This window comes from Contarinia nasturtii, unplaced genomic scaffold, assembly GCF_009176525.2.
Source record: "Contarinia nasturtii isolate CC-2019 unplaced genomic scaffold, AAFC_CNas_1.1 Cnas_scaffold_1699, whole genome shotgun sequence".
Lineage (NCBI taxonomy): Eukaryota > Metazoa > Arthropoda > Insecta > Diptera > Cecidomyiidae > Contarinia > Contarinia nasturtii.
Genome location: NW_022199032.1, coordinates 3,383,144 through 3,527,322, shown reverse-complemented (window position 1 = coordinate 3,527,322; position 144,179 = coordinate 3,383,144). Strand labels below are relative to the sequence as shown.

The following is a 144,179-nucleotide window of genomic DNA, read 5'->3' as shown; positions in this document are numbered from 1 at the left end:
GAGAAACCGACATCGAGTTGGTGTTTGTGAATCGCGAATAAATTTGTGGTATTTTATTTTTTCGATGGCTCATCAATGGATCGACGGTATTTTGCTCACTTTTTACAAAATTTATCTATCTAAAACTTTTTGTTTTCTGTCGCTCTCACCACATGTGATCATTGCAAAAGCGCCAAAAATCCGAATATCTTTATCTATCTCTGTCTCTCTGTCTCTCTCGACTGATGTGATTCCATACTGTTTGGCAGTCACTGTCACGCATTTCTGCACTCTTCGCATCTACGCAATTCGAGAGAGTTAAGTTTTTGATGTATGGTGTATTACTTTTTTCTTCATCTCTTCGTCTCGTATGTTCCATGTGACCGAAATTCGTTTTGTGAATGGGCAAACGCGGACAGATTAGCTATTATCCAACCGATTAACCGCGTTTTTCTCTATCACATTTTCCAAATATGCGAAAGTGACCAATGTGTATTAGATTGTGGCGGCAATTTTCAAAAAATTATCATATAAAACAACAACAAATTTCCATCCATGTGGTATGGATAGTAACGTATTACGTAAATTTAACGTTTGGCGACAAAATCACCAACAAAATTTATGCTATATCAAAGACAAAAGAGACATAGAAAATGACTTTTGGAACAAACAACCACAATGATGATGACAACAATAGAAAAATCTGCGTCACCAACAGCATCAACGTTAATCACAACAACAAAATTAACGATATTCATCAAAAAACTAAAATACAAATGTAAATCAAAGCGTTGAAGTGTTTATTTTTGGAATTTTCGTGCACAGATATACATTTATTTATATTCAGTGCAAATATACTATATATATATATATATCTGCTGACGTGCTGTTTATAGATCTTCAATACGTAGATTAGGGATGATGATGGTATTGATGAAGGAGAAGAAACGATGATAATAACTGTTGTCTATTTAGTTAACAGAACACTCATCTCAATTGACATAGGATCTCATTCAAAAGAGAGAGCGAGAGAGAGAGAGTGATTGAAAGAGAAAAATGCATGGCTAGTCAAAGTCGAACACGCCTTTCTCGTTCGACTTTGAATTAGCATTGCCTGTGCCTGCTGTGTTTTATACACCTATGTAATTGAATTGTCGACTGCTATCATAAAAAAAGTATAAGAACATTGTGTGCATGAAAACGTTAAAGATGTAGAATATTTGCTTTCCTATTTCGTTTTATGAGAATGAGAAGGTAATTATTTCCGTAAATATACACAGATACACACGATATACATTATGACTGTCTACTTAAATGATTTCAAATCTCGTACAATTAATTGTTGGACGTGTGAGTTTTGCTTTATGATGCTTGTATCAGCAGCAGCGGCAACAGCAGTGACGGCGACGGCAACACCACGCAAAAAAAAAAAACACATTTGCAAGAGCAAGTAAGAAAACCAAGTCACAATATATTCATGAATAAATATTAGACAAGCGCATACGAACAACTCGTTCGAACACACACAATGTGTACGTTAGAGCGCGAGATCGCGCAGCTTAATCGCGGAGTCGTCATCGACGATGGATCGACAATCTACACGGCAATTAACTGGCATTCTACATGTGTTTTATGTACTGTTGTACATTAAAATCCATTCATTTGCGCTTTTTTGTTTGTTGGTGTATGCATACACCAAATATTGAGGGTCCAAATCATCACATCAATGCCATTAAATGACAACATGATATAGCATCAGACACACAAATTACAACGTGAAAAAATAACAACGACAAGATGAAAATGAAGACAATAGATTAAAAAAAAAATGCTCAAACAAAAGTAAAAGGAACGTTTTTATGAATGGCATAAGACAGAAAACGGGCCAACATTGAAATCGATAAAAACAACAACAACAATCAAACCACCATAATAGCTGTAATAATGCTTACGCATACATTGTCACCTCGATAAGCACATACATTTGCTTCAAAAATCATTGTAAACAAAGTGGAAAAAGTGACAATTTCGGATCGATGGTAGCCGCTGGACTTAGATCGGAGGTCACCGAATAAAACGGTTCCTTTCTTTGAAAAATGGGCGCACACATACACTAATGCACTGTACAATTATTATTAAGTCTTTAATCACTTTTGTTTTATGAATGTGCTAACACCGGAATATCGCAGCTACTTAAAACTAAATAAAATATGGCCATATAAAAAAGTTGCTACTTTTGATTGATATTCAATATATTATATCTTTTGACACCTACACTAACTATATGGAGGGCAGGGTGAAATATTACACACCGACCATAAACATTCGGGTGAAGATCGTTTGGTCAAGTGCAGAGTTATGGCATTTTTTTTTGTGATAATTGAAATAGTTGAAAACATTTCTAAAATGTAAATATTGTGAGCCTATTGTTCTTTGCACACGACACCGGTTGTTAAAAGTTGATGCTGGAATTTTTTAAACTTATGCATATACGTTTGTTGTTTTCCGAACAAAGTATAAACTGCTTAGTCAATTATTTACATATACGTAATCCGAGATTGTTTTGTTCATTTTTAATGAATACCAGATTTGCGGCTTTATTATTACAAGATCTCCACGTGGTTGTTGCTTTTTTTCGTATAATTCTTTTTTTTTTTTTATTTCATCTAGTAGATGTTGTTATTATTATTTTTGTTGCTCGTTTCTACTTGCTTCTAGCCAGGCACAGTCGATCTCAGTTTACAGTGGAATTTTATCAGTGATTGTATCTCCTTCTAAGAACATTTAATTCTTCCGTATATGTCTCAGAATACTATTGTACACAATGTTGTGTGGTGCAATGGAAATTCGCATATATCGATATACGATTTGTAAAATAATAAATATTGCGTCGAAAATAACGAAAAAAAAAAACCAACCACTGACTACACCATGAGATAAGCTCTATAACACGAACGACCCGGTAAACGAATCACAATCAAAATGGCATGTAGCAAAATGTAAACGATTTTTGCAAGATTTAATCGTTGCAATATAAGCTTCAATGTAAGATCCGAATGGAAACCGCAACAACAAACACGACAACCATAAACAAATACGATTGTGATTTATCGACAAATTAATGGCCGATTCACGGCTCGATTGAGACATGTTTCGGTGTGATTCTTCTCTAGAATTCCGAATGCGAATAGAATTCAAATGAGAATGGCATCCATATCGGCGGTTGGATTTTCATGTATTTGTGTTGTTGTTGTTGCTGCCGCATGTTTCACATGTCGTATTTTCCGCATTCAAGCTGAATTGAGTCAGTCAAATGTTTAGTTGTGCATTTTATATGACACCTGAACTTCAGCCATATAAACAAATCAATAGAAAATGACAAAAATGGTAACAGCTCAAGGTGCAACCGCATCTCACATTCGTTGATAATTTAATGGGGACGTGCATTTGATGACATATTGTGGTTTTTTTCCCCAAACTAAAATTAAAAATGTTATCATCATTTTTGCATTATTTAAATCGTTTGTTGTTTTTTTCCTCTGTTCCTTTCTCTTATGGTATTTTTAACTATAAAATAATCGAGAGTCATTGGCATCTATTTATAACATTTAATTATCAACCAAAATTGAAACCAACAAAACTGATAGAATCAACAAATTAAGGGAATTACTGAATACTGAGCTGAGCGGTTTACTTGTCTGGGTTAGTAGTACAATGTACATTATAAGAAAAGACTTATAAATGGAATTAAACAACAATCGTCACAGCATTTATCATCGATAACAAATCATGCATCAATGACACCGCAAATGAATGAGGTGGATATACGAGAATCACTTGGCTAAATAAATCGGTCAACGTAATAACGTTGTTCAATATATGTGCAACACAATTCCCTTGAACTTTCCACTGTCTCTATCGCCAATTTTTTTTAATTCCTCTCTCAACCATTTTATTTGAACAACCATGTTTTATTTCTTCATCGTATTCTTTGTTTTAAAAGCACAAAGTGGTTGTGGATTTCGATGTCATTTAAGTTTTGAACGTTGCCATTAAACAACGTTCGTTTATGCATTTCTTCATATATTCACCGTATGTTTCTTTATGATTTTGATCTTTGCCTTAATTTCCAATAAATTCGATACGAAATACATTTTTATTAGTCAATATACTATGAGTCGTACACGAATTTATAGTAGTCTATAGTACACGAATTCGCATATGAAAAAATGAGTGAAAAACACGGCGCTATACGGAAATGTTTGTTTACATTCGTAAACAGGTAAGAAAGTGATATTGAATTTACTGAAGGTTACATGCGAAATATTTAAATCGACTAAGATTTGATTTTTTTTCGGGTCTTCTTATTGAAAATTCTCGTTTTTCTCTTCGTACATGTTATTGTACATGTTATTCAATCGTGTGTTTGTTAATCGAACTAAAAATCGGCTTGTGTAAATAGAAAATTTGGTGCAGATTTTGTGTTGGACACACAATTTTAAATGAAAATGAAGCGAAACTACTTGTTTTACAGACACAAGCAATTAATACGATACACATATCAAAGTCATACATGCGGCTGTTCTTGATTTGTTAGAGACAACGCTTTTTATCGGTTGTTTCTCTTTGCTCTTTTGTTCTGTCTCTTGTCATAAGCTCGTTTATTCTGTGCCAGACAAATTTACTGTCACCTGGATCATCTCTTTCCTCATTTTATCGCCCACAATGAAATGAGACACAGATAGACCAGACTTGGATATTTTCATCCAGATATTTCAGGTCATCTGGCTGATGTCAGGCTATGAAATGAAGTGAGAACAATAGAAGTGATTGTTATATCACTATTGTTTTAACTACATTTCAGCGCCTGACATCAGCCAGATGACCTGAAATATCTGGATGACAATATCCAAATATACGGTCTAAGACAGAGACAAAAAATAGCTCATTGAAATAAAAAGTAAGACAATCAAAAAAAACGTTGAACAAATATAAGCTAATAATGATTTTAGTCGGTCAGTAAAAGGAAATCTACAAGCTTTTTTACCACTCTTTGTGCATATGTGTCTGTTCATGATATGTGTCTTTCAGTATTGTACACCATATAATTTTGGATATCATAAACTCACATGAGTAGATCCGCATTTTTTTTAAATACTTTGATACAAATCTTATGTAATTTAACTGGTTTGTTTATCGATTTAATAAATGGTGAATTCCTTTCTATCCATCTCAATCGTCTATATGGGTGTCAGCGATTAACACATGATTAAAAATGCAAACAGCACAAATGTCAAACTCCATTATTAGATGAAAAAAATCGGTATCACCGTTGGAAAATGAATCAACTGATTAATTGTCTTATTGTATTCGATTGATACACAAAAAGATTGAACACACAATTAATGTAAGCTTTTTTTTCTTCGAAAAAAATGCGAAAAATTACACACACACAAATCTGAACAGGTTGCGTATTGTTAAATATTTGTCAAAGACATTTCTGAATATAATTTTGTTTTGAATGGCATTTTAATCGAATCATTTAATGTAGAACTAGTGAGATATAGAATAGAATAATTTATCAAAATTTAGAATGCTGCCATTTTTTTAAAAACTAAAACCAATTCTTATTTATCATTCCCTAAGTTGAGCTTTTTCCATCGATCGTTAACGTTTGCATATTCCATTCTATTTGTTGCATATTCACCCGAGAATTTTCGTGGTTGTACGTCAGACAGCAGAAAAAAAAAGTATAAATAATCCTCGATTTTAATCCGGTTGTCGTGGATATGGCGCTTAAATTTAAAATAATGCTAAATACTTTTGATTTTAATGTAACACTGCACTTAGAAGCGAAACATACTTTTAATATATATTTTTTTCTCTTCTCTTTCTCTTTTCTATCTAGCTTGATGATTGTAAAGTTGTTTCTGTTTGTTTTTCGTTGTATTCTTTCTCTATTTTGGTTTTCTCAAACGACTATTTTCAATGGTTTTCAATTTTCTCTCTCGTTGTCTCGGAAAATTCGCATTTACTTTTCGCTACTTGACGCTCGATTAAAAAAAATAATTGAAAATTCTATAAAACACGCGCGTGCATCAAAGTAAACTCGCAAAAATCGAAACTTGAAAAAGTGTTCAAAAAATGTTTAATCATTGATTGATTTTGCAGGTAGATCGTTAACTGAATTCACCGCACAACAAAAATTCGAATGTAAATAATAGAAAACTCGGAAGAAGAGTTCACACGAAAATAGATGTGAACGTAAGCTGCTTCAATGGTTGACTAAAAGTTGTGCGACAGCTATAACGTGAAATTGCTAATGTTATAATTTGTTGTTGGTTTTATTGTTGTTTTGTTGGGTGGCTACTACTACAGCAGCCGCTTTTGCTGCTGCTGCTGCTGCTGACTGGCATGCATGTTGCTGTTATTGTTGTTGTCGCTACATTTGCTGCATTCCCATATGATAAACACTGTGTGTATGTGTGTGTCTACATAGCATTCACGTGTATTTAGTACGGGTACAGGGATTGATATTGCTGATATGCTAAATGTTTTGTCATGTGTATGTTGACTTTTCATGTTTTCCCTTTCACTCTCAATGATTGACCCTATTGCTCGATTATTAACGCTCTCTCACACACACGCCAAACATGCGACCTTTGAGTGGTTGGTAAAAAAAACAATGTTTTTAATCGATGAACATGCGGAGACGATGCAAAGACAACGCAATCAACATCTCACTCGAAACAATCACCGTATGAACACATCAAACAACCGAAATACTTCTGTGTGTGTGTTTGTTGCTCATCAGAAGGAGTTAAGCAAACCAAATCAAACTCTGGCTGTTAAAGAGCTGACAAAACAATGACCAAAGCAAAAAAAGACGACACGCACACAAGAGAAAACAAGAAAGAAATATGGATGAGATAGAGCGAGAGACGTAGAAAAGATGATGAATTTTATGAACGATGCAGAATATGAAATATTTGACCTTCACTTTACTAATCGCAATATGAACATAATCATACATTGATGGATCGACGCTGGTATCGGTTTTCATCTCAATTTCAATTTGACAGACACAACATTGTTGAGGGAATATGCGCGCGCGCACATGCGATCGTATTCAGTGGTAAAACGCTAAACATTGCCATTGCCACTGATCACCATACACACGACAATCGATGCCTTTTTTAACTACCTCAATCTGTGTAAATGATTATAGCGGCGTTGATCGTGATATTATTGTGCAGCCATTACGAATGAATGTCATATGCGAATAATTTGTCATCATTTCAGATGCACGCACACACGAACAAGTTCTAGAAATTAAAAAAAAAGTTATAAAGAAAAATGCTGTAATGTAGGCACACTGCGTGCAACACACCAACTATAATGCAATATCCAATAAATCAAAATTCCAGGTATGTATTTATCTTGAGTATGTGAGTGTGTGTGGTGGCCACCTTGCGCCACCTAATATTTGTACAAACAGATGCATTCGCGAATCTAATCGAATTAAAATTGTGTATATGTGTATATTTCATTTCAATGAAAATTACCGAGGAAATAGCAACAAACAAAGGTAATGAAAATGTGGCGAGAGAGAGATAGGAGGAAAAAAAATTCAAATCGCAACCATATAATAAATAATAATATTATGTATTGCCCAACAAACGAATAATTTGCATTTAGAGAAGCGTATGGATAGAAAAAAAATGTCGCTTGAATTTCATTGACGTGTTTTGGTCATTTTGTTTTATTGTGCAAATATGATTATTTTTACCTGTGATGGTGAGCGTGACGATTGCAAAATGCTCCCTACAATTGATGCTGTGCCATTTACAATTAAAACACAACACACATTTTTAATAATAACGAAAACTTTTCATCAAATCCTTCCATTCGATTCGGCACTTTATGATTGATTCATGCTACGATTATTAAGTGTGTGTGTGTTTGCTTTTGTGTCGGTTATTTTTAGATAATTGAAAGTAAAGGAGAGCGTTATATATTGTGAATAATGAAATATTCGTCCGTTGCACAAATGTCAGCGCATTTTGAACTCAGCTTTCTCAATGATTCAAATCAGCAATTGATTGCTTAAATGGAACGGATTCATTTCCTTTTCAACTGATATTTACATACATTCTTCTTAAATTAGTTGTTGTGACGCTGCAATTTATTGGCTAAGCTGCATTCCATATCGCTTTTTTATCGTCCATTCGTTTGTTATTGTTGTTGTTTTTTCATTTCGGTCTTAAATCAATCAATCAGTCAATCAATCAAGTGGTCGAAGCCAAAGAGCGAATCATGAATGTTGGAAAATGAGCTTAATTTCCATGTGAAAATTTAAATATTAAAACTTGCTTACTGAACATGCATACAATTGAATGTCCGGCATATATATTGAAGTGTGGTAGCAATTCTAATTACGTTTACGCTCAATAATTGATTATTAATTCAATTTTCACGAATTACGTAAATTAAAATTAATTTAAAAGCAAAAAAAACCACCAGCCGAAGAGAGACCAGCAGCAGCAACAACAACAGTAACAGCAACGGCATCCAATGTTTATGCTGATTGACGCCAAGACCTTTTACCTATTTTACTAGTTAGCATCTGATGAACAGCAAGTCAACTTGACATGACTTCGTGAATATCGTAATAATATTTTCAAGAGAGAGAGAAAAAACGCATATACAGACAGTGTGCGAGAGAGAGACGAGAAATACAATGCTAAAAGCAATCGAAGTGTGATGAACGACGGTTGATGTATTTGTGCGTGATTTTGGTTGCGGTTTTGGTCACTACAGTATGTTCTCATCGAATAATCCAAAGTCATATAGCTAATATTCATGGAAACTTTGTTGGCTTGTCATTTACCTGCTGCTTTTTACTCCCGTATTGGACCGTATAATATTTTAATTGAGTTACGACTCTTTTTTCTTCATCTCTTTGTTTTTTTATTATTATTATTTATTATTATGCGTGATGCAATCATCTAATTTATATGTGTATGGGTTTGTATTTGTCAGGTAATTTTTTTCTCTCTCTTCACTTCTAGCGCGCCCGTTTTTATGTGCGTACTGATTTATTTGTATTTTCAATATGAGATTTGGCTGTTGATTGCAGATAATTTGGTTGACATTACAATGCGGCCTTTTAATGGATCGCACATGGATTAAAAAAAATACAAATTCAGCTAGAAGACAATTATAGTTTGCTCCTTTTGGTTTTTTTTTTGCATTGGATGTGAATCAAAATACTGCTTAACCTTGTTTAAACAAGCGCTCAAACAGAAAAATACACACACAAAAACCAACAGCATCAAATCGTCAACAATTTCAGCATCTGCACCTTGTTACAATCACGTACGAAAAAAAAACCACTCAAATGGCCGCATAATCATGGAAATGAATCTCAAGAAAATTGAAACGAATCGCTATGACCAACACTAAAAATTTGCCTGTATCGCACTCACGACCGCTGTTTTTAACATTGATTTTTAGTTCGCCATTCTAAAATCTTTCAAATTGTCCAAGGTATCCAAATGACCAACACTAATTTGATCAAATTCAATTGAATTAGATGATTTTCTTTTTCCAACAATGACTTTAACGGATACAGAACGTTTTTGATTTAATGTCATGTTTCTTTTTTTATTAGATCGTTTTTGTATGATCGGAATGCAAGTGGAAATCGAATTGCAAAATAATTTCTCGGTGAATCTGTTTTCGTTATCGTTTTGTGTTGATCAATCGGTAATTTTGAAGCGGAAATTTGCCATAAATGGTAAAACTTGAAATGTAACTAATTTCTTTAGATAAAATTGTTCGGAATTTATTAGCATTGATTTTGTTGTAGAAAAAGATCATTACAGAGTACAAATACGACATAGATATTATTTTGAATATTTATTTCATTTTATTCTTTTCAAAATAAAACTATGCGTTTTGATCCATGCGAATTTACGTGTCGGGGGCTGAATTTCAAGTCAATAATTTAGCCTGAAAACTTCATGTACAGAAGCATATAGTGAAAAGGTATCAAAGGATACGTGTAACATATGATATTTTGACATCTGCATCGATTTTCAATATGCTTCAGATCGTGTAAGTATTGCCTTTGGCCCTGGATATTATATCTGAACTTCAACCACCGTCATTAGTTCAAAAAATCAAACTCAAGCTACCAAAAATGGAATGCATTTGAAACCTTATAAAAATCTGTCCAAAAGTTGTTTCATCCATATAATTTGAAAGTCCAAGTATAAAATCATCTCTTTTGTTTCCAAGTTCAAGGTTTTCCACATAAGCATCTGTTGTATGACCGAAAGCATTGATAGAGTCCAAGCCAAATCACTAGTTAGATTTATCAGTTCATTCTTTCACGGTGCCATTCGCCATTAACATATTCATTTGTTGGAATTTTTTAAACATATTTTTAGCAGTGGCAAATTACCAGTGCCCACGGATTCAGCCATTTCACATAAAATTATTTGTTCATTTTGGTGAATTTTTTCCATCGAAAAACAAAACCCGCACAAATTTATTTTAAGAACCAAACGAACGTCAAATGACCATTTTTGCAAAATTCAAATGATAATAAAACTTTCAGTATCGTATTTTTTTTTCTTCTATTTTTTATCTCGTCATTTGTCGTAATCGAAAATTTCGAAAATGGTTAGATTTGGCATCTTTATGTTTCGATTACGTGAGTGTGCGACTGTGACAATAGTGCTTATTTTTAGGCAAGTGATCTCCGGCCACGAATAAACACAAGTAAATCATCGAAAATGTGCCAAATATATTGTATAAAAAATATTGTATAATTCATTAAGATATGATTTATAATAAAAAAAGAATTACCAAAACATTTTGAAAGAAAATGAAAGCATTTTTAACACTAATTAGAGAAAATCATACTAACAATTTCATAAAAATTACGAGAATTTGTTCGACCGCCTTCAGCGATTTGGGACTTTGGATGAACTCATTGAATATATGAAATTAATAAGGCGTACATTTACATGCAATTATCCAATCTTGTGCAAAGCAAAGAAAACAAGAAAAGTAATAAGCTATCCACATATGGATAGCATAGTGTTTATTCATATCTTTTCCGTTCCGTTCTGTTTCTCAATTGGTGAAGTGAATATTTGTTTTCGTAAATATGATTATCATCAATTAAATCAACTAATTAGTGTGGAGGTAAAATGTTGATTGTACAAATCTCAAAATGTTAAAATACGATGCAAAATGTTTATATTTGTTCCAAAATTCGCCGTAAAATGATTTATTTAATTTCGATCTCATTTAATTTGGAAGTAGATTTTGTTTTGGTTCTGGATAAATCGTGTTCAACCGCAAAATTTTCAACCGTGTCACATGATTCATTCGATTAAAAAAAAATTGTACATTTTTTGCGCATTCGATTGATTACTTATTTTTTGATTGCACGAACTCAATGTCAAATGCTTCAGGTTTCAAACTGTGGTAGTTGATTTGAAGTAAATTCCATGTGCTTTTTTTAGACCGACATGATAAATAGCCAAAAATAAAGCATATAAACCAACCACTGAAATTGAACAAGTTATTTTTTTATGTGTGTTGGGATAGGTTGGAAGTTGGAATATCCCGAGTTTTACATGGTGCTTCACATTTACCGAATGAAACTTCAAGTAACAATGAAATAATATTGTAATTGTAAGGAATTCATGGTCCTCTGTTCATTTAATTGAATTAACATTTGAATTTGCAATTGAAAAATAATGATAGGTAAATTTTCATTGTATAATATTGACAGGTTTTATTTTCGTTTCCTTCAACTTGAAGTTCACCGATTTAACTTCGAAACATGCACATGTGTATGTTTGTATTTCTGAACGTTGGTCTCGGAATAAAAGTGAAACAGCATAGAGATGTTTTCAACGCTTTCTGCTCATTTTCAATATTGAGAGACCATCATTATAAATTCGTATGGAAAATTACTGAAAATGTTTGATCAAATATTTAATATGCAGAAATTGAAATGATTCGACATTGATTTGACATGCATAATCTGAATTTGTTTGATTTTCGATCGCTAGCAATAGACAATCGATGATTAAATTTTATTTTAAATGAGCCCTAATAGAGTACCAAAAATTCAAATGCTTGCATTCGCAATCTTCTCACCGCTAAAATGTGTAAATCAACGATTAAATAGATTTCATTATGCATATGAATATCATGCAGATATCTGCATCAATTAAATAGCCTCCAAATATATATAGATGTGTGTGGTAAATATTACAAATCCGCTAACCAATTTTGCATTGATAACCAAAGCATATCTATTTTTAACCGTTAAAAGTCTCTAACGTTTTTAACCTTTATTTAAATATGTGATAGAAATTCACTCTTTTTTTCGTTTTTCAAGTTATCTTAAAACAATTCTTTTACATAACTTAAGTTGATTTTGGTTAAAGCATGGCCTTTTTTTACAAATTAATCAAAGTTCTGTACAAATCGATTTGATTTTCGATTTTTCGTAGATAATTTATAATACACTTGTTGATTGAACACTCGAAGCGAGAAAAAAAAGATTATGAAAATTGCCGCTGAATTAATATTGAAATGTACCACAAATCATATACCTCTTCATATCTCTGGAAATATTTGCATGAAATACATTAAGGCGTATAAAAATTTAAAACTTTGCGCCATTCTAACGTCAACCGATTTAGTTAGATGGCGTTGTCGGTACCGTTTTGAAAAAGCATTTAAAAAAAGTTTTTTTTTTATTACCGATTTTCTTCGTTCGATGCCATCTACTAAAAGAGCAATCAAATAATAAACGCATTTTTGTCATTTTACTGCGAGAAAACAAATATTTAAAATTGAAGATTTTTTTTTGTTGGATAAAAATTGCGATTGAAAAATTGAACAAATGATAAAAATTGTAAAAAAAAAATTGATTCATCGGTAGTGTATCGAACCGGCTATAAAGTATAACAAATAATTGTGCCATTGTCCTCATGATGTAAGTGGATGTGTATGAGAGACAGAGAGAGGAGAGCACAAGCGCGTTGATTTTCGAAGCATCTACGATTTTTCACATTTACCTTGTGGTATTTGCGCATAATCGTAAAATTGAACGAGAGTAGAAGAAGCAACAAAAAAAATGCAAAGAATATGTCCGCTCGGCACAAATTCAGTTTGAAAAGCGCGCAATCTATTCTGGAATGGCATGGCATACTGAGTGTATTTGGTGATGTTTGAATATGTGTCGTTCGAATTTGGTGTGTGCAGTGTGAAACAAAGGCAGAGCAGCAACACTTCACATATACGCGCGCATACTCCATACAACACAGTAAAAGGCACTGAGTTGATGCGCGGCAAGCATTTCTATATCTGTGTTTGTGTACATTTTTCACATACATTCCCCTTACACAAATTCATTACATGAATACAAGCGATCGGCTCTATGTTCGATTTTCGTTGTTTCCGAATGAACGGAGTGCGGTTCGGTTTAGTGTAAAATGACTGTGAACTTCGTTCGCATTAATATACGATTGAGTGGTCGCGCTCGTGATTGAAGTAAAAAAATTTTTGTCGCGCACATTAAAATACAACCATAAATAATATTCTGTAAAATCAGTAAAAGAAAAATTTATTTGTCATTTTATTTAGTGCATTAAATTTATCGACAAATTTTATCAGTTTGTTTTCGTTTAGTAACACAAAGTAAAAGAGAGAAGACACCATTAAGTTAGTCAAATGAAATAGTAGAAAGAAATCCACGAGAGCAAAATAAAAAGAGAATAGAAAAAGCAACGCCAATTCAACACACAACCAAATTCAATTTAAATTTCGTTTAATGCGAGCATTCAATCGAAATTATTCAAGAAATCTTGTCCATCCCGTGGAATAAGAGATAAAAAAAAGCACAGAGAACAAATATGCAGAAAATGGTGTGAGAAAATTAAAAGTTATGATTTTTTGTATATGAAACATCAGCCGCAACAGAGCAACAGCGACAGCAGTTGTAGTAGCAGCGCTGAAACATAACACTGAGTTTCGTTCAAGATGGGATAAAATGGCCGCCGTCTGCAAACTAACATAATAAAAACTTGTGAACCAAACTACATCCCAATAAATTTGAGGTTTGTGTGCAATTCGTTTTTTTTCATCTTATTCTCATGATTGTTGCATATATTTGAGTTTTTTTTTTTTGGTTTTGCTTTGGTCACAGTATCAATGACATTTTATATTTATTTGTTGTTGGTACGCTGCACGATTATCACAAATATAGGCAATGCATTTAATTAATAACTTTCCTTAGTTCATGTACGCAAAGAGCAAGAGTGTGAGAATGAGAGAGAACAATAACAGAGAAGAAAAGAGAAAAGGAAAGACGAGAAAAAAATGAAAAAGAAGAAGTAGTAGTAGAAGTATAAATTTCTTGCGAGAGAAAGAGAGAAAGCGAGATACTCCCTGTTACTTTTTTTTATTTGGTTTTATTGTAGTTATCGATCGATTTGTATGTTTCGTATAATACACACTTATACAAGCGTTTTACTCTCGAGTGAAAATATACAGTTGATTCATAGAGATTTTGTAGACGGTTGATTTGATGGTGTGTCTGTGTGAAATATTGAATTCATGTGTAGTAGCGATTTATATGACGTATAGACGCGATAACCGAAGCCAAAAAATTGAAAATTCATGTTGAAAATTGCAGTGCACGAATCTTGTTGCTAATTTTTGTTGTCCTTTTCTTTCGCACTCATTCCAATGAAGGAAAAACATACATTTTTTTCTTCGTTGCCATCGTTCATCGACGAAAATGACAGCACTGTCGCTTTAAATGTGTCGCTTGCGAGTTTATTATTCACGAAGCAAATCAATTTGTCAATTTTAATTTAACATCGAAACGAAGCAAAGACTGTGACACAAAAGAATGTCTCTCGTCCCCCTAAAATTCAATAAGAACAATGGCAAATAATTTGTCTTGACATATTCTATGGTAATAGTTTGGACAACAGAGAGTGCGAGAAACGAGAGAATTAAATGAGATAGAAATGAAATTTCATGCACTTTGGGAACATTGACGAAAAAAGGGCTGACAATTCATGTACAAAAATTGGAATTTTGAATTGAGAGCACGCAAATAACGTGAAAATTTTGTAATGTATACAGAAGAGTTATGCATTACGTTACACGTATTATTCATTGTTACAACCATAAATAAAGTATTCTGCATGAATTCAATCCACAATGTAATCACTATACATTCATACTACATGCTGTGTATTGGTGTGTGAGAGAAAAACAAAAAAGAGAGAGAGAGGGAGAGGGAGAGAGAGAGTACACACCGTAAGCATAGAAAAGTTATAAAATACGTGCGCATCATTTTAAAGATATTGAAGATTCGTCTAATAAAGGATGCATGATCTAATATTTAAGCAGAAGCAACAAAGGCAATGAAGGGCAAAAAAGAGGCGGGTAGTAAGGCGACAGGGAAATTATGGCAAATGTTATATTGTATAAGGAAAATTTACACACACACATTCGAAAAGTTGGTTCAGAAACTAAGAGACAGAAAGAGAAGCAGAGAGAGAGGGAGAGGGAATCGGCGAATTTTCAAAATGTTGTTGTAAAATTATAAAAGCGGAATTCCATACCATATAGATCAAAATGGATTCCATAAATTATTTATTACTGAAGTAATGGAAAATGAGGATTCTGTATCATTTCGCGTGCTATGTACACTTTCGCCTTCGAACAGGGAAGCGTTATAATTTCATTAAGTACACGCGCCAAACCAAAAAAAAAAAATTGAGCATCGTCGTTTAATTACTTCGTTCGACCATATTCATTAAATTCATATCTCTTAATTATATGTGCGGGACGCGTACCACAAGGTGGTGGTTGAAAGAAAATGACTCTGGTGTGCTCGCGATGCGGCTTTTTTTCCTCGAAAAAAATGCCAACTTACTAAAACAAAAACCAAAACCAAGCAAAAAAAAGTTTTCCGGTGTCTGAATACACACAATATATGTATGTATATTTATAATATTCTCAGCTTCTGTGCCATAGCATCTTCTTGATCGAAAAACAAGACATTAAACATAACTTTAAAAAAACATCCATTTATGTCACATATCTTGATTCGTCCGCCTTTTATGTGTTTTTGTTTGTTTCACAGAAATCACAATCACGCGCACGCACACACACAAACGACGGCGACCGATTCAAATAGACAATTCTACTTCATCGCCGTATCAAACCAATTCAATTAAATTCAACTACAGTCAACGATAAGAAAGCACACACACACACACTGGCTCCACACCCCAAAAAAGCTAGACCGATAGTGTGTTACCAAAAAGAAAAATTAAACCGAAAACAGTGACAAATTCACGCCGAAGCAGATAGAATAAATTGATAAATTATCTGTGATGACGGAATCACCGTCCAAATGCGTGGCAATAGCGCGCGACTCTGATGCGACATCCGCTATGGTTGATCAATTATCAAATGCGATTGAGCAAATGCAATTTCGACAAAACTACACAAAATTATCGGCTGTCAAACCGAACTGGTACACTGTGCCCGGGTGTAGTAGCCGTCAAAATGGTCTGATTGAGAAATTGCGAGGCGCAGATGAGCGATTACAATCAATTATTGCTGCTGGTAAATTGCAAATCAACTGGAATCAATACAATGCCGTTCGAAATGGAATTAAGGAGATTTATGCCGAACTTTTGCGTCACGAAATGAAATTTTGCCGTCAACACAATGTTGAGCAACATTTTTGGAAGATACTTTATCATAATTTTATTGAGAGTGCACGACGTCTGGCGAACGATAAAAGTAACAATGACCATGCCATGAAAGATTCTTATCGTCAATTGTGTCTGCATTTAATTGCCGATGGCATCGAATTATTTAATGATATTTTGCGATTGCTTACGCAAACATATGGTTTCCAGTTGGACGACTATTTGGGCGTGGAGTGTGGCAAAAACTTAAAAGGTTTAAAATACATAAGTCTGGCTGTGGTATCGGCACAAAAGTGTTACATTTGCTTGGGCGATCTGTTTCGTTATCAAGCACTTGTCACCGAATCGCAAAAATTCGATGAGGCTGCCAAATGGTACAACAAGGCATATCAATTGATTCCATCAAATGGAATGCCATCCAATCAGTTGGCCATACTTGCGCTGTATAATAAACGAAAATTTGATGCAATATTCTATCATATGCGCAGTCTAAACGCATCAAATCCAATCAAATCGGCCAAAGAGAGTTTGGTCATATTATTCGATGAGCTGCGCAAAAAATATCAATCACTTAATAAAACCCAATGCCAGCCAATGGCAACCAAAAGCGAAAAGGACGCCGCGAAAAAAGTAAAAATGAAAAATTTTAAACGAGAAATATGGGTGCATCCGACCGATGGCCAATTGAATTATCGAACCGTGTTTTTGGATCAGGAGAATGAGTTACTCGACTCGGCTGATTTATATAAAAAATTCATATTTAATTTTTCCCATTTGCATGGCATTTTATTCACAAAAGTTGGCTCCGATTCACTAGAGATTTGCATGGAACAAACTCTGAAACAATTCCAAGAGCTATTGAACCACTCCACGTTAACGTCATGTATTTTCACCCTGCAAAAAATGACTCAAATGATCATTCTGAACATTTATTCTATTGAGAATAGCATGCAATTGTCTAGCTCATCACACTCACCGTTGTCGCCGTCATCGTCATCGTCGCCGTCGTCGTCGTCGACGTCGCAGCCGCAGTCTGCTTTGGTGTTTTCATTCGCATTCATCGGAATAATTTTAAATAAATTACAATGTGAAATGGATGATATGCTGGCCACGGCTGACACTGACGACACCACCTATGAGTCAAAATGCCGCATCAACGGAGAGACACATTTCAATGTTAGGCAAATAAATAAATTCAAACTTTCCGACAGCATAAATAATTCATTAGCTGCCATTTCATTGTGGTGCAACTGGTTGAAATTCAATTGGAGCGCATGGACATCGGACGCAGTACTTGTCGCCGTGCATAAATTCAACGAAGCGTACGGTATACGAATATGGGATGATTTTGCTCGAATCACAATGGCGTTAGATAAATTCAATTTTGAAATTGATGATCAATTATTGGTGGTCGGTGAGCCGATCCAACAGCAACAGCAACAGCCAAACAACAATGAATCGTACAAAAGAATTCGATTAACTGAAGATATGATAACACTTGGCATGCCTTCCGTCATTCGCAATGATTTTGTATACCGTAGAAGCGACATCGACGAACGATGCGCCTTCACAATTTTGCGGTGGAAGAATATTTATGACTTTTGTACAACGGAGCTAATGAAAGAAGGGTGCACGTTTTTATGTCGTCTCGATTTTGGTGAAGTGGTTGTTGCACAATTGTTTAGCACAACCGATGACACTGGTACATATAACAACACCAACGGTTTATCGGAAGATGAAAAAGAAATAATTGAAAAACCATTTGGTAACGATAACAATAGCATAATACAATCGGATCGCGAAACACAAAATGCAAAACATTCAATGGAGAACCAATCGACAGATGAACATCAATCAAATGCCTCATTCGATGAAATTCAAAGACTGTTACAACGAAAAAATGAACTCGAACAAACCCATAAAATGCAAGAGAAACTTACTAAATTCACTCAGGATATACTGCGTCAAACGAATTCCGAAACAATTTGCTTAGAGATACGACCAAAATATTTGCTACCCGATACCAATTGTTTTATCGATTTTTTGCCAGCTATTAAACAATTAGCACAAGTTTATCCATTGTACCATGTCATCGTGCCAATTGTTGTATTGAATGAACTCGAAGGTTTGGCCAAAGGTGATGATTGCTTAAAAGTCTATGGTACACCAACAAAAACATCATTGAACGCACACAAAGCGTTAGTTTTTTTAAAAGCATCCGGTTCAAATGTGAAATGCGCCACATCAAAGGGATCATTTCTCAATTCAATGGCATTCACTAAAGAAACCGATTGCATAAATGCCACCGAAAGTCCAATCGACCATATGAACAATGACGATAAAATTCTAATGACAGCCATCAATTTAACGAAACTTCATTCGAACGATGCAATTACCGCATCAAAACTTATATCCATATCGAATCTCCAACGCAAAGTTGTTCTCTTAACAAACGATCGAAATTTAAAATTGAAAGCGATTACACAAAATATACCCGTTCGTGAACTTGTTGATTTTATTAAATGGAGTGGCATTACCAAATAGAGCCCACACACTCTTGTTAAATATTATTAGTACCGTAGATAAAGAAAAAAAACTGTATATAGTTCATTTCTTTTTATATGCATACGCGACACACACACACACGTCATAATATAGGATACTAAAGAAAATTGCGTGCTCAGCTTTTGTACAGAGATTGACAAATATACTTTCATTAATGGGCTTTTATTAGATTAAATAAACATTTTTATGAGTTCAACATACAAGAAATAAAATGAATGAATGAAGCGTACCATTGACAATGCTTGACAGTGCGCATATACCGAAATTATTTACATAAATACGAATATGTATGCGGAAGATGAATAAATTGGAATGTATTTTCTTTTTTTTAAGAATTGAATTTGAAAACAAAACAATACAGAATAAAAAAAAAACGGAAACAATAAAGAAGTGAATGAAGACAAATGAAAAAAAAACCAACAGTTTTATTTAAATAGTATAAAACTTTCGTATTGCAAAAATTAACGACAACATTTGCTCTCTTTTACTCTCTCTCTAAAAATGAATTGCACTTTTACAGCTCAATTTGTCTTGATTAGTTAGAGGAAAAAAATACTTGCTCTTTGCGTCTACTTTAATCAGGACCTGGATAAAAATGTATGATTGTGTACAAAATTTGAGCTTATTGTCTGATTCAAAAAGGGGGCCAACATCCTCCATGCTCTATATGGTTTTTTTATTTCTCTCTTTTATATTAAATTTAATCACTGTACAACGGAGAGAAAACTATTGTGTTTTAATTAAAAGTTATTGCAAATGCGACTGAATTATCCTATATAATAAAATTAAAGGGGACCCCATATAAGATCGCATGCAGTGAAACACTCATTGAGACCACTGATAAAGACGCGAACAAAAAAAAAACTAACATCAACAATATTACAGAAGAACAAACCCGGGCGCACATGAATTATTTTAATATTCTGAATTGAAACATGCACGAAATATTAGTTCATTTTTTGTGTGTTGAACTGCGGATGAGTGTGTAAGTGTTGGTCCCGCGTAGCATTAGCTGGCCATATTTCAATCCTTAGTAGCATTCACAAGAGAGTCAGTGAATTATAATTTATGATAATAGAAGAATTAGTCCATTTCGCTCATTTTTTTGTACTTATAGTTCTCTACAATTTGCCTTACGCTCAATGTCTGTGTAACACACACACACACACACACACACACACACACACACACACACACACACGCAGACAGAGCGAGAGACAGTGCACATACGAGAATATATATTTGATGAAAATCACAATATATACACAAGTGAATGTGCGCGCGCTCGCGCTTCTGATTGCGCTCGGTGGCTAATCATATTAACGGAGATTTTAATTTAAAAACCAGCAGTTGGTCCTGTTTACAAATTATATATTTACGTTACTGAAACTTATGCATCATGATTTGGTAGATTGTATTGGGTTGGCAAGTTTTATTTATTTGCTGTTGTTAGTATTTTGATAATCACCAGCGTACTAAGTAATCATGTCGAATTAATATAATTGAGTTATTTGAAATTAATTTTTTTAAATAAATGAACCAATAAAAAAACCGACTGTCTGTATCAGAAACAAAACTGATTTATTAATTTTTCCGCATTTGCAGGGTTTGTCGAAGAAAAAATAAACAACTAACAAATACAAACAAAAGCGAGACAAATAAAAAGTGAAACGATTGCAGCCGAAAACGCACGAAAATACAAATTAAATTATGAATTATGGATATCCTTTGGCTGCAAAACTCTGTCAGTAGGCAATATTTAGTAAATGCTGTCACAACATTATCCGAGCAGCTAATTACAATCAATAATGTGGTAAACGATTTGGTTTCGGGTGGCATGCCCGATACAACCAATTCTCCAACAAATCATCGATGCAACGAAACTTTATATAGTAAAAAATTAATTAATTCAATTAGAGGGAATGTTGCCTGTACTCATAAACATGGTTTTAGTGCCGACACAGACAATTATCTATATCAAACGACAGAGTGTGCTCACGAGTCTTCGTTACAGTTTGAATCGCAGCCACAACAGAAAATTATGCATCATTGGCAGCAACAGCATCGTTCGCCAAAACGTGTGACAAATAGAACGATCACCAAGACGACCACAACAACGGCGGCATCAACGACGAAAACGGTGACGATAAAAAATATCAAGGCCATAGGCAATATTGTTAACTTAGATATTGAAAAATGTGGCACAATTTCTACGTACGATTGTGATTCTAATTATACTACTAATGCAACAACACCAACAAAAACTACAACTACTTTACATAGTAATTATGGAACCGAACATAATGTAAAAAACAATAATTGTAATTATAATAATACTAATAAACGGAGCACATATAACGGCAGCTCAAGAACGACATCAGATCCGACATCGTGGTCGTCATCGTCATCATCATCATCGAATACAAACTCGTGCCGCAAACCACGATGTCATTCGAATAGAATAAGTATCGATTCACCGATGGTGAATATTGCGCCGATCTCCGCAAAAACTGTGTTTCACGCACAATTCGACAAGCATGCACAAACAAACCGAAGCCAATGGTGGAAGAACTTAGTTATCGTAATTTGTTATTTATTTCTGCTTTCATCATCGTTGCGACTTTGCAGTGCAAACAAACACGAAGGTAATTTTCTATTACTTGTATTCCGGTTGTAATTTTTCTTCTTCTTCTTGGTTTAATTTTAAAGTTTTCTTCTCTTTCAATTTCATTTCCTTTGAGTTTGAATTTAAAGTTAAGAACCACAACGGGAAAATTTATGTTCTCATATCAGAAAAGCATATGATTTATGTGCGCACACACTGGTATATGCCCACTCATTCATTGCAATAGCAAACGCAAAGAAAAACACATATATTTATATGTGGTAAATGCTATGTGCATCGGAAATATGAAACCAAACGGCAATATACAGTGTGTAAACACAAGCTAATGCACTTATTCCCAAAACCCATCTAACCTCACATACCAATCGTTCTAACCCATTGGCGACAAATTCCAATAAATTTTTTAAATGCGTATTTTCTTCTTTTCGTCTCTTCCCCCTCGTTTTTGAACCCACTTCTCTTTATAGTATCGAATTGTACGTTTCCACAACGCTGGGAAGGTTCATGGTTTCTAAGTGGCAATCAACAGCCAATTTTTATAAAAGGGAACACGCTTAGTTTTCGGGGGAAATGTATGGCGTCTGACGGTGATAAATTTTTAATTGTCGACGAGTGAGTATATCAAATTTCATTTAACCACTGACAAATTTATTTCTTGATTTTACAATTTATGCCAGTTTAACATGTGGTTTATTATTTTCAAGGAAATGGTTTGTTATATTTATATCGGTTTTTTTACTTTAATGCATATCGAAAAATGTTTCATTTATTAAGTGAAACATAAAATCAAATTTTCCATCATTTCCTTGATCAATAAACAGCATGTAAAACGACAGTATGTCATGATGACATTTCTCCATCAATTAGAAAAATGTGACTTTCAACTTAGTTTGGAAAGAGCAAAAAAAACACAAAATCACATTTATTTTTGGTTTTTTGAATTTTGTTTTCTTCTTTTTTTTTCCAATTTCATGACTGGACCCAAAATCAAAATAAAATTCTATTTTATTGAAACAATACAAAACCAAAAAAACAAAAACCAAACAAAAATTCAATTATTGAATTTTTAAACGCAATGAAAATCACACGAATCTCTCGAACGAAATTTGTTTGTGATGTTGATGATGATGATGATGTAATATGGATTGCGATCGCAAATGCATGTGTGGAAGCAGTAAAGGGTGTCATCGATGTTTAGTCATCTATGAAAAGCATAAAAATGTTCTACAGTATAAAGAAAGTGAGTGTGAAGGTGACAATATGTTTATGGATCAATCAAATCCAGCGGCAATGTCAATTCAACAAATGCGTAGTACCATATTAAAAAGTGATCATAAGGGGGGAGCTCATCCCAATATAAGACTACTATCGTCATCGGATCAATATTCAAGTCGATCCAATGATGATACTAATGATAATTGTAAGCATCAACCAATCGAGTTTCTATACATATTAATTATTATTATCATTATTATTCATTTATCTTTTCTGCCAGATAATTTACTTTTCCGTTTTAATTTTTCCTTTAGTTTATTTTTCATGTATATAAATATATATTCAACAAAAAAAAACATTACAAAAAAAAAAAAAAAAGAATTCAATTTCCCCGATTCTCACGAACAATCGTTTCGCGTTGTTTCGAAAATCGTTGCGTGCGTGCGCGCCATGCTTGGCCGAACATAAATGCAGCGTTGATTATGATTTGAACAAAAACACAAATCAGAAACAAAAAAATTGCCGACATTTTCGAGACGCCGAAGCGAGCCTTCATGAGAATACATTGAAACGTTATATCGCTATGTGTGTATGTATGTACATATTTATAAATTGTAATATTATCATTTTTTGGACGGTGGAGGTGGTCACACACTGTACATAACAAATCTTTAACATTTACAAAATGACAAAAAAAACGACTACTGTACAACATCAACAATAATTTTCATTGTCTAAACAAAACAAATTGCACGATTCGCACAAACTTATTTGTCACACTTTAGTGCCTAAATAGTCATTCTAGTCCGTGAGACGAAAATGCAAAAAATTGAAATGAAACAACAAAAAAAAAAACCACAACGCAAAAATAGCAATGAATTCGATTGTCAGTGCATCTTTCAGTTGCCCATGTGTTTGCTATAAATGTAGTTTGCAAAAAAGGGGCTCGCACACAGAAACGAAACAGAGGAAGAAAAACGCAAATTAAAATGTATAATTTTTTGTTTGTTTGTTCTGTACTTGGCCTAAGTTATGCTGTCGCAAGTTATTTCTCCATAGTATTGGCCGAGTGAAAAACTATATAGTGTTTTTAACATTCTTCAAATAATTTATCACAATTGAGAAAAAATTCAACCAGATGGCAAGTGATGAATAGATAGATACAAAAGAACAAACACTAAATTCCATTCATTTCATTGTTGGCGAGTTATAAACAGAAAATGCATTGAAACTGCACTGAACGCACTGGATTCGTTTCGATAATAATCAGTCTGCTATCGCACATTCACCACAACAACAACAATGTGATATAAATATAACACTTGCTGTGAATTTTCAGTCTGTACTGTAACTGTTGTCCTCTCTTCGTTTGAATTGTATATCAAATGAATTCGTGTGATTTTGCTTGATTCATTTACTCTGTATGCGTGCCCGTGGCCGTGCGTGTTTGTGTACATGTGTCCCTGTGTGTATATGTGATATGTATGTGTATTTGTAATCGATCATAATTTGTAATAATTTAAACCGAAATTAATATTAAAATAAACCATTACAATTTCGAATGGTATTTTTTGACCAACGATGATGATGAGGATGAATAAATCGATTCTCATTCATTAAAATGGAAAAATGGTTTTTCGTTTGCGCACATATTATTTAATTGCTTTTCAAAATTGTACGCTATATCTGAAAAGTATGCAATCGCAATGTCGTAAGTTTTTGTTTGATTTGTTTCCATTTTTATTTTTGTTTATTGTTGTTTGTTATTGTTGTCTCTGGCTATTTTTGATTCTCTCGATAGAAAATTTATGATAATTATTCAAAAATACACACAATTTTAATGAAATGTGTATGTGAACACGAATACATCCCTCAGATACATCGATGTTTTTATGAAGAAAAAAAAATTACGTTGCGCTTTAAATGTTAGGAGATCAGGAATTCCGTCTTTTCTTTTATAGATTTTTTTCGTGTGCGTGTGTGTATAGTGATTTTAAATGTTTGCATTTTTCAGCGAATTCTTGCCCCCGACCGATGACAACAACAACATTAATCATGAACGAAAAAAAATCCAGACAATATTCTCAAATGTACATTAATGTTGATTTTGACAAAGTGTGTTTTAATTCAAAAGTGACACATCGATGAGATCATATTCGTGTTTCGTAGAAAGAAGCGATAAGAAATTTTAATTTAAATAAACCGTTTAATCTTCCAAAATTATCTAAGCGAACAATTTCAAATCCAAAAAATGATAAACGATAAATAATATATATTCACCAGCTGCAGAGAATGAAAATACTGTGGCAAAAATTATTTGATTTGATTATATATTTTTTCGTTGTTGTTGCTTGGTTCGTTCGTGGTATCCACAAGTTCTGCTATCAGCCTAAATTACTCAACAAATTGAATGTAGATATATTGCTTGACTATATCAAAATGAATTCAATGAATCATTATTGTTTGTTTTATTATTTATACGTTTTCTGCTTACTGTTTTGCTTTCATTTGCCAGAAAGTCCAATGTGTGTATGTCTTTTGCATTTTGTTTTTTATTTTCAACGGTGTGCCTAGGTTATGCATTTATTCACTTTGAATAAACATTTGAATTTTGTGCAAATGTACACGCGTCTCTGGTATCAATGAAGACATTTAGACTAAACAAAAATTGCAAATGTTATCTCTTTTTTCTGTGGACAAAATACAACAAGCTAGAATGTATACAAAACAAAAAAAGAAAAGAAAGTTTTTTTTGTTTAATATAAAATGCAGGAAGGTGGAATAAATCAACAAAATATAAAAATCACCGATTAAATGTCATGAATTGCATTGAATAAACAGAATGTTGAATGAATATATATTTTTTGTTGAAAAATTGAAAAAAACAGCCTTAATAGAACACTGCCCGTAGTAGACAAGTACGAGATGTATGAGCATGGTTGCCTGAATGATCTCTCCCACCTTATACCATCATTTCGTTTTCATGAGATAATAGCCTTTCTATTTGAATGACTTCGCGATATGATGATTGAATGCCGCCCATTCGGACATACAACTACTTTAAGTTGACCATTTCCAATTCGACTATCCTAGTTTACTTTTTATCTTTTCCATTTTTATTTCATCTTCATGCCAGTATATACATTGAATGTATTTCGTCTTTATAGTTGTTATGATTTCCATAAGCGAATACATCCTTTGACTCTTTTCTCTCAAAATGTTATTTTCCATTTTCTGTACTTCCTATTCATTAAAAATCATTCATTCATTATTTATTTTATGACATTCTAAGTTTAAATTGAACACACACACACACACACACAAATTCTGCACTGCTGTATGTTTGTGATTATACCTACCGTCCATTGTTCAATAGCCGCGGTTGTTCTGAATATATCAATTCCATTTTATATATATAAATGAACAACAAAAGTACAGGACTTTTACAATTCTATTTGGGAAACGACGGAAATTATTTATTATTTTACTTTATTTTTCGTTGTATGTGTGGGTGTGACGTTTTTTTTTATTTTCATATGGAACTTCTTCTGTTTATTTTGGTTTTTTATTTTAAATTTCAACTAGCACATATTTACTCGGGTGATATCCACCAGCGGTGAATGCATTCAGAGTGATAGTATGTGACAAGCGCAGTTTTTCATGGCTGTTATAAATATATCGAGATGGATAGAGATTGAGTGCGTGCAATATGAGTTACATACTCACATCGCCTCATCTGCATTGTGCAATGCCCAGACGTACTTAAAAATGAATGTGATGCACATATTTCAAATCGTACATCTATGCACAATCCTCTTACTTTTGTTTATGTTGAAAAAAAATTTGTTGAATTTTTTATTTTATTATTATTAGTTGTATTTCATATTTTTATTTGTCATCAGAGAGAAAGAGCGAAAGAGAGTGAGAGCGAATGATTTAAAGTGTATGTAAGTTCGAATCACATTCATCGTTGTTTTATAGCACGCTTGTTTCCTCGATCTTCTCATCATTTGAGAGACCAGAAAATCGTGGAAAATAACTAGACAGCTTGAAAGCATGAAAAATTGTGTGAACGAGAGAGAACGAAAATGATTGAAAGCAAAAATTGATTAAATTATCAAATTTGAGTGAAAATAAAACAGAAACGGTACATGTGGTTCCACTGAAATATGCTCAACTAAAAACGAAATTTGTTACAACCAATTACAAATGAATGATGATTGAAAATAGTATTTGACAAATACACATACATCATTACAACTTTCTTTGGATCAATATTTTAAAACAAATTTTAAAAAAACACACACACACACAATATATATATACATAATCTGTAATCTATATAAATGGTTCGTTCGGTTTTAAATGAAAATGAAAATGTTGGGATGGGCTGCCCGTGTTTTAGTACGCTTACAAATTTTTAGCATGTACAAAAATGTAATGAACAAAAACCATAAAAAAATTCAACTAATTTCATTTAATTTTATTTTAGCAATAAGTTTCACTATTGTCTTTTTGTTATTTGTTATTTCTTGCTGTAAATAATACCGTATTAACAACATTACATGTAAATTTGTTCACACACATTTGAGCGATGAAAACAGTCAAACGCTTAACACACTGAGATTGCGTTTGCGTTTGCGACTGAGAGAGAAAGAGAGAAAAAGATTGAAACATGTGCATTATTCCCAAAAGAATAACACAACAACAACAATTCGATCGATTAGTAGTAGCGGTTATGGCATACTTAAAATGCATACGCCGATATCGTGTTATGTAACTAATCCCTGATTCAATTGGTTTTATCGGTTATTGGAATTTGAATGATCGCTAAAACTATGGCTAATCTCCTGTGTACATATAAAAGAAAATCGAATCCGAAAAAGAGAAGCTATTTCAGAAATCTATATTTTTCAACAAATTTTACGCTAAAAAGCCAAACTGAGAGATATAAATCGTATAAGAAGAGAGAAGAAGAACAAAAAAACCAACCACATTGCTATTCGTTCAGCATCTTCCATTTGTTTAGAGGCTAATCGCTTGTTTGTGCGAAAATACGTGCTTCGAAGTTCAAACTTCCGGCTTTTAATCGAATTTTCACTTTTATATGGGATAAAATTCATCGGCCATTGCACCAATGTGGGGCGCACATAAACGCGTTCAATGCGCACTATCCCACCCCCACCGCCTTAAATTCATAGTCGTGATTACGTCGCATGGTTTTTCATCATCCGATAGAAATATATATATATATATATTATGGCAGCTTCCACCACCCCAATTATCTAATCATTTTCGTTATTATTTGTATTATGTGTATTTTCGCAAAGCAAACAACAGAACACAAATATTTACATAGAACCAACGAGCACAACAGCTATAAAAACAAGAGCGAGAGCGAGAGAGAGAGAGAGAGAGCCAGCGAAAACATTATTTGAAAATGAGAAAAGAAAAACAAAATTATTTCAATGTTTTTGTCTGCAGCTATTTTACGCTTTCCACCATTATATGTATATGCATTTTGTTTGATCTTTCTGATTTTAATTGCCGATATTTGTTTGCTTATTTCGTTTGTTCGATTTCGTTGTTTGTATTTCGTTTCGAAACTTTAACGTTAAATTTCCGTCTTTCTCCCACGCTCGATGCCATTTCAATAGAAATAATATCACCCAACCAAACAGATTCTAGATATTTTCACAACCTGCTGGTTTTTCCCTCTCTCCCTCTCTTTCCTTCAATTTGTATGTCTTCCGATTTCGTCTATTCCAAAACGTTGACGCACACATTCATGCACATTCGAACGAAAGTGCACACATACTGGTACATTCAATCTTTAAACAAGTGCAATGGTAATCACACAGGACATATTACATTACTTTGGTGTATGCAATTTGCCAGTGTGCAGTAACATATATACATGGGAAACATGTGTCTTGATAGCGTTGCGTACGAAACTTTCATTCCAACTCGTTCCCAATATTGTGTAAAACTATTCGGTGCAAAAGCAGTCTCACTGCACGAAAGAACAAACTGCCCGGATAAGTGAACCGCTGTGGCGCATGACACACAAACATCAAACAGAACTGAGAGAAAGAAGCAAAAAAGGCAGACACACACACACCAAAAAATCTTTAACGACTCGTAATGAAAGTAAACTAAAGTATAAACTTCGAGGTCTCTCTCAAACATACACACATACGCTCGTTAAGAACATTTCTTATTTGCCGAAAAATAAAATACCGAAACAATACCATTTGAAATCGTAAACGAACAACGTTGATTTTAATGCCATTGCCATGTTTGGCTGGTCGGATTTCACTCCGTTTTCTCGTTGGACACGTATGATTTTTGAAGCTATAAAATAAATGAACGGTTTCTTTTGATAGTCTTTTTTCTCTATCCCTTCCTTCCAATGGAAAATGGTTAAAAAGGAAATGGACACGTTATTTTCTCTCTCTATATCGCTTTCCTCAAGGAATAACAACGTAGTATTATTCAGTTTTCAATTCACAAAATTTACACCGCTCACTGTAAATGCCATTCACAGTCATCGAGAAACTCGTGTATTCAATATCTGTATTGCACATTTATTCCTTTCATTACAGTTTCGATACATTGAATTCAATTTTGAGAAATAATTTTGAAGCGCATTCAAGCACATGATTTTTTTATCCTTCGGAAAAATACATGCTGAAATCTGCGTGCTGCAGTCACATTTCGAAATAGTTTGTGTTTTCATTCTTCTTGCCATGTTTTTTTTATTCGCTGTTGTTGTTGTTAGCGCTGTGATTGTGTGTTGAAACCAATATATTTTCCAATATGAAATATTAACCAATGATTTATTTGCTATGAAATCAGCGCTTCCGTGTGGTTTTGCATAAATTCGTCCCGCCGTTTGATACGTTTTCCACCACGATCATTAAAACAAAATCGATAAAGCTAACGCCAAACGGATGCTGTATTTCGAGTGCAATTTCTCATCGCATTTATAACTAAGTCACGCATAACAATGAGCGCATAATGTTTTCTATTATAATTTGTGTGTGCCAGTTCTTTTTTTGTTGTTGTTGTTGTTGTCGAACTGTATTGTTGTTGGTGTTGCTATTGTGCTATGTATTCATTGCATGAGTTTTTCCTCTCTGCATTTGTTAGTTGTTATTGTTGTAAATTTTTCCTTTTTTTGGTTTTCATTTTGGTGGCTTTTTTTAATGGGAAATCATGTTAAAAACCAATGACAATTATATATTTTTTTTGTTTCTCTCTCCCTTTTTTTCGATTCGGTTTTGATAATTCATTAGATTATTGCAAGGGCCGTGAAACACTACAAAATTTATGTGAACAAATTGCTGGCGATGCACTGCTATACAGTCTATTCAAGGAAAATGCTGAACCAGTGAAATGTCCCCTAATAGGTACTTCAAATAAACAAACAAAAAAAATAATACATTGATTGAATTGCATGAATAGAAAGAGAGTGAAATTGGAAATTGAAAAGTGATTCTTTTCTTATCTATCCCACGCTCGCTCTCTCTTTCTCTCTTTTTCCAAAAAACCATTATATTGATGCTATTGTGTGTTTGCTTCTGCGCCGTGTCATTTCAATTAAATCTATTAGGACCGTTTACATTTACATACAATCGAGGGCATGGCGAATGTAGAAATCCTGTATCGAATATTGAAAGTTGCACTGAAGACAGCAGGCTTTTGTTAAATCTTCAAGCTTGCCCGGATGTTGCTGGCACAGAGAGTACAGGTTAGTTAGTTAATGTTTTCGATCGAATTTATGCAACAAAAAAATGCATTTCGAAAATGCATGTTTTTGTGATGGTTGCGGTGTGTGTACAATTGACCATTCTAGCACACAAAAAAAACGAATCTCATCCCCGAGATAAAACTTGTCGAAAGTTGAAAAAAAAATCATGCAAATTTTATGTTCGCTCTACTTTCAGTTGAAGAGCTGACTTGCTTGGCTACGTGGAAAGATGGCAACTCCAGGTATCTGGTCGGTTTGGTTTCTCACCTGCATGCTGTATCGAACGAAGAACGTTATCGATGTTTTGTTTATGAGAAAATTTTATCAAGTGGTAAATTGCTATACGGTTTTTTTTGCGAAAAACACATCTAATTCTACTCACATTTTCTTGCAAACAGATGAGTCAACAAAAGATGCTGAATATAAACTGGCTCAATCAGGCGATGCCACTTGTAATGGTCTTGACAGTGCTGAGGTACTTTAATTTTTTAAATTTAATTATTATCATATTTTTCTTTTTTTCTGTTTGTTTTGAGTGCTCATTAAAATATCATTTTGAATAAAAACTAGGTCGGCTCTCGAATAATGACACTTCGACGATCGCCGTCAACCGAACGATGTCGTTTTCCAGCTTGGTTCAAAGGTCCAAAGCACTGGCACGCACTGGCTGGCAACAATCAATACGTGTACCATCAAAGGTGAGCTATTTTTTTATTCATTTTCCGAAAACACATCGAAGTATATACACTTGAACAATGATGATAACCAACATTATATTGATCAATTTTTAGTGATGGATCTATGCACATATTAAAGCCAAACGGTCACATGGAAACGAGAGCGTTCTGTGAACAAATCAACAAGAATGCACTCACTGAAACTCAAGTGATTGTTCACCAAACAACTGGATGGTAAGCAAAACAACTAATTTATGCACACTTAAAAGTAAAACTGACAATTTGACATAGACGAGAAAAATAGTGTACAAATGACTCTATCGTCAAAAATGTTCGGAACATTTTTCTATGAATAGCAATATTTGAAGTGGATGCAATAAAAGAAATTTGTTTTTTTTTTTTTTTTTTTTTTTTAAATATACATAAAATTGCAGTAAATCTGGCTATATGTGCATGGTATTCTATCGACGTGATACGCACATTGCCGAAATACAAATGGGAATGCCTGCGGTTCGATTGGAAGATGCATGTACTGTTGACAATTTTGATGTGATGAAATTGCCCTATGTTACTCTTGTTGGTGAGTTGAGATTTGTTTCTGTGCGCATCAATGGCATTTTGTTCACATCATTTTTTTCTTGTTCGTTTTCTCTTCGTCAATTTAGCGGCAACGGTTGATCCACAAGAATGTCCATTGAATGGTTTGTATAGTGTGCGCGGTGCAATCGGACCTCCGTTCATTTCATCGCGTCACAAAAGAAATCATAACAAAGGCCATCATCACCATCATGAAGCACAATACAAACGGTATGTTGTTGTGTTTTTTTTATTCCATTACTTCAGCAGTTTGTTTGATTTTCTTTAGAAAAATTCACAATAAATGACATTTATTTGCATCTCTATACAGATATACGGCATTGAGCTTCCGTAATCCAGAAGAGTTTTCAAATCTTGATTGGCAAATGCGATCACGCGTTGCTCCACTACGAAATCGTCGTGAAGTTCATTCGAAACGTTTATCGAATGGTAGCGTAATCGAAACGTCAAATAATGATACAACCCAGAGAATTATCTTGCCAACAAATGATACATTGAATAAACAACAAAATAGTACCGATATCGATATGCAAAGATCCAAACGCGAAACACCCGAATGTGTAATCAATTATAATTCGGCGAGGCAATTGTTTATCGGTTGTTCGCAATCAAATGTGGTCGAAGTGAAACCACATTGTAGCGACGACGGTGACGAAGGTAATTTTTCCATAAATCGAATAATTGAATAATCAATTCCCTTTCGTCTTTCGTTTAAACTAATATTTGTCATTCATGTCATTTTCGTAATCTAGTATACAATTGCCAAGGTTCGTGGACTGAAAATACAACAACATTTATAGTAGCAACGCATTCGGGTTCTCAGCATGCCGTTTGCATTAGTTATCAATCAATTGACACGATAAATGTTCGACTATACGTAGGTGATTCGTGCTATCGTTCGATTCCATTGCAAACATCCGATCATCATTTAGCAGCTAATCTCACTGTAATTGGTAAGTCTTAAACAAAGGAATTTGCCGATTTATTTTTATATCGTATTGTATAACCAAGCAGCAAATATTAATTTTTTTTTCAATTTCGTTTTCGCAGGAAAATGTACTGACGTTAGTTCGGCATCAGCAACGGTTATTAACTGGAATGTTTTGCACATAACATTACTCTTCACAATAATTGCACTCATCAGATGTAGATGATTTAATTGAAACTAAACCAAAAATTTTTGAAGAATCGATACAAAACAAGAAGAAAAACACATTCATTTAGTCAGTATAATAAATATCATCGATATCATGAAGTAAAAGAATTTCGAAAAAAATGAAACATCATAACAAGCCAACTGAAAAAAAAAACAAAAACAAAATATTTCTCGAAGAAAAACAAATATATAATACGATTGTGCATTTCTGTTGAAAACAGAAAATAAAACAAAAACAAATCGAAAGCATTTTGCGATATTATTTAATGGCGAACAATACGAACAACAAAAACTAAGAAAATGTGCATACTCATCATTAAGTATAAGAAGAAATAAAAATGAAAGACAGAAAGACAGAAGAAATCTCATTCCAGTGATTTAACGACACGACAATGTTTGAAGACGAACAATTGCATTTCACAGCAACGTAGATTTTGAAAAACCATTACAAATAAACGAATTTGTGTTATGTATGCATATGGTTTGGATTGGAAACAAACATAGACACAACACACTCACTCATACCTACAACACAAACAGAATGTATTCGATAAAGATTTTAACTTTGAAATCTGAACAGATTATATTATAATGAATATAACAAAAAAAAGACATGGATACTTTGTATCCGGGACTCATGCCGTTTCATTCGGAGCCGCATGAGTCTTGCTGAGAAATGTGCAGACATTCATTTTTGCATACATTTCTGTTGTCGCATTGAGCAGCATAGATATAACAGCATGCGGCCACACAACACTCACCCTATATCGCCAAAATATATCGTTGCCACAGACTATTATATCTATGCACATACCATGGATGTATTTATGCAAAAATGAATTGCTGGACGTGTGTGTGTATGTATGCAATCGAATAATTCTCTTAAATTCTTTAATAAAATTCCACCCACGAGCTCACACACACACACAGCAACCGCACAAAGATCTTTGCATATGTCGATCGATTTCCTCTTTTGAAAATTATTGTGATTCGTGCATGTAAATAGAATTGAATCAGTTGAGATATGAATGTCACCGAGAGTGGAAATAAAATATCAACTGACGGTTTTTTTTAATTTGAAAAGACACGTATTCGTTGATAGAATTCGGCTTGTATTTATAATGTGTTGGATTTAGAAAAAAAACTCAGCAAGCTAATCTTAATATGATCTTGATGTTCTTAACTGGTTGTCACTTTACACATGAATAAAATGAAACCAGTTTGTTCGCGCCTTTTTATTAAATTATTTTTTCAACTGATTTTTTTTAATTTGTCAAATATACTTACTTTAGAGTACATATTTATAAACAACACTGCAAATGAGAGAACAAACAAACATTTACGAAGAGAAAGAAGAAGATGAAGAAATAATACAAAAAAATGAAACAATTGCAACTTATTTACGATTTGTGATTTTAATTGTCAGGTACGATTATCGATTGTCACAATAATAGAGATTGACCGAAATTTTTCACAAATAAATTATAAAATACAGACAAGTGACGAAAAATTTGTTCATATATAGGTTTCAATGACATCTATTTTCAAATGTATAGTTACTACAAAAATCGATGAGAAACAGTTCCATGCCCTTACCATACTATTCCTAATTAATTCCGGCTACTGTTTACTGAGCCCTGCGGTCGAACCTTCGGGCTCAACAATATTTTTTGACCATTTGTTTAATTCATTTCTTTTTTGTTGACGAATAAGAACAAGTTTATAAAAAATGGAATATGCATTTAAAGTAAATTCTTAATTGAATGAGCTAGAGAAAAATTCCGACTTTTATATAAATTTTTTATTTCAAGTCGGCTTTTCATTCTAACACATTCAATTTTTACTCAATTTGTTCATAGATAAATTAAAATAAAAAAAAAACAAAGATTTTTGTGCTTTGCTTTATAATAATATTAAATTTATATAACTGCTGCTTGCAAAATATATGAACATTTGTACGAATAACGGTCAATCTCTCTTATTTATCACATCGGTATGAACAAACGAGGGCTGAAAGATTTAAATGTTGTCACTGCTTTCACATGCAGTTTCATAAAATGATCATATAGTTTGTTTGTTTATTTTTTTTTTTTTAAATAAAAAAAGAAATACTGAAAAGAGATTTTGTTTGTTTGTCTTTGTTCAACACCGGCATTCAAATCAAGAAACTATTTGTTTTTGTTTAATTATTTTTTGAAAATAATGAAATAGACATCACAAAGACAAACACCCGAATTGAATTGATAAAATTAAATAATTTAAGTAGATAAAACGGTTTCCAATGTTCTAACAAAGCATTATAAATGAATAAAAGAAAATGATTATATAAAAAATTGAAACAAACAGAAAAAATATATTGTTATTAAAATTAAATTAAGAATAAGTTTCAATAACTGTCTCCGTTCTAAGTATCGCATTAACAATTATGACGTTATGCATAAAACTTTGAAACTCTCGTGAAATGTACCGATTTTATCATATGTATAAATATCGCATATTTTCATTGTATAGAGAGAAACAGTTTCGCAGCATTACTTTTCTCGAGAGCAAAACGAACTCTTTTTTAATGCGCGCATCCCCCAGCCCCCAAATATAATTTCTAGTTTCTCTTCATTCCGTTTACAAATGCACCAATTTCAATTCATATCGAATATCCTTCATAAGTTTGCTGATAGTCCAATTCCATAATAATAATTCAATGTTATTTTTCAACAGTCAAACACAAACACACATACGTAGACAATTTTCCAACTAAAATCTCCCTTGGCAAATGTAGATAACATTATAATCAGGAATTGTTCCACTGAGGAGGCAATTTTGGAGATTTATTGAGAGAATGCTGAAGAAGCATTTTCTCATTTGCTCCAACACCAATCCGCCTCCTTAGAGGAACTATCTCTGATTACTCCAATTCAAATTGAAATAGTCATTTATTGAAATTGGGTTGTCGATGATGAAATCATGTGACGCATTAAGTATCCAGCACCATTTTTCCCCTTGGTCCTAATACATAAATACAGATGTTTCTATATTGTGTCCATTTGGATTCTAAGGATCGTATAATTTTGTGACGAGACACAAGCCATGTGAAATAATTTAAGGAGAATAGAAGGTTCTTCACAGTAGATGTAATTGAAAGTGATGGTGCAAATTCAGAAGAAATCGTGTTATTTAAAAGAAACTACATAGATTAAATAGGCAAAATTGATTGCAACGAAAAAAAACATACAGTGATGGACTTGAATGAACTTATGACCTCAACCACTCTTGCATAAAAATTAATTAACAACCAACAACAACAACAACCACAACCAAAAGAACAAAAGATATTATTATATAAATGGTAAATTAGTATTATTTTTCCGAAATAAAATGCAACCGACACACATACACCACAACAAAATAAATGCAATGAGAAGGAGAGGGTGAGAGATGAGTCAATATTGTTTTTTTTGTGTATGTAAATAAAACGACAAATGTAGGTAATAAACAAACAAACAAAATTGCTATGCTGCATTCATAAGCGGTGCCAGTTTTTGGGCGCAGCTTAGCAATATATAGTATATATATTTTTCTTTATCCTCATGCATTTTACTAAATAAAACGAACAAAAAGAGAGAAAAAAAAGGGGAAAGAATGATAACAAAAAACGAAACAACAAATGTTGAAACAAAAAGAAAAATCGAATGAAATGGATAGATTCAAATTTCGACAAAGTGATAGCAAATTAATTTCTGCACAAATTTTGTGTTGCGCCAATTAAATTTCCTTCTTTTATTGTACATTTTTTTTCCAGCGGTCTCTCAGTGTAAATTTTCGGTTCCTATTTTTTATGACACAAGCACAAAACGGCACGAAATTCCGTAATGGATTCGATAAAAACTGCATTGAAATGATGTCCCCCCGTTGGTAAATCGAAATGATATTGAGTTCAAATTTCGATGTTTGAGATGGGATTATCGCTTGGTAACATTTCAATATTGATTAGTGATGATGAATGAAGCCACAAATAAATCACACAAACAAACAAAACACAAACACACATACAAACACATGTACGAACATTTCTTTTTATATGTTTCAAATATAAAAAATTCCTCACGTATTTGTATTAGAATTAATAAACGAAAAAAAAACTTTATTAATTAATAAAAAAAAATCAAATGAATCTGAATCGTTTTTTTTAAATTATTTTTTTTTACTTTTTATTTACTCTTCGAAAAAGTTCCCACGATACTTTTAAATCAAACGTAAAATACGGTAAATATAGCAGTATCGAGAGGATTTGAAAAAATTGTCATTGACCCACAGGGATCCGAGGCAATTTCATACATTATTTACAATAATTTTCAGTACAATTCATATCTTTATGTTGTTTGTGAAGATGGAGGCAGCATAATATAAACAAATTCACCTATTTAGTTGGCTTGATTTAGTGGATTTTGTGATGACTTAGTCCATTCCTTAAATAATATCTGTTTCCATTGAGAAAGTCGCATCGATGGATTTTCAGCTTTAATTCGAGGTAGATTTTCGGCTTCGTATGCCTTAAATGCAGCCTTTAACCGTTTTTCCGGATGTTTGTCTGCCGTACCCTCAGTCATGCTATATAATTCAAATAAACATTGTAAGTAATGATGATTTTTTATTTTTTTTGTTACTGCCGATTGAAAAAACAACTGGTATTTTGTAATTGGCTACAAACCTGAGTGCTTTGATCGCTTCATCGATGCCAGACGCTTCAATTGCTTCTGGATCTAGTCTATTCAAATTTTCGATAAGTGGTTCTGCAATCACAAGTTTTGTATCCTTCTCCTGAAAATATTAAATAAATATCAATTAGCACAAATTAGCATGGTAATATTGTCACTTCAAAATATAAAAAAAATGTGGTGGCATCACTTACTGGTTCTTTGTTTGATTTATAAATATTTTCGACAACCTTCTGGCGACGTTCATTTTCGGCATTGATTTGAGCCTGTGTAACCTTTTGAATCGAAGGTTTCGATGCGGTTTTAATGGATGCCATTTCTTGTTCTAGCATCGCTTTATTCTCAGCCTTTCTTCGAAGTAATTCAGCCTTTTTTCGTTCTTCTTCCTCTTTTCGGCCCTTCTTTTTAGCCAATTGTTTATCGTCGTCAGTCCATAGTGCATCTTCAGCAGCTTTAGTTACCTTCTCTTGGACAGCTTTCTTTTGGGTTGCTTTACGTTCGCGGGCTTCAACCGCTTTCGAATTTGTTCCCATCTTTTTCGGCATGATTGAATTTGACTTTTTTTTATTCTACACCAAATCGTAGCGACTTATTTTTATATTTGACAAATAACTTACAGTCAATGACACCTGTCAAAATATTTGGCACTTTTTCTTTTTCTCTCGCTGTCTTCAAGTTTTCTAGAAGTTTTGCCATATTGACAGCTATAATTACTTGCAGTTTATACCAAGAAATTGATTGAATTCATAAAATGAAAAAAGAGAGATGAAGTAAAAAAAAGAAATTCAACCAAAACCTTTCATTTATACATCAAATTAAACATTTAATTCACAATTTGTACAACGTCATCTTTTGCTGGAAATTTTAAGTATTTATTCGAAGATTTAAACGCATTCGATATATTCATGAACCGATTCTCACAGATTAAGGGTTATACATCTCAGACACAATCCCACCATATACAAAAATACTGGGTGACTCCACTTGCAGCGTCTTTGCTAAATTTGCAGCGTCTGAAATTTTTTATTTTTTTATTTCAAGTGCAATTTTAAAGAATGCTTGAAGCGGTTCGTTGAAAGTTTTTCGTTCAAAAACAAGTACTTGAGACAACCAAAAATAGAAGAAATCATCTTTTCGCCAAGGCCGAGCAATTAAAAAAAATTGAAAATAAAATTTGATTTTGATATGGAAACACAATTGAATCGCTCAAGAAATGCACTGACTTTATTATTTTCGTATATGGTCATTCTTCATTTGGCACGAGTTGCATGGACTTTAGTGTGCATGATTTCCAAGGCTACATGCACTGCATCGCGAATTTTTTTTAAACAGTTGGAGCCAGCAACAGTGCACACACAAAACAAAAAAAAACACAACCGAAACGTTGTGTGAACTTTTTGCAACGTTTTCGTTTTTATATTTAAATGGAAGAATGTGCACAAATAAAATGCCGCACAAATTAAAAGAAAAAAATAAAGATTTTGCAATAACTTGCGTGAAGTATGTGCATTGTGCACTCAAAAGTGTGCACAATCGTGAAGCGGCTGTATTTCTCTCCATCCACGTATTTTAATTAACGAATATAAGTTGATGAAGGTACAAACTAATCGGCGATTATCAAAAATATTTTCTGTTAAACTGTGAAGCATTTTATATTGAGAGTGTCCAATTATCGGTTGAAGCTTGAAGTGTACGGCAGAGAAATGATGGCGGCGGCGGCTACAACGATGACAACAACAACAGCCACAGCAGTTGCATTTGAATTGTGCATTAAAAGGTGCATGTATACCGTTCTCATAAGTGGTTATCCATAAAGTGATTGCAATTTAGCGCGCAGTCATCATACGGAAATCAAGTTTTCTTTTCGTTTCTTTTTTCGCATTGCTTTCTTAAAGGCTATTGACATTTCAAAGACCCCATATAATATTTGTTCCTGCTTCAATAATTATTTCATGTGTTCTCTCGCGCGCTCTCTCGGCCTTTTTGCATATGAAAATTATAATTGCATTCGACATGTGTACGATACACATGCACAAAGAATGAAATGAAAAAAAAATGAGACCCGGCGCGCACATACAAACAACATTTGGTTGTTATAAGAAACATTTTAATTTCGATCCAAATGTTTGCGTTGTGGTTCTTTCGTCTGTCTCCTGTTTTATTTCAAAGTAACATTTAATCGTCTCCTTGTATCGCCACATGATAATGATACACATTCGATGGAAAAGAAATTATCTGACTTGGACCAAGCACTTATCATTGCCATTGCGATGCAAATGAAATTGCCCAGAATAATTACTGTCAGTGGTGCCTATATCATATTGTGGCATAAGTGAGATGGTAGAAGAAGTAGCACAAACGAAATATAAAAAAATAAAAAGAAGAAAAAGAAAAAGAAATGAGTCTGTGCATAAGGTAAACGGCAAGCAAAATGCCGCTAATCTCACCTCACCAATGCAACAACGGCATTGAGGCCAGAGCCAAACAAATATACATGCCTATTGCAAAAGTCATAAATAACAATTAATAGAAATCATAGGTGCATCAGTTGCCGTCTAACGGAACACATTTAGCAATGAAAGGATTACTTCACTGTGTTGTGTGATTGCTGTTCTGGATGTTGCTTTGTTCTCTCTTGCGCTCTCACACATATATATACATGAAACTATTATTATAATTATGTGTATTGTTTATGTATAAAAAAACATGCGGGATGAATTTGAATATCCATCTTTTATTCGACTCTTCAGATTTCTAAAGGAATCCGTCGAAAAAAAAATCTGTACCCAACGAGAATATATGTATAGTCGTCTGCAAAGTACAAATGAAGAGATTTTACATTTACGAGATGTGGATAAAAAGATATGAATAGCGAGTATAAGAACGGCTAAAGAGTCCAACTGAAAAAAAAGTCTGTCAAGGGAAAAGAGTTCAATTTAATGATTCTCTCTTTACATATTCTTTCTTTGCTTTGCCGTTTTCACGTTTCGTTCCATCTTAAATCACACTAATTTCGTGTATATTGTTACGAACGGCAGAAAGAGAGATTGTGAGTGCTCAGTAAAAGTATTGAATAACATACACCCTTTCGTCAACGCCGTGCTATCATCGCACACAAGAGAATGATTAATTCATGCTTAAGAGCTTTTTTCCCTTCTTTGGTTAGTAATTAGTTTGAATTTGCTTATACATGCATATTACGTGTCGCAATGCTCATGTGAATGTTCTGACTGTCGTCTTCACCATCGTTGCCGTCGTCGTCGTCGTCGTTGTCGTCGTCCTCGAATGGAGAGGAGAGCAATGCATAAAAAAAGAATACGGCTGATGTCTGATCTCTGACTGCCGTCTTTATGTGTTGTAAACAACATTTTTTTTCGCTTCCTTCAGAAATCGTCGTAAAACAGCCGAAAGTATCGCAACATACATACATTGAAAACAATACACGAATATTTCCGTTTTTCGCCATAATAATTTCAGCAGATGGGACGACTAAAGCTATAGAAGAGCTATTCTGCAAAAAAAAAACGAAGTTGCACATGAAAATTTCTTTGTTTGAGGTTTTTTGCATACAAAGGATGAATGTAATGGTGAGAGAGAGAGAGAGAGAGAGAGAGAGAAAGAAAAAGAAAAAAAACGAAAGTGCCTGCTCAATGCAGTTTTTTGTTCAAACACATCATACTTGTTAGCATACATACATAGGATTGGGCATAAGCGCACAAAAGATCCTGTGCACGGGATCTGGGTACAATTCGGCTTCCGAATGTCAAATTTTTACATATTCACTTTCTCAAAGTGAATGCATTGTGTTTGACGCGTAAAAGAGCCCGAACACACCATACACAAAAAAAAAAAAATTAAACCGTCATCAGAGTGCTCATTCAAAATTATGCAAACGAGAAATAACAGTTCTAGTTTTTTTTCCTCTTTGTTATTTACCAAACAACAAACGATCCGACCGTTTCCGATGCAAAACCTTCATCTATAAGTCATGGTTGAATGGCTGAATCCTGATCAATTCTAACTGCAATCACTGCCGATGCGTGCACTCTTTACACGTACACAAAACATTGAAACAATATCCTCGGCGTGCATCGTATTTTATGCTGATAATTGCAGGCGATGCACGAAAATCTATATAAGCCTGTGTTGGTGTGTGTGCATCAGCGAACGAATCGCGTTCAATGCACCACATACATGTATGCATATCGACCCGTGCATATTGCATATTTTTATTAATAATTTGCATTTTTATATTTTCGCCAAGCTCCATTTGATACCTTATGCCGGGTAATAAAAAAAAATTGTTTCAGGCTATGTATCTCTCATTGCAACCATACTCATCCTGTATGCGTATCATTTATATCGCCCTATCTCAATTTATCTCATTCTCTCGTGTTGATCGAAATATGTGCCTAAAATGATATGCGGCAAATCGAAGCCGAAAACATTAATAATTCTTTTTTACCTTTTTTCCGATAATTTATTCGCATTATCATTTGATTTTTATTTTTTTCCCATTTCAATCACTACATTACACACATTTGAATAACAATAGCCTACCGACCGACCGAAAAAAAATCGCATAAAATGTATTGTATATGTGTTATGGGCTTTTATTCATCTTTGAAAAGGTTACATAATAGTTTCATTAGAAGTTAACCCCTTAACATTGCTTAAGATAAACGAGTTTAACTTAACGTTGATGGTGTTGTTGTTGTTGTTTTTTTTCCTCTCGTCCCGATGCAATAAAAATGCAACAACAATACAATGCAATTCACAGAGACACCAACCAATCTCTGAATCTAATGCACGACAATATGAACGTAGATGTGTGTACACAGATGCCACAGTGCTAACATCACGGCGCACATCTCTTGCATTTCGAACACACTCGAATAACACGCACGCACACACACACACACATAATATACACACAATGCATCAAATCGGCATATAAAAAAAACAACAAAACACCGCACTAAGGTACAAATGTAAAAAGGCAACATATTGATGTGAACGGGATGTGAAACAAAACACAAAACAAAAAAATCCTCTACAGAAAAAAAACCTCTAACCCTTTCTTGTACCCCATAGAGATATTTAATTTATTCATTTTTCTTATTCAGGAAAAAAAGAATTATTAATGCGTGTTTGTTATACGTATGGATGGATACCTTATTTTAATATATGCAAAACGGTAAAAAACGGATGTTCAAGTTTACTTTCATTCTTCCTCCTCTCTCTCTCACTCTCTTTTTATTTTAATATTCAAATGCAAAACCTGAATTCAATACCCGGCAGAGAGTCTCTCTGTCGTTTGATCCTGACATTCAAACTTGAATTGGTGGTATGTGTAATCAAATAAAAAAAATTAATGAAACATAGATATTCCAGTAGTATTCTATTTCCCTTTCCTTTTTTTCAATTTCAGTTGAGCCGATTGTGTAGTCTCTCTCATTTGTTGAGGACAAGTAATGTTTGCCACTATCCTAAAATTAGTCACTTCGCGCTTCTTGTAAAAAGTAAAAGTGAATACAGAAAAAAACACCAGAAACTTGAACATTATAAACTTTTCTACGCGCATTTCACATCCATTTCTTCCGCGAAAATAAATGTCGATTTCGTCATACCTTCAAATTATCATAAAAATTCAGCGTAAATCATTTGTTTATAAAGTGGTATTTCAAGTGGTGTTCAGTGTTTGGTGTGAATATTTTTTCGATAAATTTTCTCAATTGCAAACAGCGATCAACAGTCGAAAATCGATTAATCATAATCATGGTGTGTAAAATAGCCAGTGAATTGATATATATTACTGCTGAATTAGTTTATCGTTTTCTTCTATGAAAAATAAAATAAAAAAGTCGGTGATATGCTGAAAGCCAAATTTTGATTCATTTGAAATTTGCGCTTATTGAAAATCATGTTGCTTTCGGCTGTTCTATCTTCAACAAAAGAAAAAACAAAAAATTGTGATTACAAAACGGTGTTTTTTGTCGGTTATGTTTTTTGTTCAATACAAAAGGCAGAAATTATTTAAGCAAGTTCATCAATCGGCTAGCTTGAGCGAATGAGTTGGATTTCACAGTTCAAAATGGGTTTTGATTTGAAGGCTGTACACTTGAAAAAAAGAGAAGAAGAAAAAAAACACTTGTGAATGCTGTTATGTTTCAACGATGGATCCGGAGAAAGAGTTTAAAGTAGTGTATGTCTCATCCGCTCGTTCTTTTTTAGGAAGAGACTGAGAGCGAGAGCGAGTGAGAGAGAAATGTGTATAGAAAATGATGGAAAAATGAAAATTCATTAAACGCTGCTGCACTCAAAGTCGTTTGGAAAATTGGTTGCTGGTGCTTTTGCGCTTGTTTTTAGCAATATGCAATCTTTGTCTCTCTTTCACTTTGTCACTGATTATACTGTGCTCAGCATATATGTATGTATACAAGTACAAGTACACTTCGAATGTTCACTATAAAGATCTTTGTTCATTGATACGCAATCCCCTTTGCTTACCACATTCGCTACTCTTTTCATTTGAAAAAAAAAAAAAAAAATTGTCAGTCTTTGATCGAATCAACGACATTTCATCTCTCATCCTTATTATATTTATCTTATGTATGACACAAGCAAATTTTTTCATTGGTTTTTCTCTGTTACACTCTCTTTTCCCTCTTGTACAATGTACATCCTTGTCTCGGTGTTTTTTTTTTTTTTTCGTTGGTTGTGACGCTGACGATGTAAATGGCATTACTCCCAAAAAAATGTTTTCGGGTTAATACGAGAAGAAGTTGAATTGAAACGTTACAAATGAACCAATGTATTTCACTTCATTCTTTTTTCTTTTTCATATACTTGATGTTTGTCTCATTTCATTATCCAGATATGCTGCTCCCATATATGCATATTATACAGTATTGAGTTAGATGAGCAAAAGAGTAAATATGAAATAGGAGCGTGTAACGATTCGATATTGTATATGCGCCGATATCGTTTATATGTACGTATATTCATTTTGCAAATACATAAATAAAAAAAAACATAAATATAAAATATATTGCTTCACGCATCATAAAACCTGAAGAGGTAAGCAAAAAATTAGCGTTAAAAATTATGCTAATGAAAATGCTGTACTTGGTTCGTGTTATAATAATAGCAAATATCATGGTGTTGTATGTTCAGCCGAATACGAATGTGCTGCATTATAAAAGTAACGCCAGTTCACATACGCTCGATAGAAAAAAGACAACATGAAGCGCCAAATCAACAAGCGACATAGAGATAGACGAGCACAAGAGCCGATTGCAGGTAGAAAAACAAATACGGTATAAATCTGGTTTACGGTTTGCATTTTGCATTGTATTATTGATTACAGTCTCTCATATAGTTAAACACTTTAGAAATGTGTTTTACGACGAACTGCGTATTAACCACCGAATAAACATATAGATGTGTGTTGTTTTTTATTTTTTTTCAAATAACGAAACAGATAAATCATTTGAATGGATGCGAAAAATTGCAAATCATGTGTGCGAATTCTAAAGAGAGAATTGAAAGAAACCGAATCGAGATAGGATTAAAATGCACAATGTCAATAATAAATAAATTGTTTATAGAAGATGAGAAAGAGGTAAATCGCGCATCGGAAATGGCAAATAGATACACAAACGCACCCAATTGCAAATATACGAACAGTTTCTATTCACATCACAAAACATTAATGTAATGTGAGTATTTAAGCTGTGCATTTCAAGTGCATGAATGCAAAATGAGGTCTTTCAACAATTTCAAATGCGTAAATTGGCCGATTTAACTCATCTTTTTTTATTCACATATTGGCATGCATGTATTCATTTTCAAAATGTTTTGTACACAATCGATATTTGATTTGTATTTTGTTTGTTCATGCAATAAATCCGACCGAAATTTTGCCCACAGTGTAAACGAGTATTACACTTGAAAAGTCGATAGATTCAATTTGCCAAATTCGATTAGATTTGATTTTCTGTAGTGACAACAATTGTTTAATTGGCGTAATGCATTTCGTTTACATGAAATGATGCTTTTTTTTTTTAAAGCAAAAATCCCATTTTTCAAAGTGATTTTCAATTTCAATATCATGATGTTATTCATAAAAAAAATTCTTCGCAATTCTTATCTCTTTTGCATAAAAAGCGGAAAGGAGCGAGAAAAAATGAGATACAGACAAAGGAAAAAAATGTCAAACTATAATAAAGCGAAGATCTCATTCCATTTACAGTAAAACCTCTCAATAATAAGATTCGATTTTTTTTTCACTATCGCAAGGTTGGAGGTTATGTCTTCAACAACAATTTTTGTTTTCATTAATGCCTAGCGTTTATTCATAATTAATCCTTTTTGGCGATCACTGACAGTTTAAGCTCTTTTTTATTATTTGGAAAAAATATTTCAATATCGCGAGGTTTCTCTAAAATCGAGAGTCTTATTCAGAGGTTTTACTGTATACGAATGTAATTGAAAAAAAAAAAATGAATTCTCATGGCATTTTGCGATCCGGAATTTTTGTTATTGTTTCGTTGGAATTTCGGCAATGCATTTCCCCAGCGTCCGTATTTTATTTGTGAAATGTCATGGAAAAATCTAATTTCATATATAACGCCATGGAAAAATGAATGCAAATTTGAATTATAACATTTTTTTATCTGTTGCAATCATTTGTTCTCTCCTCATTTTATGTTTTCATGTCGTGAATTTTGGCACGAAATTTAACCACCGATGATGGTATCTTATCAAATGAGAGAGGTTCACATAAATTGATAGATATTCAACAGGTTTTATCATTATTTTGCACCGGTACTGTTTATTATATAATCATTGGGAATTGCTAATCATGTTGTCTTGAGTTTCCAATTTTCCATTCATCGCTTAATCAAGTTAACAGTGTCATTGAGTTGAGAGGCATTGCGATTCTGTTTCAACTTCACCGGTCGAAATTTGGCATTATCCATCTTATTTAATTCACATAAATAGCTCAATATTTCCCTAAATCCCCTTTCCCCACTGCCCCTCAAAATCCAGTTCATGTAAATCAAAATCCCATCTCAATTTTCTCACTCCACATTGCAAATGATATTGACACACAGAAAAACAAAATTAATCTATTTCGTATGAAAAACGAAACTGAAAACTTTATTATAAAGTTGAGCAAATGTTATGGTGATTACGTCTTGAAGAAATCATTGCTGATCTGTTAAATGAAATCGACGTTTATTATTTGCACCGTTTTTTTTCTCTCTCGATTGTTTTACATTGCACTGAAGTTGTCAATGTTGTTGATAGTGAAAGTATATATTTGAATAATTTGCAAAATAAAAATACGTATGTATTAATTGTTTAATATAAATTGTCATGATTAACAACATTTTATGTAAGTTTCGAATTTTTCAGAGCCTGATTTTGTTACCGGCATCACTTAATATATGAGAGCAATAAATAGTTGTGCAATTTTTATTCGGTCATCGTCAGTTGTGGTTGGTCAAGGCAATGAGTGGGAATTTTAGGCCCTGTGGACAGTGTACATAGAGCATAAATGATGTAAGAGAGTGTGTGTGTGTCGATGAGAGAGTGCAAGAGAGATGTAGACACGATATCATTCAAAATGGCACAGATGATGCTCGACAACGATGACAGTGTGATTTATGCACAATGAAACTGTTTGCGAATAAAGCTGCACATCCGAAAATCTGTCTGAATATGCATGTTGTATATAATGTAATCAAATGGGATAAAAAGATTCGAATAGAAAAATACGCGTGTCCTATAGCTGATTCGTGCCCGTTCCCATACCGGAATAGAAGGCAATACATTGGAGTGTGTGCTTACACAGAACCGTTAAATATTCTTCGCACACTTCAGACTTTTTGGGCATGTATTTGCGTTTGGCACATACGTATGTGCAAGTGGTGAACGAATAATTGCATGTATATGTATTGTATCACTCTCGCTCTCTCTCTCTATATGTCTCTTTCTACTTCCACTCTAAAAACTGAAAAAAGAAGGTTGAATACGGTTACGTGTTTGTTCATCAGTTTGAAGATAACACATAGGGGTTTGCATTTCATGTTGTACATATAGTGAGCAACGTCATCTATGTGTGCGTGTGTGCGTATGTATGTATTATAGTATATAATGTCCAATATTCACTAGTATGCTTCATGTTCGGTATTTATCGGGCCGCGTGTCTATAATAGGAGGGGTGTTACTTAGCAACCGTTTTCGTTCAATGTAGTTGTAACTTACCCTTCAAAAAAAATATTTTTCCTTTTTAGTAATACATCCAATCACACCACGCAAACACACGGAATCAATATCTTTCTCGGTTGCTCCTTCCCTCTCATACTTTTTTTTCGGTCATATCACCGAATGCCAAACCGTGCACATTGCTATTAGGCATGTCGAAAAAAGGCAATGAAATGAAAATGAATGAACAAAAAAATATTGTGTACATGTGTATGGATGCAAAAAGACAGCAACAACGGCGGACAAAAAAAAAGGGAAAAAGAAATGTGGAAAATGCGAATGGAAGAGACATTACGAAAAAAAAAATCAAATCTCATTGTGTATTCGGATGTGTGGATGTCGATGATGGATAAGAATCTGAGTACAACGGAGATGGCAGACGCAATAGAGAATGAGGAATATTCGGCAAAAAAAGTATAGTATTATTCTTTGATATGATGCTTTTGATGCCTTTCACATGGTTGATGAAATCGCGCTCTGAAAAAAATGTGGCTGCTGTAGAAAAAAAACACTTTTTATCCAGAAATGATATTGAAAAAGAGACTTCTTGATTACTGGCAGTGTATGAGTGCGAGCATTGTAATATTGTTACTTGTTGTGTTACACGAAGCGGGTGCAAATTTATGTACAATAGAGCACATCAACGACAACGCAATCATGATGACGGCAACAACAACAGGAAAAAACTCCTTCTTTTATTTTGCCAGCACAATACACATCTAAACAAGCAGATATACATGGCAAATGTGGCATTTACACAAAATGATGAAAGTTATAGAGAGCAAAAGCCGACACACAGTAGAAAAAAAAACGAGAGAGAGAGAGCCAGCCAGCAAACAAGCGCTAAAAAATGAAATCTAAAGATTAATAAGTGCACACGTACACGCACATACTCCCACATGATGCAATATCCACCAAAGTGGATTTATTTTCAATGATGCTTTTTGTCAGGAAACTGACGCTGCTCTACGCCATTTCGCCATTTCACCGAATACAAAAACACATCTATATAAATCTTTGACAACCAGAAAAAAATGATCCAATCAACCACGAAAAGATTTGGCAAAAATGACTTCTGATAACAGTTCGGCAAAATGGTAATCTCTTCAAATAGAATAAGTCTAATCAATGAAACAAACAGAAATATATACGATTGAATTATTTCATATTCTAATCAAATACCGCTACTGCAGCGGCATGCTGTATGAAAGGAAAAAATCACCAAAAAATAGTTAAATTTTTATCGAAAATTGTTCGCATATGATTCTGAATTCAAGCGTGTATTACATCAACTTTTCTGCTTACATAAAATAAATATAATAACAAAAATCACTTTTCGCTCCGGTTTCCTATCGTCGGATGCATAAATCATTATTCAACTTTTTGAGATCTGTGTGTGCCGATAAATACATACAATAATAAATATAACCGTTTTTTTTCTCTCATCTTATGAAACAACTTGACGAGTACAGTACTCGACAGGAGAGAAAAAAAAGCAAAATGGTTGAATTTGAGGGTGTGTGCGTATAATGCATACACATATATCTATAGTAATATATAGTGGAAAGAGGAAAAAAAAGTAAGGCTCTCACAAAATCGTATATATGACATGAAGTGTGTCTAGGTCTGTCGACTCCATCATTTTATAGATTTCAAATAAACGATTTTTCCAAATTTCCGGAACTGATTTTGCTTCTATCTGCCGCATGAAGGTGTCTTTTTCCTACTCTTTTTCCATATATTTCGAAAATAATCCAATTGGCAATCCATTCGCTAAACTGCATCTGAAAAAAAATATGCGGCGTACACTTCGTTATGAGTAATGATTTCCATTTCTCAATTGAATTTTATATGGAAAATTGTTTTGGTAATTTCTATTATATGTGGCAATTTCTTTCGATACAAATGTTTCTCTAACCCAAAACTGGAACTCAATTTTTTATGGAAGAGTTTCGGATAAATAATGATTTTATTCGTTAAATTTTTTTATTAAATTATACTTCATTCATTCAGACAGTCGAAAATTATCACAAGCATAAAGTGTTATATTTAAAAAAAACTTATCTGGCCACCATACAATTTGAATTTTTGACATGATCTCTATTCTGCTCCACTGAAAGCGATTTTCTTTTTATTTTCAAGACAAAACTTTTTGAATTACTTGAATGCGAAGTTGTGTTGGTATTTCGCGTTTTTTACTTTTTTCCCAAATAAATGAAAACAAAGAAGCCTTATTGCTGACTGCATCGTGTGGTTATACGAACTTTTGAGATGTCAGAAAATGGATGAATGATATTTCCTGTATACAAGTATGGCAGAAAATGCATGAGATAAGTTTCAGTTACCTGCTCCAATTATGAATTGAGTGCACATTGCACAAGTATCGTGAAACTTATCAACAAATGGAGACAGTGTAAGAGAGAGAGGTGGAGCAAGAGAGAGAGAGAGATGAGAAGAGACCGTAGAATTGTTAACTCTATATAGCATAAAACTTTGCTTGAGAAAAATTGCGGCAAATGTAAAACTAAACTGCACGGAAATGATTTTCGATTCGAAGCGAAAAATTAAAATATAGAGCACAAAACTGTTTGAGCAATAATAAATATTGACACCGAAGAAAAAATATCGATATGAAGAGCGAATCGAACAAACGGCAAACTTTTCATTTTAAAATGAAACAACAAAAAAAAAACGAAAGAAATGAAAAAGGCACCTAGTGAGCATGCACAACCAGAGTCAGAAGCGCACCGGCACGCCAAACAATTCAAAATTACCTTGTTGAAAGGTATTTATCGTGGTGTCTTCGTTTATTAGCTATTTTAAGTTTGTATATATTGTGCGTGTGTGTGTGTGTGCATCTCTCGTATTTAACTAAACAATGTATTTTTCACCGAAGTGTGCTCATCATCATTGTGCATACATTAAATAAGACATCGGTAGACAAGAGAATCAGTGAGCGAGAAAGCGTGAGTAAGTTAGAGAGAGAGAAGGAGAAAATTCAGTGTACAGTACATGAACATAGTTCATAGAACAGAGCGATATACAACTGCCTTTGCATAAGCATTAATTAATAATGTGAAATAACACAACTGTATGTAAATGAATTGTGTGATTCGCAGAAGGGTTCGTTGCTTAGCTTGCTGCGCTAACGCTTTTACCATGCGCTTCAATGCAATGAGTGCTGAGTGCGTGCGCGCGCTCATATACAGACACACGATATTCGATTCTGTGCATGTTACAGCGGCGCGAACGTATAAGGAAAATGCACATAATAAAAATCGGTTGTGTTTTGAATCAGCTAATTTGCATAAGAATGTACTTAATTTTTTCACGTTCAATTTTTTTTCAAATTCGTTTTAAGGTATTTCATTCTTTTGTATGCAAACAATATTTATTATAGAAATTTATACGGAGAGTTTGTTTTTTTTAGTTCAGTTCAGTTCAGTTCGGTTTAGTTAATTTCAATATAGAAAAAAATAGTCGTTTGAAAAACTATGCATCTGTGAAAGAACATCAGCAGATGTTAAAAGTGACGCATATAAACGTTGATTTGACTCTTTGTCACGTTGATAGGTAAATCTCAAAGACAGCAGTTTTCAAACCGTTCGATTCTGCGTGAAACATCCACACAATTCCGGTTGAATGGCATGCGCGGTGAGAGCGCATTTGCATATTTTATGTGACATTGTCGGAACCCAAAACAAGGGATTTTCTCATTTTGGCATCGATGTTAAACGAGGTGTTAGAAAATTTTGCAAATTTTTTTTTTTAAATCTCTAACGTCTCTTTTTCTTCAGATCTATTTTTTGCACATTTCTTTTTTTGTAGAAAGCAAATTCAAGGAAGACGAAACTTGTTTCTAACTAAGAGCTCTTTGAGGTTGAAGTTGTAACGCAGTTGTATAAGCGAATAAAAGACATATTTGTGCCGGTTAACGCATGGCTTTGGCCACCTTTGTTTACACGCTCAGCCTAATATACAAAGTTGGTGCGGCCGTTTATTTATACCACACATAACATTTAAGTTGTTATAACTTTGAAATCGAATTGACGATGCAAACAACACCAAAACATGTTGTGGAAAAAAAACTGTAGTCAATTATTCATTTATATGTGTTAATTTGTATTTGATGATTTGAATGCGTTTGGTTTCAGCGGCAATAATAATAGCAAATAGCCATAAAAAAATGGAAGAAAAAAAAGAAATAATAAATTGTTGCGTTCGTTATATTGCTCTATGCTACATATGGTGTGCTTGCGAATGCAGTGAAATACGTATTGCAATGTACATTAACAACAATTGCCATATAAGTACTGCGCCCGATATCTCATTCACTCTATCAGTCCATCAGACTTTTTTTCTCTCTTTTGCCACAGCTCTCTCGTTCGCTCTCACTCCGTCTCACACATACGCACATTTTTTTCGCGTTTTCAATTTGCTTCGTTTTCTGCATGTATGTCATTTTGCGTTGTGAGTTTAAAACATTGCGTTACAGGTGTAATCGCGATGATAATTTGATGGTAATGTATTTTTGTTGCACATAGTAGTAGTGCCAATTTCAGTGTTGTTGTTTTTTTTTTTTTTTTAAAAAAGGATACTAATGATTATATTGTTATTTATATGCATGGCGCGGTGAATAAATTTCATAATTCAGGGTCGATGTTCATTCATTGTTAATCTTCAGAAAGTTGCATTTTAAACATGAGCACAGTGAAAACCGACCAAAGGCAAAGAACGACAGAAGAAAAAAACTTTAAGTTCATTTGAATGTGTAGTTCTCGGTGCGCTTTTGTACACACCAATATTGAAGGGGACCCGTGTTCCCATACATATTTTGTCTTGTCAAAACTAAACCCTGATATACTTATATTAAGTCTTGTTTGTTGCGCTTCTTCATCATTTTCTTCTCCTTTCATTTCGGTTGGTGTTCTTTGTGTTTTCAAGTTCGATGCGTTGTCTCCATCTATTGCATCATGAATTCCAATCCAGTTTCATTAAATTTCACGCATCATTCGAAGCGGGGAAGGTACATGTTTGTTGTTATTGATATTTTATTTTCTTTCTCTGTCGCCTGATGTCAACGATGCGATTGAAGAAAATAAATTTGTGTGTGTGTTACACGCGATCTGTATTCTTATCTTGAATATAATTTCGTTTCGAATGTTCCATGTAATTTGTACGCAATTTGATTCCTTGCATTTTCGACGCCAATCACATATATTGTAATTGGAATTGAATGTAACGAGATTTGGTGAAGAGAATGAGTGCAATTTGATATATTTGTCGTATCATTTGTTTCGAACTCTTTGTTTTGCTCCTGATCTTTTTTCTCATTCTTTAACAAATAGCAATGATGCTAATGCATAAAAAGAATTTTCGTTTTGAAAAAAAATAAGTACTTTTCCATTCGTATTTTTACGCTTAGATGGTGGTAAATGAATTTTGTTCTATGTTCTCATTGCAAAATGTGATTTTTGCAAATATTGAATGGCTCATGTAGTATGTGTTATTGTGATTTGTTAGTGAGAGAGATAGAGAGAGAGAGAGAGAGAGAGAGAGAGAGAGAGAGGAAGGAGGATGAAAAAACGAGAAAAATGAAAACGATCATGTTGCTTGGAAACGGCTATGATTTAAGCAATCACTGAAATCGACAATTTTTGTTATCTCTCGAGAATGTTTGATTGCTTTTTCGATATCGTTGTGAGCAACTCTTCCTTTCAAAAGTCATTCAAATGAAGTAAATCGTTCGAATGAATTGTATTAAGAAAATACTTGTTTTAGAATAGCCAATGATGAGAGACACCTGCATATCAACTATAAAAATAAATTTATCTGCAGAATGACTGGATGGGTAACAACAAAAAATCGAGAGAGAGAGAGAGAGAGAGAGAGAAGCAAATGTATGTACGAATATGTATATATTTGTCTGGTTTTGGACGAAATAAGTTATGGTTACTCTCGATTCATCTTTATGGAGCTTTAAACTGGCATCAAGAGTGAGAGACTGATGCCTGCATTTTATAGTTGAACGAACGCGGCTTTTTATCATTAGAAGATATGTTTTGTGAATACGATTCGAGCCAATAGGATATACATGGCATATTTGAGGCTCAGAGTTAGAGGGAGAAATCGAGAGAGTTAGAGAAGGAGAGCATAAAAAAGGCCCACGACCAGTCTCCATCATATTCCGTGTGTATTTGTTTATGTGTATATCCATGCATAACTCCAGTGTAATGCGAATTGAAACTGGGTACGCAATGTGTTTTATGTGTATCTTAGAGCTATCCTCTACAATATGTCTGTAATGCCGAGAATCATGCGAAATCCGCACAAAGTGCTATTATGTGTACATGCCTACAATATCACTCGCAGCTACACATAATATTTTGCATGCGTCAAAGTGTGAAAAATTGTGCATGCGCATGTATAAATATAAAATGTAGTTTTGCTTCACACTTTTTTATTCTATCTTTCTCTATCTCTCTCTTCTGTCGTTTGTTTTTCCTTTCTTGTTGTTCTTCTTCTTGGCTCGGTCGGTTTTTTTTTCTCCTTATTTTTTTGTGCGATTTTTTTTTCACGCGCGCTCAATTTTATGCTATCTTGCTTGAACGCTCCCTCTCTCCTTGTTTTGCTCACCGCTTGATACAGCTACTTGCTACATCACACGTACAAAATATGGGCTGAGCAAAATAGTACACGTAAACACATTCATACACACTTACACACAAAACGCACACATGGACAAAACACACATGCACACACTCCATCGCAATTGTCGGTAAATATATAGAAGAGCCAATGTTCAGTATATGGAAGTTTTGCAGCACACACAACCGAACGGTACTGCTCTTATTTTTCCTTTTTCCGCCGTAATTTTCAACGTTACCGCCGTTATAGCGTTGCTGTTAATGTTGTTGCTTTTGCCGCTTCTTCAGCAAATTTGTATTATGTGTTGTGTTGTGCATGGGTACGGTGTGCTACCAAATACTTGAATGTTTCCTCTTTTTTTTCTAAATACATTTTAAATCGATGTACAGCTACATACATTGCTGTAGAAATGCAGCAATTGAATCGATCCGCGAATCGGACTCATATCCACATTTTTGCGCAATTGATCATAAACGTTGATGGACATTTAATATAAAGTTGCAGTCGAAATTTCGATAAATTCTACTTTATCAAAGTGGATATTGAATAAAAATCTGAAAGAACTTTATTTTTTTCGATTAACATTATCTATTCAAAGTGATCACGCAATAGTGAAAAGAAGAGAAACAGTTTCATTTCAAAATTCAAAAACCACAAATAAAGAATCGAAGAGCAAAAGAGAAAATCCGCTGATGGGTCCGTAGCATACGGCCGTCATTTCATATGCAGTATGGATTGTATGCACGTTTATGTGTATGTTAAGTGTGATTGTGTGTGCGCTTTATGTCTTTTCTCTCGTTCGCTCCCTTTGGACCAGTCATCGCGACTTTCGAGCCGGGCCACATTCTCTCGTTTTATAGTTATAAGCGCGATGTGCCACATACATAGAACAAATGTAGAAATACATATTCCACTCTATGTACAAATACAACGCAACCACTGAAATATAAAATACAGTGAAAATAAAACACGTCTTTTATACTCTGTAGCTGTTGTGGCACTATTGAAAATCATATAAAATCATTCACATATAGTCGTTCGTGCTGTTTGAAAACTGGTTATTTAATTTGCAAGTCAAAGCAAAGGAAAAATTCTTTTTCGAAAAGTTATTCCGTATTCGGGTTTTTACTATCGAACAAGTTATTTTACTCTCTTGCTGGCTTGTGTGTTGTGCATTTTTGTTTCGTTAATTTTTCGATTCGATACGATTCGAATAATAATAATTTTTCGTTGTCTTTCGATTTAGTCATGTTAAATTGAGTAAATTTAAACATCAACATTTTATTCACTGTTATCATAAAATATAATTTTCTAATCTTTTACACTTCGATATATGCATAATAAATGTATAAATATTTTTCATCTTCTGAATATAATTTTTTTTTAAAATAAATATTTACAATTTATTTTCGACTCGTTAATTTGCAGTTCGAATTGATACCATACAATTTGTCACGCGTTTATCTGTTCACATAAATATATTCAAATTGGATTTTGGTCATCGTTCGTTGGCAATGTACAGTTACTTATTGTTAAATATGGAAAGAAGAAGCTGCCGCCAACTTATAGTCATGTGGCGCATATGAAATTTCTCAATTTGAAATGACACAAGAAATGGAGAGAAAGAGAGAGAGAGAGAGAGAGAGAGAGAGAGAGAGAGAGAGAGCGAAATGACGAACAAAAAGAAACAAAGTATACAAATTAAAATGAGAAAAACGTTATTCAAAAATCGTTCATAAAATAGTGTGTATGAGCATTTTGAGTTTTAACTGTCGAACGCATTTGACATGGACATTTATATTGGGGACTTCGTATAATTCGTGTAGTACAAAAAAATAACAAAAACAAAATATAATATTCAAATGTGAGATTCGCCATTCGGGCAGTCAGTCTTCATCGAGCTAAACCAGTGGTACATCGTTGCGAACGTAATCGTGGTGCGTGTAAACAACATATACTCACATAAATTTTATTTCATTGGTTTCTGTTTGAAATTTTAAATTCCGTTCCGTTAAAATTCTGTTGAATTGAAAGTAAATTCCAAAAATAATTTGCAATCAATTGGAAAAAGTCGTTTCCATCGTGAAAGTTAACGTTCAAGATAAAGAAAATAATTTTAGAGAAGAAAACAAAAACAATAGCAAATGAAAGTGTTATGGATCGTGGCAATCTCAGATCATCAAACAAATTTATCCGCATAGAAAATGATTTTTTTTTATTGCGAGCACGATAGAGAGAAAGAGAGATGGAGTGCGCGAAAAAAACGCATTCGTCAGCTGGTGTTTTTAATATACATTCAATATTTTTTTAAAAAAATGCTGACACGAAGATCGCAAATTGAAAAATGTAAGCAGTAAAAACGAACCAGAAACTGGAAAGAGGGAGAGGAAGAGGAAATTGGAGGAAGAGAGAGAGAGAGTTGGCGCGCGAAAAGAAATGAATGGAATCAGAATGGACTTTATCTGGAAGCACATTTCACAAAGTTAAATGGATTTAATTATATTTCTCAACACACACGTACACACATCAGCCGTTGACCATGTCGACGAATAACGCAAACAAAGCAGCCAAATAAGTGAATGTACGGACAAGAGCGGACACACAGGAACGAATGTGAAACGAGCACATTTTTTTTTCGTAGTCTTCATGCTGAGTGTTGGTAATTTACTTGGTTAGTTCGTTTTTTTCTCTCTTTTTTCCATTGGTGTGATTACTGTTTCTCTCTTTTTTTTACATATATGCACATATGAATTTACTTTTTTTGCTTATTTTCATAGTGTCGCGTAGTCAAGGAATTCATTTTTTTTTCTTCTTTCATTTAATTTTTTTGTTTGTGCCACATTCATTTAACAAAAATCACACTTTTTTTGTATTTCAAGACATTCGTATAGTTTATTTATTCGTGTATTGCATTGCATATATGCAAAACATCATGCGATTCAGCATGCTAATCGTTTGAATTAAAAAAGTGTGGACCAAAAATCGAAAAAGAAAAAATACACGATGATGATGACGATTAAAACATGAAACAACTGTACACATATCGACACATATTCTACATATTATAAAACCAGAGACGCAATTGTATTTGTAAATATTTTAACAAGTGTAACAGTCGTCATATATTGATTATTTAATACTTGAACATTTGCAACGAATGCCAATTTCAATATTCATATTTTTCCTTTCACAACCTGAGTTTTGACGGTGGCAAACGTTAATAATAGAAAACAGCCATAGAAAGGGAGCGAAAGACAGACAGAGAATGAAAATTATAAACCATATATACATGGTTTTCTTCTCCTTCTGTTTTCGACGTGTGTATCTACAAAATCCACATTTTGCCCCAACAATTCGGTTTCCTTTTATCAACAAGCTTCGATTAATTTATTTTTAATCGGTCGTGTGAGTTTTGTCTCACACTTCTTTTTTTTTTTTAATGAAAAAATGAGTTGACACCGAATGGCGATTATGTGTGATTACTCTTTTCACGATTTTTAGCCTTAATCTCGCAGTTCGCGATTGTTCATTTTTTGTTTTGTTTTAATGCTCAGTTTATAAACATTTATTTATCGCTCACTTGCACTCATGTATTCCAAATCGCACACGACAAACAAACTAAATGAACAAAAAAAAACAACATCTCTAAATCTCTCATCGTTTCGCGCTTCAACACATTCGCTTATGAGAAAATGTTTGGATCAACATTGAACATATCAAAAATGAACATCGTTGCCAAAAAACGCTATCAAAAAGCTGTGACTAATGTACATTTATAATCTTTTTTTTTTGCCTCATATAAACTAACATAAACTCATTAACCCATTAGTATATATGGCACGAAAAAAAGCGACTCGATATGAATATTCAGGATTTAATGGAAACGAATTTCACCATGAATTTCTTGGTCGCATTTTGTGTAATTTTCGTTTCAAAATGTCCAATTATTGAATGAAGAAATTAACAAAATCTCACATAAATTGAGTGATGACCACAGAGTCGTGGAAAAATGTATAACAAAATTGAACGAGAACATGCTTTTCTTTACAAAAACAATCGCACTCCAAATGAAAAGAGAAGCGTATTGACCAATATCATAATGAAATATAGAAGCAAAGATGCAATGTGCTCATGTCATAACATTGTTAGGCCGCAATTTTTTATTGTATGTTTTGTTGCACACGATGTATCTTTAAAAAAATGCGGCAAGCAATCAATCTTAGTTTGCGAAAGCCGCACAATCACATCACCAAAATTCCGAATGTATGGGTTTTGTTGTTCATGAGAATTTTTTCATTCAACTACCAACGATCATATATTTTTTTCTCTCTTCGTTTAACACCAAGAACAAAATAAGAACGATAACATAATAATTGGACAAAATGTTGGCTTTAACTTGATTTTTTGTGCACACAAGAGTGAAATCAGCAAGTCCAATTTGGGTGCGAACGTTTTGCGACGATCGAACATTTTGTCAGCATAATTATCGATGAAAATAGAGCTACAACTGTACGTTAAAATAAAAATTCCGAATAAATTGACATTGATATTTTCGTGCCTCGTCTGCAACAATATATACAACAATAACTGAATGTAACTTATTTTACATGATAATTATGGCTTGCATACTCATAAGGCAACAGGAGCCACTGTAAATTATCCATAAATAAAAAAAATATGTGTGTGTGTATTTGAGCTGTCTTTCACATCTGCATACAAACTATCGAATTTAATAATTTTGTCACATCGGTTATATGTGCTTGTGCATGTGACCGTGCGCTCTTTCACATTGATGCATACATAGACGACGATTTGAATCTATCTTGAATTTTATATTATTATTTTATAAGCGGAGATAGCAACAGGGCAATATATTATTCAAATTGATTTTTTTCCGTTCGTTCTTTCTCTCTCTCTCTCTCTCTCTCTCTCTCTCTCTCCCTCCCTCCCTCGTTCGCTCACTTCCACTTTTGCGAAAAAACATAACGAATGAAAAACATAATTTAACCTTCAGTAAAACGGTGAACTCAACTTCTCCGTTTAACTTTATCTCGACTCTTATTATTGTTCTCTCTTGCTCTTCTTGACATAAAGTTTATATACCAATTTTTGTTTTGCTTTCGGTGCTCTCTCACAATGAATTTTGCGCGCGATAATTTTCTCTCATTTTACATTTATGTGTATGTGTTATGTCTGCGCAAACTGGACGCCAATGCAGGCGACACTCGTTGTTCGTCGTTGTCGCCATTGGCGTTGTTGTTGTTTTTGCCGTTGCCGCGTTCGTTCAGCCAATTCTGGATATATTTATTAAAAAATAATAATTCAAAATTCTCAAAACAAATTACAAACTAATAGTAATGAAGGAACCGAAAAAAACACACATCGCACCGACAATGATGACGGTGTTATTCAGTGATACGTCTTTAATAAAAACAATGAAACAAAAGATAATCAATAAAACAAAAAGCTCATGCGAGCACAACGACATCACACACCAATTTAGTAATAAATAAAGTAACGGCGGTAAACAACAAGCGGTACAGAGAGCTCTCTCACACATACACACCGTACAGAGCACCTGAAACATAATAACATCAACAACAAAACAACACGTTGAACTGTCCTTCAAAAAGGCCACAAATGCCATCTGCTTCTCTCATACGCGGCGGCTGTGTGGTGATTATGTTATTAGAATACATTTAAGATGTATTAAAAGTAATACTTTATACGTCTTTTTTACAGTTTTTCTTCGTGTTCTTGTGCATTGTGGAGTTTGTAATTTCCGAGAGACAGTGACTCAACAAACGAACAAAGAGATAAAAATCATAATAATACGAAACGATATGTCTGATCGTCGACGTTGTCGCCCGTCGTCGTTTCGTGGTCATTCAACATTTTAGCTGATTCGTTTTCAATTTCTGTATGTTGTGTGTCATTTGCAAAGGGAAACATTCGGCGGTTTTTTTTTCTCGTTTTGTCTGTTTGTCTGTTTGAATAACTTCAAAATAAATGTCAATTAGTAGGTGTCGTTTTTCGTTTGTGGTCAAAATGATTTCATCGTCGTTTGTTCGTTAATACTTAAGGAATATCGAGCTTCACCTTACTTTTGTGATAAATATCATTTGAAAAATGTTATCTGAAATCAGTTTAAGATATTTCCGCAGATAATTTTTTTTTGTTATAATAAATACCGAAGTGTATGCCAACCTGTTTGAATTTGCAACTATTTTGAGTTTTGCATATGCTGATGTCTTAATATCAATTTTTAAATATACTCACACATTTTGTACAATTGTTTTTTTCACTATCTATCGTTATTTGATGTCAATATGTGCAATTCAAAAATAAGCAAACGAGGATGGAAAACAGGGAAAGAATCAAATCAAATAAAGGAATAAGTAGTCAATTGTTATTGCCGATACTTTTTCTTCGGATTCCAAAAATAGCAATAAAAACACACCACAAATAAAGTGACTCCGCCTTTTATACAGCCTATGGAATGTAGATAAGATTTGATGTTTGCTTTTTGGTACATTTTTTTCGTATTCAGTTTTTTTTCTTCTCGTTATTGAACTCAAGTAGCTACAGTCAAATTAGAGGCAACCCAATGAATTCTTGTGATAGAGAGTGACGGAGAAATCTGGTGAATAAAACATTTTTATTCATCCTTCACTGATTTGTGTGCGAGTTTGTGTGTGTTATCGTTTTTTTCGGCTTTGTATTAATTCCATCTCGTTCTTCCAGTAATTCTGTGATACGCTGTTTTCTGTTGTTGTTTTTTTCTAAAATGGTGAAACCATACCGGCATCATGGTATTCGAACGGAGAGCAAAGAAAAAAAATCAAATTATAATCAAGCCGACGCTTTATATTATGTTTTTGTTTTGCAAGAATCAGTCAGTTCTCCAGTGTGTAGTCAATAATACCAAAGTAAAAAGCGTCCAAAATGAGCGAAAAAAAGCATATAGTATTCAAAAAAAGCGAAGTTTTCGGCAAAAACAAACCTGTACACGGACTACTGTATGTACGAAATAAAAAATGGTGTAGATATATGTAAACAACTATGTGCGATTCACCTACACAAGGGCAAAATGGAGGTAATGACACAAACGGGAAAAAATGTACTCATCATCCCGAGTCTTGTACGGGCACAACCAATACACATATATTCGCAATATGCCAACATGGACGTGGCAACGATTGTATTGATATACGCTTGCAATGGTTGTAGATGCGTGCGTGTGTGCGATTATTTGCGGATGTGTGAGTAAGTGTATGAAGAGAAATTGGCGTGAAACTTGTGCAAGCGCTGCATATTATTTTTTGTGGGACTAACAATACCAAAAATCGAGTGTGATAAACTCGACAGAAAAATGGGTTTTACGTAGGCGCTTTTCGAGTCAAAAACACAATAAATTCATGTGATAAGAGGATAGTTAGAGACGGAGAGAGAAAGAGAAAAAAAAAAAAAGATAAATAAAACGCATCAACAGCACTTCCACCAGTATTTTTTTTTCTTTAGTTTTGAACTGTTTTTGGTCATATTTTTCTATCTGGTCATCACTTTACACAGCATTTAAATAAAACGTACTATAGTATATATCATAATAATCAGCAATGGCGTTTTACATGTGAATTGTATTGCTCGTTTGATTGTTGAAAAAAAAAACGTATCCAGCAAAAATGTGTATACACATATATATATGCAAAAGGTCACAAAGCGTATGGCTAATATATGTGCAGGCTGCAATAATAAAATATAAATAAACACACAACGGTCATTCATTTAACTAGGCCGTTAGGAGCACAACCATGGATGAAGTGAAGGTAAAAGCCAAGCGCGCATTGAATAATAATAATATTTAAATAAAAACCGTGCAATTCTACTGCACACTCAAAAACATTTGTTGGTTATATCACATAATAATAACATCCATTCTCTCAGCAGCAGATGAACAAAATAAATACGGTTTCGATATTGAATGGACATCGACGTTCATTTTTTATTTTTCATTTGCAAACAAAAACATCCGGGAATTGAAGAGAGCGGAATCAACATCTATTATTGATCAAACTATAATCAAACCGATTCAATTGTGGCCAATAATTTGGATTCAAATCGAAACATCAAAATTGGAAAGTAGCTGAAGCGATAATGAGGCGATGCATTCAACGTCAATTTGCAAGTCATTACCGATAGCGAGGTTTAGAGTTCCTACGTTTTTATGATATCTGTAGGAACTTCATACCGTGCTCTTGGAATGTCTGATTTCATCAAGCAACAGCATCAGCGGCCGACATGCATTCGCGGGGAATTCAAATTATACACACACACAATACGCGCGCGAACAAGTCAAACTACATATTTACCATTCATTTTTCATTCAAATTAATAGCTGTAATCTGTAAAATTCACGAGAATATGATTTGGTGGCATTTGTAATGAAGAGAATAAACACAAGCACACAGCATTTCAAATAAAATAAAAGCACCTTTTTGAACAACATACACGCAAATATTCCATTTTGAAATGATCTTTTGATTTCATAATTTTTGGTCTTCTGATTTTTATTCAGTCTCTTTGCTCCTCGTCTACCTATCTTCTTATCGCATTATTTTATATATTTTACCTTTATCTGCGTTTGACTCTTCATTTTTTTGAAAAGTTTATTTTCAATGCACAACGGATGAACTGTTGAAAACAATGCGAGAAGAGTGATGATTCTCATTTTGTCATTTTCATTAAGACAAAACAGAAAACAGAGAGAGAGAGAGAGAGGCTAAAAAAACCAGATTGAAAGAAATATTCCATTTTATGGCATTGCTGGCATTTTCTGTGTCTTTAGTTTTATATTGCGTGGAATTTCAGTCGTTGTTTCACAACTAGTTTAACTTGCTCGGTGCTGACACAGTTGATATTCAAACCTGCCATTTCCGATTTTTCAAGCACAAGAAATTCTTCGGTTTTTTTTCCTCTCCAATTCATATGTGTAACTTTTTCTCTCGTACATACACACTCATCATGTCTTTGATTATCAATGTCTCTTTCTCTCTCTTTTTTTTTTCATTTCAGCTTTTGTTTGAATTTAATTCCATACCGTTATACGAGCGTTTTTTTATGTGATAAAACGGTAAATATGATGAAGTGATGTGCGTTCAACATTTTTCAAATGTTATTGGAATAAGAGCATTCTATATTACTATTTTTTTCGCTTCTTCCTTTGTCTGCACTGTGTGATGTTCAACAAATTTCTTTTATATAAATGTTTTTTTTTCTGTCTTATTATCTTGTTTTCAGTTAATTTTCATACGAGATAAAATAAGATTGTTTCTTCTTTTTCTCTGAATCATCATTAAACACAATGTCAATGATATCGTCGATCATATGTTCAATGAACATTGTTCATAATTTATCGCATGCTGTGCGTTGATTTTATTTCTACATTTTACATTTTGTGATGAAATTTCATTACGCTCATTTAATGGTGATGGTTATTAATGTGCAACGGCAACAAGTGTTACCAAAATGAAATCTGGCAAAATTTAGTCACTTGTTGCACCACCACATTCCGGTCACCGTTTTAATACTATTAAGTAGTTTAATAAAGTGAACGAATTTCGGGTTCTATGCACTGGCCATCAAGAGGATTTTAATTACATTAATTAAATGTGCAACATTGAAAGAATCTTCAATGAGGTTTGTACGGCATTTAAAACCAAAGAAACAGAGAGAGAAGAAAAAAAGATTGGCGTGGCCAATGAGTTAGGACATTGCCATAAGCAAATATAATATAAAAAAAGATTTCACTTTCGTAGCCACGAAACAATTTGATTATGTTAAAGTTTTCATTGCATAAAACGAAATACACACACACCCACACACACACCGAAAATGTAAAGAAAAAAAACCAGCGGCGAAGAATAAGCACCATAAAAAAGCTTACAATTTGTACGAAAATACATGCATTCAACACTTGGGCACGGGCACGGATAAACTTATGTTTGCGATAAAATTGAAATAGAAGAAGTAAGACACACTTTGTGCGCAAAGTAATTTTTATCGTATGTGGCCAAACAATAAATGTAGGCGATCGCTTGTTATATGAAAAGCAGGCACGTACCGCATATTTTATGTGGAAATAAAATTTTACTCGATACTTATAAATCTTCACAGATGTATGAATATAAAATTCGATTGTACAAATTGGAAATGCAAAGTGTGTTTATATAGCAAAGATGTGTGTGTGTGTGTGTGCGAACATAATACACGTCTTTGTACATAGCCTTTATAGGAAGGTATTATGAATTCACTCAGCTCACAGATGATTGACTGCAAGTCCAGTGAAAGTTTTTTTTTACTTCTCTGTGGTGTGCTTTTTTTTCTTTCTTTGCTTTTCGTGAAATGAAATATTCATTCAAGTCTTTGACGATGCAATGCGTCGTCGGACTCGTTTTAATATTTAGCAGGTTTTGTTGTGAATGATTTTCATGCGACATTGAATATCCTTCAAGCTATTACAAATTCATTCTGTAAGAAAATTCATCACCGAAAACTGAACAAATCAACATGTGCATTTTAATGGCAATGTGTGAAACATACACACACACACACGTGTTCATTCAGCTTTGAAATTTAATTGACGAACAAATTGAATTCGTGAGGGAAAAATACACGCTTCATTACCCTTGGCTTCATTTCTTGTTGCATTCATATCGCGAGCCTGTTGCAATTTACAACATTTTTTGAATTCAGTGCGAATTCGAAATCGCATTCTTTTATTCGATTGCATTGCAAAACCAAAATGAAAAAAAAAACATTCCGTTAATAAATCTAATTATACTATTTCACTGATTAAATCGAAGTGAATAAAAAAAACATAGAATTCAATTATGGTTAATAAACCGTGTATTCGAGATACAAACCAATGGAGACGCCCGATATCATTTTCTTCGGTGGTTTTTTCCAAGTTCATTCATTTTATTTTCGATAAATAATTCTTTACAATATATAATACAATAAACAATTGACTATTCTAGTCCTTGCGTTCGTCGAATTGCATGCACTTGTTGTTCTTCGCTCATGGCCGCAAAGCCACATGGTTGCATGAGCATGCTGGCCGTTCCAGATGTAGATATTCGAACTTTGCTTGAGTATCCGCTAAGCTCAGCTAACGGAGCGATTGCGTGGACAATCTAAAAAAACAAACAATAGAAAACACATTGAACCAAGTGAACATTGATTGTTGACAAATGCCTTTGAATGTACCCGATTGTCTCCTCGAATAACAACTTCTGAAATTTCCGATCGTCGTTTCGTCAGATCGCTCAGTACTGCCGATAATTTATCACCCGGCACAATAATTTGAATTGACATCAATGGTTCCAAAAGTTTGCAACCGACTTTGCGAAGCATTTTTTGTACACATTGTGCTGTGGCCGACATTACAACTGATTCGGCCGTTTTTCGGCCAATCACCAATTTGTGTAATATAACTTGAGTGCCCATAACGATGCCGCCCACCAGTGGTCCTCGATTTAATGTTGATTCAACTGCTTTTTTTACGCCTTTCATATAATTTGGATGAATGTCAATTAGTGCCTGAATTGTATCCGGATGTGTATCGAGCGAAAATTGTTTTTTATTATCCAAAACCAGTGACATTTCAATGGTAACTTCTTGCGATGAACCGGCAATGTCCTTTTTAAATTCGAATGTATCACGAATTGGTTGCAAAATTGTCTCTTTATAGGCAATTTGTAATGGCCCTAAATCGGCTTCAATGTTATATTCGCTCAGAATTCGAGATTTTATGATTTCCAAATGAAGTTCACCCATTCCACCCAAAACGGTTTGCATTGTATTCTCATCGTAGCTAACACGAAAACTTGGATCCTCTCGATGTAGTTGGGCGAGAGCTCTTTCAAGAGCCGTTTGATAGGAAATCGATGGCGGTTCGATTGAACAAAAATAAACAGCATCGGGAATATGTGGTTTTAATTGAAGTTTAACACCTTTTGATTCGAGCACGTTTTTAGCTGCATTAAATGATTTCATACTCGACACAAGCAAATCGCCAGTTGAAGTTGTCTATGTGGTGTGGTTTTTTTTAAAGAATGAAAATCAATTCATAATAGTAATAAAATGTGAAAGATTAAAAATACCTTGAGACCAGCACATATTCCAACATTTCCTTTGCTTACTTCATCTATTTCACGGTATTCATCGGCCAATGGTTCGTAAATACGTTGTACAACTTCAGATGTTCCATTCAATGTATGAACTTTATCCCCTTTTTTCAGTTTACCATTAAGTACTCGAACCAAACTCAAGGCACCTCTTTGTTTGTCATGCATTACTTTGAACACTTTTCCCGCAAAACTTTTACTGAAATTTTACACTCGTTTAATAACAGCGGTTGAATATAAAGTAAAATAAAAAATTGAATGTGTGTAATTTACTTAAAACAATCGTAAATGGAAGTTCGTTCGCTGGGTGCTGGTAAATATGATGTGACGCCATCCATTAAGAGTTGGACACCTGTATTTTTATAGGCTGACCCCAGAAATACCGGCACAATATTTTGATTTATTGTCAAACTTTGGATTGCTTGTCTTATTATTGAACTGTTGATATTTTCCAAACTATCATTTTGAATCACTTCATCGGCCAATTTATCATCATAACCGCTCATTATATCGATAATTTCGCATCGTTTGTCAATTGCTTTTTTCAATAATTCTCCGAACAACGGTACTTTAGAATAAACGCGTCCCTCTTTTGACTGATCGAAACGTAATTCTTTTAATTCTAGTAGATCGATTATACCTGATGGGAAAGTGTTTTTCTTTTAGTAATCACATACAATTTGTATAATGCTCGCTTACTTTTTATCCCTTTTTCGCCCATTAGTGGAATTTGCAATGGCACCGGAATACAATCTAATTTATTTTGTAAATCGACTAAACAACTTTGAAAATTCGCATCGGGTCGATCCATTTTATTGGCAAAAACCATTCTTGGTAGTTTGTAATGGTCGGCTTGATGCCAAACGGTGACTGTTTGTGCTTCAACTCCAGCCGATGAGTCAAGTACAACCACAACACCATCGACTGCTCCCAATGACTGTTCAACTTCCATTGTAAAATCAATGTGGCCCGGTGTATCGAGAAGATTGAATCGATACTCTTTCCATGGAAATGTAACCGCTGCACTGCATATTGTAATACCACGTTCACGTTCTTGCTCCAAAAAATCGGTTATCGTATTGCCGCGGTGCACTTCACCCATGCAATGTGTCGTGCCCGAATAATACAACATTCGTTCTGTTGTTGTTGTCTTTCCTATCGCAAGAGGACAACTAACGTATTTAATTCACTTAGAAATAAATTCACAGTACAATGTACCTGCATCAATATGAGCTAAAATTGCAATATTTCGAATATTGTCATCTATTGATTTCGATGTTGAGTAACAACGATGTCTCAGACGAATTTTTTTTCCAAAAAAATTTCGACACAGTAATCTGTTTACAATCATTTCGATGCGAATTTATTTTCATTCACAAAAATTATACCGAAATACTTGCATCAACGATCGGCACTTATTGAAAATAACGTAACCTCAAACGTTGTTTTGACATCTATATTAGCTTTTTATGCCCACCAAAAGATGGCAACCGTAGATTTTCTCGATAAAAACAAATATTTTATCAAATTAAATGGCTCAAATGTGTTGCGTAAATATTTCAACTGCCATTTTAATGAAAATTCATAAATTGGCTTTTATTTGATTAAGAAAAAACATAGAAAATAGCTATTATTAAACAAAAATCATTGATTTTTCCACGCATAAACACAATACCATTGTAAATTTAGGTCTGATTGAACGCGTTCATCGATAGCAGCGCCTCTGACGCTATGCTCATTTAGTCATTCAATTGGAACTACACACGTATTAGATACGACGCAGTAGAAAGTTGTAGATCGTGAAATTTTTCTCTTGCCAACAAAAAAAAACTATTAATTAACTTTCCATTCAAAAGACGTAGATTTTTTTCGCGAATCGTATAAAAGTGTTACAATTTAGTAAGTAACCATCAAAAGGTTGAAATTTTAACAAGTTTAATTAGCACTCTTTCTTGTTTTTCACTTCCTGAAAAAAAATCGACACACACACACACATTTTTAATTCGCGCTTTGTGCCCCGAACGAGAATAAAAGTTTCCATACCAACCAAGAGGTATATCAAATCGTAAGCAAACAAAATGGATGCCAAAATGTTGAAAATTGAAAATACGGCTGGTTTTTCACCGATGTACGAGAACGATGACGATTTTTCCGACGATGACGAAATAATTTATTCGGATGAGACGCAATCGGACAATGACTATGATGAATCATGCACAGGTAATGAGTCGAAACGTTTAAAATCGTTGTATCACAATACAGCTGGCAATCTATTTCGCAATTGTACGAAAATGGCAACGAACTCAAAAAAAGCGGCCAACGACAAAAAATTATCCATTAAACGAATGCCAACACGTAAACCAGATCCAAAAGTGTCCAATCGAAATGCGATTATGGCACGTGAGAATCGTCGTAAAAAGAAAGAGCATATGGAAGTTTTGCAAAAAACCGTTGAAGACACCCAAAATGAGAATAAAAAATTGAAGAAAATGTTGTGCATTCGAAACAATACAATCACAAAACTAACACAAGAGAGTTTATATTTGAGAAGCATTTTGGCAAATAAAACCGAAATCATGTCATTGTTGCGAAGCATTCAGGGCAATCGTACACCAATCACATCGTCTGTATTGAGTTTTGTGGCCGATAATGAGTATCAAGAGGAAAATAAAATGCATCATTCATCGATAATGCGTAGTCGTTTATGTAAAAATAGCAGCAGCAGCAGTGGATGTTCGCCAGCATCAGCATCATCAATGTCACCGGCATCGTATGAAGATGATAAAGAAAATGGTACAGTTTGGACACACAATGATCCATTTTTTTCATCGTCTTTTACTGAACAAACAAATCAATTTATTTTCACAGATCTAGAGAATGGCAGTCATACGGATTTCACGGCAACCGAATCAACCTCATCATATGAACAAAATATCGACGATTTCCATTGGGAAAATCTATTGAATGAACCAGTAACATCAACAGCATTCAAAACCGATTTAAACCCGATGAATATTGCCGATTTACGTGAAATTGACGACAGTGAAATCCTAAGTACGAACAGTAGTAATACCGTTAAAATTGAACACAATTATTTTAATAATCCAATCACACAAAAGGTGGCTGAAAATACCGATAATTCACCGGGCATTTGTCTACACGTGTCGAGTGGACGTGTTTCGCTCGAATTTTGTGCAAGCTGTCACATGAATTCGCAGAATGCTTGGTGCGAGGAGATGTAATGTGACACCGTTCACCATTCGACAAACACAAATAAAAAAAACACACACACACACAACGATTACTCGGTCATTATGAAATCGATCCACCAAAACAACGGGCTCGGTTGCAACGCCGACCCACCACACAATCAACACATTCACATGAGTATAATTGAAAAAACTCAATGAAAACAATGTCGGTACTTTTTATTTTCTACTGATTGTTACTCCTTACTCTATTTTTTTGTATCAAAATTTATCAAACATTATTATTATTTGTAAGCATTTTATTTCTAGGTTTATATTCTTATTTGCTAGGGATAATAATAAGCTAATTTTTCTTAGGTTCTTTTATTATCTTTCTCTCTCCTTTCTTTTACACAACTAACCATTTAGCATTTAAGTAACAAAGAAAATATAAATTTTGAAATGATGATGAATGACTATGCACACAAAACAAAGTTTTGCATGCACGCGATTAGGGCATTAAATATAGAAGGTGCAAAAACAAGCGATATTGTAAAAGGATGAGGGCATTAAACATAAATCGTTTGTTATATCGAATGAAAATTCTTTCCGACTATTGAAAATAACAAATTCAAATGCAAAACAAAACTACATTGAAACCATGCACACACACACTTTTCCATATAATTTACATACAGTTTGTTCAGTAGGTTTCTTTGCCACTTTTCTCAATACATATATTACCATAACAAATTTGGAGTTGATAGAATCATATTATTATTCGATTGATTTGTGTATCCAGTTATTAGTTAAATCATTTAAAATCATTTCAGACCAACGCGCGACAAAACCAATTGTTCGCATCGCATCACTAAATGTTTGGACCACGCACATGTGTAGAAGCAGCTAATATCTTTCGGGCGCAACGACAGCTCGTCTATCTAAATTATTGTTGTGTCTGAAGGTGGGGAACAGAACAAAGTTAAATTGTCGTTAAAAAACAAAACAAAAAAAAAAGTGTCGCGATTTTCCATAAATCAGTAGTGACATGACAGCAATGGCAAAATTAAATTAACCCAAATTAATATAAAAATAAATTTATAAAAAGACCTAACACCCTTATGGGTGAGAGAAAAAACACATCTGATTTATGGAACCAAAATCGTTTGGCAAAAAAAAAAAACAATTTTTTTTGATTAATATTGATTCACTCTTGGGTTCTAATCACAATTGATTTATTATTACAGCATTTATGGCTATACTGAATGTTCAACTGTTCTGAGGTCGAAGTGCTTCAGATACTGGATAAACGTACCGTGTCCTAAAGCATCGAAAGAAAATTTATTTTCATAGGGTGCCTTGAGATCATTCATTCATCGAAAATTCAATCAAATGTAAAGAATTCGCGCAATGACGCCAAACCAAATCCCATTTGATTGAATTAACGACTGAAGAGTGTTGTCCGCATATCAGATTTCAGCTTATTCACTTATCATTTCAATTAATTCTGACATACAATTGGTCGCATCATGCGATAATCTACATTTTCAGTGCATCAGACGTACATGTTAATTGATCAAAAGTGTTTTGCATTGTTTTGACGTCTGTCTGTCTATACACTGCGCCGGTTTGTAAGTCGGTATTTTAAAAAAAGTGATAGTTTTACATAGTTTATGTTTTATTTTTAATTTGTTTGAAAAAACTGTTCTGTGTGGTGTTGAGCTGGATATACAAATCAATTGAAGGTAGGTCCATTCTATCATTACTCCAAATTTTTGTTTGCCACTCTCATATTGCCTAGAAACTTTTCTTCCGAATTTTGATTTCCATAAGACACGGAAAGGATTGTAGTCGTTAGCATTTTTCTTTTATTTAAATATATGATTATAGAAAGTAAAAAAAATATGCATTATACATAAGTATTATGGTGTAATTACTAAAAAAGAAGAAGAAGAAAGATATAAAAATAAATATTTGTTGATATTGTACACCAAAAATGCAACTTCCGATCGTTTTAATTTCAACATTTTTTGACACATTTTACAGCTTGCGGTATGTAAGTATTCTTATTTACGAAGTTTTTTTTGTTGAATCGATGATTATTTTGATTTTTTAGAGTTTTCCGATTTTTGAGAGCTGAGTTAGCATTTTGTGGTTTTCACTTTGAAAAAAGTATAAAAAGTACATTCCAATAATACAAATTCTGTTTGTTCAAAGACTCAAAACCGAATAGAATTCTTCGAATTATTTTTATACAAAACGGTTCGAGTGAGATTGGCTGAAAATTAATTAATTCAAATTTAGAGAGTCTGATCCCTCCAATAAAAGATAAAAACGTTATTTTCTCTTTTTTCTCATAAATATTTATTTAATACTTTTCCCATTGACTAAATAATATTAAATAAATCTGAATAAATGTATATAATATGGCACAAATACATTTCAGTAATCTAATACCCATTCAGTGAGGTGTCTAAATTCATTTAAAATTGTTCTAATTATTTGGTTGTTGTTCGCGGACAAGAAAACACTTGAATTATGGAGAAATTTACTACTATTGCTATCGTTACATGCTTGGTTGACATTAATATATCTAATAAATGTGTATTTGTTTTTGCATTTTGTTGGTAAGCTCATTCAAATTACATTATTGTTTTGGATTCTATTTGGCTGGCACATGTCCTCTGCAATTCGATATTCTGATCCCCTAAAAACCGTTTGCTTTGCCAGGGACAGAAAAACTACTTGATACCTTATCGTTTTTGCACAAACATTCATATGGAAATTAAAAATCAACTATCATTCAAATATAATTTAATAATAAATATGATAAATACCCCTTTGTTCTTTTGTATTCTGATTGAAATAGTCATGAATGGCTATAATATGTTTGAAAATCCATAAAAAAAGATATATAAGTTGTTAACACATGTATTTTACGAACAATAAACACATTTATCTCAGATGAGCTAAGTAATACAATGGAATCACATGAAAATCATCAAAAACCGATACAATGATATATAATTAAATCTGGTGCTTTGCAATTCTATTCGTGATTACGGCAATAACAATTCAAATAAAATATTATATTCATATCATCGTATAAACATCCATATACGTAAATGAGATCAAATCATTTTATCATTTTATCATCATTTTATATTTGTTTCGGATTTTCGATTTATAAATTGAACTAAAAAATATTAAATATTCCTTTTCACTTGATTTTCATGTTGTGCGTGCGCGTCATAAATATATAGTTGTTTGTTATTTTGTTTGTTTGTTTGTTTTTGATGTTTTAGTTAATTCAATTCTCACATTCATATTCGATAAAATATATAAATATATAATGGTGTTTCCAAAAAACAAAATAAATTACCGAATAAAAATATCCACCTAAAATATATGCGGAACAAAAAAATATTTGGTTAATCGAGACCGACAGCCAAACTGGGCAAATATTTTAACGCAACAAAATCGGACGGACGATTTTATTATAAATGTTGTTGTTTCTGGTTTTTCTTCTTCTCTGCACTTGAAAACATATATTTCAAAGAACTTAATTCTTTTGAATTGGAATCACGAGTTTGTTGGATGTTTATATGTGTGTGTATTTGTGTGAAAACATCAAAATCTCAAACGTATTTTATTAGTTAAATCTACACAAAAATGACTAAATCTTCTAATAATACTAAAATTCTCAAAAAAGAAAACAAGACATTTGGTTCCAGGTAATTTTTTTTTCGCTTTCAAATTGATTCATCTGAATTCATTTCGATTGTCTCATTTCTAGTAATTCATTTTGATTTAAAAATACTGATTTGGTCTCTATTTAATACATCATTTTTACGTCATACTTTCAACACGTCATAATATTATTTATATTAATCAATGAAAATTGGGAGAAAATGATGGGAAAAATTTATGATTGAGCATATTGTGTTCACAGAAATTGGTTCGACCGCGGAACTTCCGTCCTTATCTCGAACCAATTGCCAAACTGCTGCTATTGTTTACTTCTAATGGTGAATGCGTACACAGCAACAAATCACCATTGATACGAGAGAGAAATAAAGTGGTGTAATAGAAGATCTCTAATCACTCTAATAAACTTAATGAAACTTACACACTTACCAGTTACTGTTGATGACCAACAGAATATGCATCAAAAGCAGCGGTTCGAGATTTGAAACTAATAAGGTCTGGTAAAAAAAATCAAGTTCGAAATCATTTTAACTCGACGTAATGTATAGAGATTTTATCACTTCTATTACTGTTGTCAAACCTCATTTGATACATTTATAAAGACCAATCATTTGGTTGGCCAAGCTTAAATGTCTGTCTGACAATTATGTCACTAAATTGCCTGTCGAGCAGTCAATTTAATCATTTAAATCATGTCACAACACAAAAATCGAACAATAAAAATGTGTAAGAAAATAGTAAAATGGTGTTTTTAAATTGCACAGTGTAAATAATTCTATTATCCTGGTGTTTTTGTTGCTTTTCTCTTTGCTATCGGGTTTTATAAATTTTATTTTATCTCATAAATGGATAAGGGATGTGAATATAGGTTGCAGTTAATGGTATTATTCTACATATGATTCTTCACCTGAAAACACATTTGGCTAACTCTTTTTTTCTTTACCATCGGGATCGCATTTTCAAACAGTTGTCTCACGAAAAACCACCGAATTTCCATTATTTGGATAATAACAATCAGTACTGGTCGATTCAACATCTTGTTTAATGCTACTTAACTGAATGAATTTACTGTTTGCAACAATGCCAGATGATTCTTCATTGGCCGCATCTTCGTCATCGTTATCGCTATGTGTATTCTCATCATTGCCGAATATCTGATCAATAATCTCTTGTAATTCAGGTGATATTAATAAATCATCTCGTTGAAGATTCTTTCCTGCATATTTGGGGAGGATTAAATGGTTTTAGATTATAGAAAAAATCAATTCTCGAATCAATTCAATAGTTTCAATTCAATAATCATTATCAATATAAAAAGCACACAACAATAAACATCGAAATAAAATGCTATATAAAAAAAAGAAAGAAACATTACAGACATGCACAATATATATTGGTCCATTCGTGTTTATTTTCTTAATTTTATGAGAGATCCACCAACATTTTCCACCAAGCATTGCTGCGAATAATACCGATTTAGCTTTGCTTTCGTGCACCTAAATGAAAAAATAAAAGTTGCATTTTTCACAGACGAAAATAAAAATAAAACTATTTATAAGTGAACCAACAAAAAAAAAATGAAATAAATATTGGGATCATACGAAACAAAATAAACAGTTGTTTCTTTATTTTCATTCAATTGTATAAAATGAAACAAACTAAAAAAACACAAATAAATTACATAGATTAAAGTGATGGGGGATAATTTAAAATGATCGATGCATGTTTTATTTGTTGTTCAGTTGAGTGTGAAACAATAATTAAATTAATTTAATTTCAGAACAAAAACGAAAACATAAAAAAATTAAATAAAAAAAATAATGTTGATTTTTCTTTCTCTAATTTATAAATTAAGTACAATCTAATTTTAAAATTTTTTCATTTAACTTAAGATTTGAACTTTGCTTCAAAAATAAGAATGTCTCATTAATATAATTTAATGAAATTTTGATCGATTTATTTACAATTGAATCGCCTAGAATAAATCAGCATTACTAGATAAATGTCTTCAAATGCGTTATAGAAAAAAGTACGTCAGCAATAGTGTCAAAAACTGTATGTGACGCGTTATATAAAAAAGTTCGCCAACAATAGCGTGACATCGTCGATATATTTTATAACGCTTTTGCTGACTGCCTTTTTTCAGTAACGCATTTGAAGACATTTATCTAGTAATGTTGATTTATTCTAAGTGATTCAATTCTGATTTGTATCACCTTTTTAACAGAAAAATAAGATGTGTGTTTACACACATAATTATACGAAACAAAAATTTAATATGTATCAAAATATATATACTAAATTGAGATGCACAGGCACTTTGATAAACGTACAAATCATTTAATGCAGTTGGCATTCTATTTTTTTAAAAACAAAATTCATTAAAAATTCTTTTTCTTTCCATATTGATTTACTAAATACATATAAATAAAAAAAAATAAAATAATAAAATTAAGTATCGACTAAAAGTGACGCATAATTACAATGAATAGGTTTTTGTTTCTGAGAAAAATAACGGAAGTTATTTAAAAATAAAAAGAATTAAATGTACAATTTCTTTCTATGATTTTTTTTTTGGCAAATCTATTTCCACTGGATTCGTATAAATTCAATAAAAATAAAATCGTGGATATGTTTGATTCGACTGAATATTTCTTTTAAAATGATGCACGCGCAAAAAAATACATGTGAAAAATCTATCTTATTTCATTTTCTATCTAACATTTGTGTGGAACTATGTTCACAAAATTCGTATATATAAAATTGTAAAATCAATTCTAAAATATCATATTTTAAATATGTGCAATGCATGGCCAATTCATTGGTTTTGAAGCAGTGCCCAAAATCGGGCAATTTTTAATTAAAAAAAATTAAACGGCTTGAATGTTCTCTTTTCAATGTGAATGTATCTCTTTGAATCTTATATCTTTTGTGATTTTTTTTAAATGGAAATATAATCATTCAATTACGAATGGGTCAATTAAAGAAAAAAAGGGGGAAAGCAACTATTTGGGAATGAATGAACATTGGATTTGTGTGTATGTATTTGTGGCTATAAATGATGATATGCAAAATTGATCATTTTTCAAATAATAACACAACATTTATTGAAGCAAATGCCGCGTTTCAGCCGTTGTTTGCGATTTTCGGTGATATGATTGCTAATAACCATACCGGATGCATCGGTTGATGTTTTTCGTAGTATTTCTAATCGAGATTTGAGTTGTCGCGGTGACACAGCACTGCTGTGTGTCGATAATGATCGAACCGGACTAATTACTTTGCTATTCACATCGTATGAATCGACGGTGGCATCAATTGTGCTTATTGTATTATTTGAATCGATTTTATTGTCGTTGTCATTTGTTTCATACTCGAGTATATCTGGTTCGCGTAATGGCGGTGAATGTGATTCAATGCTTTCCGGTGTATATGGTTCATAACGTTTTCCACCATCGAGTGCCGTTCTTAGGCTCAAAAAATGCGTATCCACACGATTTACAATTATATCTTTTGATAATGTTGAACGTTTCGATATTAATGTTTTACGATGTTCAGTCGGTTGTTGTTTGATTATATTTTGACATCGCGGACAAATTGTACCGATCATTGATTCTTGTTCAACAAGCACATTATCACAACTAGCATACAATGAGCACATGCATACATTTAAATTTTCCGCATCCGTTACATTGATACTGATCGTCGGTTTGACTTTTCGATTTAGTGCGATGTCCGACGTTGCTGTCGACATTTCATTCGTTTGGGACAATTTTCCGGCCGCATTCGCATTCAACGAATTGATTTCACAAATTTTACTAGTTAATTTGTTACATTCTAATAACACATTACAATACTCATTACTAGCATATGGACACTGTGATGCAAATTTATTTGTGTGATCTACTAATGTATATTGGTTTTGTTGTTGTGGTGGTGGTGTTGGTGTAGGTGGCATTTGGAGAGATACCAGTGGTGGTGATGGTGGTTGATGATTATTGTTAATTTTAGCATGCGCGCAACAACATCTAATTGTACCTTGAAATGTTTTCAAGTTGATACTTAAGAAGACAGGCTGCATTTCATTTAGATTTTATGTATTTTCATTTGTGTGCGTGTTTTTGTTTTGAAGATTTTTTTTGTTTTTTTTTTTTTCGATTCGATTTGCAATACACCAAATTCATTCAATTCATGGGTAGTTTGAATTAGAAGAAAGAAGAATTAGTTTTTATTTTGATAAAAATAATCAAGAGCAATTTGAATAAGAAAATTAAGAAATTGAAAGAGAAAGAGAAAAAAAGTGAATAGTTTAACGCACAAGATTTGCACGTTAAACCCCCAAAAGAATTTCGAGATAAAAATAATAGAGAATAGAATAATTTACCTTATGATCTCCCATACAAATGTTATTTCCAATGGTATTGTAATGTAGTGATGAGAAATTTTTGTCATTGATGAGATTTTTAGCGGCTGGACTCATCAAAATGCGATCACACCACGCTGGACATCGCGTTAGCATATAATCTTGTGGCAATGCCGGGTCTTCTTCGTACGGATACGATGGTGGGAATGTAATTGGATATTCAACAAGTACCTCTTTCAATGGTTGCAATTCACAGTCGAAATGTTGTAGCTGCAAACATTTGCAGACAATTTTTTTTTCATTTCATAATTGATGATAACTGTGTTATTTTGTACACATACCCATGACTCTTTAAATTTAATCTGATGGTCCACGTGATGGAATTCCTTTTTTCCAATAGTCAGCACATTTTGTGCATCTGCATCACGGTATTGAACCTTGTAGTGGTCATTTTTAACATTTAATATTCTGTGAATTGTTAAGTCTTCAGATAATTTCTGTGGCAAACGAAAACAATAACAAAAAAAAATGCATGAAAACACAATGTGATTATTGCAAATTGGATTTTTGCTTCTTCTTTGGTTTGCATGTTTTAATATATCTACCTTGACTACACCTTCTGTATCACAACGAAAGTTAAAATCACCGAATACAAAATATGGTGCCACTCCGTTTAAAACATCTTTGTGAAACCTAATCAATTAAAAATGCATTACATTCATTTGATGATTTGTTTCGTCGGGTATTTGAAAATGCATGCAAATTAAAACCAAACACTAACCGCTCCAGTGTATAGACCAAAGCTCGACGCCTACTTTTGCAATAGACTGATGGTGATTCTTCGCTTGCAGCCAAATTAGATGCATCATGAAATAAATGAATGTTAATCATATCAAATACGGTGCCATTGATTTCCCAACGCGTTCGCAGGAAACCCTTTCGTGACCACTTGCATTCGGGAAAGAAATGTTGCGGAAATTTGGACTTTTCTTTGGTTGCGACAGCCTCTATATTGCCAGTGTGTACACTTTTTCCTTCGACCGTTTCCCATTCGTGCGTCAGAAAATTCCATATTTTTACGGTGCTTATTGACTTTTCAATGAAGTACAAATTGCCCAGTGCCTAAAAACAACAAACACATAACAACATATACGATTTTTAATTACAAAAGAAGAACATCGTACGATGACAACTACAATGAAGTCAACACACAACAACACATGAATTGTACTTAAATCATATTTGATCCAGTAAAGTGTCTAATTGAGGGGCTTTTGAACTGGGCAAAACACATGCAATCAGATTATGCGGCGATGGAGAAAGAGAGACAGAACAACAGCAAAAACAAAGTTTGAAAGTAAACTAGTTTAACGTACGTATGTCTGTTTGAGTTTAAGTTTTTTTGTCTGCTCTTATATTTATTCAGTATTCTGAATAAGTCCATATTTTTTATATGGTAATTGGATTACTAAGTAAGTATTTATTACTTAATTAATTTTGAAAGTTTCGTTTTTTTTTCTTCTGTTTCATTATTCACTCGGTAAGTGTGTGTATTTGCGTACACTATATATATATATATATAAAAAAAAATTGAAAAATCTGCGTCAAACGAATTAGAAGCATGCACATGCACACACGAAACATCACTATCTATCTTGAGTCGGTGGTGCAAAGTAAAGAAATTTGGAATTCGCAATTTGCAAATGTAATTAAAATCATTTTCATTTTCGCCAATTAAAGCACGAGAAGAGAATTGAAAATTGTGAAGAAAATAACAAAACAAATAAAAATAACAAAAAAGAAGAAGAAGAAGCGAAAAAAAAGAGTCGCACACTATCAATATAATTACGTGTTGTGGATCTTATGCATTAGTAGGTACTATTGAAAAGGTCTGTGTGTGTGTGTGCGTGCAGGCGAGCAATCAAGCACACACAATCATCAGGGTTAATAACATCGATGAAAATATAAATTGATTTCTAGATACTAATTTCTACTAAATAACTACTATGTAAGGTGAGATTTATAAATACTTTGTTTCCTTGAGAGCATTATTGCGTATTTTTCTCTTTCTTTTGGTTGTTTACAACACATACGCACACGCACATTGTCTGTATTCTTTTGTCTCTCTCTCCCTATTCTTCTTTTATGAATTTTGTTCCTTTCATGCGATATACCTCTTTCATGGATGTGATGTGTTTGTTATAGTGCATGTTATTGTATTTTATGTGATTATTTACCGTAAAATGTTCGGCGGAGGTGTAATCTTCATCTAAATATACTCGAATTCGGTTGTAGCACTCCAGTTCGGGTGATTCAGATAGCAGGCGAATGAATTCTTGCACGTATTCCATAGATTTTTCGTACGTTTTGCCGCCAACCTCTTGCAAGTGCAACGCAACAAATTGCGGTTTTAGCAGGGAAATTTTGGCCAAAAACTCTGATATCCATGACACTAGCAATCGTGACGGCTACACGGGATTAAATCAAATCGTATATATATTTTTTTTCGTTCTATTAATACCTTGATTAGAGAACTAATAACTAGGTGCTGTGCACATTTTGAGCAAAGTAATAATGTTTTTTTATAATTATCGCGCACAGTTGTGCGCTTTCACACGAAAGGAGCTCATTTGCCATTCATTAACATGACGGTGAAAATTACGATGTTTCTTGACGTTTAATTTTGTTGTTTTTGTTTTCGATGTTTTTGTGTGTGTATGTTGTGTTTTGCTGTTATTCTACGGGCACAAGATTTGCTGCTGATGCTTTTGTTTGAATTATTTGATTAATTTAATACGATATGCATATATATACGTCAAAAGAGTGAATGAAAATGAGCAAAAGAGACAGAGTGAAATTGAATTAAAAGTAAAATCAATATCATAGCACCCACAATGAACGCGCAAAATTCATTCACTTTGCAAATGATTCCGTTGTTGTATATATATGATACGACGAAGCGAGAGGATATTTTTGTTTTCATTTTCGTTTCAACAACTCACAGCAGCACGCCAACATCAAACGATAACAAACAATTCGAAACAAAACAACAATCACCATCGTCGTCGTCGTCGTCATAAAAAGCCATGTAAAACGAATAAATCATTCAGAATGGCAACAAGCGCGCGGCATAGGAGAGAGAAAAAGTAGGGCAACTTACATCTTCAAAAACACTCCCCACATTAGCTGTGACTAGGAGAAATGGCACGTATTCTGTATCCATTTTGTTCTGGAATTTAAAAAAAATATGCTGAAGAAACTATACGAATTTTTTGCGTTTCTTTTGCGGAGCGAACGGCAACGAGCGGGAAATGAAGAAATGAGAGCGCGACAAGCTGGAGCAATCGATTGAGGGAATGAAATGTACACACGCTTCCTTTTCCTCCTTTTTCTTCAATGGGTCTAGATGCTTGAATTCAATTTGTTAATTTTAATTCTTTCTTTAGTGCAATGTGTGTGTTTGTCGTTTTTGGCGACGAAGATAATGATGATGATGATGATGATGCACAACAAATTAAAAATCGTTTTTCACACTCTTCACTTCAGTAGGACACTATTTCCGCTCTGATTCTTCTTCTCTTTTGTGTGTATGTGTGTGTATTTGTTTTATTTTTATTATTATTTTTGTTGATTCACAAAATTTGTTTGATTCTCATTTCTTTTTTTTCGGGATTAATTATACTAATTTCTTTTTACGAATTTTTTTGATCCGCCGTCAATTCGAAGTAATTTATCGCGATGATTTTGTTTAAGTACACAAGTTCCCTTCACGTTTCGCTTAGTTTTCCCCGAAGAGCAAAAATATCCGATTGATTTTCGTACAATTTTCCTCACATTGAACTGACTGCGCTTTGATTCGTTTATCATTGTTTTATTTCTTTTCGAATGAAAAAGAAAGACGAAATTTTACAGCCGAGAGCGCAAAAAAGTGTAAAATAAAAAATAAATAAATAAAATAAAGTGAACAGATAATATTTATTTCTTTTATGATAAAATCGAGCACATGACTGCCATTTTTCTTCTTTTGATTTCAGCAATTTGTTTTTCTTTTATCTATATAGTTTTATTTATCGGTTTTACACGAGAGAGAGAAATATCATCGAAAAGGTACTGTATTGAAATGAATGTGAAATGTGTACTGTGGCGCTCAAAGGAGAGATATTGATATATACACACATTTTTACGTACGTGTGGAGAGCTATTTGTTGATTTGTTCGCTTTCAATGTGTATATGCTCCCACACTGTGTACACAATTTCGATAGTGTGCACAATACATGTTGTTTGGATGTGTTATCGTACCCGTTACATTTGTCTCATTCTTTCGGTCTCTTGTCAATCGTCTTCTCTGTCAATATTTTTTTGAAATAATTAGCTACTGATACGACAACCTGAATGTGTATGAGTATTTTGTGTTTCGCTTTGACTCGTGCTCCTTTCTTCTATCCCACTGTTTACGTTGCATAGATGGTGTTTTTCTTTTTTGGAGCATAATTTTTCTACACTCATACATATACGCACAAACACATGGACAACACAACGACAACATTCGATGAAAGAAGAAATTCGCAGATGTAGATATGTGCACATTTGCCACTTTCTATATCTCTCTGTATAAATGTCAAGTAAATTGAAACGTCAAATGCAAAAATTCATGTCGGAAATAATTAGATTCAAATTGTCAATACATTGAATGTCTAATGAAGCAATCTAATAAGATTTTTCTTATCTAACGTTACATATGGAATTCGAAATGAACAAATTCAAATATGTTTATGGTTTAAATACTTTATTGTTCGTTGATGTTTGAAAATATTCATTCTATCAATTCAACGACACCGATCATTTCGATTGACTGTCGTTAAAAAAAATATTTGACACATTGAACGCATCCATCGAACGAAATGCCAACATTGTCTATTTTGACAATAAACTTCATTGCATTTAATACACTTTCAATGGCGTTTCGGCCACGTAAAACCTCATATTGTCATGGTAAATAGGCGAAAAGTACACGAAACTCAGCTATTCGGTTTTATAAATTCATTCTATTTACACAGTTTGTCGGTGTAAACGCCAGACTAGTTAGTTCGTATAAACACGTTAGACAATTTTAATAAATTAGCCTAAACCAATAAAAAAAAAATCGTAAAATAAATCATGGATTACGCTCTGTGGTCGGTATTGTTGGTATTTTTATTTGGCCATAATAATGTATACGGCATTCGATATACTCATCTGCCGAACACCATAAAATGTTTCAAAGATGAAACTCAAGCACATCAATTGACTGTTATTGAATTTGAGGTGTCTGATGCGCCTGGCCAACGTATTGATTACGAGGTAAATACAACAAAACGCAATTAAAAAGAGAAGAAAAAAAACATACGAAATAACTTAGCCGAACAATTAGTTTGAATGTAAATTGACACAGACAGATAGTCTGGTGATTGCAACATCGTAATTAGCCAAATCATCACTTTTGATGATGTATTTTATCGTTACAGATCCGTGACTCAAGAAAGGGACTTTTATCCAAAAAAGAAGGCATGAGCCATCAAGCTAAAGCCTCATTCACCACTGAATCTGCAGAGACCTATGATATTTGCATCAGTTCTCATGTTAGCCCAGGTATTTTACTTAACTATACCGTACTAATTTGACGCAGTCGAAATCATTCTGAATGGAAGACATCCTAACATAATCTTTTACTCTTACAAAAAAAAAAAAAAAAAAAAAAACAGGAATTCGTGGACAGGAGCATGAAGTTTCTATTGTAACTAAAAAAGGCGTTGAAGCTAGAAATTATGATGGCGTAAGTAATTAGAATGAAAATCATCTTATTAGGGCGATTTAAGTCAATTTTATTTCGTTTTTTTCTTCATAAAAAAACTTTAAAGAAAAACTTCCACAGATATATGGTAAATATTTGTGTTTTTTGCAATGGTTTTAGTTTTGTTCATTGTTCGATTCATTCCCAAAATGATTCCAAAATTACCTTTAAATCTTGGACGATTCTTATCCGTTTTGTGATCGCAAAATAATATATTTAACAATTTCAAAATTGAAATCCACGTGTGATTTAATTTAAACAAAACTCGATTGAATGCATCAAAGATTGCATGCTTTTGCATTTTTAAACCCATTTGTTTAATGTGTGTATGTGTTTGTGCTAATTCGAAATGTTCCATTTGAATTTTGTAGATTGAAGAAGCCGGTAAATTCAAGCCGCTCGAAGTGGATCTCAAACGTTTGGAAGATATGTCAGATGCCATTGTTCAAGATTTCGCTGCGACACGTAAGCGCGAAGAAGAGATGCGAAGCACCAACGGTAAGAGATTTTTTAATCATTTTTTATTGGAGATCATTTTTTTACATATTTTCTAACGAAATTATTTTTTTTATTATAGAATCGACAAACAATCGCGTTCTATTCTTCAGCATATTCAGTATGTGCTGCTTATTGGGTTTGGCAACTTGGCAAGTGCTCTATTTGCGAAGATATTTCAAAGCGAAGAAACTCATCGACTAAACGTACAAACCATTTCCTCCCCCTCTCAACATCTTAAAAACAAGTGGTTAATTTCATTTTCTCCACACATGATTAACACTTGGTACATGTTGCGAACGCGACTGTTTTCTTGAAATCGATAGTTAATCAATTTATTTTTGTTTCTCTCTGTCCTTTTTCGGTTTATTTATTTCATTTTTTGTTTACTTAAATCCCTCTCGAAAAAACCACATAAAATTCATTGTAATGAAGCTATCGTTCAGCAAAGTCTGTATCATTTACCTAAAATATTAAGTAAACCAACTGATTTCTTAAGAAGATTTATCCAGAAGGAACATAAACCGTAACAGCAAAACATCAACAGTAAAAAAAAGAGAATTATGATTTTTTTCGATAAAATTCGTCTGTAAATAAAGGCAGTGTACAATATAATTTCTTCATTTCTATTTTAAATAAAATCAATTGAAAATAAATCAGTTTCAGTAGGAAGATTTTGTTTTCTTTCGTGTTTTGTTTGTGAATACAGTCAATTATTTCATTCGATAGATGGCGTTATGTAAAAATTTATTTTGACAGACCTTAAAGTCAACGTGTTGACTGCTCCATTGTATTGTTGTTTTTTTTCCCTTTTCGTCTATTTATTTATAAAAGCAAAATAAAGAAGAGAAAAAAAACAAGGAAAATTAACGTAGAGTCGACCAAATAGGAAGAAACGCGTCAAAATCAATAAATCAAAAACGCTCAAAAACCATTTAGCATTTAACGTTTTCAATTATAATTAAGTTTCAAATAAAATAAAAGGAAGAAAAAATGGGTACGTACGAAATTATTAAGTGTGAAAATCTAAACGCACTTTTCTCCTCTCTTTCTTCCTCTTTAAGATTTATTATCAAATGCTTATATTTGTCAATGAGACATGCTGATAATGATGAAATTCCGTAACGACATTGAGTCGACCCAAAGAAATGATTGAACTGAACAAATTACATTGATTTGAATAATTTTAATAATTTCAATTGATAGAAATGGAAATGAAAATGGAACCATCCAGCCCGACAGACAACAAGAGACAACAGTTTTCTAGGTGTAGCAGTACAAACAGTGTTATCACATCAAATTCATCGGCACATAACTCGGGTATGAGCACAATTTTTTTGTTGTTTTTGTTGCTAATCAAACATTTGAACATTTCCCAAATTCGGACCGATGAGTATGACGATGTGATGATAATCTTATCATCTTGATTTTTTAGATGATGACGATGACAGTGGTGGTGAATGTACGAAAAACACATCGTTAAGCTATAAGGAACGACGTCGTGAAGCACACACTCAGGCCGAACAAAAGCGTCGCGATGCCATTAAACGTGGCTATGATTCGCTACAGGATTTGGTACCCACCTGTCAACAAAACGAAACATCTGGCTACAAACTGAGCAAAGCAACGGTAAATAAATAAGAACATTTTATTATTGCATTTGGATCGAAAGTTAAATGCGTTTCATTGATGTTTTTATATAAGGTGTTACAACGTTCGATAGATTATATCGGATTTCTACATCAACAGAAAAAGAAACAAGAGGACGAACGATCTGCATTGCAAAAAGAAGTGACCGCATTACGCATAATCCAAAATAGTTACGAGAATATGTTACAAAACCAACAACAATCGCCCGGTCAACAGGAGACGAGGGTCAGCGACGAAATCAAATTCAAAGTGGTATGGTCGTCAATAAATTCCTATCGAAATGAATTAATTATTGATTTGAAAATTTTCTTATATAGTTCCAGGCAATTATCGATGAAATGTACCAGACATTCGAAATTCTTCCGATGAGCGATTTTGCCGAATTAGCGACCGGTGTTTTGCCATGGCTAGAAGAGCATTGTAAACCTCATATGCTGCGTCAAATTGTAAATCAAACGCTGTTTGAGCTACAGCAGCAACAACAACAAAATGCACACAACCAAAGTTCCAGCCACGTTGGAAGTGGAAGCCAGAGCACAAATTGGAATGGTTCCATTTAAGACCGAAATTGCCTTCATTCATGGATTTTCATTTTAAATATTCAACGCTTACATATTTGTTGACATTTAAATCTGTGTTTCGACTTATTAATGATAAATACAAATTGTAAATACATATAGATGCCATTCACGTTGACTTCATAAAATGACTCACAGTTACGCAGCGTTTTCTTTTCAAGTTTTTTTAATTTAATTTTTTTTTTAAATTTTGTTTAACGAAAAAAAAAAAAAGTTTACAAGAAAAAGAAAACGTTTTTTTTATTTAGTTTCATGTAATGCAACAAGACAAACATTTTCAAGTGTAATATCAGAGCTAACATATCGTTTTAATGAGCATTTAAAACCATTTTGTTCTAAATAACAGATTCGAGCGAAATCAATGAGTCGTTTGCATTTTTGGCCAATTTCTTTGCGTTGATGTCGATCTCGTTTGTTGGTGATGTTGGCATCAACATTTTCTTCTTGAATCGCTTCGTCTGTGTGTTCGTTGGATTCTTTTCGCTCTTCAATTTCTTTGCGCTTTTCTCGACTCAATCCGGTACCGCAAATTGCCCAACCAACCATCTTAGTCATGATTGCAAATTCCCTTTCACTTACCTTATTTTGCATGAAAAAATCCCGACCAACAAAATATTTCCATTCGCATCGATGGTGACAACATAATGCAATTAACATGGCTATCGTTTTGGGACCGTTACCATTTTCACATGCAGCATTATTTCCATGTATTGTACATCGTATGGCAAAATCAGTTGCAGCACCACATAAATGTTTACCAAGACCGACAATTTTGTTTGATTTTTGTATTAAATTATGTGCGCTGATATCAAAGTCAGCAATATCAGCCCGTATACGTTGCACCGCAACTGCATGTGTTTCATCTAATTTGTTGTCTTTTTTATGTCGCACCGACGCCCGATCGATAAGCAACACATTCGAATTTGGGTAATTGGTTATTGCTTGCGCCAACCAGTATGATACTTGACCTTTGCCTGCACCATATTCAATATAACTTGTCTTGTCATCGTAAAGTTTATAATGATTTAAATACCCAAGAATAGTCGATGTTTGTATCAAATGCCGCCGTGTTTCATGACCGTATTCTTTATTATTCAGTTCGGCAGCAAGTAAGGGATGACTAGCCATCAAATCATCGATTTTCTCATCAATTTTATGCAAATCATATAGTTGGTTGACTCTTGCCACAACTTTATCAATTGTCTCATAATCAATGTCTGTCAATTTGAATTCGGTTTGTGCACCTGATTTGTATGCATCATTGTTGACAACGTCAACATTTCCGGCATTCATTCCGGGTACTATGTAGCACGGTCGATCTTTTACAACAGCATTGCATATTTTTAAATGTTTGTGCAATTTCCAAGCGCAGACCGTATGCTTTGGATCCAGTGGACATGGTACACGTGCATTGCTTTTGTTTATTTTCAAATCATCTGATTCAATGACTTTCGACGACAGACTTGTCACTGGCATATGTTGACCACAAAATTCTTCACCATTTGGCGGTGTCAGACGACAGTATCTCTGTTTACGTTTCACAAAAAATTTACACGTTATCGGAGCAGCTGTTGACGAAATCAATTCATCATTTTCCTCCATTTTTGCACGTTTTACATTCATCGTATCACCGTCCATCACAAATGAAATACTCTTTTTCCGATATTATTATCTACATTCAAAATGAAATTTTACATCGATAAATTGAGAGGATACATTCACATGTACGTCTTGTGCAAATGTCAAATATTGACATTTACTTGTTCAATACATTCAATGACTGTGTTTGACAAACTTTTAATATTTGTATGAAATGCGCGCGCGAATGACTCTCGTTTAAATTTTCATTCGCAAAGTTCATTTTATGATGCAACAATTGTTGAAATACTTTTTTTGGCTAACATTGTATTTCGTTTCTTTATCTTTTGAAAATGTATGAGAACAATTTTAGAATAAAAAGCACACTGTTTGAGCAACGAAATGGTGTTTGTTCACTTGAGCATGGTATTTTTCAAATTTGGGTAGAATTTCTAATGAACACGTTACTTCTGGTTTCCAGCAGATTTTAAGCTCTCTCTCTCTCTCTCTCTCTCTCTGTCGCTGTCCTTGTGTGTTACACGTCTTTCCATTTTCAATATAAAATCTAATTACAGTAACACAGCAAGAATTCGATTTGAAACATGTTAAGCATGGCGTGGAGAATGAAATAGGTATCATATAAGTTTCAACTCGATTTTAGTCTCGTCTGAAATTCGAAATATACTTTTAATTGGAGTTTAAAAAAAAAAACATTTCCAGAGAGTAGATGGAAAGATTTTCAAATATGTGTATATCGATTTGCAACCTAATCTCTGTCTAAAATCATGGCTGAATGGTTCTTGATTCGGTACACTTTCTTCGGCGAAAAAACAAATATCGAACAACAAAATATTTTGGACATTGAACAACAACATCAACGTGGTTCATTTACCGTTATATCCGATTACATGCTATTTCATCGTTTTCATTGATTGTAAACTGGAAAATGTGCTCCAAAAAAGTAAATTATCTTCACCCCCTCTCTCTGTAAACATCTTGTTGTGATGAGAATCAATTGACTGTGTCTCTCTCAAGTCGATATAAGGCGTTGGAAAAACAAATTATCCTCGAAATGGACGAAAGTAATGGCATTTATCAAGCAATTTGCATTATCGTTAGTGATGTTAGTCACTGATTGCAGCGTTCTGAAGCACTGAAGAAACATGCAAAATGCAAATATTGATTTGTTATTATTTCTCTTGATTTTTTTCACTTGAAGTGGCATCTACGTTAACAGTGTTTTGGTAAAACTACGACGAATTCGTTTTTCGTTTTGATTAGCAAGCCATTACAAATGAGAGAATATTTTGCATTGTTTTTTTTTCCATTGCCATTAGGTCTCGTTCGGTCTATAGTCTCGTGCTATTGTTCTATCGATGGAAGACAACACATCTTAATGTGCGTGCAACACATCTTAATGTGCGTGTTTGTGGTTGATTTCCCATTTTCGGTGCTTTGTCGTTTAGACTAGATAATATTTTTGTTGTTCCATGTTTTGAATGGATCCATTCTCAGGCCAAATCTATGTATATATCTATGTATGTTATAAGCAGCAAACGCAATCATTTTTAAATACACTGCCAGTGTTTGGCCGTAGGGCTTAATGTGAAATGTACTAAGCGGCCAATAAGTTGGAAATATGACATTCAGAGGTATCATTTGGAGAAGTTTGATCAAAACCATATTTGCTTGTAATGAGACTCGAAAGCCGAATTTCCCTACAATTTTTCATGTTTTCATCGCAAACCCCATAATTTATACACCATTCGAAAGGTCATTTTATAAGGAATCTAAAACAGTGTGGATTTCTGTGCGACATTAAGCAAAATATGAAACGATTTTTTCTGCACTTAATAGATGCTAAAGATATTTTATGCTTTGCAACGGCATTCTATGTTTATTTCCATCACATTTTGGCACACACAAATAATTTGATCGTTAGACACAACTACGACCGCAACCGCACATATAAAGCCAAATTATTCCGTCTGTGCATAAATGTTTTTGCGCTCTCTCTCTTTCGCTCTTTTTTCGTAACTGTCCTTTGCTCTCATTTCACTTTCGAATGCTAATGCCACAATACAATATCGTGTATATATTTTGTGTTGCCGTCATGAGCGGTATCGCGCTGTTTTTGGTTTTCTCGTTGAAGAAAACGCACATTTTGTATCGAATGGTGTGACAATAATTCCTCCAAGAATAAATTGATGTCAAATAGACGCATTTTTACTGAATGAAAACATGGATGGTGGATTTTCATTTTGAAATGAATACAACATACGTTGAAGAAATGCGTCAGTGTTATGGTGCTTAATAATGTAATAAATTAAAATATTTTTTTAAATGAAATGGCACCAAAATTAATCTTATTTAAGCGATTCGCGTCAAATATTTTCTTTTCAATTTGATTGCTATGAGGTTTTTAGCTTAACCAAAACATAGACTCTACCAGCACCCGAAAGGTTGTAAAAAAATATAACCGGAAACTTTCATTCACAACTAAATGTGAGCATATATATTTTTTTCGTTGGAGTCTCGTCGATTGGTAATTTGAATTTGCACCAAATCCAATTGGTGTGACAATAGAAAATTAACTGATGTCAATTGAATCAATTCAAGGTACAAAGAGTTAGTGACAGTAATTTAAATTGACAAATATTCACCAATGAAAAGTCTACCTATTATCAAAGCTATCAACTGTTCGTTCGAAATTCGTTGGTGTTCATTTGCGGTCGAAGGAAGGCCGTTTCGTTCAGATACTATATAAGATGGAGTTGGGCCGTTCATATTGATTCAAATGTAGAATTGTAGATAGAATAAACGTCAGTTCAACAAACACCAACGAATGTGACAATTCTATCGCATTTAATATGTTGTCACACATCCTTTTACTGTGCAATTAATCAGTCGATTATTATAGGTTTCAAGCATACATTACCTATTTGTATAAGATAAAATCATATGATTTTCTAGAGAATATTAGGATGAATCGGTTTGTGGTATCACAAATATATATCAGTGTTCCTTTTTGCTTACGTAAATGTTATCGCACTACTATATTATTCAATTATTTCGACCCACAAATTGAAAACGCATGGCACAATCAATATTTGATTTAATCAATTGCAAAAACATATGAATTTTGCACATTCCCCGGAATCATAAATTTTGGTACGGTAAGTTCATGTTCGCTTACGAAAATGGTATTTGAAACTAAATTTCATTAAACTATCATTGAAATATAAATTGTAGAGAATATACTAATTACTATAATTTTATCTTTGTTGTTGCCTCTCACAAAAGTGCAACATATGACACAAGAGAATATAAGCTTTACTGTAATTTGCAACTAGATACAATCAATCTTTGCATTCTTTCTAATCAAGAGAAATTAGAAGTTGGAAGGTCATTCGCTTCAAGTTCAAATTATAGCATCAATGATCAACGCACTGGGTATATGTTATTTCCAGCCTTGTTTCAAGTCACGTGAATCGACAGCTCAACAACATATAGAAAATATGTCTTTTCTTTAATGGAAACGTTAAAAATGTCTGAACGTTTTCAAATCTCAAACAAAAGAAAAAATGTTCATCGACAGAAAATCAATGAAAAAATTGCGAGTTACATCAAAAATGCCACTTTCGTAAATAATTATATTTGTTTTTTCTTCGTCTCAAGCAAACATTGTGTCGAATAAAAATCCAAATGCTAAAGTAAACCCAAGAGGTCAGCAAATCCCATTCAATATAAATTGTATGCCGACGTCTATGGTGTCTATGGTATAACATATTCAAATGCAAACGTATAAATTTGCAAACGTACAAATTACTATATATCGTCCGACAGTTGATGTCGAGATATCATAACAAGATTTTTAAAATAAATATTGAGCGTACTTCATGTGAATGTTCGATTGAAATTGAAAGAGTACACACATTCATTGTTCAGTGATGATGGTACTCAGCCGGTTGTAAAAGGAATTGAATTCATTGAGCATATCTAGGTGCATACACATATTAAGACATACTTAACATGGTATTCTGATCGGCATTCACCTTTGAATTACTAATGCGTCTACATTGTGCTGTTTAACTTTCAAACTGTGCTGTGTGAAAGAGGGAGAGGTCAATCAGCATTCAGTCTGCTGTCAAGGATCTCTTGCGCGTACATAGAGTGCATTTGATTGATAAAATATGACCAATACGATGATTACACTCTAGCCCACATCCCAAATAGACGGATTTTCAATTGCTTAATTTTCGGTTTGAATTTGTTTGATCCAAAATGTTCAAATTGCGAATGACATTTGCTATAGTTTCGCTACCATCACCATTTGCTATTGTTGTTCTCGCGGTTCCTCCACATCAAACATTTTGAACGTATTCAGAGAAATTACCAACGTTTTAAATGCACAAAAAGTTAATGGACATTTGCTTGGATTTTCATTAAATAAATGGATTTCGTAAGAAATATGTTCCGTAATACAATATATATCGTTGTTTGCATTTAAAATGATGCAACCCACTACAAAATGTGATATGGAGAAAAAAGCGGTTTAGTTGCTTTTAAATGAGCTTTATGGGTGTTACACTCAGCTATAGACACCGGATTTTCTCTCCATTTCTTTAAAATGGGATTTAAAACTAAAAGTGTACAAATAAACCATTTTGAACAATGGTTTCATTCGCCATAGAATTATTATTACTATTTATATCAAATATTTATTGCAAACTTAATGTATTTTTAAGTTATTTTAATGGATTTATTATCAACTAAATAGAAAATGCTGTAATCGAACATTCAACTTGCTACTTCGGCAAAATAAGTAAAAGAATTCTTTGCGTAGTATAACAAATGAAGTTCTCTTCAAAGAAATAAAAAACCATGGAATATATTGACCTCAATATGAGTCGAGCTTTCGTCATGAATATCATCTATTTTTCTCTCTCTTCGTAATTTGCGCACTTTTGGTGTCTATGACTTTCATAAAGTCGTTTTTGTTGACGTTGTTTGATATTTTTTCCTTCTCCATTGTCTGTGGCTCTGCATCAATGTATATGACTTTTTCTCCTTCTTTTGCTTTTGTTATACGAAAAAAATTGCATGAAATCTATATTTTCTAGTAGCGCAACCATATATTAAATTGAAGAAAATATTCAAATAGTCGTCGGCAAGACATTATGAGGAAATTGTGAAAGCGCCTAAATAGAAGCGAATCGTCGACCATTCCATAAAATGGCAAGAGAGAAAAGAAGAAAGGCGAGAAAAAAAGATGCGTCGTAAAAGAGGATGATGATTAGCATGGGAAAAACGAGTACACAAATTATTATTCAAATTATGGTCATGGTGCACAACAGTATACGCAAAATGGAATCTTTTAGTGGTGAAAATGTGTATTTTTTCGTGTGCATGCCGGGAAAATGAGTCATATAGGATTATGCGAAGACAGCCGCGGAAGCAATATGGATTGTTTATGGAATAAATGGACGAAACAACGATAGGACGACTCTTCGAAATGAAACAATTTTAGGCCATAAAGAATATAGGAAGCTTCAATAAATAACTGTCGATGTTAATTCTAGATTTTACATTGGAAATTTGGCGGTCCATTTAGTCGGTCGATATACAAAGAGGGGAAGAAAAAAATTGTATGGACAACCGTTCCAAGTACCAAGCATGCGATATTTTCATGAATCAAGAGAAAGAGATGGTGATGACGAAGATGAAGATGATGGTGGTAGCGAAGTTGCATTCCATCACGATATATAGACTATATGGTATCATGAGCATTCATTTATACTGTAATTAAATGGTACAGACCATTTGCTCTTCCAAAAATTAATGTGCTACAATAAATTTTCATATTTCTCGTCATGGGTCATGAAATATCTTGTCTTTGTTGTTGTTTTTATTCATCTCAAAAGGATGCTCGGTGGATGGAAAAACATATCATCATATACGTTCAATCTACGGCACTTGGTCATGGTTTTTCTGTTGTTGTTCTTTTTTTCTCTTCTCCGAACATTTGTGAACATGATTTACTAAACATTTTGCTCAATAGTCACTTGAATGTGTGGCATTATCATTGAGCGTAATACACTGATCCATAGAAAAACATTCCTGAATAGAATACAATGTATATAATATGACCTTGTTTGTCTTGAGTTGTTTTGTAATATTTGGGAAAATAATAGAAACATCGAATGCTTGTATCTGGTGTCCAATTGAGACATACTACTATCACAGACATATAATTTTGGCTTTCAGTTTCATTCATGTCCCACCCCCACTTCAAATCGCGTCAATCGCTCACATTTCCCTTCAATGTTCCCTCAATTTTTTTTGTAAGCTTTCTGGAATGCTTTTAATGCGTCTTACTTATCATTTATTGGCAATGTGCTCGTTTATTTTCCACTTTATTTGCTTGAATTCCCAAGAGATTTTTAGTCAATGAACCCATAATTTTATTTTAAGTGAAACAAAAAAAAAAACAATTGACCAAATTAATTTTCATTAAGAGAGCGCTGAACGCATTTATTGACATTCCAAACGAACTAATTCAAAGAAGTCAAACGAAAAATACGCAGCAGTAGAAAGCCCAAATGAAAAGCGTATGGTATTCTCTTTTATTTAGTGATTGAAAGGCAATGTGAACAATTTTTTGCTCAATTAGATAGTAATTTTGTTGTTTGTTTGAACACAAATTAAAAGCGTGCTTCAAATCAAACGAATTTATTATTGAGATGACAAAAATAGCATTGACAAGTGAATGGGAAAAGGCACTGAACTGTCTTGAATGTATAATGTATATACTAATTGAGGACTCTTACCTTTTTGCATCCGTTAACACTCATTAATCAGTTTATAAACTAATTATTTGAAATTCAATACATTTGAATTTGCATTCTGCGTCGAATTCAGTGTTAGAATGGTATTTAAAATGGAAAATATAAATATTTGAAATGAAAACACCGATGGAATATTCTGGCAGCTATTGATTATAAGAATTCAAAGGCGTCGAGAAGAATTCTTCCTACACAATTGTAAATATTATTTGGATTTTTTATGTACATTGTACACGGTTTCAAATCCGTATGACATTTAAACGTTATATTTATAACTTTCTAGTGGTAAGCAAAATTGCGGCAATTTTTTCTAGCGATGTAGTGGAAAAATTATGAGCAACATAAGTGCCAGAACGGACGGATGTATGTCGGGAACGGAACAACATAAAATAAATGTATGATATAGGATGATTTTGCTTTTCAATATTAAACAGAGAATTCACTGAGCATACAGAGCAACGCTATCTTCGAAATTTTTCTCGATTTCCTAGGGCTTTTTGAAGAAAATTTTGAAATCAACCCCCCTGGAAAATTTTGCTCGCACATTACTGCACTAAATACACTGCCAGTGTTTGGATTTATGTATCAATGAGTTGAATTTAAAAATATATATTTGAGCCCTAATCGTCTGCGGACAAACTGAGCAACTTTTCACAAAATCGTTCGAATTAAAATAAATAAATAGCTTTGTTATCAAAATCGTCTGAGGAACTACTATGAGTAGTAGAATTGCAAGACCTACATTTTGGCAAAAAAAAGAAGACCAAAGTCAGTATTTGCATCTTTTTTGTTAGCTTTTTTCAGTTTATATGATCGTGATACATCAAATTCCACAGTGTAAATGAATAATGATAAAGTTAAAACAAATTCCAAGTTTTTTTAGTGAACTTTATTTTTTTCGTTCCATTAATCACCTTGGCCAATTTGTTGGCATAACTGTTATTCTTACCTGTTAAAAGTTATTCGAATTACAAAACTCGGCAGCCACTAATCAAGTTGTTGAAGCCAGGTAGTGAAGAAAACGAAAATTTATTTAATGAGAAATGTCCACTTCCGAAGTGAAAGGATTAAAAAGCTTCAACTTTTCAACAACACTGAATAAAGATTCTTCGTAAATTCCGCTTTGTCAAACAAGAACAACTGAGAGAAACTGCAGACGTTTATGAAAAAAATAATTGAATTTAATTGCATCATTTCTTTTGTTAATATGATACATACTTATTTCGAAACCTACAATAAAACTAGAAACCTAATGCATAACAGTGAACAATCAATTCAGAATTGTTTGTAAATTCTATATTTCTTACATTATCGTAGGTGTTTCTTTATTTTTTCCTCAGGTTTTTTTTTTGTTTCTTTATTGAATTTTAAAAAACAAATGGCAATTTTGTAGTTTTTCACCTAAGGAGACAACTACTAATGCAATTGCATTAATCCATTGAGTTAAAATATTCATCAAAAATCTTTCATATTTGTTACTTTTTTTGTTTTTTTTTTTTTATAAATATCTCCAGAAAATTCGTCCATTAAACGTAGAAACAACAATATCAACATTTATACCATGTTTTTCTTCTCTTTCATCTGTTTTTAAATGCTAAATTTGAATTTAAGCACACTGGTTACGCGCACCTGATAAACAAAATCGCCTTTTAATCTCGATAAACAACAGTGACAGCGACAGCAACAGCATATTTTACGCAGCACAACACATTTTATGCCGTTTCGCAAGAAAAAAAAACATATTTTACAATTGAGCATGACGGCATGGTACATTCACTTATCTCATTCGAATTTTGAAGTACACGCGCATATTAACGCCTTCAATGCCCGCATTCGAATCGTGTCAAAATTACTCCGCCGTGCGCTTAAAATCAATTTTAATTTATTCTCTTGGCATTGGTCGCAACGCGCGTCTTAATTACTTTTGAACATTCTTTTGCAAACAATGTTTTGGCAAAATATATTTTCCTATAGGACCCAAAATGCGAACAATGAAACGAATAAAATATGTATGATTTATCATTATCATCGTTGTGGTATGCTTTCACAGCACAGTGATCAAACGTTTAACAATTGAATGGGTAAGAATAATTATGATCTCCAATTATCGTTTTAAAAAAGAATACTTATACAAGACATTGAGATAAAATAAATGAGACACTGACTCGCGTTGAAAATAAATCTGATACTTGAACGAGATTACTTCAGCAAATTTTTGCTATCACATGGAAGTTTCATACAAAGTTGCCATGCAGCAGCCAAATTAAGTGTCATTCTATAATACTTACTAATATCTCATTTATTTCAACTCAATGTCAGTATTTTCTTAAAGGATAATTGGAGAATATAATTATTCTCAGCCATTCAATTGGTGTTTCGGTCTATCGTTTCTCTTGTGAACATTTTCCAAAACAAACAATTTTATTCATATTCAGTATATTAACTATATACCATGGGAGCCATCACAAATCCAAGAATGTTGTGTTCGACGAAATATGTGGCATGTGCCACAGACCGTGAAAATAGCACTACTTGCATTTTCACTTTGTTCCATCCGCACTAAGTACCGACCGCAGTTTTTCTTTATATCCAAAAGATATGCTATAACAGTAATACCATTAGATGGTAGATACATTTATGTAATATTTAGAGTGAATTTTATTGAAAACCATTGTTATTTCAGTTAAGTTCAAAATTGTTAGAACTGTACAATTTTACATTTAAAAAAGAATGAGCTTAGTTTCGTATGAAACTACTCTCTGTTTTCTGTCTGTCTATCTATCCTAGCTATTGGCTAAGTTTTTATAAATATATATATGTATCCGTGTGCTTCAATGTTTCTATCCATGATTCAAAACGATAAGTAAAATTGCACGCTTTTACTTGACCACAAGATTATGTCACAACTTTCTTAACTCTATCACAGTTTTATTTCATTTATTTTTGTTATCTCTCTCTCTCTCTTTTCAGCTCTTAAATTATTAAATTATGCATGAAGACTGATTTGACTACCTGCAAGCATAACTACTTGCTAAAAAGAAGAAGAATCTTCTGATGAAATAAGCGCAAACAATGCGCTCAATTCACATACATATCCAGTAGAGATATTCGTATATAGTTGAATGTGTGGTTAATCTATAATTTTACTTCGATAGACCAGCAACAACAACAACAAGAACAAAAAATGCACAAAGCGCCGGAAAAGAAATCTATATATGTATATAGATATATGCTATATACAAGTATAAAGTTGAGTCAGGTGGCCATTCAAATACATTGCATTTATGAATATTAATTTATCACCAAGTTAATTTTAATGTGATTTTCACATTAAACATAAATCACGCACCAAATGTTTACGTTCTCATTTATTTGAGATAATTTATAGCTAAAATGCTGATGATGTATTTCCATAATAGTCGTTGTCGCGTTGCTTTGGTTGTTATCTTTTTTCTCTGGCTCGTATTTCGTCCATGTAAGCGGCCAATTCGTCTTTTAGTGCGTCACGGTCAACATTTTGTAAGCTGCTATTACTGATTTCTTCATCATTTGATGACGACATTGAATCAACATTGACAGTTGCTTGAATGCCATCCATGCTGCAACCATTTGGATTGTCATTTGTGTGTATATTAATTTTGATTCCTTTGATAGGATGCTCAAGCGGTGGACTATAGAAAGCTGCATTTCGTTTTGGACGAAACCAACTGAACCATGAACGTAAAATTGGCTGTGTTGTTGACCGTCTGAATTTGTTGTAGCATAAATGTTTGTTGCGTCGTGACTTTGTCATATTCATTGGTGTAATGGTTAGGCGAATTTTTTTATTGTTTGCTTCAACGTTTGATGCCATTGATAACATTTCGCTTGATTGAATGTGATGCATGCCCGGCATTGGTGACACCGTACCATTTACATAATTGAATGTATTGTTTGCATTTATTTCCGGGCTCGAGCATAAATTGTGCTCTTGTTTTATGGTGTTGGTTTTATTGGTATTTCGATGTTTGTAGATAATATTCTCATTCGTTGCATTTTCAATATGATCAATCGGCAATTCGACACAATTTTGCGATTGATTTATGGCATTATGTTTACATTTGAAATTCGTTTTTAGTTTAAATTGATTCGATGATTGATTTTTGAATGAGTGACATCGTGAGGTCATCGAATCGATCGATTGTTTTTGAGTAAGGGTTGAGTGCATACTTTCGTCTCGGATTGAGCTACCTACAAACAAAAATGCACATAAAAAAGAAAAAAAAATATGGAAATCAAATAAATAATGGTAAATTTTAAAGAATCATTTGGAATTTTTTCAGGTAGAACAACGAATTTTATCTCTTTAAAAGCTTAAAGGCAGTCAAAAACGGCACTTACCAGAATAGTTTCCTGATTCTTGATTGCTATTCCATCTTCGCTGGCTGCGCGACAATATTCGGTAGGCACGCTTCTCGTTACTGCCTCTCGTCGATAATTGGCAGAAGTTCGCCAGCGTCTCCTAAACAAAACAGACTAAAATTAAGTTAGCTGTATTAGTACGCATTTGGATGTGTGTTCATTTTTTTCTTATGTGCTTTTTTTTAATTTAATTTTTGTTTTTCTTCGTAAGCGTGTCATTTACCGGTCATTTATTGATTTTTGCATCGAGTTTATAAATTGTGTAAATAAAATATGCGTAACAATGAACAAATTTAACGTTAATAGACTCAAATATTTGATGTATTTATTGCATTCGAATTTGGATGGAACGTATACGATTATAGAGAAAACAAATAAAGTCCACCAAGTATAATTGGCATGCAATTTTAATTTATTTTTCGGTTGTTGATAACTTTTACGTACCTTGAATGCTTCACGAAATTTATTGCTCATAATATTGTACAGCAGTGGATTTATGCATGTCGATAAATAGTATAATACTCCTGAAACGTATGTAGCAATAGCGTAAATGAAAAGCTGATTGTTACCATAAAAAGCAACCAGCCGCTGTGCATGAAATGGTGCCCAACAAAAGAAGAACGCAACTACAACAGCCACTGAAAATATATGCAGAAAAAAGAAGGTAAGAATATAAACAACAACAAACGAAAGAAACAGAACAGCAACAACAATAAAAAAACGACATCGAATTGAATGAATGAATCTCACAAAATGAACAGAGAAAAAAAATCAAAAAAAAAACATACACGCGCGCATATTATTATTATTTAAAAGAAATGATATGTGTAGCAAAATGTATTAGGAAAAATATACAACACGAAAATGGATCCATTAAGATTTTTTTTTCGTTCACTTCTTCGGTACGCTCGTTTATTTTTACAACTATATTAAGCTTTTGAAATGCCTAACGGCGTCAATCTGTAGATAAATTCTAAGTGCCAAATGATGACGCGCTACGACTGTTCATATATTTACATATATATATATATGCTCATGACTGCATCAAACACGATCATCATCAGTGTGTCATATCATGCAGACAGCAATTCCGTTCTATGCCAAATATATTTTGCAAAGACATGGAATGAGAGAGAAAGATACAGGAAAATCTATGCCACACACACATACATCCGTGCATATAAGTATGTATATATTTTTTTGTCATGCTGATTATTTTATGTATTTGCATTTGAAGAAACAGATAATAATTCTGTATAAATGAGTGTATATTGGCGTATTTTCTTTATTTTTTTCACGTGTTTTCGCTCACACAGTTAGCTATTTCCAAACATAAATTATTAAATTAGCATTTTAAAGCGATGTTGGAATATTCGGTTGATTTGGACCGAACACAAAGGCGCACACACATTCAATTGCAATTTATGCGTATGCCTCATCCAATCGTGCAAACATATTGCATTCGAAATTAAAGTCATATTCTTTTATGGGCGACAATAAATTGCAATGGTTACGAAATTGGAACATTGTTTCATTGTTATGTCCTGTAATGTTTCCAATTCAATGTGTCGTTATTTTCATTTGGTTTTGCGTCATTCGCACATTTATTTTGATGGAAAAATAAGAATAAGGTGACGATAATGGCATTAGTATTACAACTTCCACTCTGAAACAACGAAATAAATCAACTTTTTCTAGATCATTCAGTCACAAATGTTCGCGTCTTTGTCCCTGCAGCAAGTAATTTTCCGAACCGGATAATACATAGATAGAATGGATTCGCGACAAAAAAAGGTCTCTAGTCATCATGTAATCGCATCGATCCTATTAACACAAAGTAGCTACACAATCCATACAAATTTGAGTATAAAATATGTGACTTACGTGCACACATGGCACACACACATATTCGAAAGCGTACATTTTCTTAAATTATATGTGGTACGTCCAACGCCATTAATAAATGGTGATATTCAGACCGGAAATTATGATGATCATATAGCAAAATGATTGCCATATATCCTATATTATTGCCGTGTTCAATGCATATTTTTGTAATGAGTGTAGCATTTATTCAAAAATAAAATCGATTTTCACATCATCTCAATTGCTCAACCCTCGAATGCCTCGTCGTTTTACGTTCTTTTTTCTACATATATTTTCTGTAATGTATTCGGTAATTTTAAGTGATTGGTATCTATGCGAGATTTGTGATTGAGTTCTTAAATTTTTACGCAACGAAAAAAAAAATGGTCAAACACATAAATTTACTCGTATTTTGATTATAAGCATAACGAAAGCTTTTACAAGAAATTAAAAAATCATCCGGCCTCACATTGGACATTGTATAAAATGAAGAAAAAAGACGACCGCGCTGTTTTTAGGTGTGAGCGCTTATATTTAACGAATGAAAGTATCAAGAGTAATTACGGCTTGCTGTGCCTTTGGCACTTTTAATTAGAAGTGTTGTTAATCACATTTTCACCAAATAAAGAATGCACAAAGAGAGGGAGAGAGAGACAGAGAGATTTAAACCTTTCGTCTCACCAGATTTCTATTAGAAATTGCGGAAAATCATATTTCATATGGAATAAAGTGGTTGAAAGGATTTCTTTTGAATTTCAAACTTTCTAGCCACCAAGCGAATCAAGATAAAAAGCAAACAATTTTTGTTGGCACCAATCGTATTTTTTGCTTGATTTTAATGAAAATCAGCTGGATCTCATGAGAGAAATGAACGATTTGATGTTGGAGATTTTGTTCAATGTTTGGGGGTTTTGTAGGTATGCCGGAAGATTTTCGGAAAAAGACTGGTAAAAACTGTTTGAGAATTTTTTTAGGGAAATCTTCCGCTGTAGACGACTGTCTAACTTCATTTGAAGAAAATAAATAACCGCAAAATGTTCTTTCAACTGCTATTAAAACCGTGACTAATACTAACTAATTAATATTTTGATTTGTATTTTAAAAATACTATTTTTCTTTCAACAAATTATACACTTTATAATAAAATCAGTAATAATGAATGCTTTATAATAAAGTGTAAGAAAAAGAAAAATATTATTTAAAAATGCACGAAAGATCTCCACAAATAAAATTAACTAAGTAATTAAGTTGCAGTTGCTTATGAATAACTCAAAATTATTAATAATTGTATTTATGTTTATACTTTTATTGGATATTCTTATTAAATAGATAAAATATGACTTTCTGACAGATTTCTTTGTTGCTGGTTGATAATTCAGTAATGAGCTATTACTTATTCATTACTTAAAAATTGAAAAATAATTTAAGTTGTCCATTGGACCGAAAAAACTTCGTAATTTTGTAAATTTCATAGATTTTTCATACATTTTATATGAGCAGAAATTTTGTACGTTTGCGTTATTATTTTGTTCTGTGCGTAGGCGTAGGAAGGTTAAATCTACGTAAGAGTCAATATTTCATTCTATATTCTTTATAACTCCTATCCTTGGGATCCCATTATTTTGTTTAATAATTTTACTAGAAGTGTTACAGTTATAAAATATTCTGTATTCCGAGTCTGATAAATTAGTGAATATGTTTGATCCAGATGTAGTTTGTACAGTTAAAAATGTCCATAACGATTAACATAATGTGCAGTTTGACGTTAAATACCAAAACACACAATCCATATTTGTGCTATAATATATGTTGTTGTCGCTATGTAAATTTTGCAAAACGGTACCGTATGTATATTTAATTCACATGCGACCATGCGTTAGACGCTGCTTTTGTTCTCACTGCGTCTGAACACACAAGTGCTGCTGTGAATACACGGCAAATTACAAAATTAACTGATAAAACTTTAAACAAAGCAAAAACATCATCAAAGCAAAGAATACAGGGCACGTCACTTCAAATTTCATTATTGTTTGTTTATGTTTACAAATGAAATATTTATCATGATGACGCTTCTATCATCTTCACTTCAATGTTAAATGGTTTTTGAGCTGTTTATTTAGCAAACGGTATTTATTTATGCAATTTAATGATACATTGTCTCTTGCATCTTTGTAAACACCATATCATTCAACTCGAGTTTGATCATTGCTTATGTCATATACCAACTTTCTGTGTTAATAAAATAAGATTAAATTTTCTCTTGAATATAAAAACATCGAGGGCTCTCGCCTCAATAGAATTACCATGAATTTCAATAAAAACACATGAACTTAGATTGAACAAATAAACACTTGAATTAAAAAAAAAAAAAAACAAACATTTGGTTGATTGGAATACAAATATGCGTATGAGAAACACTCCAAAATAGATGAAAAATGGGAGAAAATGCAACCCAAAATTAAATATCATATAATCTTCTAAAGGGATATTAAGATTATAGCAAAGCTTTCTACGATTAAAATCAACATTGGGTAGATTTGATGTGAATTTTCTATGAGAAGAGCTTATTTTTACGGCTATGATGAAACATTTTAAATGATGAGCACGACATATTTAATACAGTCTTGTTGAAATAAATAAAATGATTTACAGATTAAATGATGAAATTACATTATTAAAATGATTTTGTATCCGGTTTACGCTGTCCATTTAAATGAAAATGTGCTAATGCTTTGGAAAGCAATAATGTCATGCAGTATATTTTCCAACAAATTGGAGTCATCCTTTCGAATACGTCGACACGATAAATGACATTTGTTTCGCACTGTTTTTTTTTTCATCATTTTACAATAAAGTTCAATGTCTTAATGACGTACATGCACATAATTTTAGTATATTGCGAATCGATAGACGTTTGTTGTAATAAGTAACACCTTTGATTTTAAATTGAAACGGGCACGATAATAGCAATGACATAGACAATTTTTGGAAATTTATCAAAATGTCAGTATGAAGGAGGACAGCTCATTCTACAAAATGATAATTATTATTAAGTTTAGTGATATGACAAAATTTACATCGTTAAACTCATCAGAAAATCCAATAATGAAAGTGCAACGAGGGGAAAGCGATTCCTGCATGCCGTATCACTACAATATGATGATGCACATGGCGCTTATATGAATGAATGCACCCTCATTAATAATTAATCACATTTGGATTTCAGAACCATTAGTAATATGCCAACCACATTATTGCATATTATAATTTGGTTCATAAAATGAAATGTTTTCTATATATCTCAACATGTTTGCGAAAATGATAAAATTCATTATTATTGTGTGTGCACAAAACTTACCCAGCATTTTGAGAACTCTTCTGGTTCCGACGCTCGCCTGTTGCCGATGACATGAATTTACATGAACGCGCCGTTGCATCGATACGCCATTTTCACGTTTCATTAGACCCGATGTGCGCAATTTCAATCCAATTAATATGTACAAAACCGTAATTAATGTCATTGGCGCTAAGAAAAATAAAACAGTTGATAGTTCGAATGCATGTTTGACAATGACACGCTTTATTGTACAATGATCGATGTTATTTACGTCGGTCATAACACCAAATTGTAAAGCTTGTGGAATGGCCAGTGAAATTGATAAGATCCATATTCCAATGATAATTTTCACAGCACGACTCAATTTTGACATTGTATGTTGTAAAAATGGGTGGCATATTGCCAAATATCGTTCGACAGTAAATGATGTGATTGTTAATACAGTTGCATTGGCAGCTGTTTCAGCCATTAAACCACGTAACACACAAAACACCTCACCAAATACATATGGGTATCGAAACCAAATCGAGTAAACTTCTTGTGGCACACCAGAAACTAACAGCAGAAAATCGGATATGGCCAAACTAAAGAGATAGTAATTTGTTGCTGTGTGCATCGATTTATTCTTTGCAATCACTATACAGGTGGATATGTTGCCAACGACACCAGTCACGAAAATTACCATGTAAACAAATGTGATGGCTATTAGAGATAGAAATAAAATAAATGACATCGATGAATGCACCATTGAATGGCCAAATTCATAAAGATTTTTTTTTTTTTCAATTTTTCATTAAATTTTTATGCAAATGAATTGAAAACTTACGAATGACAATATACAATGGATCTCGTTTGGGTCCGTATAACAGTACAATGTCAACATTTGTATCGGTCGACGATAGTGTTGTAGCTATTGAATTAAATTCAGTTTCATTGGTCGTTAAATTTGTTCCATTTATTATGATATCGGTAATTGTTTGGTTTATATCAAGTGATAGAGCCATTTTAAATTGATTGTGGATTGTTTTGGTTGTGCTATGCTTTTTGTTTGTTCGTTTGCCAATGTACAACTGGCTTATATTGGTATTTTTTGTCACTTTGCCGTTGCGTTTTTCGTAGCGCGTTTGGGTTTGTTGTCGTCATTGACTTTGTCGTGAATAAATAGCACGTAGATAGCACGTAATGTTCAATCGTTTCCATCCAATACAAACAACGATGGCTTTTCAAATAAACACAAATTTTGTGATACACATGTAAATACAATTTTGTTTTCAATTCGCTATGCCCGTTATTCACTATGATTTTGTTTGCTTGTTTTTTTCGCACACCACTCTTTGTGTTTTTTTATCTATTATTTAAAGTCTTGTTTTCTCGTCCGAAAAACTGCGTTCATTTCAGGCGAAAAATGTTCCGATGATGAAGGTCCTGGATTGTGAAACCTGCAACGAAAATCAGAAAATATAAAACGTTATAATTTTATTTATTTGTTTGCTTGTCTTTTTGCTTGCGGTATATTTGGGCTGGAATGATAGACACTGTCTATGTGATCACATCAACCATATCATGCAAATATCAAATGTGCCAAATATTTCACCGTAATGTTTTTCTATTACAATATGAAGCCTGTGGTCAGTTTAGACGTATAGACATCAGTTGTGCTTGACTATTGTGGTTATTGTCACATGCACATGCCTAGCCACATTATCATCGCATTTGAATGATAAATTTATTTTGGCGTTAAAAACAGGCTATGCCAAACGTGTGAATTCTCTTTTTTAAAAAAATTGATGGCCTGATGAAAATGACTCAAACCATGTACCAAGGCAAAAGCATTGTTTATATTTTATTTTTATCGACAAAAATGTACCCTCATTTTTTTGCATGAACCCATTCAGTCAACAATTCGATGTGACACTCATCAATAAAACATTATCAAGTTTTTGCTTGAAAATTCTTTTTCTTTTCCTAATAACATGCTTTTGTATGAATAAAGGGTGGATTGTTATCTATGGCACGCACGTGCTAACCACATACATATCTCATCAAAGTTAATTCGAATGTATTGTATATACTGTTTTTTTCACCATAGATCCGACAATTTATGATCGGAAAAATTTAGAAACGCTTGACTGAATGCACAATGACTCGAAAATGACACATCGTTAGATGCTTGAATGAAACTAAAAAGCCTATATTTCATGTTGGCCCAAAACACACGAAACAGCAAAAGAGACGTTGCTCAACATGATCAGACGTACATTCGTTTTGCTATGGGTGTCAAATAAATAGTCTAAGCCAAAAATGAATTCATATATTCATTTCAGTATCATTTTATGTTCAGTTTGTTCGTAGGCGATTACGACCGGCCACCGTCACTGGATATTTTTCACGCCTTATTTACCATGAACTCATAAAAAAAACCAGCAACGAGCTTTTTAATGTCTAGGTAAGTGTGTATCTAATAATTCCTTCATTCACTTCTATGTTTTTGGATATTTTTAGGTGGTCTCGATTTGCTCGTTTAATTAACCATGAACTTGCGAGAAGCTCTTAATCCAACACTCTTTCGTTTCCCTATAGACGAAATAGATTTATGCAATGCAAGCAGATAAAAAATGCTGCCCCGATATGAATGAAATATACAAAAAAGCTTATCATTCAAGGATGTGTACGTTGTACACCGTATTATGCATAACTTTGTTCATGCAACCCATCACTTTGTTAATCTTCAAAAGACGACTTGAGCATGAAAAACAAGCAAAAAATGTTCGGTGTTGTTAAACTCTATTACCGTACCGCTTCCTTTTTGAAACAGTTCATCCTTTCATCTGATTTACATACACACATAAAAAACATTACGGTATCGTCTGTCGCAAGCCTTTCTCTTAGAAATTATTTCCGTTACGTGTTGATGCAAGAATTTGATTGAAACAAGTTCATGGTGTGTGTGTGTTTTTTTTTTTTTTTTGTGTGCAAGAACCCCCAATCGTTGTATCACCAACTTCAAACTTGTTTATAGAGTAAATCAAGCAAAATGCTCACGAATCAACGACGTTGAATTTCGACAATTTTTTGGCGCCACACTTGAAAATTGAAATCCAATCTGAATTTAAATGGGAAACTTGGCGTAAGTATTGGCTTATCCCATCTGCATATAAAATTGGAACATAATTGGCTGTCTAAGTTTGACGTGTGTGTGTGTGTGTGTATGGTAATCGATAAAGGACGACTGTATAGTAAGTATGCTAGACAGTTGATCAACATGATTTCTAGTTAAATAAGGATAATCGATGGAATTTCTTTATTTGATTATTGTTTTTTCCATAAAAATATCTATGTAATCAATCACACAGTTGGTCATTCAATTTTTATTTCTCACAAGGGAAATGAAATTGGACATTGAATCATCAATTAGCTAAGCCTTTCATTATGGATTAGATGTTTATCCTATTCAACCTAATATATTTTGTGTGGATGTTTCGTCCTCTCCAAAGTAAAAAAAAAAAACAAGTGCTATTAAGAGATACTTAACAAGAAAAATTCACGTGGGCAAAATAATCAATGTTATAATCTACTTTGACTTTTAAACCATGCCATGGTCGCCCACCTAGAAAACTTTTGTACATACACATCCTTTCCATATATTTAGAGGCAACCTATTTAAAAAATATTTTGTCATGAAAAAATGATGAGTGCACACACACGGTGGAGAACCACGACATAACTTATTACTGCGAATCGAATTGTTTTGGATTTTTTTTGTTTCTGGTCAAAGTTATAACAATCATTGGGAGCCAGCTGAGGAGCATTTTTAAAAAGCAGCTCCTCATGCAGCATAACAATCATATGTCTGATTTTGAAACAAAATTCATTTCGGTTCTTTTTTGTCACATAAATTTAGTATGTGTTTAATGAAAATACTTCTCAACAACTCATTTCAAATATAAATTGCAATTTTTCACTGAGTCATACAGACATAGAATATTTCAAATGTAATGCCATTCATTTTATCATCGTATAACCGAGAAAAACAATTGAAACATTTTTTTGTCTTCTAATTTAATACCAAGAAATTGAAGCTTTTTAAATAGTAAAAAAATCCCAACGTATACATTTTTCATTTAGATAACTTCGAAGTTGGAGAATGGAAATAATAATCTGTGGTATATTTGTTGCACCGTGCATCGTAAGTAGATATATTATTATTTTCTTGTTTCAACAAATAATACTGCTTGAGACGGAGTTTGTTTGAGTTGAACAAATTTTCTTCGTTTTTTTTCAACTCCAATTATTCAACTTGTCCATACGATAATTTGTATTGTTTATTTGTACAACAGTCATTGAAATGATCCAAAATGCGAGTCGAAAATGAATGAATACGTTAATATGAACATATTTTGTCATAAGATTGTCGAGGAAAACTTCTAACGCTTGCATTACACGAACTGCGTCAACAAATGGATAGTGACACTGCAAAGAGCATGCATGCAAAATGAAAATATTTTATATTTTCACATAGCATGATGAGAATCATTGCTCATACGGAATGCTTTGTATTATAAATAAGTGAAATTATACAAATAGCAGACAATTTGTAAAACGAACAAAATTAGTGATGTTTATAATGTATGTAAGGGTATTTTTCCTGCAACTTAGACATTTTTTCAGCGGTACTCACTCGGAATTAGGCAGTCTTACCCTCAAACACATATTTGGTTGGAAAGTGGTGAATTTTTGTGGTTTTTTTTTTTCTCTTTTGTATAAAGAGCAAAGGATCTTAATGTCTAACTTTGAAATCGAATCCTATGACAAGAGGAATCTGAAATCAGTCCCAAAGCGACAAAAGCAACAAAGAAAATTTAATATATTATGTTGCAATCAAATTGATGCGAAGCCTGAAACGAAAGGAAAAAGAAAAGAAAATCCAAGCATTTGTGCGCGCGTATTGCCGACAATAGAAAACACATGCAATGTGAATGGAACGGAATCATGGCCAACACATATATCTTAACATTTTGCGAATGGTTAAATCGCAACCGTAATTGAATTTCTCGATATAACAAAACGAGCGTAAAATAAAAGCAATTGCGAATTATATTGAGCTAAAGGAAGCGGGTGAGATGGCGAATAAGAATATGGTAAAAAGAACAGTGAGTGTGATATAAAGAGTCCTTTGAACTTAAACGACAAACAAACGCATTTACACACGTTGGGCGTTAGTCTTCTGGGTAACATTAATCACATCACTTTCGTTCTTTTATCGTTTTGCAATTTTATTGAACACATTAAAACGATTAAAAGTGCTGAAATAAAAACGTTATTAACTTGAAACATTTATGGATTTTCCACGCATTTTGTGATTGCGATTATTTTGTGCAGCCATATGCCCTAGACAAACCAAATAATTTTAAAGCCGTGTTCGTCATCATATCCAATCTTTTCTTTTTTTTATACACACACAAAACATTACTTATTCGTATTTGGCATCAAACCATTTATTGGTGCGCCTTCTGCTGTTGGTGGTGGTGCTTTTTATATTTGATTGTAAGTGTTCTCGTTTTCTGAATTGAATATTACGAATCAATAAATCGCATAAATGATTTCTTCTAGAATTTTCTTTTTTTTTTTTTCTGTTTGGCTTTGTATTTTCTATTGGCAACTAATACTGCCATCGAATCTATCCGATGCCATTTCATTGAAAATAGCTATAAAATATTGCACGTCGTATACTCTCTAAACACTTATCGAATGTTTTTCTTTTTCTTTTTCTTTTATAGATATTTTTTTTTAATAAAAGAAATTCGAAAAAATACATGTTTCCCTGAATGCCAGTCAATCGAAAATGATCAATGAACACTTTTTTCATTTGATTCCAATAAATGCTGCGAAGAATATGAATTGGCCAATATCGCACACAAACTTTGTATGACGCAGTGGAAAACTGAGTGGGGTACGATTTTGTCTGTATCGCCCTAGGGGAATCCCTTCAATCCGAAAAGTGAAAAAAAATCAATCTTTTTTGGAAAATATTCGCCAATCCATCAATTTTGGACAAGGTTTGATTCACATCTGAAAATTTATATTCGAACATTGGACCTTGAAAAGCATTCAAAAAAAAAAAAAAAAAAATGTAGTAGAAAAATATTTCGTTAATAACATTACGACAACTGCTAAATATGCAGTGCAAGTATTTACTTAAGGTTTTTTTATATTTTAGAACAAATCCTAATTTTCGGTACTGACGCCGCGAACAACTTCTGAACCAAATTTATTCATGATATTTTCAAATAAAAAGGATCAAATAATTCAAATTGTAAAGTCGCTTGTGTATTACATAATATTTGAAGCAGACAATATTTTAAGTCTCATTTGAAATGAGACGAAATATCACGTTAAATGGGACATTTCGATTATGAAACAACAAAAATTTGATCCTTCAATATTATGCGCCAAATGAAGAGTTCTATTTTGGTATTCTGGATTTCTACATTTGGGTGAAAATGGGAACGGTGTTGTTCAAAGTTGTTACTCTGGACCTGGTCTACGAAATCCGCACAAAAGTTTTTTAAAAAAATATACAGAAATAAGAAATCGATGCACCCTAGTGTATACATTTATGTTTTTGCTATTCAGTCGAAGATGATTTTTAAAAAATGAGCTCAATACACTTATTCTTCGATGGTATTACGTTCGACTATGAACTGTTCTTGTTGCGCATTTATGATTTGAATGATACATATGCATCTTGAAAATGACTTTCCTGCATTTTAAGAGTCTTATCGATAATGGCACTCAAAAAATTCTCAAATTACAAGAAAGTACTAGTAGAAAAAAAAAGTATATAAAAAATGAAGATAAATTTTACCAACAAATTCAAAACTAAAGGAAATTGCTTTTCATGCCACTTTCATTCACTGCATCATTCAAGGTAATGAACACGTTTGAAATAATATTGAAATCAAAACGTTCTCGTTTTTAAATGGAAAATTGATTACTGCAAACAAATCGATTGTTTTTTCGACCTTCGACATCGAGACTTTTGCCATTTGATGTTACTTTTTTTGCATTTTATTATTATTTGAAGCAATTAAGCATCTATTCATTGTAAAGGACAACCACAACATAAATTATAATGGACTTTTAAAGTACTGCAATTTAAGGGTGCGTATACGCTTGGCTTCTTGCATATCTCAAAATGTTGTTAATGACAATTATAAAGAACTATGTGAAAAGCCTCAATTCGATTAATAAATATCACTTTAAATTATCGTAATTACATTGTGATGGTTATTCTTTGCTGCAGAGAACGAGAATATCGTTTGAAATTGATTTCGACAGAACAATATCGCTATGCGTTTCACAACAAAATGTTACACTTCGTATGTATTCGATAAACGGAAGCATACGGTGGGATGTGAAGTTCCCTTTTTTTACTATCATCCATCCGTACGTACTAAACTTATGGTGAAATAACGAATTTTTCGAATGACATTTTCTCACTCAATTCAACATTTACAATTTTGTTTCTCTCCCAATGAAAAGATGACGAGAAACAGAGAATAACGATGCCCGGAAAGTTAGTAAGGTTCGATGAATCCCAATAAAATGAGTTTAAATATTGTGCACAATAAATAAGAAAAGAGCCATCAAAGTTTCTGCGAAATTGATGAAGTGAAGCAACACAACTCTGGTATTTGCACCGCTAAGGAATTGAATGTGAATTCATGTGTGTTGTTGTTGTTGCTTTTTCTGATTATGTTTGTCGCATAACACAATGTTTTACACTTGTGCCGCTTCTTGCAAACAAACAAACAAACAAAAATTCGTGTGAGGGTTGTCATTGTATTCAATTCATACGCTCGTGCACGTCGCAATAAAAATCCCGTGAAATTTTGGGGATCGTGACACTTTTTTTCGCCCTTTCTTCTCCATTCCTCTTTTTCTCTTTGTAATAAAAATCACACATTTTTACCTTGTGCGCTTTTGTTCTATTCGTATTCACGACGGATTCAAAGCACACACCAGCAAATGAAATTATGAAAAAAAGGGGGAGAACGGAAAAAGAAAAACAAAATAATAAAAATAGATATGTTAGCGCTTTTCATTGTTGTGAAAATTCAAATGCGGAATTCTTACAGTTTCAATAAATGTTTATTATCATCTCACATTCTTTCGATTGTACAAAAGACAAAAGATACAAAGGCAAGAGAAGAAGAAAAAAAACACACACAATTCATGTTTGCAATTCAACACGTGAATTCACATTTCGATGTGCTTCTAGCAGTTGCCGTACGTACGAACAATAACAATAATAATAAAATGCATATGACAACTGTATTTATAAAATATATGAAGGCATGATGTTTTTTGCTGCTGCTTTCATTCTTTTACACTTAGACACAACACACAAAATTATAAGGTAAAAACCAAATAACATAGCATATTCAAATTCAAATTTAAATGCTCACATTTTCCTGTTCACAAAACAACGATACAGAACAGCATTTCATTTCAACTGCCGAAAATTATCAAGTTACTTTGGCACACTGAACATTACATTTCGGTTGTTTATTTCCATCCCCTTTAACTATATATTACCATGTTTTTCGGTTATCTGTGTTATTATTATTATCGCTTTTGTTGCTGTTGTTGTTCTTTTTTTGCTTCGAAGAAAATAAATATGCGCAATATTATACTGTAGCAGCAAGTACATGGGATGCAAATAAAAAGCTTAAGGAAGAAAAATACAACAATATACAGGCATTGTTTAGTTTAGCTTAGCTAATATAATTCACTTTAAACTCAGAGGGAAGTGGCTATGAATTCAATTCATAGTTTATAATTTGAACGAAATTTACATCAACCGACAATATTTGCTGTAATAGAAAACAATGCTTTAGCCTGAACATTTACATTCGTACTACATGGATAAGCTTGAATCGTGTATACCAGCCATATAGTTGATAATTACAAAATGAAGTCACTACAATTGCCAATATTATTATCAAACATTGAATCCGATTAGTCGATTATGTGAACAATGCAACTTCTAACAAAATTAATTTTCATTAAAACATACCTGAGCTTATCTAAATATAATAATTCTATTCATTTCGCCACAAATTCCCAATGTACATTCCCATTCACAATTTGTGAGCCACAAAAAACAATGGTATAGCTACCGACCAATTTGGCAATGAGTTTAAATCATCCAATTCAAATAAATGTGTTCTACACTGACGTACAATTTGAATGCGAAGTGAGGAAAAGAAAACTTCACCGACAAAACAACAAAGAAAATGTACTAATACTTCTGAATAGATTCATAAACAAAACACAATTCGAACTGTGTATCATACGGAGCGTATTTATCAAGTGCTTGCTATCAAGTTATCAAATTGAAGACGAACATTTGTGTTCAATCATAGACACCTTTTCGTCCAAAGTCTGTGTCATACTTTAGCCATCCTTCCACAAAGAGTCTCGGCTGACTAATAAAAAACAATAACTTTTAGCTGTGGCAATCAAGATTTTTTTTTTCGACAAAAACTTTTTAAATTGATTTAATGATGACGGAAAGAACAAATGCAAAGGTCCCATTTTATACTGTATCTGCATTTGTTTAATCATTGTGTGTCTCTAGTTGGAACTGTCCAATAATGGCTGTAAAACTTATTATAAATCTGGTAACCGCTTTCATGAGACTAATTAAAATCGACCGAATGGTCGGAAAATACGACAAAATTGTTTTCCGTCAATAATTAATTGGAGAGACGAAGAAAAAAAAAACATACACAAACCTTGCTTTGCCGTTCGCTCGCAGTGCTCAACATTAAGTAAAGGAAATAATTTGTTAAATGGCCTTTATGCTTATGATCTTGATCTTATTCCTTTGTGTAGCCGTGAACTGTGTTTTAAGAGGTCGGAGTAGCGGCAAAAAAAAAGAGGTGAAGTAGACGCTCTCTCAAAAAGTAACCAAAGGAAATATGTCTGAACGAAGAAAAAAAAACTTGATTGAAATAAATATGGCAAAAATTAGGACAATGAGAAAGTTTTTAAATCTATTTAGGTAAGTTCTAATGCCCTGAGGTGATTTGTTTCGCTTCTTTTCAAGTAGAATGGCTTCTATTTGACTGTTTAAAAGAATCTCAAGTTTTCTTATATCTCATCTTGTGAAGTTGCATTTGTTTTTATATTCGAGAAAAAAAACTTGTATAATAATAAAAAAAAGTTAAAGCTGCGAATGCATTTTATGATGATTATTTCATCGTTAGATGCACGACATCTTATTGAGACAGAAATTGAGAAAGAGAGAGAAAAAGCGTATAAATAATAAAGAAGAAAAAAAACCAGTTCATTGGATTTGTGTGCGTGTGCTGTTCCTGCTTTGTACAGCCTGTAATTTTTTTTTTTAATGTTGCACAGACAAAATCACATATTGTCAGACAACGTGATTTATTAGTAACCGACAAAGACGGCAATTCACATTGCCAACAAGCAGGTTTTGAATTGTATCGCTGTGAAAATAATGCCAAACTAAACGGCAAAAAAAAAACCTGTGCACAATCGAGAAAACATTCACTCTTCTCTCACTTTGTGTCAAATTAAAAGAACATAATTGCAATTCGATTGTTTTGCATACACACAGCGAGAATGGCCAAAGAGAAGTGACTCCACCTGTTATTTGCTTGAATCTCAAATTGAAGAATTTGTGAGAACGATTTATTTTAATGCATTCAAATGTTAAATTTATATAATTTATGATAGGCGTTTGGAACGGTTAATGTATAATTATCGCCTAATGAGTCAATCATTATTTGTGCTCATTTCTTGTATAGAATCTCTGTATCTCTTTTCATCATTTATTCTTTTTAATTACTTTACCATTAGTGTGCATTAAATGCGCAATATATGCATGTGCAATAAACGTTCGGCATGTGATGCTGTTGTTCATATATGCCTACCGATATTTTCGTCGCTAATTGATTTGTGCCCAAAATGCCTTGCAGCATCATTATAACCTCTCCGACTCTCAGATAAAAATTTATTATTCGATTTTTTTACTTTCAAATAATTAATTGATAATCCCAAGTAAGAATGCGATCCTGTTTATTTCACTCTTCTAAAGTAGGATATCGTTAACTGTGACATTGAATCATCAATTGAATGCTATTTTAAACTGAAATTGAACTGAATCTATATCTACTGACCAATGCACATTTTTGGTCTAACAAACATCGTGCATATATTTTCGTTTAGTCGAAAGAACCGCTTCATTTCTTGAGTTTTTTTTTTTTTGAAATCATAATTGCAGTTGTTTTTGTTTCATAAATAGAAAACATATCTATAAAATGCAAGTAATAAAAAAAGGCGAGTGAAAAAACAAATGTGTATGTAGGAATGTAAATGGCCTTGAATTCGTTCTTCTTTTTATTTTGTTTGGACTTTTTGTTTTTGTACATTTCATAAATTTACATGCATATTTGCTTTGTACGCTTTTAAATCGGACATTTTGTATTTTTGTTAAAACAAAAAAACATTCACTATCAAAATGCTGGTGATTACACGATCTTTCAACATTTCTTTCAGGTATAATTTTCCGCTCATTTACGGTTGTCTTATTGAATTCGTTTTTATATCGTTTTTACAGATACGATATCTGTTTATTCACTGTGTTTGCTTTTTTTTTAATTCTGTTTTGTTCATTCAGTCGTTATTTAATAAAGTTTAAGCATAAAATTATTTCTTGTTTCGTTGTCATTTTCGGTCTCGAACACAATTTGATGAAAAAAAAATACAACAAAATGAATACTAATTACATTATGCATATGTTCTGCACGGAGTGCAATGAAAAGATCAAGTAATATCATTACAAGTGAAAAATTATTCAAATCCAGATATCTCAAAGAAACTTAAAACAAAGAAAAGAGAAGAATCACACACACACACAAAACATGGCACTGGACTCACAGTCAAATATACACGTTTCACGATCATTTGTTTTTTTTTCTTTCGTTTCGTTTTAATTTTCTGATTAAATTATTCCGTTTTATTGTGTGCGAACCGGTTTCGGTACATCCAATTAATTCAACATTTTATTGGCTTACTGAACCAAATCAAGACAATGGCGCGCGATTTTTGTCGCATTTACTGCATTTTATTTTTTAACGCTATATCATTTAATTGTATCGCCATGCGCAATGAACTTCTTCTATTTAATGTGCACATCTTATCCTTGTTCATTTTAATTAGAATGTTTCATGAGTGTTGCTCTATAAACAGTCAATTATATACAGTGGAACCACTTGATGGTCGCACAAAGTCATTTTTTAATTCTTTCAAAAAACAATGTTAATGATTTATTGTAATTACGGAAGATTTTATGTTTTCTGAATGTTTTTCCGGCATATGATTATAATGCAAAAAAAAAAAAAAAAAAACACAAAGTCCGAATGGAAAAAGAATGATGTGATCTATTTTAGTGTTTAAAAAAGTATGACATTTATCTCCACTAATATTTGAAGGTAGATTTTCCATTATTGGTAGACCATTTTTAACATGGACTTGGGTGAATGGCCAAACTTGTTTCGATGTTTATTCCACTGTCAAGAGGTTTTACTGTATGTTAAAATTTTTGCATTTTCATTCTCTGTCTCTCTAGGGGCTTAAAACGGCAAAAAAATTCACAGGAATTCACGTAAATTCACACTTTTGAATCGAGTGGTTATTGATGAGTTCGGTGAATTCGTGTGAATAGAATGAAATGTGTCAAAGTAATAAAGTGAGGTTATGATAACCGCAATATTTTTTAATTTATTATTTTTTCAATATTTCCGATTGTTTTCCATAGAAAATCGCTCAAAATTGAAAATAAAATTAATTTTTATTAAAAAAATATAAAAAACATTTACAATTTTGTTACACAAAATATAAATATTGCAGTAATTTCCAGCAGAAACTATTCACCACTATCTCACATATTTGAATGAAATCGCCGTAGAATTCACTGGAATTCATTCGTTTGCTGAAAAATTCAGTTAATTTAGATATTATTATAGAATTCAGTCGTTGAAATTTTGAATTAAGCCCCTTACTGTCTCTTGAATCGCATGAATGCACGCCAATAATACTCTGTATTAGAGAAGCAATAAATATGAAATAATATTGCAACAGGTTCATGTGTTGTGTGAGAAAACTATTCGATCCTTATGTGTTGAAATGGACGTGGCGAGTATCTTTTTCTCCGCGTGGAACATTCATCAACGATAAATATATTTGTTTCTAGTTGATTATTCACCATTTCATAGGAAAGAGGGATTTCAATCTCAAAACATGGCTTAACTAAATGAACTTAATATCTATTGAATATATCGAGAAGAGAGTCTGTTATTCAGTGCTTATGGCTGAGTAATGTCTGAATAAAAACATACTCTCCTCTCGATATTTTCAATAGATATGATATAACCATTTCCTGAAAACAACCGACTTAACGACACTATGGAAACCATGTTATCCATGTTTCAATGGAAATTGTGACCGGAATTGTGACAACCGTCATTTTCTACGCAATTAATTATTTGACAGTACATTTTTTTGCATTGATTCATGAAGTCTGGAGATGTCTCACATATGATTCATATCATGAATATATGATATGAATTATATGATATGATACCAACTCACAGGGACAAAATAGTTGGTCAAATAATCCAAGGCAGATTTTAAAGTTATAGATTCACTAACTAGCTTAAGAAGAGGGATGATCTCTTGGATACAATATAATATATTGTATAACTGGATTATTTTTTTTAATGGCAAAGAATTATACTCAAACTATCGCTTCCAGAGAGGTAATTCATATTAATGCATTTGCAACATATCAATGCAGCAGCCCTTAAAGCTTATTAAAAAAGAGTTTCGTATTGAACGAACTAGGTCATGTCATGAATTATCTTGTATTTTTCAAGTCAAATTCCCACTAATCTCCACTCTGTCTTCGCAAATAAAAATGTACACTTGTTCCAGTGAGTTTTAATTCTGGAGCAAATACACATTCCCATTGTTCTATATGATACAGAAAAACCTCCAAATAGCGGATTAAAAGTGTGAAAAGTGGTTAATTAGGTTTCTTCTAAATTTGGATTATCAAATTTGAAGAAAAGGTCCACATTCAAATTTAGAAGAAAAGGTCCAAATTCAAATTTAGAAGAAACTTCGAATTTTGAATTTGGTCCGTATTTTCCCTGAAAACTATTTTTTAAAAGGGAAAAATCCAGATAACGGAAAATTTGTTCGATTCTATTCTCTTCCGTTACATAGAGGTTTTACTGTATAATACATCAGCTTACTTTGAATTTAAAATGGTTATTATGCTGTTTACGCTTCATTTAGTGAAATATTCTTATGTAAACAGACAATGAATTGAGATCTTTTGGCCAGGCCAAAAATAGCCCATCTTTTTTTCGTTTTTTCCTTGCTCATATGAATAGTAGCACTTTTAAGTCAGCTGAAGTATTTCAAGTAGCTGGAATTATCTCGGTACATTGTCTACTGAATTTTATTTCAAAATGAATCAACAAAAATGCATAATAATTATTGTATTCTGAATTGAAGTGAATAAATCGTTGAAACCTCAATTTTTCATCGCTTTTACATCGAAAATCGCGGTACTCAAAAGTACCTACAGTAAAATGCGACCTTTACAGGTAAAAAACTTAAAGCGAAAAATCCAACAACGCAATTCTCCTGCCATCTGCTACATTTTATCGATTAAAAAGTTGCAGCGCGAACACACAACAAAGGCCAATATAATAAGAGAAAATGTTGCCTGAAGGCGCTTTCTTTCGGTTTTACATCAAAGTTTTTGAAGCATTTTCATTCCATCCTTTAGCCTTCTCAGCCAAATGCTGTGTAAGTGTTGTATGCTGTTTCAGGTGCCTTCGTCATTTAAGCTTATTGCCATCATGGCATAGATAAGACTTAAAAAACATAAGCTTATATATCATAATATGTTACACACATGAAAAATATCAATAAAAATAACGGCCAATAACATTTATGCGAAGTTTCAGTGTTTCAGGTGCCATGTCTGTCGACGAAAATAAAAATGAATAAAAAGAGAGAAAAAATACTTTGTACGCATTATACTATTATACCAACCTACACCAATACGCAGACCGATTGTTTTAGATTATTTAACTTTATCGATATTCGGTAGAACAAACATTCATATAGACTAAAACTTTTTGAGAATTGGCGAGGCTTAATGCCATTTGTGCTTATGTTTCCGACAACGAAGCGGATATAAGACATTAATCAATGAATTTCATTGAATGAAAGGAGGAGAAGAAGACATGGAAAAAGATTTCAAACTTCTCGTCTTTTCTCGTCGGTTCGTATGGTTTCGATATCAACACATTTAGACATTTTACAGATCGAGTTTCTGTTGGGCTTATTTACGATTTCTGTCCATTTCATTTATTTTCAATTTCAAGTTTGCTGAAGTGGGCTGTAAAATGTTCGAAGTGGAATCCACGATGCAAATGTGGTGGCAAAGCGAATATGAGAGAGCCTCTACACTTCTTCGACGCGTGAAAAATCGATCTGTTAAGTGCCACTATTATTTATCGTTTACTTATTTTTAATTGATTCCACTTTGGAGATTTGTATTCAAAGTCCATGACATTTGCCAGTTATTCGAATTGAATGAAACGAGTCGTCTGCAATTTATTTTTTGTGTGCACCTAGTGCTTTTATGCGGAAGCCATTCGATTTAATCTGTTATGTCAGTGCTATTTTCACAGCTCCTATTCATAGGTGCTATTTGTGAACAACGCATACGGACAGCGATTTTATGATACAATTCCGGACAATAGACCTATTGATTTGTTTATGCAAAAAAATACTAAAATCAATAAGTCTATTGTTCTATTTACATTTTGAACATTTTGTTCGGAATTGTATCATAAAGTCGTAAATAGCGCCCATGAATAGGAGCTGTGAAAATAGCACTGATATAGCTGTAGCTCAATCTATTCACTGCTACAGAGTGAGAGTATATAAAGGAATTAAAATATAAACACATTTTAAATGGCATTCGTAGAAAATCGGTTCTTAAAATATCTGATGAGTCGAAAGTGGATTTGAAAAAAAAAAATCATTTAAATCAACAAGAGTTTTATGCTCAATTTCTTACTTCCCATAAAATCAATTTTGATACATCAAATCAGCGGTTCCGACAAAATAAGCCGCTGAGCTATAGCATAGGTATTCGAAGTATTCGTACATGCTTTGGAGCTTGGTAGATGGTAAATATTGGTAGTGCAACTTAAAAATGTCATTTTTTTCGGTAAAAATAAAACTTTATTTCATAAATTCTGTAAATAACATGTCATTCAAAGTATTGGCCATCGGAAGCTATAACCTTTTCCCATCTTTCTGGCAGCATATGGATTCCGCGCCAAAAGAACTGCTCATTTTTGATACCTTCAATTGAAGTGAAGCGTATTCCAGACAAGGAATTCTACATCGATCGAAACAAGTGATAGTCAGAAGGAGGCCCCCAAGGGGCAATGTCTGGGCTATACGGCGGGTGGGGCAAAACTTCCCATCCACTATTTTCCAAATAGTTTTTAACCGGTTGAGCAATATGAGGCCGAGCGTTGTAATGATGGAAAATTATTGACTCATGTCCGGTCGCATATTCTGGCCGTTTTTCGCTCAATGCAACCATCATGACTGAGAGATGCCATGTTGTAAAAACGCCATCTGGTAACGTGTGCGAATTGTGGTTGAAAACAACCGATATCAAAATTTAGTCAAGACAGAATCCAACAATTCTGTCTTTGTAATTACATACATTGATAACCACGTCAACAGATGACACATTCTAACGTCTACAGCATAGTCAGGATAGGCTTCAGTGAGTAAACGATGTGCTTCAGTTGCATTTTTCTTTAAACTGGAAGAAGCAAATTAAAACTTCCCGCAAATGATCTTTTGTTGGAACGAAATTCGACATTTTGAACGCAATAAAAAAACTTGTGTGTATAAACTTTTATTCACTTTGACAGATGAAATTTAATAGTTTTTTTGACGCTCTTTAAGATACACTTGTTGTCACTGTCAAAAAAATGGCGCGTATGATACATAAGAAGTTGACACAAATACGACATTTTTAAGTTGCACTACCAATATTATGAAGAATCAATGTTAAAGAAACATAAAATACATAGTCTCCAGCGAGTCATCTACTGATGCTTCAATACATTGTAATGGTAACACTTATTGGCATTAGAGAAGAAACATTTTCTTGGTTACTTTCTGCTCTGTTGCAAACACATTGGGCTGACAGGTAACCGATAATATCAGGCCGTTTCGCATGATTCGGCTGTCGCATGTCGAACATGTTTTACCCCAAAGGCAACATGTAAAACGACAGTATAACACCGGTAAAAATCACAAAAATAATCCAACACTTCAACAAAAACAACAAAAATGTATCAAAAATTTGTTTTTTATATGGACGTGTGGCTTTTCAATGTACGGGCAAAATGACAAAAAATCGCGTGAAAAAGAAAATGTTCCTTTGGAGATTAGTGGAATAAATCAATAAAAATTAGAAGATTTGGTAAAAAGTTTAACATTGTTTCATTACAAATTTTTTCTGCAAAGCACATCTTGCATGGGCAACGTCAAAAAAACATGAATATTCAAATTTCCAAGGCAACGTGCAAGCATTTAAAATTTACATATACTTTGAAAACTGATTTATTTCAAAATGAAATGTCTAAATGTTGAAGTCCGTTGAGACAACTGTTGCTGTTTAAAATTGTTAATGCAATTGTTCATTGTTTGAACTGAAGCGGAATAATTGAGAGTCAATCTTATTACATGTGTTAAATGCCTTAATCCACATTTGAGCATATCAATGGACATTGGCATTTGTCAGCACTGCCAAGTGTACGTACGATATAGACCAAACAAGGCAAATATATTCAACTGGTGGTTTGATTTGGTGCGTTCGTCAAAATGGCACCATTTGGGTGTTGCTTTGTTGCAATCCGCATAAAATCACAAATAAAGTTGAAATGTGTAATCATCACAATTGACCATCGTAAAATAACTTTGCATTTTACTGGGAATTTTGTGTGCTAGCTTCATCAACATTTTTTTTTGCTTCATCAATGGTTGATGATTAAGATGGCTAGACTTTTTAATTAAATGTATAAATTAAATTTTGTCAGAGTTTCTTCTCTTTTATACAATTTGATCGTCTGAATCAATCTGTAAACTGGTCATATTTAATTTATGCTCATAAATGTATACACAATCCGAGTACAGTGTTGTTCGGTGGGACCTAATAAATAATACACTGCAATCAATCATCGATAATATTTTATTTATTTCGTTGTTATTGGATTATTTCTTCAATCTCATTTCTTTTCTTTAGTTCAATTCTGTGGTTTGTGTTTTTCCCACACAATTCCATAGGTTCTGACACTACAAAACTTGGAGGGGGGGTCACGGCCGAAAATCGACGGGGGGTCCCCAGCCGAAAAAAAACCCTAGCAAAATTGAATATTTCTGAAAATTTGTAAATCTGTAGCAAATTTTTTTTTTCAGATGCTATGTCTTCTCGGGGGGGATTTAGTTCGAGAGCTGGCAACAAAAAACCCTAGCAAAATGGAATAATTTTATTCCTTGTGAAAAGCCCCAGGAAAATCGAATATTTTCTCAAAATTCTAGAGGGGGTCCTCGGGCGCTAGGGGGGGTCAATGCGACCTATGCGAACTATGTCAGAACCTATGCATAATTCCATTCAGTGAAGAGAGAATTCAGAAACAAATATCATATCCAATATTCCAATTTGAAATTTGGTTTCATTTTTCGTATAATGGTGTATTCCACAGGGTGGTTTCCCTCATATTTTTTTCTAAACTTCTTATATATTGATTCACACAAAATCCCCAGTGATTTTACTAAATATCCAAATTTATGACTAGTGCATGTTTTGTGGTGGAGAAAATAGTTATGCTATGCAAATGAAAAAATTATTTGGCGAGAAAAAAAAAACAAATTTTTTTACAGCGAATTTCAAATTTTCTCTTTATATCAAATGTCCATAAAAATATAGAAATAGACACGAATTACGTTAACCCTTGTCAAAGTTTCTCCACATTTTTGGGTTTCTCTAATTCAATTGGATTTGTTTTTTTTTGCGTTTACTTTTCAAACATTCCAATAGATTCAATTGAGATAAATATAAAGAACATATATGCCAGCGCAATAAGAGCAACCAAAGTCAAAGACGTTTAAAAATGAATGAAAACCGATGTATGTACAAGTGAAAGCAGAAATAGTTTGGAAACAAAGTTAATTAAGACTACGTATCTGTTCGAGTGGTGAATATGCTTTTCTGAGTTTGTATTGGAAAAACCTCTGAAAATGCAATTTATTTTTAAATGTTTATTTCAATTTAACGGAACAGTTTTTGGTGCGGTCCAATTGTTATGAAAACCATAATTAATGGCACTGGAAGGTAAACCAGAAAAAAGTGACGAACAAAGGATAATCCCTGTTTGCACAAATTAATAAAAAAAAATGTTCTTTTATCGGAGTGAGCAATGTTACGATTCACATCATTTTAATGCAAGTGTGGCTTTTTTTATATCACATTTAAAAAGGAAAACCAACTTGAAAACCCGGAACCAACAAATCCTTGGAATACTACAAATAGATCACACAAATGCTTTAATTCACATATTCTTCAATGGTATTTGTGTGTCAAAATGCTTTCAGATTTATTAATTTACGAATATGTTCACAGCGTAAATATTCCAAATGACACACCAGAATTCTACAGAGATTTCGGAATTCGTAATAATGAATAGCAATTCTCTTTTGGATGTTCGCATGTTCGAATACGCTATCAGCACTTGACAAAAATGGTACTTGTTTGTATTTCAAACAGTTTCTTTTGAGAAAAAAAATGCAAACCAGAAATGTAGAACCATTGAACCAACGAGAAAGAGATAGAAAAAAGAAATCAAATTTCTCGCGTTAGAATGAATTTATGAATGGAAATGGAAAAATACTTCAAATTCATTCGAAGGGAAAGTACACTGCCAAGGTACTTGGAAATAATGCTTGAAGTATCGATACAAACGACAAACTAAACATAACATCGTGTGATGACTGCAGTGATGTGAACTCGAGCCATATTAAAAATTAATCAAAATACACAGAAATTCAGTAGTTTGTTTTACTAGAGCTACAAGGTCGATCGAATATTCTTGCTACGTTTTTCGGAACACTTTTAAAATCAAATCGTTACAACGTACAAACAAACCGAAAACGAGTTTAAAGCTTGATGATACATCAAGCATGTTTTATCATCCGTGTTTTGTTTTTACAACTGCATTGAAAATTTTCATTTGGAACGTGTGCGAACAAAACGAAAAAAAAAACTTTCTTCACAATTGAAAATACTTTACTTATTTTGCTGAAATTCTGTGTGTTTTTTTATTTTTGGGTGTTTTTTTCGTTCGCAATATATCTCTGTATTTTGATATGTCATTAGAATGCACCGTACGATGCGCTCATGTGATGCGCTTTCCAATATTTACTCGTATTTCATTTTGAATGTTTGTTTTGTATTTCCTCTCATAAAATACTGAATTGCATTTCAGTAAGTGAAAAAGAGCATTCGACCTATGTGCCAGTAATTCAGTGTTATTAAAGTGATGCTAGATAGAATATGCTGATGCTAAAAGTTCCACCGTTCATTTGATTTCTTCAAATGCTAAACTGAGCAATGCTTCACAGTTGCCTTTTTTTTCTCGGCGCCGTTTCAACTGTTTCCGTTTTGCTATTGTTGCGATGATTTTGAATAATAAAATGGACCTATCTATTTCACGAACAATCGCTCATATTTCAAATTTTGTATGATGAAGTATCTAAAATACAACGAATTTTCATTTGACATATTTGTGTCCTCTTTAATGATGATAACTTGATTGTGCACATTTTCGCTTGGTTTTTTTTTCTCTCTCTCTCTCTGTCTCTCTCTCTGTGTTTTACTGTGGAGTTGAGTCAACACAGTTGACGCAACATAAATTACAGATAATGATTCGATTCCTTCAATGTGACAGCAAGAATTGAACTTTGTGTATATCATTCATTCTCTCTTTCTGTCTTTCATTCCGTCGCTTATTACCAGTGCTCGTTCCACTACGATAATTCCATCAGAATATCTTATTCTTTCGCTTGTCATCTAATGACAGGGACCGTCACTGCCACAAACCAATGTGAAACTCAACTCTTTTACATTTTTGGTTTTTTTTGGCTTCTCTTTTGCATTTTGAGTGAATGGATAATGTGAATGTTCCTTCAAAAAGCATTAAGTTAACGTTCTTTTTACATTAAGTTCAAATGACATAACCATGACTGAGTATAATTTGAAACTTTTCCAGAACATTCTACCACAGAGAAAAAAAAATCGAATAAAAACTTAACATTATGCGCTGCATATGTGGTTGATGTTACAATCATTTATAGAAACTTGGAATGTACCTATCGAAAATTGGATCGAATTTTAATTTTTTTGAACTCTCATTAAGGATTAATTGTACAAGCAATGGATGTAGGACAAAAGCTGCATGTCATTTAATCAATATAAATAGCGGTAGATATAATTCGAAAATCAATTAAATTCACGGAAAATGTTCATGTATGAAATATTGAATTATCCGTTTGAGTTAACAATTCGTCGAAAGCTGATTTTCTAGTTAACAATACTCGATATAATGCGAATGGAAAATAGAAAAGACCTTCTCTTTTTCCTAAACAAAAATCTAATAGAAAATGTCTTAAGATGATATTTGGTTTTTGTTTTTCATTTCATCCAAGTTTTAAAATAATTAGTTTTGGTTTTCATGAGCTCATTCTTCTACGAATGGAATTTCGTCAAACTTTACAAATAGCATCCTAATTCAAGTATTGATGTCTTTTCCTTTTCTCATCCACATTTTTCTTTCAATTTTTCATTGTAAATTGGCCGGTAAATACAATTTCCATTTTTGATGCTATGATGATTTTCAGTCGCGTTCAATTGTTTTTTTCGTTAAAATGATGATAGTAAAGCTGTGATGGTGGTTATGATGTCTGCTAAATTCTATTGTGCTGCTGTGAGTTAATTGTTATGTTTATTCGTTTTTCCATCTCTCAATCATTCATCGTCGGTCAATGTGTTTTCAGTATTCTTCTCCCTTTAATAATATAAAGAAAAGTTTCAAATGCCCAAATTGAAATGGCAGACTTCCACTTAAACATCGAGACAGCACATTTAATTAATCGATAATAAAAGTAAATAATTCTCTTTGGATTTTGGCGTAGTCATAATCTTATATTGCGTTAAACCGCCTACAGTTTTGTTTTTTTTTTCTTCATCTTCTCTAGTTAACTTTATACATTGTCATTCGGTTCAATGTTCGATATGTGTCGGTGTATGTTCGAGCGAGTGCACGCCACCCGTTGTCTTATTTGTTGGCACTCAATTTTTTTTTGTGACAATTATCACAGCATTGAAAATAAAGCCCAATAATTGGATATTGTGAACAATAATCAAAATACAAAAGCAAACAAAATAAAATGTGTGTATTGTTCACATTTGATTTTTCGGTATTTGTCACCTGAGGGTGAGAGTTTAGACCTAAACCACAATGATTGGGTTAAGTACTTCAATTCATCTTATGAAATTGACCGAAAAGATTTGGTATGCACAGACATCGGACATTTCGTGTTTTCCAATTCATTCGTCATTATTTGGCACATCTCAATCGGGCAAATGATTATTTGTTTTCATGTCAAAAGGCTAGACAATTCTTTTTTATTGATGTGAAAAATGTACTTTTTCATTGATCACAGTTAATCTACGAGTAATATAACACCACCATATCGCATCATATAAACACTTTCATACACATTTCAATGGAAGCTTTTTACTGAAATTTAGACAATTTTAATGCGATTTTTAATTGAAAATCATTAAATGATTTAAAAATGGAAATTCATATGGCTTTATTGATAATATACCATCACATATATGCAATATTTATCAATTACTAATTAAAAACCACCAACTCCATGGGTTGGTTAAATATTTAATTCATGTAGGGGAAAGGTACGTAAGGTGAGACACTATTTGACATCACACTATTGAGAGAAATGTATACAAACGTCATTATTTTGTTCCTTTATGTTTGAAACCATTTTTGGTATATAATATCCAGAGAGTAGAAAACGCTGCCGCTATAGTAATACTATATTAACAGTGCATATAAATAGTTACTATTTGTACACATTTCGATTGTGTGATCACGACAATTTTCGCGAACTCTAATGTGAACAATGCGACTCTTTGTATTTAAAATCTACATACATATAGCGGTAGTGTTTTCTACTCTCTGATAATATCAAACCGAAAACGGGCCGTCGCATCAAAGATGAAATCATCGTAATCGGAAAAGTATGTGGATTTCTGTATGATTTCGGTCTGGATTTTCCAGTCAAATTAACCAGAAACAACTCCATCGAATGCAACAAGTGCCATCGACCATTCCATTTGAAGTGCGTCAGCATGAGCCGAAGTTATTTCACGTGCCAAAATTGCGAAAATTACTTTTCCAACGGTATATAACTTTCCATAATATATTTTTTACTCGAGTAAAAAAAATGTTGGCAAAAAAAACAAAAGCAGTCCCACCTGCATTTGTTAATACTGTAAACAAATAAAATACCGTGCATTACAATTTGAATGCGTTAACTTGAAAATAATGCAATATTTAACAAAATATCTGATTTAACCACAAATCTTTGGTGGTATTCATTTTGCTTCACAGTATGTTATAATATTCGATTAAATTGCATCATCAATCGTGTATTTAATTCATATTAAAATACTCGAAGCAGCTTGTTTGAGTTTAACATTGAATTGGTGTTCTCATTCACATTCAATTCACCAGCGATATATGTATGCATTTAAATGGTTCATTGAAAATGGCGAAAATATTATATGCCATTCGATTTTGTATACAAGTGGAAATTTTTGGACGACACAATGCAGAGATAAAAAAAAGTCAACTATAATGATACATTATGCTGCAAACTCTAATAAAACATTTGAAATGAAATGCAAATCGTTTATTTTGTGGATGCATGATTTTTGTTGATTTCGTTGCATTCAAATTCGTGTGGATTCCCTTTTCCTTGTGCTACACACAAATACAGCGTATTGAATTTTTTTTGTTTTGAATTGTAGATGTCATATTCCCCTTCAAATTCAATTCAGACAATCATGTCAACATCATATGAATTAAAGTTTTTTCTAATTATCACTTTGATATGAAACTTATTTCATTAAACTTCATCATGCAGTGAATTGAATATCGTTAATTAAGGGGCTTAATTCAAAATTTTCAACGACTGAATTCTATAATAATATCTAAATTAACTGAATTTTTCAGCAAACGAATGAATTCCAGTGAATTCTACGGCAATTTCATTCAAATATGTGAGATAGTGGTGAATAGTTTCTGCTGGTAATTACTGCAATATTTATATTTTGTTTAACAAAATTGTAAATGTTTTTTATATTTTTTTAATAAAAATTAATTTTATTTTCAATTTTGAGCGATTTTCTATCGTAAACAATCGGAAATATTGAAAAAATAATAAATTAAAAAATATTGCGGCTATCATAACCTTACTTTATTACTTTGACACATTACATTCTATTCACACGAATTCACCGAACTCATCAATAACCACTCGATTCAAAAGTGTGAATTTACGTGAATTCCTGTGAATTTTTTTGCCGTATTAAGCCCCTAGTCGTTAATATGTTACATAATTAATTTAGCATGATCGGAATATCAAACATATTCAATTTGATTCAACTCAGAAAGGACGAACTTGCAATATACGGGGATTGTTCCTCTGAAGAGGAGGATAAAGAGGAGAAGGAGAGCACTGAGGAGGATTCTCCTCCTCAGGTGAGGAACTATATTTAACTAAAAAAAGATATTTTTGTGATGAAAATCGCTTTTTGACCAACATTTTTTTTCTCACTTGAGGAGGAAGATCCTCCTCAGCACCATTCTTCCCCTATTTTTCCTCCTTCTCATAGGAACAATCGCTGCAACCATCAAAATCAGCGCCATAATACAGCTAAACACAAATTTCTGTTATTTTTTTGGTTAAAAAGAGAAGCAAATTTCGGCGGGAAAAAGCATATGAATCAACATTCAACATATAAATAAAGCGGCGAAATCGTACTTTCAAATGGTAAATGTTATTTATTAATTTCGGATTGTTGATTCCACGGCTTCGTTATGATAAATCAGTTTCAGTGTTTAAAGATGACCAAAGAATAAGAAATAATTACCGAAATTATCTTTTTGTAAAGTTTGTTATTTTTAAATGGAAAGAGGGCTCTCCCAACTTGAAAAAATTGAAATTAGAGATATTTTGGACAAATTTTAAATGTATCTCATCTGAAATCAGCATTGAATTTTCATGTATGGAATTGTCAACAAGTTCTTTTCTAACAACTTCCCTCGAGCGATGCAACTATGCACAAAGTACGGTTTCAAGTCGCATTGAGTGGCAAAATGTAAACATTATGCAATGAAACTCAAAATAATTCACACTTTTCACCCGTGCTTTTTTTGAATATCGTTCCATTACACAATTATATGTAATTTATGAAAGTTTATTGTAATAAAAATGAGATCTCATCGTAATTAGGAAAATCATAAATGGTAGTTGGTTTGAATGAGACATTATACAAACATTGACTTAAGTACGTTGGGAGTACTTTTGGTGTACAAGTGTACATAAACGCTTTATTAACGTAACGAAGGGAATTTACAAATTTAATTTTGAAACGCAACGCATTGACGCCAGCTACCTTTCAACAGTTGCCCTCAAAATGTTTAAATGATAATCAAATTGCAAGACTGAAAGCAATGGCATTGAAACTAGTTAGACTATTTTAAGTAAGCATTTTGTTAATCAAATGCGTGTTTTGGAAAATAAATGACAAAAAAATGCGATAAAAATGGAAAATATCATTCTCGACTGTTGCTGAAAGATAAAATATTTGAAAGACAAAAAAAAAGAAGACGACAAGCTTTTATCTTTATATGTTTCGTTTTTTGCAACAGAATTTGAAAGTATTCTGTGTGCGATTCTTTTTTGATATGCTTTTGATTTTTTTTTTTTCATTTTGTTTCATAGCTTTTTGGCTTTTTTTGTCGAATTTTAAAAATTGATTAAAGATTCAACAGACAACATTTAAAAGAAAAGCAGAGTTGTTTTTCATTATTAATGTTATTTATTTATTTGAACGCATGCCAAAACAGTGACTCACAGTTTGTGTTTTGTCCCTCAACTAGTGGCACCCTTTTTTCTGGTTTTGCGTGTTTTTCGATAACATTCTGCTGCGTTTTTTTCTTCGAATGCTCTACTTTTAGCAATCGTGATCTGTATTTGTTGTTCGTTTCTTCACTCAATTGAAATGTGTGTGTTTGTCACACAAATCTGATGGAAACACGAATGGTATGGATGTTGCGCAGCAAAGGTTTTGATCTCTATGCTAAATAAATCGAGGATTGATTCGAACCGCAGAGGAAGATAAATCGTGAATGTGCGTTTTTTTATATCACGAATGATAATCCTTATTCGTCGAAAACGTAATCGCACGTATGGTCGACCTTCAATAAATTTTTCAATAAAACGCAATTTATTTTGTATACTCAAAGATCCAATATTGTACGATAGTACTGGGCCAATAAACATACACACGACGCAACCAATTTCATTTCGAACATATTTTCTTAACCGTTCGCATGCTCTTCAATGCGACCAGTGTATGTGCTTGCTTTTGTCTGTCGCTCTCGTGGATTTATCAAAAGGTACCGCACACAAAAGTGACTTGAAAAAAAGTCAGGAAAAAGGAAAAACTTTGAGCATGTGTTTGTGTGTATGATGAACATGTGGATCTGTGTCAAATAAATAATCCTGGAGAAGAAAAAGAAACCACAAAGTTGAGAGGCATAATGTGCTCTTTTGTTGGCATAGCGAATCTTTGCGTCGTTGAACATTAAGAAAGTCCAAGATTGCAAATGATGGCTTGGCGCGAAAGAGATGGAAGGCATTTACGATGCAAAACATAAAACATTTGTTGTGAACATGCACACACACACACACACACACGCGCAGACACATTCATTCGTGTAATGTTTGTAGATCCCTTTGAAAGATTGATGTTTTTCCGTTAGAAGTGTATTCAGTATTGATGGTTGGCTTCGGTTTTTGTGGTTGCATGGCAATATAGTAAATGACAGAAATTGTGCACATTAGTCTCGTGAACCAAATGCTCCTATCAACATTATACTTTTACACACATATACACATTTTTTCCATTGAAAACAATTGAACTATGCTCAAGTTTTTTGTTCACAACATGTATGTATATCAAAAGCATCACCGTTTATACGGTTAAATTTTGCTTCAACAACAGTTTTTTTATGCTTTTAGTGTTTGGCTTTTATGCTCTGCATTTTTATGGCTGGACACAGGAAAAACTTGTGAAACAAAATGATTGATTAGACAACGAAACTAAAAAGTCTTTGCCAAACACGCAACAAACTTTTTATGTTATTATAAGCACGTCATCATTGTCATATTGAATATATCAAACTTCCGCTATTTTCTATGCAAAATATACTTCAATCAACATCAATATCAATTACTGTTGTTTTGAATATGCTGGACGACAAAATGGAATATTTACCCATTTTTGTATCGTGTTTATTTTGTGATGTTTGACCCGTGTCAGAAGCAATATGGCTAAAGAAAACAACGTTCATATTACAAATCAACAAATTTATGTTTTGAGCCCAATTCAAAAAGTTCGCTTTGAATTTCTGTGAATTATTGAAATCCAACTCCAATTAAGATATAAATAAAACCCATAATTAAGCGACTTTGTTATTTTTCGCGGAGAAATAAGTGTGGTGTCGTTTCATGGCTACGGGACAAATCATTTCCTGAAACACCAATTTCATTTCATTTATAAAAATAATTACGTCAGAAATTCGGTTACAAATTGCCTGGGTCGTGATTTCAATGGTATCCACAACAACTATTGCTTGATGTATCGACAAGCTTTGCAAATCGTTTTCGTTTTCAAATAGCATAATCGTTTGAATAAATCAAACGGGAAATTAGTTTTCCTCCAATTATTTCTCGAAAGATTTTCCCGAAAGTCAAAAATGTGGTAAATTCTCGATAATCAAGTTCCCGAAAGATGAACAATTTTCACGACTCATCAGTTTAGCTTCTACTTAAGCTTACATCAAGCATTACTTCATTTGATAGAACCAAAAACCAGAAAAACCTCTATTCAATGTGGCTATTTTTAAAAAAAGCTTCTACAAATGTTCATTTTCAGCTTTTGATTACAAGAAATTAATTGGAAAATATCATTTGACCACCAAACATAGAATACTTTAGGGTTTTGGTTTTGTTGGACGCTTCGATAGATATACTATATGTCAGCAGAAACATTATAATCGTTCAGCACAAAAGCCCTCATGGCCATTATGAGAGTCCCGACTGTCATTTGGGGGTTTATATAATGGAATCAGAAGTCCAACCATCATTATTTTCATTATTATTATTGATTTCGATCATCATTAATATATTATTGCCAACCACATTTATCATCATACGATTCAATAAATGGTGAAAAAAAAAGAAACTTTCCATGTACTTACGATAACATTTTTGCTCATGTGAAAAATATATTAAATATTTCGAATCAAATTTGACATTTGTTTCTTTGCCTTTGGCTAAATTGAGATTTATATATGGCGACAGCAAAGAATAATCATTATTAAAGCAAAAACCATTATGTCATTCGAAGAAATCAAGCATGTTTGTTGATACAACATACTGAATTATTCGATACGAATGTTTAAGTTTAGTTTTGTTGTTTATTTCTGAAAACTTTTCGAAAAATATTTCCCCTTGCTCTCAAATCATTTCATCGACAATAAAAGTTCAAAGTTTGAACTTCAAACTTATATGAATTGTGAATTCGACGAAGAAATAGATATTATTTTGCACATTTTTATTGATTCACAATATTTCTTAAGTTTCTCAACTTCAATAAACTCGCAGCCAATTTAAAATGATTGTCAAGAACATAGCAAAACCTTAATTTATGCAATGTTTATTTTCCATTTGTAGAGCATTTGATGATTGACATTTTATACATATTTTTTTCTCACTTTGTTTCTAATGACCGACGTATTTCATTAATCCGGAAAATAATTGCGATATTTACGTCTGCCCCGCCATCAAATTGTGTGTGTTTTTCTTTTGCCTTTGTGATGTAAAAAATCGTGGGTGGCGATCGAATTGGAATTGTGCGGTGACGAAAAGTGAATTAATATTCAATTTTAAATACCTATGGTTTTAACAAAATATGGTGACGAAAAATATGGCACGAACATGGTAAATTACTATGTTCTGTTTATAAAATAAATTCCAATGAGCTGTGCCAGCAGTGATTGGGAATAATATTATATCCAATGTCAAATGGTGTGATGTCGTCAGTGATGCCATGTGTTGGCATAAATAGCTCAACGGTTTTATAAATTTCACCGTTATTTTGCCGGGGCGATTTTTGTTCGTCTAAAAAAAACGAACACTATCGCATTTCAAATAGATCAAAAGCAAACACAATCACAAACGTTTTGAAATAGACGCCTTTTTGGTTGACCGATGGCTGTAAAAAAAATTCATTAACAAAAGTAGCGAGAGCGAAAAAGAGTTGAAGGGAGAGAGCGGAGAATATTCAAACAAACCGAGCACGATCAAAACGTGCCACAAACTCTATACACCACTTTTTCATTTTGTCCGCAAGTTTTTCTTTATATATACAAGTTTCCATTTCCATATCGATGGTATGTTCAATGTAATTTCGCTATTATGATACTTTTCCGTTTATGCATGTGCATGTATTTGTTTGTTTTTTTAGTCATTGATTCATTTGGCAAGTTTCCATTTGGGTGCGTGGTATTTGCGTCTGTGTATTTGACATCATCCAAATCATTGGATCCGATAACACTTTTTTGCGAACTGAATAGCATTTGTTTGCAATGAAGTTGCGTTTGTGTGTTGTTGTTTTTGTTTCTCTTTTTTTTCGTTTGTATGAAATAACTTTATGTGAATCGTATATTCTCTGAGTAAAAGTTGATGTCGTAGCCTTGAGCAAATATACACACATTTTAGTGCGTACGTAAATGATTCAGTATAATCATTTTACTTATTCTGTAAATAGTTTTACATGATACTCCGAATCAATAGTGTGTATTTGTTGCGATTTTTTCTTCTCATTACATTTTGTCACCATCAATAAATGAGTCGAACGATAAAAGAATAGAATAAATGACTGAGAATTACTTAATGTTTGTCGTTTATATTAATTTTGGTACAATTACAAATTCTCGAATATATTCATTGGCATATTCGAATGTGTGTGTATGTTCGTGCTTGATAATGACAAAAAAAAAAGGTACACGCATAACACTTACAGATAATAAGTAGATATGGTTATTAACAAACATTTTGAATCTATAGAGTTGTAGAAAGAAAATTATGAAACGAACGAGAAAAAAAGAGCGACAGTTCAGAATACAATTCATTTTGTTGTTGTCTCTTCTTCTGTCACTTTTATCATGTGTGCATGTGCGATAGTATGCAAAACTCGAATATTATATGCCATGCACGAACATCATAGTTATGAGATTAAAGTAACGATGGTGAAATGTAGTCGATCACCGATGCACGGTAACGGGTACGGATGGATCAAATGGCGATTTGATAAACAAGGAATGTAATAAACGCTGAAATGTAAAACCAGAAAATTGTGTAATAATTGGTCATTATCTATTTTAGCGCTGAATATTTTGCTGCTTTTCTGTTGTTGTTGCTGTTGCTGTATGTATCTCTCGGTAATGTGATGAAGAGTGAGTGGGACAATTTGATCGAGTAATCAAGTTTATATTAAATGTGCGTGCGCTCATTTTTTTGTTTACTAATTACATTCATTGAATCCGCACATTAAATGCAGAAAACATTCGAAACTGCACAATGCGAATCAATGTGAAAATACACAATTGAACGCCAACAACAAAACCTGCATCGCAACCCAGACACACACACACACACATACACAACAAGCAACAATGCAATACCTGTCAATATTAAAGTAAAAGGCAAAATTGCATCATGAGAAAGGTGCGTACAGTGTCAAGCAAAAACAGTGTGATTGCAATAATATGTCGCTATCACCCATTTCGTATGCATGCTAAAATGATTTACATTTTATGTATCGAAAGAGAGAGGGAGACAAACTGTACTGTAAAAAAATAATGTGCAAAATGTTGTGCTCAGATTGATACGTACCAAGATTTGGTGCTTTCTCGACATGTGGCTCTCAACCAATGAAATGCAGCACGAGTCCAGAATATGTGTTTACTTCTGCACGGACGATCAGCAGTTTATTTCTCGTTTACTGTTGTCGTTGTTTTTTTTTTTTTGCTTTCTTATTTAATTCACTTTAACGAGTTGTTCATATGGTCAGTGTGAGTAAAAAAAAATTGGAACTCGAGCGCTCTTATTCTCGTAACACACATACTCGTTATACCAAATTTGGATTATTTTGTTTTTTCCTTCTTCTTTTAAATTCTTCTTCTTTGTTGAAATGTTGTACTTCAAAATTAGAACAGAAATTTACTGCCAATTTGAATTGGTTTTTTTTTTTTCAAAAATAATGTTTAAAGGTATTACGTTGGAAGTGTTTATTTATTTGGGTTCATTTTCAATAATTTTTGTTCGTTATAAAATTTTAAAATTAATTCTCTGTCATTTATTCACACACTTAAATTTACACTTAATTTTAGTATCCACCAGCTTTACGACACACGCTTTTCGTTTCTATTCTACACTATTTGCTGCAACATTTGATTGGCTGCCCATCCTGAATGTGTGTAGCTTGTGGTACTATAAACCAGAAGAGAATATCAATTGTTTTTTTCAGTTTCATTTCAAAATTTGCTTGACGACAATAAAAATGTTGAAAACTTTAACGAAAAATCCGAAACGAAATGGGATAAAAAAGACACTGAACCAAATAAAGCAAATAAAAAAAAATAAAACAAACTAATTTTGCAGTAGCAAACAATAGGTGTTATTGAAAATAAAACACTTTTATTCACTGGAAGGCGACAATTAAAATTAAAACGAATCCAATGAACAGAATTTTTTACAGAGAAATAAATAAATTGTCACTAACACACATTCAGTCACGTAAACACACGTTGAATTGACAGACAACAACAACAACTGACGAAAGAGAAAAAAAACGGTCAAATTTACTTCGAAATAACTGGCATTTATTTGCGAATCGAAAAACGTTTATTCTTATCGAGCGGCACGAGAGAAATAATATCATTCAAATCGAACATATCGCACTCACAAGACTTTGGAGATAACGAGGGAGCGGAAGAAAGAGAGCGCGCGCACAGAAAATAAAAAAAGAGTGCGAAATACGAAACTGGATGTGTGTACACTGTGAGGTCCGCGTGCGTTTTGATCGTACTTTCCGTATGTTTTGTTGTGAAGCGAGTGAGTGAATGAGTGTTGTTCTCGTTGCACGCATCAACACCGAATGAAATTGTGTATATACTTGAAATTGCTTCGTGCACAAAAACACCGAAACTTACATGCCGCCGTCCTATGTTATTGACGTCGTGTGAAATACTAACTATAGAATTGCACGAGATGCTACAAATCTCGCTCTCATGCACACACACACTGGATGTGCTTGCTGAAATGCCGACCGAACACCAAAGAAGAGAAGAAATGTGTGCTTCAACTTTCGTTTCCTTTTTGGTTAGCTACTCCATCCAGAAAATGTCAGTGGCGTGCGTAGTGGTCCCGCTCGGGATTGTAAATCTTCTGTTCTTGGTTTTGTTTCGTTTTACCATTTACTTGAACCACACATCCATACACTGAATGGGTTCGATTTGTTTAGCATTTCCGTTGCTTTTGTGAAGTCTTTTCATTTATTTTCGTTTCGAATTCCCACCCGAATAACAAAAAAACAATTAAACAAAACACAAGCACATACATTCGAAACCACAATTATCCCATTTTTGTTCGTTACAACGAACTTAACCCGGTCGATTTTCAAACCAACCAACTGAACTGATAATTTTCCAAATTGATTAATGAGTATAGATAAATGTGTGTGGTGTTGTCTACCGCGTAACGTTCATATCAATAATAAATAAGAAATGTTCTAACGGTAAAATTTGAATGAAAATCGAGAAACAGCAGAAGATAGGAGAAACAATGTAAATTATTGACCGAAAAGAAAAGTGGGAAGATTTGTACCGCAGGAGAAAAATATCTTAGCCTTTGAAATAAATATGATCGGCACAGTTTATTTTAGGTATAATGGAGGAGATGATGCGCAAACTCATCCACGAAAAATACACATTTCTCGGTGCACAGTGTACGGTGAGGGGAAGTTTTTTTTCTTTTTCGTATGTAATCATTTACCAAGGAGATAGATAAATTTTCATTGAACGCGCTTGATTCGATAGAACTTAAAGAACCAAGTTGGTTTTGGATTCGATTTCGTACACAATTCAAGATTTGTTTGTCAGACGCTGATGGGCTTATTTCAAGGCTTATTTGTTGTTGATATTTCATCACTAGAATACGAAATGTGGGAATTAAACTATTATCATTTTCCATATGTATTTTCGTTGATATGATCGCAGTAGCAAGAGTGTTGCTTTGTTTATTTATAGTGTTTGTCTTTTCTATGTTTTGTGTTTAGAATCGATTTGAGAGAATCCACTGAGGATTTCTTATTTGCATCTCAATAAATAAACGCATAGTACTACTTAACTCAAACGACCATCATGATTTTCGATTCTTTTTTTATTGCTCTCGGTACCCATATAAATCATTTGCGGAGTAGTTTGGACGATGGCGGGACTGTGCGGAGTTTGGCGGAGATGACATACAAACTCTGTGTGTGCGAGGGTAACAGCACTTCTATGTGATGTTCGTTTGGACAAAATAAATCTATGAGTAGCAAAGAATGGTGTTGGACTCGTATACACAGCATTTGCATACTATCTCCGCCGAACTCCGCACAGTCCCGCCATCGACAAAATTACTCCGCAAATGAGTTATATGGGTAGGACTATAGTTTTGTTCTTTGATTAAATGAATTGCATCGTTTCATTATTACTCTTTTTTTCTGGTTAATCATCTAGGCAAACAAATAGAAAAAACGCGTATGACACAAAAACACAATTTAAACGAAAGAGAGAGAGAGAGAGAGAGAGAGAGAGAGAAAACGAAATAAATTTAAACAAATGGTTATTCATTTTGAAAGCGTCTAAATGCCGTTTGATTCGATGTGTACCCTACTGGCAAACAGCCTATCATATAATTTAGTGTCTAATTATTGTGCGATTTTGATTACTGTATTATGCTAATGATCAATATGGATATGTGTATGTGTGTGTGTATATTGATGATTGTTGTGGTTTTTTTCACTTTGCTCCTTCTTCAATTGTCTGTTGTCTCATTCTATTCAAGTTTTCAATATCAACACCATCACATACAAGAAATCAATTGACTAGGCATTAATGCATGAATAATAGATTTTGCTTCAATTATATTTTCAGAATTTATTAAACATTCTCATTGATATTCGATTCATAATAGCAACTTTTGTTTGAATCTGCGCCGTGATATTGCTGTTCTGTGCTGTGTTGCCTGTTTTGCCATTATTTAAACTGGCGCACGAATGAAACAGAAACAATCAGTCAACAAAAAGAGTTACAGCAACAGTGTTGGCAACAGAAAAGAGCAACAGTAGCAGACTGTATAAATAAACTGTCGGTTAAAAATGTATCGTTGGCGAATCGCTCGCTCGCTGACATGATACATCGAATTAGTGAACGAGTCAACAAATTGCGTGCATGACGATTCGCTTTTTGTTATATTTCTCTGGGGTTTTTTCACTCTCTTTCTCTCTCTCTCACACACACACACGAACACACACACACACTCGCACTCGCTTTTCCCTAGCCGAGAACGTGTTTTTTATACAAGCACAACAGCCGATAAAACTCATGGATTGCAATGTCTGTCACAATTGGTTTGATAAAATACAAAGCCCATCACAAACGATCATGTTTATTAACGCTTCCTTGCTCTGTCATTCGGTTGTCAATGTGAGCTATTAAGAAGCGCACAAAATTCCCATGATATAATAAATCGACAAAGCCACTCATGTTCCGCGTAAAATAGAAATTTATTTATTTATTTATTTTTTTTCGGTTCCATCTTCTTCTTTCACATCTCAAGTACATTGCTATTTATTTTGATGCAGAAGATTGATATGAAAGTGTTCACGCAAATTAATTCAAGCACATCAATCTATTTGGGTTGTTCAATTCGATGACACTTCCAAATGATTCATCAATGTTCATCGATAATAATTGGTTAGTGGTGGTGGTGGGGGCGGTATTGCGAAAATATAATAAATACATACACGTTCACATCTAGTAGATGTTCAGTGTCGATGTCGATTTGTCGCTTGCCGATTGGTGATTGTGATTCTGTTTTGATGAATCTTTGAATCGACACACTTGTAAAGTTGTTATCACTATGTCTTTGATTATTATTCCAACACTTCATTAAGTCACATCAATATTGAGATCGTTGCACAATTTCAATAACAAAATTCACTTGGAATACATACACACAATTTTTTTTTATTAATGGAACTTCGACGGCCAAACATAACAATTTTTTTTAAAGAGCGAATCGTCTTTTCATTTCAAACGTGCATTGTTGTTGTTATAAGAGTCACATATTCTATGAGTGCTTTGTATACATTGAGTGTTAACTACATAAAGTGTTGTCATTGCAACACCGATATATAAATTCCCGGAGAAGTTCACAATAATAATAAAAAAAAATGAGCAAGTATGACACTTGCAAAAAAAATCTATTATTAATTACATTCTCCTTTCATTAGTCAGAGATGTGAGATTTTGTGTTTGTGTGTGTTTTTAATTTTTAAATTAACGTGGTTATTCTTAGCTTGATACTTACATAAATATGGCAATTTAAATGATCTTGTGGAATAACTGCTGTCTCATTGCATTGAATAAATTTCAGATTTGATTGCAAACAATGCATTCCACAATTTAGAAGAATCGCTGTGATCATAATAATATCTTAATTATAAATAAAGTTAGCCTCTTTCTATGTTCTATCTCTCTCTCATACACTCCTTTTCCATCTCGTAATTTTTCTCTCCGGTTTTTTTTTGTTTCACTATGTGTTGACACTATATTTATATGCTCTCTACAAATAACAACGCCGTTTTTGCATTTTAAAATTAGTTTGAATATTTTATTGTTGTTGTTGCTTTTGTTCCGAATTGCAGTCGAAAATGCGAAAAATATGTAAATGGAATTGAAATTTCGGTTTGTTCTTCATTTTGACAAGAATTTACCTACTTTATCACATGCCAACCATCATGATTTGAATGATTTTATGAGAGTGCTGTTGCTGTCGCGGCATATTGACATTTCTTTTGCTTGTTATTCGACAACAAAAGAACGTATATGCGTGCATATATTTATAACCATACCGAAAGTAATAATAATCATAATGATAGTCCAGATCTAAATCACGTTCACTGAACTTTAACTAAAGTGGCCGTCCAACTGGTCACTTTTTTTTATTTTACTTTTTTTTGTTCATTTCAATAACATTCGTGTCCACTCGGAATGTCGTTTAGCAAATGACTGACTCTATAATAACAATGAAGTATTTTTGATGCACACGATATTATTTAAATAAATTACTAGTTTTGAGCTATCGTTGAAATGATCGTATGCATTTTTTATATTTTGTGCTATTGTTGTGTATTTCTATTTTCTCTCTCTCTCTCTTTCTTTGTTTTGTGCAATTCTTCTTTGCACCATGCATACAATGGAGAAAATCAGTAAATATTCAAAATGATAGACAGTATAAAATGATAGTTGCCGGCGAATGTATGCACATTTAAACAAAAAAAAAACGCCTTTGATAAGTATTTTCTTTTGATATATGAGAAATTTTGATTATTACTGGAGCATATTGAAATTGAAAACCTAGGGGAGAGACACAGGTCTTAGTGGTGCTATTTTTTCCTTGTTTTTATATTTTTTTGGTAAAAGGCATATAACGTGTACATTTGACATGCGCTAATGAGTTCTCATTTTTTCTAGTTTCCGAATTTGTGACTACCCCCCAGATAAAACTACATGAATTTTCAATGTGTGCATTTTTTGATAGTAATTTTGAATTCGAACACACGAACTTTTGATTTTGTACGGAAGTATTGGATAGATTATATCTGATTTATTTATAAGTTATCGACAGTAATTACAATAAAAGTGCACAATTATAAAAATTATATGTATTCAGGAGAAATAGTATACAACAGTGCTTTTAACTATGAGCATTGATTGCTGTTTCAATACACTTGATCTAACGTAATTTATTCGATTCGTGATCTAGATTAGTGAATGGATTCTTTTTTTACTATTACACCATAATATTCTCCGATTTTGTCATCGACTTCATCTTTTTTTTAATACACCGCCAAATAAAATGCCATTATAAATCGTAAAAAATATAATGATTTATTGTTTGGATTGTGTATTGTTTGATCATCAAGCTTTATCAATCGTCTCCATCCAGGAAAAATATTTTCCTTGGAAATTAGGTTTTTCCTAAGAATTTTTATGGGAATTTGAAAACAATTTGTACATTGCACCTTGAATTTGAATTCTACGATTTTGATTTAAAAAAAAATGGTTAGTTTTTCTGGAGATGAGATATATTTTTTAAATTCCACTTATTTATGCGTCGATACATCAAGCATTTTTTCCAAGTACATTCGCAGTGTATTGGAATTGATTTCTTCACGTTAATTGATTTGTTAATTCTAGAGCGTTTCATAACAGAAATGGTTCAAGTTCCAAGTTTCAGTCGTACATATTCGTAGTTCTCCAATGTGTATATGGTATTCGTAAGTGTGCACGTTCTATGTTGAAAATGTGATTTTTTTAATGGTAGAAATATGAATGTTCCACTTGTGTACTTCATTCGATATAATTGGATGCGTATATTCGAAGTTATTTATTTGGAAACCGTACAACACATTTTATATTACTTTTTTTATTGAAAAAATCTATTGTGAAAAATAGAGAACAAATATTATTTCTATTTCTTTGGTGTTTGCACTTGGATAAGTTATTATAACGCTGGAAACAACACCGAGTAGTAAGTTATTGAAATCGACCCCGACACCAACACTGTTGTCGGTCTGTAGTCAGGTATCGTTGCGAACGCTTCTGTTTTAACAAAATTTAAATGTTTTTTTTTTTTTAAAGAAAAATGGAATGAAGCGTCAGTTGTGCGAAATATATGTGATTTCATTGCATATAAGTAAAGCATGCTGCAACAGTAGTTAACAAATATAAATGAAATGCGAGAGTAACTCCTTCGAATATATAAAATCCTTTTTAGATGACAATGTGTATTTTAGCATTGTCGAATTGTTGGTTTGCTTTATCTATATTGTCAAGCACAATAAATTGTTTACAAGTTTAATGAAAGTCATTGTCTCATTGTACTTTTTTTTATTAGACATCACATACATATAGATACACGTACATGGTATGCGCACATTTCTTATTTTATTAATGTCAATGAAAATGTCGTGTACATTAAATTAATCAAGGATGTGTTGCGATTATTGGCTTTACTTGGGCGCTATCAAAAATCATTATCAATGCCAATAGTTCATGGTATGAGCTTGCAGTGAAAGCAAGATATTTACCATTCGTAAATTTATTCATAGCGGTAATTCAAATGATGACATTATATCGTCAAAGCACGTGATGCTTTACTCGAGCGATGTATTTTTTTTCCTTTTTCGATTCGTACGG

General features: G+C 33.0%; 10 protein-coding genes across 25 annotated transcripts in view; 4 read left to right on the top strand and 6 right to left on the bottom strand.

Moving 5' to 3' along the window:
• LOC116346969 (elongation of very long chain fatty acids protein 7) overlaps positions 1-6,252 on the bottom strand; it is an 11,670-nt gene extending 5,418 nt beyond the window's left edge. The window contains exon 1 of the mRNA XM_031777305.1: positions 5,843-6,252. The gene's annotated coding sequence lies outside the window, so the exon portion shown is untranslated. The remainder of the gene's footprint in view (positions 1-5,842) is intronic.
• A 7,203-nt stretch (positions 6,253-13,455) lies between these two features.
• Positions 13,456-33,503, top strand: LOC116347051 (telomerase-binding protein EST1A). 3 transcript variants are annotated; one of them, XM_031777449.1, is made up of 15 exons: positions 13,469-14,132; positions 20,925-21,964; positions 22,413-22,557; positions 23,121-23,185; positions 30,459-30,572; positions 30,776-30,913; positions 31,110-31,244; positions 31,312-31,388; positions 31,484-31,611; positions 31,705-31,824; positions 32,025-32,170; positions 32,256-32,397; positions 32,498-32,844; positions 32,940-33,140; positions 33,238-33,503. In XM_031777449.1, the coding sequence occupies exons 2-15, from the start codon at positions 21,037-21,039 to the stop codon at positions 33,339-33,341; spliced, it is 2,790 nt and encodes a 929-aa protein (XP_031633309.1). In that variant the 5' UTR covers positions 13,469-14,132; positions 20,925-21,036; the 3' UTR covers positions 33,342-33,503. The 3 variants fall into 3 exon arrangements, with proteins under 3 accessions (XP_031633308.1, XP_031633309.1, XP_031633307.1); XM_031777447.1 differs by having other exon boundaries at positions 13,470-14,132; positions 23,121-23,365; XM_031777448.1 differs by lacking the exons at positions 20,925-21,964; positions 22,413-22,557; positions 23,121-23,185; ... (9 more) ...; positions 32,940-33,140; positions 33,238-33,503 and adding an exon at positions 16,178-19,715 and having other exon boundaries at positions 13,456-14,132.
• A 4,026-nt stretch (positions 33,504-37,529) lies between these two features.
• On the bottom strand, positions 37,530-38,695 carry LOC116346990 (coiled-coil domain-containing protein 124). The gene is made up of 3 exons (XM_031777347.1): positions 38,250-38,695; positions 38,049-38,158; positions 37,530-37,948 (listed from the first exon to the last, which is right to left on the bottom strand). Exons 1-3 carry the CDS (start codon positions 38,598-38,600, stop codon positions 37,762-37,764), a joined length of 648 nt encoding a protein of 215 aa, XP_031633207.1. The 5' UTR covers positions 38,601-38,695; the 3' UTR covers positions 37,530-37,761.
• Positions 38,696-65,918: 27,223 nt separating this feature from the next.
• LOC116346890 (ribosome-releasing factor 2, mitochondrial) lies at positions 65,919-68,585 on the bottom strand. Of its 2 annotated transcripts, none has more exons than XM_031777161.1 (6): positions 68,382-68,585; positions 67,863-68,318; positions 67,437-67,803; positions 67,140-67,362; positions 66,244-67,065; positions 65,919-66,170 (listed from the first exon to the last, which is right to left on the bottom strand). In XM_031777161.1, exons 1-6 carry the CDS (start codon positions 68,512-68,514, stop codon positions 66,006-66,008), a joined length of 2,166 nt encoding a protein of 721 aa, XP_031633021.1. In that variant the 5' UTR covers positions 68,515-68,585; the 3' UTR covers positions 65,919-66,005. The 2 variants fall into 2 exon arrangements, with proteins under 2 accessions (XP_031633021.1, XP_031633022.1); XM_031777162.1 differs by having other exon boundaries at positions 67,863-68,335; positions 68,382-68,465.
• A 340-nt stretch (positions 68,586-68,925) lies between these two features.
• Positions 68,926-70,807, top strand: LOC116346991. Of its 2 annotated transcripts, XM_031777349.1 has the most exons (3): positions 68,926-69,956; positions 70,032-70,217; positions 70,283-70,400. In XM_031777349.1, the coding sequence occupies exons 1-3, from the start codon at positions 69,242-69,244 to the stop codon at positions 70,288-70,290; spliced, it is 909 nt and encodes a 302-aa protein (XP_031633209.1). In that variant the 5' UTR covers positions 68,926-69,241; the 3' UTR covers positions 70,291-70,400. The 2 variants fall into 2 exon arrangements, with proteins under 2 accessions (XP_031633209.1, XP_031633208.1); XM_031777348.1 differs by having other exon boundaries at positions 70,032-70,807.
• A 1,929-nt stretch (positions 70,808-72,736) lies between these two features.
• LOC116346886 (inositol polyphosphate-5-phosphatase A) lies at positions 72,737-82,436 on the bottom strand. 3 transcript variants are annotated; one of them, XR_004201640.1, is made up of 9 exons: positions 81,583-82,436; positions 80,660-80,890; positions 79,204-79,544; positions 79,028-79,115; positions 78,764-78,919; positions 78,444-78,692; positions 78,098-78,134; positions 74,489-75,275; positions 72,737-74,373 (listed from the first exon to the last, which is right to left on the bottom strand). XR_004201640.1 is itself a non-coding variant. In XM_031777154.1 (8 exons), the coding sequence occupies exons 1-8, from the start codon at positions 81,643-81,645 to the stop codon at positions 75,019-75,021; spliced, it is 1,422 nt and encodes a 473-aa protein (XP_031633014.1). In that variant the 5' UTR covers positions 81,646-82,436; the 3' UTR covers positions 72,737-75,018. The 3 variants fall into 3 exon arrangements, 2 of the variants coding, with proteins under 2 accessions (XP_031633014.1, XP_031633013.1); XM_031777154.1 differs by having other exon boundaries at positions 72,737-75,275; XM_031777153.1 differs by lacking the exons at positions 72,737-74,373; positions 74,489-75,275 and having other exon boundaries at positions 76,400-78,134.
• Positions 82,437-83,383: 947 nt separating this feature from the next.
• LOC116346864 (transmembrane emp24 domain-containing protein bai) lies at positions 83,384-85,416 on the top strand. Its single transcript, XM_031777115.1, has 5 exons — positions 83,384-83,763; positions 83,928-84,051; positions 84,165-84,235; positions 84,625-84,751; positions 84,831-85,416. The coding sequence occupies exons 1-5, from the start codon at positions 83,581-83,583 to the stop codon at positions 84,950-84,952; spliced, it is 627 nt and encodes a 208-aa protein (XP_031632975.1). The 5' UTR covers positions 83,384-83,580; the 3' UTR covers positions 84,953-85,416.
• A 120-nt stretch (positions 85,417-85,536) lies between these two features.
• On the top strand, positions 85,537-87,121 carry LOC116347084 (max-like protein X). The gene is made up of 5 exons (XM_031777501.1): positions 85,537-85,745; positions 85,955-86,068; positions 86,184-86,377; positions 86,453-86,650; positions 86,716-87,121. Exons 1-5 carry the CDS (start codon positions 85,742-85,744, stop codon positions 86,956-86,958), a joined length of 753 nt encoding a protein of 250 aa, XP_031633361.1. The 5' UTR covers positions 85,537-85,741; the 3' UTR covers positions 86,959-87,121.
• Positions 87,122-87,190: 69 nt separating this feature from the next.
• LOC116347083 (tRNA:m(4)X modification enzyme TRM13 homolog) lies at positions 87,191-88,700 on the bottom strand. Its single transcript, XM_031777500.1, has one exon. It carries the CDS (start codon positions 88,612-88,614, stop codon positions 87,217-87,219), a length of 1,398 nt encoding a protein of 465 aa, XP_031633360.1. The 5' UTR covers positions 88,615-88,700; the 3' UTR covers positions 87,191-87,216.
• A 7,858-nt stretch (positions 88,701-96,558) lies between these two features.
• Positions 96,559-141,915, bottom strand: LOC116346977 (pyrokinin-1 receptor-like). Of its 10 annotated transcripts, none has more exons than XM_031777322.1 (7): positions 141,286-141,814; positions 136,543-137,139; positions 105,830-106,442; positions 105,025-105,705; positions 100,245-100,438; positions 99,780-99,900; positions 96,559-99,629 (listed from the first exon to the last, which is right to left on the bottom strand). In XM_031777322.1, the coding sequence occupies exons 3-7, from the start codon at positions 106,005-106,007 to the stop codon at positions 98,842-98,844; spliced, it is 1,962 nt and encodes a 653-aa protein (XP_031633182.1). In that variant the 5' UTR covers positions 106,008-106,442; positions 136,543-137,139; positions 141,286-141,814; the 3' UTR covers positions 96,559-98,841. The 10 variants fall into 10 exon arrangements, with proteins under 10 accessions (XP_031633182.1, XP_031633183.1, XP_031633181.1 ...); XM_031777323.1 differs by having other exon boundaries at positions 141,692-141,814; XM_031777321.1 differs by lacking the exon at positions 141,286-141,814 and adding an exon at positions 137,862-137,883 and having other exon boundaries at positions 136,543-137,219.
• Between the last annotated feature and the right edge of the window lie 2,264 nt (positions 141,916-144,179).

Excerpts from the sequence above, each read along its gene's own strand:
- LOC116347051 (XM_031777447.1), top strand. The coding sequence starts at position 21,037 with ATGGATATCCTTTGGCTGCAAAACTCTGTCAGTAGGCAATATTTAGTA. Across the intron at positions 21,965-22,412 it reads CAGTGCAAACAAACACGAAG|TATCGAATTGTACGTTTCCA; the intron begins GTAATTTTCTAT and ends TTCTCTTTATAG. Across the intron at positions 33,141-33,237 it reads AGCTAATCTCACTGTAATTG|GAAAATGTACTGACGTTAGT; the intron begins GTAAGTCTTAAA and ends TCGTTTTCGCAG.
- LOC116346990 (XM_031777347.1), bottom strand. The coding sequence starts at position 38,600 with ATGCCGAAAAAGATGGGAACAAATTCGAAAGCGGTTGAAGCCCGCGAA. Across the intron at positions 38,159-38,249 it reads ATAAATCAAACAAAGAACCA|GAGAAGGATACAAAACTTGT; the intron begins GTAAGTGATGCC and ends TAATATTTTCAG. Across the intron at positions 37,949-38,048 it reads GAAGCGATCAAAGCACTCAG|CATGACTGAGGGTACGGCAG; the intron begins GTTTGTAGCCAA and ends TGAATTATATAG.
- LOC116346890 (XM_031777161.1), bottom strand. The coding sequence starts at position 68,514 with ATGATTGTAAACAGATTACTGTGTCGAAATTTTTTTGGAAAAAAAATT. Across the intron at positions 68,319-68,381 it reads TTTAGCTCATATTGATGCAG|GAAAGACAACAACAACAGAA; the intron begins GTACATTGTACT and ends CTCTTGCGATAG. Across the intron at positions 66,171-66,243 it reads TTATTCGAGGAGACAATCGG|ATTGTCCACGCAATCGCTCC; the intron begins GTACATTCAAAG and ends TTGTTTTTTTAG.
- LOC116346991 (XM_031777348.1), top strand. The coding sequence starts at position 69,242 with ATGGATGCCAAAATGTTGAAAATTGAAAATACGGCTGGTTTTTCACCG. Across the intron at positions 69,957-70,031 it reads TGAAGATGATAAAGAAAATG|ATCTAGAGAATGGCAGTCAT; the intron begins GTACAGTTTGGA and ends TTATTTTCACAG.
- LOC116346886 (XM_031777153.1), bottom strand. The coding sequence starts at position 81,645 with ATGGATACAGAATACGTGCCATTTCTCCTAGTCACAGCTAATGTGGGG. Across the intron at positions 79,116-79,203 it reads TTGGTCTATACACTGGAGCG|GTTTCACAAAGATGTTTTAA; the intron begins GTTAGTGTTTGG and ends TTAATTGATTAG. Across the intron at positions 78,135-78,443 it reads TTTGTATGGGAGATCATAAG|CCTGTCTTCTTAAGTATCAA; the intron begins GTAAATTATTCT and ends AATGAAATGCAG.
- LOC116346864 (XM_031777115.1), top strand. The coding sequence starts at position 83,581 with ATGGATTACGCTCTGTGGTCGGTATTGTTGGTATTTTTATTTGGCCAT. Across the intron at positions 84,236-84,624 it reads AAGCTAGAAATTATGATGGC|ATTGAAGAAGCCGGTAAATT; the intron begins GTAAGTAATTAG and ends TGAATTTTGTAG. Across the intron at positions 84,752-84,830 it reads AGAGATGCGAAGCACCAACG|AATCGACAAACAATCGCGTT; the intron begins GTAAGAGATTTT and ends TTTTTATTATAG.
- LOC116347084 (XM_031777501.1), top strand. Across the intron at positions 86,069-86,183 it reads TTCATCGGCACATAACTCGG|ATGATGACGATGACAGTGGT; the intron begins GTATGAGCACAA and ends TTGATTTTTTAG. Across the intron at positions 86,651-86,715 it reads ACGAAATCAAATTCAAAGTG|TTCCAGGCAATTATCGATGA; the intron begins GTATGGTCGTCA and ends TTTCTTATATAG.
- LOC116347083 (XM_031777500.1), bottom strand. The coding sequence starts at position 88,614 with ATGGACGGTGATACGATGAATGTAAAACGTGCAAAAATGGAGGAAAAT.
- LOC116346977 (XM_031777328.1), bottom strand. The coding sequence starts at position 106,007 with ATGGCTCTATCACTTGATATAAACCAAACAATTACCGATATCATAATA. Across the intron at positions 105,706-105,829 it reads TCCATTGTATATTGTCATTC|CCATCACATTTGTTTACATG; the intron begins GTAAGTTTTCAA and ends TATCTCTAATAG. Across the intron at positions 100,439-105,024 it reads AAGAGTTCTCAAAATGCTGG|TGGCTGTTGTAGTTGCGTTC; the intron begins GTAAGTTTTGTG and ends ATATATTTTCAG.